Genomic DNA, 144,179 nt, shown 5'->3' with positions numbered 1-144,179 from the left:
AACTCGAGTTTTTAATTTAAATTTAAAATAAATCATGTGCACTTAAAAATATTTGTTAATATTTAAATTTTTTAGTTATGTTAGTTATAATGATATGTTTCCTTTATAATATTTATATTTTAACTTTTTCAATTCCGCATATTATATTTTCACCAATCAAACACAAATCCGCACCGCTAATTCTATCAAAACCGCACCTATTCCATAAACCGCACGAACCGCAGTTGGACCGTACCGCACTTCAATTCCGCACCGCTTTTATTACCAAAACCGCGGTTACCATTCGGACCCTCTAGATTAAATATTTTAGTGTAAAACTATTTTACTCTGAATTCAACTAAAAAGTTCTAAATCCAGTAAACTATCATTACTACTCTTTTACTGTTGATTTAGTGAAAAAGCACTATAAAAGTTACTCTTGAATTTACAAAAAAAAATGCACTTTTCGGTGGTTTTTATTTCCTTTTTTTTCTACTTTTTTAACATTTACTCTATTCTTTACTTTTTTATTTTCTCTTTATTATTCCAAAATTTACCAATCATAACCGAAAAAGTGTAAACAACAAACATGGTCGAAGTTGTTTTGTTCTATAGAAACAATCCGGATCATTATTTCATCGATGAAAGAATAATCCTAATTGAACAACTCTGAGTCTGAAGGAAATGCAAAATACATGCAGGATAAATACAAACCATGTTATGTACATTGTATTGTATTTTTTTTTGCCTTTCAATATTTGCATGCATATCACTTTATCTACAGTCTATTCTGCATGCAGATTATTCTTGTTCAGATTACCGAATTCAATTCTATTTTCTATTTTGGTTCGGTTTAATTTTAATTGGTTTGATTTTACTAGATTGAACACTCTTTGATGATATGTATTTGATCTGTATTTAATCTGTATTTGTATTTCGGGTTGATCTGCATTTTTTCAATCTGCATTTCATTCGAAAGCCTCTATTTTTTGGAGTTAGTTTCTATGAACTGTGATTTGTCTGTTACTTGTTATTGTCACATTAACTTTGTAACTTTGTTTTAGTATTGAGACCATTAAGGTTGGGTTGACAAAAAAAACCATCAAGTTAATGCAAGGAAGGTGGAATAATTGGTGATGGTCCAAAAAGACGACGCGTGTCCCCTGTATTCTGTATCCAATTATTACAAACTTTGGCTGGAGTTCCTAATCTTTTCGTCATTCTTTGACCACTCCAATACCATTTCATTTTATTTCTTTTATCTCTTTTCTAGATTATATTATTTACTTAAAGCGAAAAGAAAGACACAACTCGCGCGTCTTGTGGACTCACTGTTCATGTCAATGCTTTGGCCTTTGGCGCCATTTCCATCCTTTTCATTACAATTTGCTAGTGTTCAAAAAAAAAAAGTTTACAATTTGCTTTGTTCTTTTTGTTTGTAATGATGCTGTATTCTTCCTTTTGATGAAATTGTATTCCCAGCGTAATACGTATATCGAATTGAGGAGATTACATTAGTTTTAAAAGTAATATACTTCGGGAATACTTTGCTAATCACACCAACTTTTGGAGTGATGATCTACAAACACTATGCTCATAGAGTAGTATAAGCATATTAAAACGAGAGGTCTAGTCGGCACACAACGCATATGTTTTGGACATTAATGTGTATGTGATTATTAAAGGAAAACGGTCATAATCTACTGAAATATAATGATATATTCAATATATATCCAGATTGTACGACGGTGAAAAAACATATTACACATGTTCTAAAATTTAAAATTTATATATAATTTATTAGTTTTGTGCAAATACGTACGTTATTTCCGTTAAATTTAAAAACGTTTGTTACTGTTCTGTCAAAATTTTTATATACATTGATAACATGCATGTGTCAGTCGAATTTATCTTCAAATCGATTATATAAAAACAACGTTGTTTTTACGCTTAGCTATTCCAATATAATTTGCATTTGGAGAGAATTTAACATATGATGATGACCTATTCCAAACCATAACATTTCCATCCACTACACTACTTACATTTTTAAATTTTTATTTATAGCACAATAATAATTATAACAAAATTAACATGTATATCTGATTCGCTTAAGCACTACAAGAAAACATACCACATTTTGACAACATTTTTGCACATCCACTCATCATCCTTGCTCTCCGGTAAGAGAGGAAGCAACTGACAAAAACTAAACACTTCACACGTCTCTCTACCAGAGCTTCGCACTTAAACTCTCTTTCCACCATCACCACTTTCGCTTCATTCATCCAATATCCGTCCATCCCTCTCACTCATCTCTGCTCTCCCGTATCTCGTCGGATCTCCACCTTCACCCATCTCTCTCCCTTCTCTCTCCATTCTCTCCAATTTCACTTCGTCCAATCTATCGCCTTTCCTCTCCTCTAACTTTGCGATGTTGATCTTAACTACACATTTAGGCTAGAGAAGATCATTGACCTAAAAAATACAATCATATTAGCTTAAGAGCAATGTCAACATAAGGCTTTGATTGGTAACATGTATTAGAGTTGATTTAGTTTGAGTTATGCACAAAAATCAAAAATATCACCAATCATGAATTAGTTTTGAGTTTTTGATGTTAGGTTTGAGTTATAATGTATTATTGTTGAGTTACTAGTTTGAGTTATGTCCTTTGTAAAAAACATAAATCAAATCTTAAATCAACATCAACAAAATTCTCATGTATTAAGGCTCCGACTGGTGACATATAGTATTAGAGTTGAATTACAGTATGATTTATAGTTTGATGTAACTTGCAGTAAAACGTATGTGGTAGAAACTGTAAGTTTATGTGGTAAGTTTGCAGTAAAAATAAAAGGTACCATTTCATTAAAAATTATGACTGGTAACATTTTTGATGTATAAATTGCAGTATAGATTTTGAATTAAAAATGAATATATAAACCTTTCAAACCATTAAGATATTTTTAAATAAATAAAAATAAAACTTATTTTAGAAAGAATTAAAAGTTTGAAAGATAATTTTCAGTATATATTATATTCTAAATACTATAATAATTAATAATACTACTTATTCTAATATCAATAATAATTTAAATTAAAGGAAATGTTAATAATAGCATGAAATTTATAAGAAAATTTAATAATTGGTTATATAGAATTTTGTGACTGATATTTTGTTTGAACTATCAAATAAAATTTACACTTAAGATTTTTGTAATAATTGGTTAAAAGTTTGAATAGATTAAAAAAATAGGAACAATAAAGATTATAAAATATTTGACTAGAAGAAATTTAGGTTAAGTAATAGTTTCAAATAAAAATAAACTTAGATTCTGTAATGCTATAATTGTGGAATTGAAACATAAATAGTATTTAAAATTTACAAAGCAACAAAAAAAAGTATACGGCCACACACTGAAGTACTTGAAAGTCACGATTTTTATTTTTTTTAAACAGAAAAATCAATCAAATTTGTAACTCAAGTTATAAAACATGGGATTTTGGTTGATGTAAGTTTTTGTTTTGAGTTAACAATTTTATAAAGGGCTTAAGTCAAAGTTGTAACTCAACTATAACACATCTTAAATCAAACCTAAAATCAAAAATTTAAATTTAATGCATGATTGGTAACATTTTTGAATTACAAGCTTAACTCAAACTTAATCAAACGTAATTCATGTCACCAATCAAACCCTAAGACTTGTGTTAAATAAATTTTGGTTTTCTATTAACTACCCCACATTCTTTTTTATTTTTCCACGTCCTTTTTTTTTTAACAAATTAAAAAAAAAAGTACATGATTATATTGTACGTTTACTTGTTGCTAAGTAATACAATATTTTAATACATAACCTACTTGTTAGTGAAAGACTTTCTAATTATTTTCAGTTTTGTTAGTTTTTTTAAACTCTAGTTAGTTAATCCAAATTGTTTTTATATTTAATTGTTAATTTTGTTTGATGATTAAAATGTTATATCCTATGATTTTATTTGTTAATTTTAATTATTAATTTGTTTCTTAATATATATGTTCTTAATTTTTAAATTATATTTAGTTTTTCTAATTATTTTATTAAATATATAATAGGTGTTATTATTTCTGATATTTAGATTTTCTTTAAAAAATTATACATAATGCAACTTATACATCAAAAATGTTACCAGTCAATTATTTTTAAAATGTATTAACTCAAATTTATACTGCAAACTCACTACATAAATCTACAATTTATACCACATAATTTTTACTGCAAGTTACATCGAACTATAACGTTTTTGGTAACTCAAAGCTAATACTACATGTCACCAATCGGAGCCAAAAAAAATATATAATTTTTATTATAATAATTATTGTGCTGTGAACAGTACGTTACAAGTGGATGAGATATGTGATTTGGAATAGATCATAGTTTCAACTCTCTGCAATCACAATTTATATATATTGTTTTTAACTAAGCATCAAAATTGTGTTTAAAAAAGAACTAAGCATCAAAATGACATTGTTTCAATATAATCAATTTATACATAAATTCGTCTGACATGTATTATCTACATATAAATTTTTAAGGGAATAGTAACATATATTTTTAATTTAACGTTAAGGTTATCATTTTTTTTTCCGGTTTTTATCATCAAAAGCGAGCTCAGATTTTAAACCCACGTTAGACTAGCCATGGCACCGACTACATCATTAGATATTTGGCATTATTATTCCTTATATATTGTTCTATTTTACCTCTAAAATATAATAACTCTAAAATATAAATCTGATTCTTTTCAATGTATTAAGTTATCTTTGTCTCTAAAAAATATTTTCACGTTATATTTTTAACAAAAAGTAATTTATATTTAGGAAATTTGAAAATGATTTTTTTACTTTTAAACTTTTACAAATGTTTTATAAAAATATAAATTTTCAAATTTAAAATTTCTTTAAAATATTATTATGTATATAAAAAGTGTGATTTTATATTCTTATTAAAACTATATTTCTCTAAATAATATCTGTTTCAGTTATAATCATGAAAATTTAAAGTTAAAAGGTCATTTTGAAAAAAACTTTAAACATAATAGAGATATATTATTTTGCTTCTATATTTAAAAATAAAATAATAATATCTGTTTTATAAGAATAAATATATTAAAATATATATATTATTTAAAAAGTATAATTTTTTTTTTGACATCGGTATAATTTTTCTTTATTGCAGCATTTAAATCTAAAAATAGTAAAAATAGTAATAGAATGAAAATGCTTAGAACCAAAACGTCTGTGCTAAAGAGCGTTAGATTCCCTGGTGTACTACAAAAGGGAAGTTTGAGATCTGCTAAACCTTTTAAGTTAAATTATATAAATGTTTTGGTGGCTGCACTTGCATGTTAACTGCCCACACGTGTCAGCCACTATCCACACGTGTCTTCTGCATGCTGCATTATCCCATTGTCTATCTCTTCACCCTGCACCACTATCGTGTTTTCAACAATTATATGTTCTTCAATTATTGTTCTACGCATCAACATTATTTTATACCAATTAACCTCTTTTTTTCTAGCCTATGGCTGTTTGGAGGCTATAATCCAATTCCAAAATACTATTTTAGTATAATTTTTACATTAAATTTTCTTCAATAGAATTATAAAAATTACATCATTTTAATAAAATACTAAAATTTAACATCAAATTTGATGTAATATTATTCACCACACTAAAATATTATTCATTCCAGTAAAACATTATTTATTTATTTTATTATTAAAATATATAACTAAATAAATAATAAATAAAAAACTTAATATATATAATATTATAAAATATTTTAATGTAAAATTTAGTGTTATAGTTGGAGAAAACATTGGTTTTAATGTTAAAATTACACTAAAATAGTATAGTTTTGATACTAAAATAGTATTAGTAGTTAGAAATGTTCTGAACCGAAATCTAAACTAATTTCCACGTATATTTTTTTTTCAGAATATTCAAAGAAAATCTAAAACATAGTTCATATCCGCGGATCAACACATATATAATCTGAGTTAGCGAAAATTTGAATCCATATCTTTTAAGAATACTGAGATGATATCTGTCACCCAGCTACATGCACATGGTTTACCGATTAATCTATATATATTGTATAACTTTTGAGAAATATTTAATATTTAATTTTATGTTGAGTACTATATTATTAAACTGCATGTGTAAGATTATGACATCATAATTTGTTCAAGGATACGATTTCATTTTGACATTTTTTTTGAACAGGACACTATGACAGGTGCAAATACATAAGACGCATTTCATATATATCTTCTTCTTTTTTTGAACTTTTTTCATATATATCTGTGATATAATAAAACCCATTATATATGTTTTAGCTTTTATATATGTTTATCTAATTACAACAATTCAACTCGTTGATCAAATAGTTTGAAATGTAAAGATATGCCTGCTTTTGATGAAGCACGTATTGGCAGTGGCGGAGGCAGAGAATAATATTGTTGGGGGCATCTACACTAAACTAAAATATTTACAGTGGGGGCATATGGATTGGGATTAATAACTTATACTAATTTCTTAAATTTTGTTGGGTTCAATGGCCCCCACCTTGTTCTATGTGGCTCCGCCACTGCGTATTGGTCTCCAGGGTCACGTCATGAATTCGGTGCATCACGTGTTCAATTATCATAGCATTTTTCCTTATTAGTAATAATATACAATACGAATCCTTTTTTAAAAAATAAAAAATTAAACACTATTATTTTGTTCTATTATCTCATAGTAGTATATGCCACCTTCTCCACTGAAAGCGGTCGCGGCCTGTAGTTTATCAAAAAGGAAGAAATATCTAATACAACGTGCGGTCAAAGAATGTGAAACCACAAGTTTATTTTATAATTTTAGAGCAACATAAATATAATATAGCATATATTATTTAGAGCAATATTCCCAACAAAGCAGATCACGGTGTCGTTTACTTTCCGACTAAACGACTCACACTATACGATTAACTCGGATGTTAAGCTCCCAAATAAAAAAATATTATGTCACCTTCCTAGTTTAACTTTTAACTCAGATGTTATAAAGAGAAACGTAGTAAAAAGATTTTCTACGTTTATGTAATTTTATCAATGTAATTTTTATCAGTGAGTTTGAGATTCTTTTTTCATTAACGTAATATCAGTTTACTCTTCTTTTGAACAACGTTATACCCTTAACGTAATATCAGTTTTATGGTAAATATTGCGCCGATCTTTCAGATATTGGATTTCATGATATCATGTGTGATATGTTGAAGAATGAAGATATCAAACTAACATAACGTACCTTATGAAGATGTGCATTTCATCTTTTTCTTATAGTTTTAGACTTTTAGTTATCTAATGAAACAAAAAATCTGATCAGTTTTCAGTTCCAACTTGCGATAGATGTAGGAAGGGAAAAGGAATATACGAGGTGTGATAAAAGCAAATTAAAAAGTTATATAAAAGATATAAGAAAAAGAAAAAGAAAAAGAAAAAGGTGGACAAGAAAAAAGAAAATTTTGCCGAAGTTCGGCGCCGAAACATTTAGTTATTTTATATAAATTACGTGTTTTAAAATGTTGTAAAAAATACATGTCTTTCAATTTTATTTCTCTCATGACTATTTTCTGAAGAAGATATCTGCAGCCAATTTATTCAACCGAGCCATTAAAACACACCTTACTGGTTGACAAAAAAAAACACACACACCTTACTGCCGGTTCCAGAATCATAGCGGGTTTCGTATCGAGGAAATTAATTTTCCCAAAAAAAATGTAATCTCAATTATTTTCTTTGAGATATAACGAAATAAAAAGTGGAGGATATAAAATGGATCGGATTTCGAAAAGCTACATCAAATCATTCCCCACGTTCGCTTTGTTATTCTACTATTTCGTTATAATTGCAAATAATCGCATGATACGTTCAGTTTTGTCTTTTTTTGACTTGGAAACATTTCTATAATGCATTCGCTTTTGCCTTTTGCTGCTTATTGGACAATAAGATAGGCGTTTGTTTTATTCTGTTCATTTCGTTTGGAGTACTCTCATCAAATATGAGAGTCTCTTGTTGGCCGTCTATCCGACGGCTCCAGGCTCCTGTATGTATGGACATATGGTCTGCCATACCATAGTAGTCATGAGCTAATAGAAGCAGAGCCCGACGACATTTAGTCGTTATTGCGTTGTTTCATTGCAACATCTGTTCCTAATTCAAACCCGTTTATTATAAGCTTATCTGATTTAGAGGCACTACATGATATTTTATTATTTTATAATCTCTGACCTCTCCATCTCATATGGGCCTAAATAAAAAGTGGCCCATCGTCACAGTGCCAATAGATTTGCTCTCTCCAGTATTGATACAAATTACTCTGATCATCTTCATGTATATTCGTTGTTTCTCGTGATATGAATGAATAAGAGTATTTTCAATCCGAACCTATTTTTTAACTCTATTATAAAGAAAAAAATAGAGAAATTTTATTTTTCTCATTCTAAATATAGAGTGAAAAAGTATTATCACTCTATTTTTTAGAGTAACTATATTATAAAATAAATCATTGAAGCAAAATTTACTTTATAATATAATTACTCTATTTTAGTAAAAATTATAGAAAAAATAGGTTTGAATTGAAGATGTTCTTATTCAGATCACCAGAAACAACGAATTACTCTATTTTAGTGAAAATTATAGAAGAAAAAATAAGTTTAGGTTGAAGATGTTCTAAAGGAGTTCCATGGTTGGAGATATTCTCATGGGTATCTTATCTGTATAGTTTTGATAGAACCAATATAAATGGATTAATTAAATGAGAAAATTTGAAAACACTATGACATATCAAATATAGGCAACTATTGAATTTTTAAAACTTCGTCAAATAAATAACGATTGTCATTTTTACCAAAAAAAATAAAATAACGATTGTCATTCTTTCTTATTTCTTTTGGTTTCATTACTTTCTATCCATTGCACAATTATAATAATTTTTATTTTAATCGATAATAAATATAAGTAACTTTAGACTTTAATTTTATTGGTTTAAAAAATAAAACTTTAAAACTTTTTTTTTGGCCATTTGTAATTTTTTATTTAAAGGTCAAGGCCTAACTGGATCAAACCCGAAAAACTATATATTACAACCCAAAGAAAAACCCACACTTACATTAAAAACACCATTGGCCACAAAAGCCCAAAAAAACCTAAGCCCAATACCCACTGAACCAAACCCTACACATCGAAAACACGTGTTTAATTCTCAACAATGAGAATAACACGTGTCGTCATATCCCTTCATCTTCTCCACGGCGGAGAAACCAAACGGTATTTCTCCGGAATCACCTTGGAACCCCACATGCATCCTCCACGGCCGAGCTCCATCCTACGAACAACTTCCAATCGAAATCTTCGAGATCTCATCCCGAGCCAGCAAGTCACCAAACACCAGATAAAACCCAACCTCCATTCCGATTGTATTCTTCACCATAGCTTCGTCTTCGGAGAGCATCAATCGATCTATTCGAGATCTCATCAAAAACCCGAAGCCGACAAATCGGTAACACATAGAACTAAACTCCACCATGATTAGATGTGTTGATAACCTAAAGTTGACGACACAAGACTTATTAAAGTCTTCACCCCGGAGTCGGCTACGATGGAACTGACTAAGCTCCCACCTCCCAGAGTCAAAAAAGTTGATCAGATGGAAACAAAAGTTGGGAGAAAACAACGGTCCCTCTCCCTCCCTCCAGAACATGCAAATCAAAAGAAACAAAACCAAAAACCGGACCGGCGGTGGCTGTGGAAGCCCACTCCGTCGACCGAAAGACACTATTCACGTCGGAGATCAGAAACTAGAGAGAAGACAGAGCAAATAAAACTATAAAACAATTATTTGTAGTTTAATTTGTATTTCTTAAAAATAACAATTATAGTACATTTAATGGCTATATTTATTTTGATATCTAAATATAGTAAATATGATTTTTTGCTTTATATAAGATAAATTAAAATATACAAAAATCAATCTATTAATTAATATAGTAAATTACCAGTCAATTTTTCAACTTAGATACTTTATCACAATTAAATGTGAATAAATTGATGAAAACTTAAATTAATTTTTACACCATTAATTGATTTTGGTTAAAATTTCAAACATTTAACTATCTAAATATTTTGACTTAATTAATAATGATATATGCCATTATTATCATATTTTAGAAATTTTCCCAAAAATATGAGTTTACATCGATGAAATTGTTTGTTACATTAATCTTGATGACATGTCATATCTTATAGCAGTTATGTTATTTTTGTGAGAATGAATGTGATAATGATATATAAGAAATATTTATCAAATAATATTTATGATTTTATTTATTTAATTTCAAGTTGTGGAAATATTGTTATATTTATAAATATAATATTAGTTTACTTTTATTAATGTTAATATGAATTATTACCAAATTATATAAAATTTACCAAAATATAAATTTATATAAATGAAATTATTCATGTTACAACTAGCTTGATACTATATAGCTTTTTAGAAGTCATGTCATTTAAAAAAAAATGAATATGGTGATTACACATAAATAAATCACTTCTTGAATAATTTATTTGTATAGGGGAGAGGATAATAAAGAGATGGTAACTTAAGAACCAACAAATATATCCTGCTCATAAGATCCCATACTCCTGCAATAATTATCTTTAATTTTACAATACTTTTAAACCGGGATTTTTCAAAAGATAAATGACAAACATAAAATATTATTTTTCATCTCTTCATATAAATACTAAAATCAGAATGCACACCCAATGTTCACCGGTTCATCTAGTCGCAGTCATAGGATCACATTGTCCTTCAATAGATCTGCACACCGCATTATTTTTCGAATTTTTCATCCTTATAAAAGAAACAATGCAATAACGATAAGATAAACTCACAAACGTTAACATTCACAGGTAACGATAAAAACATAAAAGTGGCATTTATATCAGAAAGACAATTAAAAGTATAACACTGAACAAAGTGTATACTAACTGACTTGCGTACAAAATTACACCGTTTTTTAAACCTTTTCTATGTGTATATTATAAAGTATCACAGATGAATAACAGCTTGACTACGTGGAAACTTAAATATTCATCACTTTATCCGTAAAATAAACCTTAATACTCTTAACATTTACACCCAAACAGCTCTATTAATAAATAGTAATTTTGTCGTTTGCTTTATCTATTCTATTAAAATTGAAGTACAAAACAATATTTACCTATTTTTAGATGTTTTTTTTACAGATTCAAGCATTTTTAACTAATTCCGACTCTTTTATTTATTACTTTTAAAAAAAAATTAATTTAACAGCATTTATTACAAAGTATAATACAAAACTTATATTTAAAATTATTTTATTATATTTTTTTCACTCTTCCTAACTAATTTCATTAACTGTATTTAATATAATATAATAATTCCACAGCATTTATATTACTTTTTAACCATAATAATTTCACAGATTTGAATGAAATTATTCATTGGTAACAAAACTTCAACTCAGATAACAAATAATTTTTTATTTGGTTACAAAATCAGTTAGACATGAACATCTAAATACCCATTCGAATATGAATCATTTTTTGGAACTATGATTTTTTGAGTTTTTAAACTATACTCCATTCGGATATTAAAAAATTTCGGACATGATTCGAATCATATCCTTCCAAATCCAAATAAATTCGTAAAAACCTAAAATTATCTAATTAATCTATGTATTTAAAAATGTCATTAAATTATTTATTGAAAAACTAAAAATCATAATCCGCGTGCGGTGATGAAACTCTAGTCTCGCCTTTAATAGGTGAGACTTAGCAATTAAATCGGATCCTCTAACAACAACAGATTTTGACATACTCAACTTCAAAATCTACTACTACTTTCTAACGTTCATCAGAATAATCAAACAAACTCCAAATCATGGAAATTTTTGGTATCATCACTAAAATTAAATAGACCTCTTTGGCATTTGGCTTTTTCATTTAATTTTCTCTCATATATTTCGTTCTTGAAATTCAAGAACTGATTTTCTAGCAAAACGGGTTTTAAAACTTAATATATCTTCTGTAATGGATTCGGGTTTGGGCCAATTATAGGCCCAATCTTCTTTTAATTTTAAAATAATGGTTGCACAAAAAAATGATAACAATTATTTAATATTTGAGAAAAAACTAATATTGAAAAATAAGAATGTTTATACAATAGTCTGATCATTTCCGACGTAATCTATATAATTTTTCATTTTTATCCTTGTAATCTAACTTCTAATTTGGTACAATACGATAATTCTAGAGAAGAATTCTAACGAAAACCGGTACTACTCTTTAGATTTCGAGGTGGACCACCGCTAAACCATTGACGTGGTGATGCCTTCACCAATCTTCGATCTTTTGAGGAAGATGACGATGAAGAAGAAGAAGAGCTCGAACTGTAATCCTCAGACTCCTCAACTCTCTCTGATTCACCACACGAGCTTGAATCACCGTGACGAGGATTCTTATAGTCTGATATATGGATAATACATGCAAACGTTTATCTATAATATAATTTACATATATATAGATGATAAAAACATTATTACATGAATTTTAAAAAGACAAAAGGATCACATTGAGTATCTAGTAACAATATATAAGTTATGATTTACAGAATAGATTCAATAGGAAAATGATTAACTTAAGATTTTTACCAATTATACAATTTTTTTTGTATTACTTGATTCTGCAAGATTAGTTGACAAAGATACATAACATTCCACAATTAATATGTGATTCCACTTTTTAACAGGATTGTTTTGTTTGGCACATTTCTTTCATATATATGGCTATCAATCAAAACTTAATTTCAAAGATATAAATATTTGGCTTGCACTTAATTATAAAAGCAATATACTATTTACTTTGCGAAGTAGTCATGTAATAATATATAAAAGTTGTGATAAACGTAACGATTAATTACCTCGACTAAGCATGCTTTGGCTTGACCATTTAGAGAAATATCTATTACGAAGATTCTTCCATTTCCAAAGCTTAAGATTCGCCGGAAAAATAGAATGTTTATTAGATTCTCCGAAGGAGGGTTTAGTGAGGCTACGGCTGAGAAGCGCCGGAGGAGGAGTAAGCGGAGGAACTATTTCTTCCGGCTGGGGATTGATGGGCGTTCCAGGCTGCATCTCCCACTTGAATGGAACACCACTGTCGAGCCCCCGATGATGATAATAATAAAAGATTCTAGAAGAGACTCCGACCGAGGAGTTTCTTGAAATGACTGATCCTCTCTTGCATAGATTATCTTCCATCAATAATAACGAAGCTTTTGGTGTTGGAGCTGTGTTATTGTGTTCTTGATTCATGATGAATGCTAGTTTGTATAGATAGAGAGAAAAGCTATGAGATATGTGAGAAGTTTATTATTATATGATCGATGAATCACAGAAGATATGAGACGTGAGATATACGGAGATGATATAGAATGAAAATAAATGTATATACAATTAAGGAAAGAATATATTTAAATTGATATTAAGGTTAGCCGAGTTGACTATGTGAATCTTAGACGCATATTACATGTAATTCGTTTGAGGATTATGTCTTTTTTTTTTATCAATTTAATAATTAAGGGATTGACTTTATAAGCTCTATTGCTTATTCCTTTGGTGACTTGGTTGCTTGTGCACATGAAAATGTAAATACACGATGAATTTAATTTCTTATCACTAACATCAAAGTTAATAAAAATAGGTGTGGTTTAGTGGTTTCATCGATTGAGTTGGAGGATAAGAATCATAAGAATATCGATGTTCATACATATTTTGTTATTTCAGCATTTATGTAGCAAAACACAATATTTATTCTAAACAAACAATTTAAGAAACTCAATTAGCCAAAAGAAGAAACAACCATTACTATCGAAAACATTTATTGTGTATATTTTTCAGCCCGGGAAATACTGCGGTAAGTCGTTTAACAAGGAAAGCAGTTAATGTTTTATAATGGTAAACGTATCATCCAAATAAATATTTGAGTTCCTTATATGTTATACTAGTTTTTTGTGTGCGTGTGTATGTGTTTAACTCTTTATATGCACGTATATGGTTGTTTAAAGAAAAAAAGCTATTCCTTTATTCCTCATTTCCAATCTATAGCTAGACTACATTTATAATATGAAGCGCATGAGTGCAGTCTAAGGACGGTGTCATTTCATATGCGCATGTGAGGAAAATAAACATCCCTTAAGAGACGCCAAACTTTGCGTGCTCCTCAATTTCATAGAAAAAAGAGATTATTTTCTCGTAAAGCGTTTGACCCATATGGATTCATTTCACTAATCACGCAATTACTATAACAGAATCCGTTTATTACGGAAAATATAAGAATTAATTATGCCTAATCCAACAGAAGTTATAATCACTTAACCACGCAGCCGAGTAGGTAATTTAACGTAACATAAGTACATAACTTATGTTACAAACATGAAATTGTTATGGTTGGCAGGACAATAAAAGTACTATTCTCTCTAATTCGATTAGTTGTTGTTTACGGTTGTTGGACGGCTATTAAGAAGTTTTCAATTGCCGCCAGAAAAAAGAAGTTTTCAATTTTCATCAGTTTTTTTTTAAACCGGACCGACCCAATGATTGAACCAGATTTGACCGTAAACCGGTCACATAGCCGGATTGGATCTCAAAGTTATTAAACTGATAAAAAAACCACAAAAACTATCAAAAATCTATAAACCATCCCTATGAACATAAAACTAGATTATATTTATATTTTTTTACCAGTTGTTTTGTCCGCAAATGCGTCTTACGATTTGTGGATATTTATTAATACAAAAGTATTAATTCAAATATCAACATAATAAATTACTATATATGTTATCAAAAAATTAAAATGAACATAAAACCTATTTATATATGACAATTTTTTTTTATAAAAATATATATGATTTTATTGCATTTAGAAAAAATAGAAACCCAAACATAATCTACTCTATTAAAATAGAGTCCTAAATTTATCTACTATTAAAGTTGTCATTAAAGTTTTGGACTCATTTAAATTTGTTAGGAAGCTACTTATTTTATGGACTATTTCAAGTTTGTTACAATATAATTATATTACACGCCACTATCTATTATAATTTAACCAACTGTACCGATTGTTATCTCCAATTACATTAACAATACAATAACTCTTATTGGACCTATTTTTCGTTTAGATGAAACTTGGCTTACAGAAACCTGTCATTATGAACAAAATATTATCAGTATATAAACTTCAATCGGTCTTACCACAACATAAAATTCACAGACGTACCTTTTGAATGAATTAGAGGTTATATATTACATGCATTTTCTAATTTAAATAATATTCACATCTACTAATTTTGAAAATACAATCCAACTAAAAGAACATTAGAAAAATATAAAATATATCTAATCTATAAATTAGTGAGATAATATTGATAATATATTTGATCAAATCTATACAAACTTGACATACACACTAAATCACCGATAACAACTTAATAAGATTTTTTTGTTATATATATTATTTTATTTCTATCTTGCTAAACCCTATCGGCTAATCCGATCAGCCCCGGGAAGATCACACGTAATGTTACAGAGTGGACTGGCTACCACATTGCATAACCCGAGTTTGAAATATTTCCCGACTAATGCCAAGAAGTGAATCAATCATATATTATTCTGTTATATTGGAAAAATTGATATCTAATTTTAAACAAAATTTTCCTCCTTATAATATGACCTTCCAATTGCTCGACTTCTCATCTCCATTCATAATTTTTCATATCTTAACTTCATATAAGAACATCAAAAACTATGGAAATCAGAATATGCTATCGATTCTTTTTAAAATGAAAATCAAAATATCTTCGGGACACTCATTATACCTAATCGTTAGCACATCACTATAAATAATCCTCCATCAACTAATCACTAAAACATGGTTTAACAAAATAATTTAAATAAAATATAATATTTTATATTAAAGAAATATAAATCGAAATTATTTTCCATATATTTTAACATATCTTCTATTAAAAAGAGAAGTATCATTTTTATCTACCATAAAAATTCATAATAGATCTATTTCCCTAATTACATATAATTGATTATTTGCATTAATCTATTGAATATATAAGATTTCTAAAAATCTTAATAACTATAAATATATTAAATTACAAATCTGTTGAGATAAATCTAACAAAATCTTACTAAAATTTTTAAATACTTTTAACATTAATAAATTGAATAATTTCGTAAGTAGTAATATAATATTATTATAATTTTTTTTTAAAATTACTATAAAAATAAATAAAATTATATGATTTTTATAAATTTTAGAATTATTTTTATATTATATTACAATAGAAGTAATATATGAATTAAATATGAATACTATATTAATTAATAAATTAACATACTAAAAAAATTATTTCATTTAAATAAATAAATAAAATAGTATTCACCATTTAAAAATATCAAAATATTATTCACCGTTTAAAAGGAGTAAAATTTGTAAATTATGTAATATTTTATATAAAATAAAGTAAAATTGTTAATATATGTTAAACTTTTTATCTACAACTATACATTATCTATTTATTTATTTTAAAATTGCAACATATATTATCTAAAAATGATTACATAAAAATATAATAGAATATAGCTAACATTTACTTTAAGTGCTATTTACAAAATATGCTATTCGAAAACTTTAATTTTTATTTCATTTAAGATACTAAAAGAATTCAATTTTACTTATTAATTTAATATTTACTAGATTTTGACCCGCGCTTTTAAAGCGCGGGATTATTTTTTGGTTGGAAATAATAATGTAATAATTTATAAACTGGATATCCATTCTTGTTAAACTTGTGTACATTATTTATTTTAATTTTTTGTGTGTTAAATTTTTGGATTTTGAAGAAAACTATATTTTGTGATTAGACATTAATTTCTTATTCAATATTTTAAAATATATGAAAAATAATCATGAGAAGTGTAATTTTTAGCTTTGTTAAGTGTTAATTTTTGACCCCAAACTCGCGGTCGAACCGATAAACCCGGTAATCTACGGTGAAATCGATAAACCCGATTACTCGTATATAATCCGGTTCAGATTTAATGAACAAACCCGTTAATTAAAAACTCGATAAAACTTGGTAAAAACCGAAAAACTCGTCATTAACCTGTGATTCAACACGTGTTGACCCGGTAAAACCCCCAAAAAAATCTAAAAATATTTCTAAAAAGCTAAAAAGACTTCTCATATATTTTGAATATTATAGAAAATTAAATAAATTATTTGTAAAACGTTAGAAATGGATTTGGTATTAATCTTCATTATTATCCACCGATCTGTTATTATAGAATTTTCGATAAATAAGAATGAGTAATATTTCCTTTATGTGATCCGATCATCCGAGTGTATATAGAAAATAGAAGTTTTTGAACAAACTAATATTTATTGTATAAAATGAATATAGGAAAATGAAGATATTATATATATATATATATATTTTTTTTGTAAAGTAACAACTTTAAGAATTTGCTTGATCGAGGGTCAAATGGATCATATATTAGTTGGCAACCCTGATTATGATATATATTAGTTGCTATATACAATATAACCTCTATAAGTTAATATTCGATAAATTAATAATCTCTATAAATTAATAAATTTTGCTGGTCCCAACTTGGGTCGGTTCAAAATTTGATACAAATCGATAAAATAATAATATAATAATTTTTAAGTAAATCCTATGTAAATATAAAGTCCCTTTAAAAATATAAATTAATAATTTATGTGTATACATATTTTATATAAGTAAGAACTTATTATTATATTGTTTATTTTATGTTCACAATGGAATTATCTTTATATTTTCTTAACACTTAATATTTTTTGGTGAAATTTAGTAATATTATATCTAAAACCACATTTAAGTTATATACAATATGTGTTCAAAAAAAAGTTATACAATATATATTATATACACAATATAATATAATAAATTAATATAAATGTCAAATTTTTAAAAAATAACAATTAATGTCTTTACACTAAAATCAAATATTATTCTTATCTTATAAATATACCTTAAAATAAAAAAATCTAAATAAAGAACCTTCCGTAAATTAATATTTCTATAAATTAATAAAATTTTAAATTCTCAACATTATTAATGAATAGAGGTTCTACTGTATTCGGTTAGATTTACAAACCGAATTTTTGTTTTCACAGCATATATAGGAAATAGAAGATTTGGAACAAACTAAACATAAACTAAACATAACTGAATAAAAAAAATATATGAAACAAAGGATATTATAGATATTTTTGTTCAAAAAATAAATTCTTGGAATAGTTTTATAGATAGTTTTGTTCAAAAAGAAAAGGTTTTATAGATAGCTAAGTTTTGGAATATTTGTTAACATGGTTAATATTTTTTTAGTCTAAAAAGGGATTGGGTAGCTATCTTTTTATTATAGATCGATATGTTGTTTAAATTAATTATTATATTTAATAAATAAAACCAAATCGTGGAATAATTTTATAGATAAGTTATTTTGTAATATTTGTTAACATGGTTTATATTTGGAGTCTAAGTAGGGACTGGGTAGTTATAGATTCATATTTTGTTTTGATTACAAAAAAAAAGATCCATATATTGTTCAAATTATTTATTGATATTTTATTATGTCTATAAAAAGGAATAAAGTTTTGCAATATCCTATCATAATGTAAAAATAACAATACGATGTAAGATAACTATTTAGTAAAATATATGGTAGGTGATCGGAATATTTTTCTGGGTTTAGTGTCTCATTATGCTTTCCCGTGCTTGGTAGATAATGGTAAAAGTACATATTTGTTCGATCCAGAACATCTTATGGGAAGAAATAATTTTTAGTTCATGAACGTTAGTTTTCAATTTATGTCTACTAAATTATTCGTATATTCTATGATTGGATCAAGTTGTTAAATATTGAATGTCGAAAATCACCATCAGCCCCCACAGTTAAACCAAAGAACTGATTATCAAAGTATCTTGAACCCTGTGAATAGAAACCTCAAGCAAAACTCCGTAAAAGTACCTTTGAGTAATGGAGGAGGAAGTTTATCGCGGAACTATGCGAACCTTCTTGAAACCTCCTTTGATTTACCAGAACACGACCTCAAGCAAAATGTCATCTTCATCTTCGTTAAACACTCAGAAATGCTCGGTCAAAAAAAAATATGCCTCATCACCTTTATAGTATATTAGAAATCATCCTTGAAAATTGAAATCTAAATCTGCCGTGATCTCTTGTAACAGATTGCTAAACTCATGGATAGCTTTTAGTTATGCCAAATTAACGTGTTCCTTTATTAATATTGGTATAAATAAAAAGAATTAGGAAAATACTAAATTTAATTAAAAGCATATGTTTAGATAAAGTGAGTGGCAGTATATTGTAATTATTTTCAAAACAGGAGGGCACCTCAAAAAAGGGTCTTCTGTTTTAATAGTATTGATTTTTAATTATGACAAAGAATGTTGAAAAAGTAATAAATGATTTCATCAAAATTTTGAGTTTTTTATATAAAATAATGCATTAGTTTAGTAACAAAAAAAAGATCAAAAAATCATCTAATTTTTTAAGCTCAAAAGTTTTGAAAATTAAAAATTCTCCGCACGGATGTGCGGGTTAAAATCTAGTACTTTTAAAAAAAAAATCTCTGTATACACTATATTCATTTTATTTTTTTGTTTTTTATTCATCGGTTATCAAAATTTTCAATTTCTTATTTGTTTTGGGGAAAAAATCCTTTTTGTAACATGTGACATTAAATTTCACTAATATTCATCAGAAAACATAAACAATAAATAATATGGAAGTGTAATGCATGGTTCTGGCCAATGAGGAGACCGAACCAAGCGATAGTGCCACAATTTTCATACCAAGGAACCTTCCAGACCTACCCACATTTACTTGCCGAGTAGATGGATCATAGAAGAATGACGGAAACACGAGTGGAGTAGGATGAATCAATAGATATCCTCAGCCTTCAAGGTTGCCATATGTTAATTTGGCCACTACATACCGAACTAAAGAATTTAGTATGAGCATTGAAATGTTTATCTCACCATCAGCGGTTCTGCGATTACTTTGTTAGTGATTCCTAAGAGTTAGTCAAAATGATCACAAATTCAGAAGATTGCAGCGGAACTTACAAATCAATCAATCAACACAGAGAATGACATGATCTTTTGTGTTCTATAAAACCTTAAGTTCTTAACACTAAGCTAACGTTTAAGCTAGAGTATCGGCACTGAAAAGAAATTTTGTGTGTCAAGTTAAGCATGTATTCATTTCTACGAATCCTCCTAGAGCTTTGATCCATTTGTACAAATTACTAGAGTGGATCATACAATATGATGATAATAAGATTTGATATCCAAAAAGGAGAAAGGATCGCTATTACTGATACAACTAAAAGCTGTACATATTTAGATATCCAAGAAGATGGCTTGGTGACGGTGAATAAAATACACATGTTGTGACAATCTCTTCAGCAAAGTTCCTTCACTTGGATCCATCGTTTTTGAGTTACAACATTTTCATACCCCACCTGTAGATTCACTATATAAATAGACCAAAAAGAAGAAAGGGTGTAAAAGTCAGGTTGTAAGGTGTGGGGGCAAGTGCACCCACAATTATCTTAAAGTTCAAAATTTTGTATACAGAAACATCAAAATTATCTTAGTTCATATGGTAAAAAGCACCTTGTGCACCCATACGTCCCATGGTTCGATCCTTTTCATATGCATCTATGGTTTTTTAATAGCAATAGTGCAACCACCCATCAAACAGTCTAGATTCGCCCATGGGTGTTACAAAGATATGAAATAGAGATAAGTCTATAAGTATACCTCAGCTGTCAATGGAACTAAGGATTCTCTGCAACAACTTTGTCAATCGTTATTTGTTTCAAAGACACAAATACCTTCGCTTCTCTGATTTTAGGAGATGTTTACACATTAACACATTTATTGTCACTTAATTATAGGAAAACGAAAATAGATGGCTGAGGAAAATAAAGTATAAATCACTAGTTAAGATTTTTTTTGCTGTAAAAAGGACCTTGTTCTTGGATTATGCTTCTTGCCTCGACAAGCTGAGCTTCAAGTTCAAGCTCTCTCTCTCGGTTCCTTCAGAAGTAACATATGCTCCTTTATGCACATCTTGTAACTGAACCATGTGTTCCCTTTAGTTTATGTTCCAAGGGAAATAAGAAGAAATTGAGCTAACAAGTTAGTGCGCACTGATAAAAGATCGATATTACGTTACTAGAAATGTCGATAACAAAAAAACCTTTATGGAAGCCATCTTAGTGCGCAAACTCTCTTCTATTTGACCCCTAGCCATCCGGAGAGGTAGATCAAAGACATCCTGTGTAATGACTAGTTAGATATTGTTTGCAATCACGTTTCCAACATAACAAACAAAGAAACATTCAATCATCTAAGATTTATGCATACCGTCTTTTCACCTAGTGGAGATTGTGAAGGATCAGCCTCACTTTTCTCATTGCCAGCCAATGAAGGATTAGCTGACCCGTTTGGAGCGTTTAAAAAAATCACGCATATCTATCTGAAACATAACCAAAAAAGAAACTTTGATTTATGAATAAACATGTTAATGCACTGAAGTTAAGCCTAGTGTGAAGAAAGAGCTTACCTGCATGGATCGAAGTAATGCTCTTAATTAGGCTAGTGTTCTCAGCCACTAGATTAGTTTTTCGCTTCATATGCATCCACCTGCAGGAAACGATATTAGTAAAGAAAATGCCTTAAATCTCTGCGTAAACATGATACACAACAGTTACTTCTATGAGTGAAGATACACGACATGCAGGTAATCCTTTACCTTTTTTCTTCATTTCATGTATATGTTGAGCTTTGACTTGCTATTCAGATACTGGAGAAAACGAAAGGTAGACAATCTATCAGCACCAGTTCCTCAACGTGAAGTAGTTTATTGTGACTATCATCCAGTGCGGACACACTCAGCGCCTTATTGTGCTCCTAGATGAGATTTGACGCGCTAGCGGTTAGTCACGGGATTCAAACAAAACTCACCAGCTCTAAGTAAGGAGAAACATGGGCCCACATCGTTTTAGTTGGGCCTTTTTTGGCTTATGTATAAAACCCAAGTGGTTTGGGTTTTGAGACTAATGTAGATCAAGACATTAACAAAATGATCATCATTGTTTGGTTAGAAACAGAACAAAACAGCGGGAAATTGTTTGATTGTTACTCTATATTTTAGATAGAAACACATATATTAAAAGAACTATTTTTTGTCTAGAAAGTACCATTAAAACTATAAATTAATGGTATTCAATCAATTACAAAATAAACTATTAAAATATGATTGGTTACACAGTTTTTAATAAAATAAAAATTGTTTAGAAAAATGAAAACATCTTATATATTGAAACATTAAAATTTTGTAAAACATCATACTTTTAGAAACATAGGAGAGTATTAAAAAAACTTTTACTTATTATCGGGGAGTGAAATAAGCAAACATTAACGTATGTCTGTAGAATCGAACAAAGATCGAAACAAATTAATTACAAGATTAAAATAATCTGAAGTTTGGTACAAATAAGCTTCAACTATTTCTGTGACCAAGGTCAGTTTACAACATTTTCCATACCTCCCATGTCGGATCTTCTAATTTTCTTCGAATCCCAAGTTAAAAATAAATGTATTTCATCTACATCTATCACTATGATTATTACAAAATTAATTATTGGTTGCTTTAAACCTAAGAAAATATACTTCTTGTGCTTCGTTTTTATGTCTTCTTGGGGTTGCTTAATTAGCTCATTCACCTCTGGCTTGTTAGATCCACTTACCAAAACAATAAACACTTCAGCATTAATCACACTGTCAATTGTTATGACTCTTATAAACATACTAGGGGTGTGCCCGCGCTACGCGCGGGATATCGGTAACGAAAGTTTGTATATGATGCTATCTAGTGTGAGTAACAATTGTATGGCATGACATTGTGTTATTTGTAAAAGGATTAGTAGTTGCAAGGGATGTGGTTGAATGAGGAATGAATTTGTGATAATCATCACTTTGGAGGGGTGAGGCATTTATACGTAGAAGTAAATAAGCATCTTGTGTTAGAGAATCAGGTATTTAGGCATTATGGGACACTTTTTGCTTTGTGGTCCTCAATAGCCGTGGGCCGTCCGTAGGTGTACACTCCTATGGCTGTGAGAGTTTGAACAGGAAAGGGGTTAAAAATTTGAGGTGAGCCTCTAACTGTGACTATGAGGTAATAAACGATGCTTATGTTTTTGTTGATATTGGAGATCGGGCAACGGGCCACACAAATTGTTTTAATTTATAGATAGGGAGTGGAGAATAGTATCTGATGGTCCGTGACATAAACCGACAGTAATTTTAATGTAGCCTTGCAAAGTGAGGAGCTGTTGGTGACCAACCACCATCCAGTTCGCTGCTATTCTACGTAAGATCTCCGGGAATGTGCAGTAGTGCTCACCTGAGACAAGATCAATTGCGAGTCATTGGTATATGCAAGTATTCAGTTGGTGGAGCAAGTTATGAGAGCTAGTTCTTGCCTACTGAGTTTGGAGGTTGGTGAAAATATCATTGTAGACAATATTAGTAACACCATTTGTATCCATAGTTCTCCCCGTGAGATAACCCATAACAGAGCAAAAAAAAAAAAAGAACCAACTGACCCTGAACTTCGACAACAATTTTCACATCAGACCAGTGTTTTGAAATCTGACCCGAATATAATTCGGTTTGGATTTTATGAAAAATCTATTATTTAAAAATCCAGTAAAACCCGCAAAAAACAACTAAAATCCAGAACCCGACAACCAGTTGAACCAACCGGTTGAACCACTGGTTAAATCAATAAGTAACTTTTATTTACTTTAAAAATTGCCTATTTATGTTATTAATTTTTTTATTCAAATTAAAAAGTGAGATTTTCAGATTATACTAATATCTTTTGCACTATTTAATTTGTGATTTATTTGTGTTTTTTTAAGATTCCAATGAAAATCTATGCCATTTGAAAAAATAAAATGAACGATGATAAAAAGAACCAAAATTAGTTGTTATGATTTGGTCGGTATTAGTTTATTTTTGTTATCAATAATATATTATTACATTTTAATATTTAACTTTTGTCTTTTATTTAAAATTTAATTTTACTATTCACATTTCACATTTAAATACTTATGGATTTCAAGTGTTGATATTTTTATTAGATGTCATAACGTCTAACTTTTTACAAAAAATGTTAAATAGACTGAATTATATTTTAATATTTTGTATGTTAGATGAAAATAAAAATAAGAAAAGTTAAGTGTTTTCTAAATATATTTTTTGTCAACAATATTCTTAAAACATAAAATTTGTATTATATTTTTAATAGCTAATATGTTATTATTTAATAAATTAAATTAATTTATTGATCCGCGGTTCGCTCGCGGTCGATCCAATACCCGATGACCCGGTAAGTCATCCGGTTAAATGTCCGGGTCGGGTTTCAAAATATTGCATCTGACAGTGTTTATTGTTTGGGTCCCTTTAAGGATTTGTCAAGTTCAATTCTCACCTGATGGAATTTGTTCTTATGATCCTTGAAATGAGTTACACTTCCTTACATGTTGGGTCATGTAACTCTCCTTTGTATATGATAAAAGTATAAAACTACGATTAATTTGAAAACCTGGTTGTCATCGCATTGGAAGCAGAGAAACAATTTGATTCACAATTCAAATTTCGATCCCTCCTGCTTCTGTGTTCAGAGCCATTGATAGAGAATTGAGAAACATCATCTCAGCAAGAAGACACAGAAAGCATTTTGATTCACTAATGGTTACGTGGCTGAGATAAGCTATAATTTGTAAGGCAAAATTTTTTGTGACCCATCTTAATTTTATTCTTTTTGCCAAGATGGTTCAAACCAAAGATCCTTGTATTATCTTTTATTCATCTATGATATTTACATTTTAACAAAAAAAAAATATTCATGCTGGTTGTCATCACATTGATATTCATGAAATCATAACTGAGTGCTGACGTTGTTTCATATATCAATACGGTGTCAAGCTCGTAGGCAAAGTAAGGAGGTGCTAGTTTTGTAATTATTTTGGATGGTTGGATGAATCACAATTTAGTTAACAAATAGAAGCTGCCAAAAGTGAAAGTATGTTATTTTAATAAGGAGTGGACCCAATTAGTTACATAGAAAGCAAGCAAAGAAAATGAAAAAACCAACAACTTCAAAAAAAATGAAATCCTTGAGAATTTTTTGAAGCTTCAGAAACGATAAATTCGAATGGGTTTAGAAGTTGTGAGAATTGGGTCTTTCCCACTCCATAAGCTGAGAAGCTAAGCTTGGCGTGGTTGTTTTCCAGTGTGTCCTTCCTCCTCAAGTTGTGCACCCTCAGCAGTGAATCCACCAGACACATGTTCATAATGCATGACACTGTTAGAGGAAACAGTTTCTGCTCCAGGCATATCATCGCCAATATTATTATCACCCCCTGCGCATGATCAATATCAGTGTAAACAGTTAAAAAAAATAAGGAGAGAACAAATTTAGCTTTTGGTCCATCAAATTCGCAGCTGATTCTGAGCCATCTGAGACTGAGAACTGGACACGGTACCTGCATAAGGAACAACATTGACATTGTTCAGTGGTGGTTGGTAAAACACTGCTAAGCATAGACATTTTAAATATGTGATAACTGTTTTAAAGATCAATCACCTCAGGACCCCTACTGCATTTTCTTTATGGCATGTTGTACATGTAAATGATGAGAATCCACGTTAAAGCTTTCGTTTCAGACTGAACTTGTGGGTCAAAGTTGAGGACATATGCATTAAGCTATGCCACCGTAACCGTTTCTAGTTTATGAAAACCTTCATACTTTGTCGGCCTTGTGGAAGTGGCCACATCCATAACACCTTTCCTGTTGATCAAAATGTTTTAAGAGGGTGATAAGCAAAACATGAATCGTTTGTAACAAAACTGTTGTTTATTTTTTACCTTTCAAAAATGGTAAGGCATATGACAGAGTCTTTGTCAAAACAGAAATGTGTTCTAGTCTTCTAGACGTAGCTTTTAGGAAGAGCACCTTTTAAAGAGTATTCTTAAGTGGAGTTAATTAATGGATCAGAGTCAATCGAAAAAATCAGTACCTCCGACCAACTTAGGATTCATGTTTGTGACTACCATCACCTTAGGCTCAACAACTGCGATAACCAATTTCTCATGAAGGAGGGTGGCACGGATGTTCAGTCCTCTGCAAAACGGCAAAGGTGAATTATTAGAGAGTTAAGAGAACTAACATAAGAGTTACTGATGAGAGACAAAGTTTTAAAGAGAGCAAGGCTTTAACACTGGCGGAAATATATACGCTGAGCAAGTAAGTCTGATAACAAAGGTTTTTTTTTGATAAAAGCACAGTTATATAGTATTGAGAAGTATTAAAAGTGTGAAATTAAATATAACCTGGTAAATCAGAATTGGTGTTGTCTAGTACCATGAAGTGCTGCATTGGGATTGGTTTGAAACGTTTCAGATATCTCTGACAAAGACGTTCCGGTTGCTTCTTCTTACATCAAAAGCACCCAGCTCATAAACAGACCCTTAAGGTCTTAACTCAATAAGTGTTAGAAGGTGTCGGCCGACGGCCGGTGTACATTTATCGATGCCTGAACAACCGTCACCTGAGAAGAAAGTAAGTTACTCAGACAACATCTTGAACACATCGATAACAACATACTTAATTTTAAAAAAAAAATCTCAGTGAAACAAAATACCTTGGCATCAAGCAGTAGCATCTCCAAGCCCATCAATTGACCTCCTTTCTTCACATTCTGAGACGCCCATAACGGAAAAGTCTCGTCTGAACAATAACCTTACACCGGCATGTCTTCAACTCGGAAAAGTGTAGCTGGAAAGTTGCCAGTTTTGAAGAGCTTGTCTGAAAGTTTCAATTGATAAGTAATTGGCGGTGAGCATGGCAACGGGGAGGTCACACTGAAAGTGTAAATATAGTGAGGAGAGTATGGGAATCTCCATAAAGTAACTCTATAAATGTATGGGATTGTTTATAACCGAACTTAAGTTCCAGTTCCAACACAGCTTTCTTTATCTGTCCATCAGAGATTATGAGAAGAACATGGTACTGCCCTCCATTTTCTTCCACAATCTCATGGATCTTTCGATGATGGGTGCAAAAGATGTCGGACCTGTTACAAAACCAGAAAAAAAAATCAAGAAAAAGTAGAGAAAGTGTAAGAACAGTAGAAAACAGTTTCTTAAAATCAGTCAAACTGCAAGGCGCAGCTGGAGGTTAATATCTCTGATGAGAACTTCAAACCCGTTACAAAATATGTATTATTAGAATTGAAACTAAAGACATCATGTGTTGTAGCTGCAAAGTCAAAACCAAAAAAACCAACTTTTCTGTAACCACAGACCAAACAACAAACTTAGCAGTTTAATGATGAAAGACCAGATCTTTGAGGTTATTACCATCTCCGAATCCATAACATGGAATTAAGTATCTTCATCGTTAATCTATAAAGCTTGATGATAAGGGTTTGGAGTTGTTCCCAATGTATTGCAGGTTCTTCCTAGCAAATGATCTCGCCCCTAAATCAAATCACCAGTCAGCTTTCAGATCTGAGCAGCATTTACTTAAAATCTAGACCTGAAGATTGGCTATACATATATAAGATCATCACTTGTCTAACCTGTCCACTCATTGCTCTTGGTGACATCAATACCAACAATCAGATTCGAGGACTCCAAACCAGTATGTGAAAGAGCAGAAGTAACTTGCCAATAAAAAAAAACATAAACCCTCACACACAAAGACAAAGAAGTTTGTGTGACTCAAACCTCATCGATCGATGGATCACCCATCCGTGTGCTCTCAAGATTCTTCTGAGATTGCCATGAGGATTATAGGAGGGTGCAGGACTTGCAGACGGATGACTTGGTGTGTGATAGGAGCTGCTCTGGTCTCCATATTTCCCCCAAGAAGAAGCAGATGAGCTCGCAAACTGGCTAATCAGAAGAGTTTTCACCTTTTGGATAATAATTTTGATAATCAATAGATGAACAAACGGAAACAAAATCGAAATCATCTCCCATGAACGAAATATATAAGATACCTACAGCCGGTGGTTACATATGAAGAGGCTGAGGTCGAGTGGGATGAAGAATGTTAATGGTCGGATTCAAGGAGCAAATAAATGGAAACAAAAGGCGTTACAAGAAGTTAACTGGAGGGTCTTCGTCGGAATGAGAGGGACGGTGTCATTGTCTACACCGACTTTATTTTGTGCTCCCACCTACAAAAACATTGGACCTGGATAAAAAAAAACTTTACAGAAATAGTGACAGATCCATAATGGTTTTCCAAGGATTTTTACAACGAAAAAAAATCGGATTGGTTAAAGGTTTCTTAAGCTGACAGGTGGCACAATTTGCCCATATAAGAATGATGATGTGGAGGCCTAAGGAGAGAGACAAACCAACTTTATTGTATAAGATACTCCTTCAGTTTCAGAATGATCCATGTTTTAGAAAAAAAAATTGTTTCTACAGATCTATATTTTACTTTTTCAATGTATATAATAATGGTAAATTGTAAATTTCAAAAACATTAATTGTGTTTACTAAGTTTTGATTGATTAAAAATCATAAGAAATACCTAAACACGGAAAACAATGCATTTATTGTCAAAATTTTACGTGTTTTTTTAATAAGTGTGAAAATTCTAGAATATACATTATTTTGAAACATAGAGAATATCAATCAAGCAAACGTCAAGACTGCAGCAACTACACTTCATTATCTGAACTAGATTACAGTGACTTTTTTTGTTATAAACTTGAATCCTTGACTCAAACCTGAGAGTGTACGTATGCGATAAATGTAAAAGAAAAGGGTAGTTGGGTATGTATATGTGGCCAGACTATGGATGTATGAATTGGTGTGTATATGCATGTATGAGATATATGACTTTTGATGTGTGTATGCGTACCTTTTCTTCTACATACATTCTTTGTCTGCTGGAGCTCCCGACCAGGCGCGAGTCAAGGAAGCGAGGCGTTCGGCGACGGAAGCGCGGTCGTTTACAATTTACAAGATCTCTCTTTCTTTTCTGATTTTTATCATCATTTTATAGTCTTGAGTTTGGAGTTTTATAGTTCATATTCATTACATTATTATTGTATTGCCTCTTTTAAGAATGCTTTCAAGATCTCAACTTATGTTTTTTCGTCAGCTTGCTTATTGTCCACGTAAGTGAAGCTAAAAACTGGTTTATAAGATTTAATTTAAGATAGTGTAACCTTACCCCATACACAAATATACATAGGATTTCCAGTAAGAGGTGTCTTGTCCCAACAGTGATACATTAACAATGCAATCTAATTGTAATAATAATACTCCCTATTGTTTCTTTTTATTTCACGCTTTGAAATTGTACACACAGATTAAAAAAAAACATTTAATTTTATTTATTTTCTAAACAAAAAATCATTAACTATCTAACTTACCATAATAAGGGGGTGTTAGTGGGATATGGATTTGTAGTGATTGTTGAAATTCTTAAATTCTATTGTTATTGGTTGGTAGATTCTAAGATTCTTACTAAAATCTAGTGTTATTGGTTTGATGATTGTTTAATGACTTACAAAATCTCTTGTTATTCAAAAAGTTTGATTTTTAATGATTCTAAGTTTCCATCAAATCTTGAGTTATTGCGAATTGAATTCTAGATAATTTTACTCACAAGACAAAACTTTAAAAATCTTGCATATTTTTCTAGATTCTTAAAATTCTTGAATTAGAACATTTTCATAAACTTGTAAAATATGAAATACTCTTTATAACTCTTTACAAATTTAACAAATCTCTTGACTTAAATTTACATAAGAACTTGAAAATTTCATGTAACTTAATTAAAACAAGAAAAAATCTTCAAAACGTCTTCTAAAAGTGATAACATTTCTACCTGAATCCAATTGTTCATTCAATTATTAAATATTCATTTTGTTTCAGAATAATTCATGTTTTTAGAGTTTCACACATATTAAAACATATTAAATTTTGATTATATATGCATCATTTTTTCTGATTAAATATTTTTCATAATTTTTAACCAATAGAAATTTAATTACCTCAATTTTTTTTTCAAAGTTTACAATCATCATAATTACCTAATAAAGATACATTTAAAATGTAAAAAAAAATGTTTCTTAACTCTTTCTATTTTCTAAAATATGGATTATTTTTGAAGAGTGAGTATTAAATCGACTGTTAATTACAGATCCATTGTTTAATGGGAAACCTAAATAGCAGATGTACGTTAAAGTTTAAACTCTTGGAAAATGTAAGACATCAATGAAAAAAAAACAAAACAAAACAAAAGAAAAGGCACTTTTGCCGCACAACTTACGCCTTCTCTGTTTATTTGACTATTTATATGTACATACATTTCCTTTCACCAGAATCCCAGCAACACCAAATCAACAGAATCTCTCTCTTTCTCAACACAAAAACACTTCGAGTTCCTTAAATCCCTAAAACCCTAATCTCAATATGGACAATTTCGAGCCACACAGCCAAGAATCCTTGAAAAGAAGGTTTCATCAAGACAACACGACCACGCATCAACCTCGTGAAACCACAAAAAGAACAACGTCCTTCCTGCCAAAATCTATTTCAACAAACCCTAATATTAGCTCAAGCTCCGGAGCCGCCGGGAGATTCTCAGCGTTTGGACTCAATGTCGACGATGATCTAGTTTCATCTGTGGTTCCTCCCGTTACCGTTGTTCTCGAGGGACGTTCTATCTGCCAACGCATTAGGCTAGAAAAGCATGAGAGTTATCAAACCTTGGCTTTGGCTCTGAGGCAAATGTTTGTCGATGGGGCTGATTCGACTTCGGAGACGAAAGATCTTGATCTGTCCAACGCCATCCCTGGCCATATTATTGCTTATGAAGACATGGAGAACGATCTACTTCTCGCTGGTGATCTTACTTGGAAGTAATATTCATCTCTTACCTTATACTACTAATTTACTTATATTTATTAGAGTTTTGTAGACCCTCTTAAACTATTTTAAACAATTAGTTGTTCCGATACATACACATACATATATATCTACACCATTTATGCATGCTAAAAGATGCTCATGCTCGTACATAATATATACATACATGTATTTGTAAATATATATACATGTGTACGTGTGAGCTTTCATGCAAGGCAATCACATCCTCCTTTTTTTATGAATACACATACTCTTTCCTTTTAAAAACTAAGATCTTTCAATGTTTGGTTTAGTTTTACTTTACGGTTCTCTGATTTTTAAACAACTTAATTTGTTCTCGTGTATTTGAAGTTATATAACTGACTATAGATATAAATATTGGAAGTTAATGAGAAACTTGGTTTGTGAGGATACAGGGATTTTGTTCGTGTAGCTAAGAGAATTCGAATCTTGCCGGTGAAAGGGAACACAAGAAAGGTTAGAAGGAACGAGTAAGTAGAGAGATAACGTTTTGCCAACGAAGTCTGTAGCAGCCTAGCTATGTCGGTGATTCCCAAAGGCGATATTATATAAAACTTTCATCAAATGTGTTTGCTTCTTTTTATTCACTGCTTATCTTCCCATGAAACGAAAGAACAAAATGGAACAACAAAATTGTTACGACCACAAATCGTGTGGATATAATCGCAAATACAATAGAGATAACCTATCTTCATTTTTTATTCATACATAACAACTCACATCGCATATGTGAAAAAAATACTCAAGTGAATTTGAAGAAACGAATAGAGGATTAGATGTAGGTTGTAAAGGACACATGTTAGTGATGCGTAGAGAAGGGAGATAAGATTCCAACCATAAACTAAGAAGAAATCAATTGAGCAACCGACAATAAAACAAGAGCAGATAAGCACATGTTTGGAGTTGGGAGTGAGAGTTTGTTCCCTTTTTTTAAAACGTTATGGCAGTTTTTTTGTTTGGTCTCTTGTCATGTCACCAACTAAGTTTCTTTTTTGGCTTCTATAACCAAAAATCATAACCTTTGACGACATAAAACCTCATGGCTTTGTCATGTAAACGCCAAAACAAATATAATAAGACAAACGATAAGCTTTCTCACCGATTCATGATTATGACTTGTTATCATTACATTGAAGAAGCTTTTGTTATATATATCACTTAGTTTGAAGCCTCAAATGGAGGCAGACCCCATTCCTCTGGTTTGAATTGGAGTAGAGCAGTTATGATTTGATCTGCAACGTCATGGTAAGAGATATCTAGTTATACCATCACCACGTTCCTGTAGAGAAGAAGAATCAAGAGGAATAATCTTGGTGTAGATCAAATGGATATCAATAGTTATCCAGCTTTTGGTCTGCAAGTAAACCACTAAACTCGTTTATTAAGAGTAACAAGTTGTATTGTAAATATGCACATAAGCACATATATACTTGAAGATACATATGTAGGTGTCAAGAAGATTGAATACTTGTATTTATATATAGTTAAGTTAGATGAGGTTCAAAACCGATTTGTGATAAATGAATTGACTCATTTATCTTATATACTAGTTAATTATATCCCTTTTTAACTTTTGATGTGGGAGACATTGTCTCTAATACATCCCCTCGTGATGATGGCTCTTTTGAACGTTAATTTCGGAATGTTCGGATTGATAGGCTAACTTTGGGCCGGATCGATAAGGATCGGGTTGAACTATATACTTTTAGGCGTATATACTGTATATTATACACACTTTTGAGACTAATGAAGATATTTTTGAGTTATTCTTATTAAGAGTGGATTTCTATTAGTATATACTAGGTAAGGAACCCGTGCGATATCGCACGGAAACTCATTTTATAAAAATATAAGTATGTCATATTTTTTAATGTAACTTTTTACAAAAACTATTTATAATTATTTATAAAAACATGAGTATATGGTAATTTTAAGATATCTTATCCATTAACATATCTTCTTAGCAATATCACCCACATAACTTTCACCAAATATTTGCAATGATTCATTTAAACGGTTGTAAGATTCACTTAAATCATTAATAATCATCTCCTATTTATGTGTAATAGTGATTCACTAAATAAATAGAGATCACATATATCAAACTGATGCATACATAAATGTTTTTTTAAACCAATGTAATTATTAGGTTGAAAGAAGATAAATCTTGTATCACTACAGATATTTACTTACACTTGAGCGGCTGTCGATTTTCAGATCAACAATGGTGTTTTGACCTTTATACAGTGTGATTATGTCGCCAGAAAATAAATGATCCTCTTTTTCTTTGATTATATGTAAAATTCATTCAAAAAAAAACTAACTTTTTGTACATCAATTGTATCGTGTTGGATCTAACTGATTTCTAGAAAAAATGATTAAGCAAAAACAGCAAAAACAGAGTCTAGACTCTTGAATCAAACCAATGCTGCAGCAGAGCTTCATATTTTCGATGGCCTGTAGCAGATACCGTTAACCACCAGTTCCGAACCTGCCTATCAAGCATCTTAACCAGAGAGCCGGCGACCATAGGCGTTGCTCCATGACGTCTTTGTTCCTCTCCCGCGATATGAAGTGAAGAGTGATCTAAAAAGAGTAACGCAATAAAAACCTGGATTTTTGATCCAGAGTGGTGTCCATTATGAGGTGAATAAGATCTCCCCAAGCCTTAGTGAATCGAGAATCTAGAAGCCCTCATGTTAAGAGTGACCCAATTTCCTCAGAGAACGCACAATCAAAGAAAATGTGTCCTCGAGTTTCAGTCTTCCGCTGGCAGAAAATATATAAAGAACTTATTCCACTATTCCAAGTGGCCACCAATTCCTGTCGGAAAGAATATATCTATATGCAGTAAAGTTACAGAGGTTCAAAGTAAATTAAGAACATTTGATAAAAGCAGGAGTGAGCCAAACAACCCTATCTTTGATGACACCAGAATCACAATAAAGGACATGTTTGGAAACCGAAGTATGTTGCATTGGCTGGATATATTGCCTTCATAGATCATGCTTCTACTTAATACTGAACCCGTTTTGCGAATCAAAAGCATGCAAGCAGGCATGTATTATTTAGTAATCCCATGCAAATTTGAGTTGATTAGTTCTCTCAAATAACACATTTTATGGTATGGATCTCTAGCTTTGGTCTTTTAAAACATGTAGCAGCACAGATTCGACATTGTATTTGTAGGCATGATAATTTTCAACAGGTGATTTTACGCAAATTATGTTTTCTATATATAATCACGTTAAATGATCCAACATACCGTTCCAATGACACTCAACATGTAATTTTCAAACAGTCAATAAATGACCAACACTGAGAAACAATGGAACCGCAAATTCTTTTGGTAATGTTCAACATCTACTAACTTACACCTTTGGCTTTCTTGCCAATATGGAAAAAGGAGGTGAACTGCTTCCCATCTTCAGATGTCGAGAAGAAACGCAGCAACACTGAAAGTTCACAAGCAGAATCATAAGTCCGCTGGACAGAGTAGGTGCATCAAAGACATGTCACCAGTATGCAAAGATTCAGAATCTTCAGTTACCTAAAAATCAAAGCTCTCTTCTATATACTTTGCCCCAAAAAATAATGTACGAATCTATAGCCTCTATCACTAAACTCTGATCGCATATGTTTTACACAACTAAGACTGCAAGCAGTAAACAACTCTACATTGCCACAAAAACCATGCCTATATATATGAAACTACAATCCAAAGAGGAAACAAATCTGTTTCCGTACTAGATAATTCGATAGTTTTAAATGGTCCATAAACAGATTGAGAGAATCGAACAGGATCAAAAGCCAATATCTAGAATCAGTCATTCACTTGACAAATCAATCGTATAAACTAATTCAAAAGTAGTCAACATGAATCACCAAAGATCACAAACATCAACATGAGAGTATGTGGACAGATTCCTTACGAAATTGTAAGAGGAGGCACAACGTTCTCGGTGAGCATTGATAGTGTTACTAGGCGGTGGGGTTCATTAGGTCACGAGCTCTGAAGCTTTTTCTTTTCTGAAGAATGCCTTTTTGATAATTCGTCTGTGATATATTTTCCGTCACAGACAAAGCTTTCTCCAGTTTATTAGGCTCATTCACGCGATAGCCGCCTGGCATCTTCAACTATTAAAATGATGATATTACCCCTAAAATCAGTTATTTAAGGAATTGACTTCTTCGAGATCTTATTGTTGCGCTTTGCCTTTCCTATTTCTCTCTACCAGCATCCATAATAGCACCTCGTTTCTAAGAAAAATAATAATATAAAATTATAAAAATAAAAAAAAAGATAAAAATTATCAGACAGAGTATATAGAGGTTGATTTTTTGTAGTTTTCAAAGTAGTTTTTGGTTTTTGATTTTCTAAAAACTGTTTTTTACCCAATCATGATTTTAGCAAAGTAGATTCTCTATTTTTCAGTGGTTTATGTCTTTTTAAAAGTAAAATTTAATTGCCTTATATTTTTTTTACAGATTTAGATAGAGAAAAAGACTAGGATAGCACCAAATCAAGTTTTTGTTCCCAAAGTAGCACTCAAAGATCAAAGTCACAAAAATAAGTTTCATTAAAGAGGTAAATATACACTTATACCCCTTGGGTTAATTAATCCAAACCTTAGGATTTAGAGTTAAGGGTGGGGTTTTGGAATTAGGGTTTAAAATTTTATAAAAAATAAATATTAAAATAAAAAATAAAAATTTAAAAAATAATTTCAAAAAGTATTTTTAAATTATAAAAAAAAAATTTGAAAGAAAAAAAAAATCAAAAAAAAATTTCAAAAACAAAATTATAAAAATTTCGAATCTGAAAACATATAATCTGAAACTATAAAAAAAATTTCTTTTTTTTTTTCATTTTATTTATTTTTATTTTATTTATTTTTATTAATTTTTGTTTGTTTATTTAATTTTAAACCAATGGTATTAGAGATATTTTACCCTTTAATGAATGTCATTTTTGTGACTTTCTCCTTCTAATGTTATTTTGAGACATAAACTTCAAAATGTGCTATTATGGACAATTGCCCATTAGATATCAAGTGGGATTATCCCGTTAAAAAGATTGCTCCCGTTAAGATTGCTCTTCCAAAAAAATCTCTCATAATATAATACTATTTTAATTTAATTTGTTTTATGATAAATCAAACTCTCTTTCTTTTGCTTTTTCCTTTCATATTTTGTGATATTAATGGTAATGGAAAGAGTTTGGCTGAGAAACCATCTCAGATGTTTGGATCCAATCGCTAGTTCGTTCACCCATTTCATTGTTGATTTAACTCATTTCTACCTTAGTTCATAGCTAGGTTTGAGATGTTTTATATCATGAAGTCTATTCATGCAATCTGTAAGGCAATTTAGCCTTATCCTGTAAACATTTAAGTTTTAATTTGAAAACCCTTTGTCAAAAAAAAAAACATCTCAGATATTTTTATGAATTGCCTCATATTTGCACACGTACTTTAGCTATAGATTTACATGCATAATTTTTTTAAAATATGTATATCCACTATACTGACTTAGTTTTCAAAAGTCAAAAAGAGTTTTTTTTTGTTAAATGGATATTTCCTTAGTTAACGATGAAATTGGAATTTGCGATGGCCTAAAATGAAAGTCAACATAGGTATTTGCCCTTAAAGACCAATATTCAAATTCAGAACAATTAGGTCATATCCATTCGACTAAAGTAGGCCAACGGATCACGACGGAACTGGAAAATTAAGATAAGTATGATGGATGCAAGAAATATGATTGGTGTATCGGATCATGCTCTAACTTGGAATTGTCATGATACAACTTAGATTTAAATACAATTTTGTACCCGCGCTTATAGTCTAGGTCTAAATAATTATTGAAAAAATATATATATATATATAATGAAACCGGTAAAGCTAAGGTTTAAAATGTTAACACGCTAATACTAATCCGAATTTGCAAGTTAGAATGGATTACATTCTTCTTTTCTTGATCAAGTATAATTCAATATATCCAAAACTTTCTACGGAAAATAGCAACAAAATCTTGAGATAATCAGGTACAAAAACAAAACAAAACAAATGCTTGAGATATGCAAATCCATCAAATGACATTAATTACATCAAGACAATTTTCTCTTATGTGATCATTACATTCAACAATCAACATTATAAAATGTAATGATGATACGTGAAGCCTAACCACAAAAATATAGCAGGCCCCATCATCAACCAAGACCCAATGAAATTTTAGGATCTTATTATTACAACAAATGAACGAATGAATAAATAAAAGTATGAAAGCTAAGGTGACCTATAGTTGAAACTCTGATTATTACCCAAGTATTTAAGTTCCAAAGAGATTTGTCTCTCAATCTTAAGCTGCTTGTAGAAATTAGCTATGAAAGTCTCAGCTTTGTTGTCAATATCTTCGTCTGAAGATGGATCATAACTCCCGGCTCTATACAACGCTCCTCTTGAAGAACAGGCTGAGTCCGATTCATTCTCCTCGGCACAAGCCGCTGCTAAACCGGGTCTATCGTTGAAACTGAACCGAAGAGCTGAGGAAGAAGAAGAACAACCAAGCATTGGTACGAGACCCCAGAGGCTATTTATCTTGAAACTTAACACGAATTTCACTTTATTTACGGCTCGTCTCAACCGGCTAAGTAGCGAACCGTCTTTGATCTTTGCCATGCCAACAATACAATACCTTCTTCTTTTTTTCTTGTTAAATAGAATGGCTGAGTTGGTTTTCTCTTTTTTATATATGTTGGAATTGCTAAAGTATGGGTCTTATATAGACTTGGGCAATGTCGGCTGCAGGCTTATCTTCTAAGCAAATTTTCAAAGAAACCTGTTTAAAATATAGTTTTAAATTATTATAATATGGGAATAGGAAACTGAATGGAAGTTTACGTACCAGTATTGAGGCGTATCAATATGGTATAGGGAGAGAAACTTCTAATTTCTAAAAGAAAAGTGGGGGGGGGGGGGGGGGGGGGGGGGGGGGGTGCACGTCATTCACATGATCGTATACTCGAGTATATTATATAGTTTATAACATCTTTTCCTTTTTTGGTTTCTCCTTTGTTAACGCTTTTATTAGTAGTCTAATGGCTACTCGTTAATTACAAACTCCCTACCTGCATAGAACTCCAAACTAATGACTTAGAACTGAACCAACCAATGAACTGTTGGCTTTTTAGACTGATTCAACGGCAAAACGTTATTAATAGATCCAAAAAAGCAAAGTAGAAACGGCAAAACCACCAAAGAATGGGTCACAGTCAACATTTCGGGCGAAGACTTCGATTTCTTAATCGCGTTATCAGATTTCTTCTTGGAAACGAAAGATGCTATGGATTGTTCTATATCATTTTTAACAACTTGTACATTTAGTTTATTAAGGGTCTTAATATTTATTTTTAAATATTCTTTCCGTATTTAACAAATTGATGTTTGATTTTTATTCTTGTATTTAAATAATGTGTTGTAGATTATAATTAATGCATTTTGATTTAAAATAAAATAAAATTTTCAACTTTAAAAAATGTGATTGGTACATAGAACTTTATTGAAAAAAATAAAACTGAAAACAAAATAAAAAAGGTAGACAGAAATATATATTTAATTTTCATTAATATTTGTGTAAATCCTAAAACATTAATCTTTCAAATACAGAAGGAGTATAAATCTTCCAAAAGCTTGTAAAACATTAATGGTTGTAACTTATGTTTTAATATATAAGATTGTTATTATTTTAAGTGATTTTTTTTTATTAAAATAATTTAAGTTTGGTAACCATATTTTATTACAGTTAGACTAAAACATGAACAAACAAAACTTAAACAGAAACTCAGATTTAAGTGAAAGTAAAGGCAATTTATCATGAACCGTTACCCAAAGCCCACTTCTATTAAGAAAGCCCGTCAGTAAATGGCCACAAGAGATCCAAAGGCTTAAGTTCGAATTGTCTAATTTTAATCTCAGGCTCTAGAAAAAGGTGTAGTAAAATAACATCACATACAGTTATTGTTAATGACTGATCTTTTTTTTTTTTTATCGATTGTATTATTAAGTCTTTTGGGCAAAAAATTCTAAACAATAAGAACTACCAAAACAAATATAGAAAAATAATACACCAGTATAGATCCAAAGGAAACTAACACAAATCTATTTTGCATGTGGATGACCAAATTTTTTTTATATAAAAGCTCCATATTTGATTTTGGAATAGTTGAATCTCAAGGGAGATAATCTTTATATTAATCAAAAAAATACCACGTTTCAAACTGAATTGGGAACGATTGCCACTTTCTTTTTAATACTTCAGTAGGAGTCACCGAGACGAGACAACTCTTTATATTGCTCTACTAAAAATAATAGAGTCAAAGAGATTACCATTCCATAGAATTTTATGTTGCCTTTCGAAGTAACCATAGTTTGCAGTAAGAACTTCATCACCATCAAATGAAGAACCATCAGCGATTGAAGCCGGTAGGACCCGTCGCCACTATCTGCAGTAGATATGTCAATTATCTTTTCTAAACGTTTCAATTGAACCGAAGTTTTGGTTTTACCAAATCCATTGGAAGAAACATACAAAAGAACAATAAAAAACGTTGACGGATTTAAACAAACTAAATGATAGAAAGTAAAGCAAATCAAAGAAAAAGAAGCAAAATAAATCAAATAAGCCGATGTCGGAGCTATAGAAGCTTCCGGCCATCGGCTTGAAACTAAAAAAAAATCTTTCTCATTTTTTCTTGACCGCTAGAGTTTTTCCAAGGTGATTTTATGTTGGTTTATAATGCTGAATTCATTAATGACAGATCTAAATTATAAAAAGGTAAAGATTGTTACAATTCAAAAAACAACATATGGAATAAATGACAAGACATCAGTTTCATGTTCACGCTTGCAATTTCCAATCGTCAACTTTGCTTCACTCGTTTTTGTCTGCCACTCTTTCTCAACAATTTTAGTAGAAATGCGTACCCATTTTTATTTTGTAAGGGCATCTCCATCCCTACTCTATTTTTTTCTCTAAAATAGAGTAAAAGTGAATATGGAGTAAGAAATGCTCCAACCCAACTTCATATTTCACTCCATAATAAAATTTACTCTATAAATGGAGTAATCTATTTTTTGTTTGTTAATCACTCTATTATGGAGTTGAAAATGGAGTAGGGTTGGAGCAATTTTACTCTATTTTCACTTTTACTCCATTTTGAAAGAAAAAATGGAGTTTTACATTGGAGATGCTCTAACATCATTTCGTTTTCTTTAACAAAAGCAAAACGAAACATCTTTAGAATTCTTTTTTTCAATATCGTGAAACCAAATTTCATTATCCCTTGGTTTCTTTGATATATTTTTTTAAAATATAAATTAAAGAACCACCCGTAAACAGGTCTCTGGCTAACCGATATAAAAACAGTAATCCTCAATAATAGATTAGGCTTATCGCTAAAATTACATGAAAAAGTAAGTGAAAAAACAATGAAAGGAAAAAAAATCTTGGCTCAAAAACCGAGACTGGTCCCTCCTCATCACCGTAGACCCCAACGCCGACTTCACTAATATCAAGCCGACCACTTCATATTCACTTCCTTCTCAATAGAGACGCCGACACACGGAATTGAAGATCACCCAACAATCTTTTCTTCAACCTGACTCACCAAAACCCGGGAGATTAAAACAGATCGCACCGTTGAAAGGAATCGCCATCTTCAACTGATCCATCCCGGTCGCCTAAGCTCTAGCCACAGAGAATCACGAAGGTCAGCTCTGAACCTATTAGCTAGGAGACCATTCTTTGGAAATGAAACTCGATATCCGATATTTAGTAAATAAAAACAAATCAACAGGAGGGATGCTTAGCGACATTGAGACCACTACCACCACACACCATATGCAGAAAAGCGGGCTTGAGTAAGCTGCTGCAACGACACCAGAAGGAGTTCCATAGACCTACAAGAAATATTAGTGATACAACACTGCCAAAGGTGATCAAATAATCAGCCAATGACACAGAGATATGCGCATCGCCAAAAGGTGTCCCCAAGAAAAGATGAAGGCCGAAGACCACACGAACCACCATCCTCCTTGCCAATTGTCGTTCCCAGAACATGAAGACGGGTAACTTCAAACGCCGCAAAGATGGTTTCTTTGATATTAGTATAGTTTTAGCCAGATGTTTACTGTTCTTCTTAGGTTCTTAATCTTTTGTATCCTTAACGCATTTTCTAAATGCTTCTTTTGCAGTCTTACAAAACAATACATAAAGCTATATTTTTGGAGCTTTTATATTACAAAAATTGAAAGATCTACAACCAATGTAGATCTAGTAAATTTCTAAATATGTACTACTTCTTCCGTTTTTTTAATATAAGCCGTTTTAGAGAAATTTTTATGTTCTAAATGATATGACGTTTTTGGTTTCTATGTGAAATTTATTACTCCCTCCGTTTTTTATATATGACGTTTTCGAGGAATTTTTTTGTTCTAAATTATTTGACGTTTTCAATTTTCTATGTAAAATTTATTACTAATTAATGCTAGATGACCAATGATATTATAGTCTCTATTTTATTATTGGTTAAATTGTGGTTAAGTAAACAATTAATAATATTTTTGTTTAGAAATTAAATGTTTCTTAATCTATGTGCACAATCCTAAAGCGTCATATATAAAAAAACGGAAGAAGTAACACTTAATGTTATATGACCAATGATAATATACCTTCTATTTTATTATTGGTTGATTTGTAGTTAGATAAATAATTAATGATGTTTTTGTATAGAAAATATATATATATATTTTTTTTTTTACAGCAAAAAATTTACACTCATGTTGACTCTGTAAACCAAGTCGGTAACTCCGCATCCATGTGAATGACAAAGGACGATTGTTTCCTAGCATTGCGTGCTAAGCTATCCGATCGAAGGTTTACCGTCCGAGGTACATGGACGATGTCTGAGTTGAGGAAACTTCTTTTGAGAAGTTTGATATCTTCCAAATAGCTTTCGAATGCTGGCCATTCTTCTGGTTCTGAAACCATCTTCACCAATTGAGAATAATCCATCGCAAACATTACATGTAACTGTCTTAAATTCTTCATACATTCCATTGCACAAATCAATGTCTCTACCTCCGAATGGAGGGGTGAAAGACATGCCCTTACATTCCTTGCCCCTAACAGACCATCAAACCCCGGAAAAGTACTATGCCAACCTTGCCCTGAAAAAAAATCCTTATCTTTCCATGAACCATCTATGAAACACCATCGACCTTGTGTTGCTAGGGAGGAACTGGTCTGTACCGAAGGCCCCCTCGTAGGGTCATTTCCCACATGTGCTTCTGCCCAAAGTGATGATTCTAGTTCAGCTAATTGAAGAGTATCACTCGGATCAATATCCAGATTACTAAAAATTTTGTTATTTCGGGCTTTCCAAATATACCATAAAATCCATGCAAACTGATGGTCATCCATCTTTGGCTGAACTCTCCAAAAAAGATGATCTATATTAGCAAATAATGAAGTGATAGGAAAGATATTAGGAGACGACGAAATCTTAGATAATGCCCACACTTGGTGTGCCGGGGGACATTCAAAAAATACATGGTTAATTGATTCTTCCGGATCTCCGCATCGAGCACAACATATATCTCCTTGTATCCCTCTTGCCTTGAGATTTTTCATTACCGATATACATCCCGAGAGAAGTTGCCATAAAAAATGTCTTATTTTTGGGGGGCACCGAACTTTCCAATAAAATGCTTTAAGTATATCTACTGTAGGGCTATAAAAATCTGGTGGTTTTTCCTTATGAGGATAGACTTGTTCCACTTGATAACCTGATCGGACTGAATATTTTCCATTAGTAGTAAAATGCCATCCATTTCTATTCTCAAACTGGTTCCTACTTAAAGGAATACTTTCAATAATTTTTGTATAAAAATTATAATGATTTTTTTAATCTGTGTGTACAATTTTAAAACGACTTATACTAAAAAAACGGAGAGAGTATTACTGGATATGCACTATATGTGGTAGCTTATCGTTAATCTACAAAGATTACAAAAGATTTTAATTTTCACTCAAATTCTTGCTGAGGACCCGTTGGAAAATGCACCGAATAGGTTTATCATTATAATTGAGCACTTTCTCATAGCCAAAAACTTCATATCACTAATCTGTTGCTATTTTCGATTGTTTAAGGATATGTTAACTCTTGGTGGATAGAAAATAATCGAAATAGGACAGGATGACCAAAGAAAGGGACGTGGAGATCCGGATAAGAACGCATTAACATGATGAACTGAGATTGCATTATGCATAGTATCCTCTTCTCTTTTTCAGAATATATAAAATAACATGATTTTTTTTTTGTTTATATAATATTCCACTGACAAGTTAAAGTGTACAACGACTGAAGCTTGTACAGTGACTTGCACCACAAGAACAGTTTTCTTTTCTTAAGTGAGTGTTGCTTTAGATTGTGCACCGCCAAGTTCTCCTACTCTCTCGATTAAATTTTAAGTTGAAATTCTAGGTCGTGGACCTACCAATATCAATACATGAAATTCGCATATATATAGTCAATACAGAAAATTGGCATATAATCACATTTTGGAAATAGTAATTCTGCATGTTTAGATTGTTAATTAACATTCATCATATTTTATGTATTTTCTCACGTTTTGAAAAGTGATTTCATTGAGTAATTGATGAGTGCATCTTAAGTGCAATATACCCTTTAGTTGGTCAGACACTTTAAATGGATATTAGAGCACTCCCAAGTACAAGTTCTCCTTAAGTATTTGAAAAAAAATAATTAAACAAATACAAAAGTGGAGAGAGATAGAGAACCAGGTTCTCAAATATGAACCTATATGATACTCTTTAGAACACTATTAGCTAGCTGTCATTTTAAGTGGTTTGGATTTTTAAAAACAAAAAGAAAATTAATTACTCAATAAATGCATATCAAAAAAATATTCTATCCTTTAAAAAAATGTTTAAGAGAATTTTTGTAAAAACAATTTAATCACTTAATTAAATAAAAATACTAATACTTGATTTGTTATATATTTTTAATTTGGACCCAAAAACCCGAACCGGAACCGATCAAAAAATACCCGCCCCGAAACTGAACCAAAAATTTACAAGTACCTTTTGGATCCAAAATTCGTTTACCCAAAAGAACCGGAACCGAGAGAAACCGACCTGGACAGACATGGACCAAAAAGACCGACCCGAATAAACCCGACCCGATAAGAACCTATTCGTACCCGACTTAAAAATATGTATATCCAAAACTATAATTTTTTTGTTTGTATTTTATATATATTATTTTATGATTAGTTGAAATATCTTTTGAATACAATGTTTGTTATTATTTTGTAACATTTTTAAGAAATATAAAGCTTTAAAATGTAAAATTTAGAGTTTATAAATGTTTTATTTTATAAAATTTTAGATATCTATGAAAAATATCAACTAAATTTGATGGATTTCGGATATTTCATGTCCTTTTCAGATCCTAAATATCCGAACTCGATCCGGACCCGATACTGACCCGAAAACTACGGGTATTTTACATGTATTTTAATTATAGACCCGAACCAATCCAGACCCGAGAAGAACCGACCCGAACCCGAACCAAAAATTTACAAGTACTTATAGAGTCCAAATGTCTAGGACCGAAGGATCCGGATTTGAAAAGAACCGGTCCAAACCCGACTCGAAGACCTGAACGCCGAGACCTAGCAATGGACATGGTCCTAGAGCATTTGCAATAGGAATATCCATTAAAAGGTAAAATTGTTTTAATAGGAGAAACTTTCAAAACTTAAGAATTCCATGTTAAAATTTGAATTTCTTAAACTTTTGAAAAAATAATTTAATAATAATACTTTTTGGTGACCGTTCATGGTGAAGAATTTCGATGCGGATGGCCTTATACATGATTAAATTGTTTGTTCTTGACTCAATTTTCATCTAAAGAGCATATTCAACCCAATTTTTAATTTTTACTCTATAATGAATTTTGGAATAATGCTTCATTTTTATTCAATTTTCTATTTTATAATAGAGTAAAAATAGATTTACTCCGTAAATGAAATAATGTACTTATTTATTTTTTCATTACTAATTTTCCACTCTAGTGTAGGGTTCGAACAAAATCTATTCAATTATGAAAAATACTTCACTTAAAAAAAATAAAATTTTACATTGGAAATGTTCTAACCAACTTTCTAACTTTCTAAGCAATGACTTATCATGTGTGGAGATAATAGAATGGGAGACGGTACCATTGAGGAAGCCTCCTTTTCTTCGAGGACTCGCGCATGATAATAGACAATTGATATGTGATCGCTATGAAGAGATTTTCAAAGTCTAATACATCGATGGATGATTCTGAAAGGAAGTTAATTGACAATTGAGTTGAGTTGTTTTCGATAAAGGACAATGTAAAGGTGAGTTGATTTTTCATTCATCCTAGCTTAAGTCTCTCCTTGAAAAGGAACAATATTATGTTGTTTTCTTTTCATTCACCCTAACTTAATCGTCTCCTTGAAATAAACAACGAAAAATCAATATCAAGTATTAGAATTCTATTCACAGTTAAAGTGATTTTGCATCACTGACTTTACTTGCTATCAAGTTTAATGTTGCCTACTTACTTATATCATAAACAATAAAACAATTTGATAACAAAAATCAAAACAAAACAAAAAATCATATTTTGTCTTTGATTATAAATTGATACATACGGTATATATGTCACATCTCTCTCTCTCTCTATCAACGTGTTAATAATATCATCTATTAATACTATTTTTTTAATCAAATAATACTATTTAGTTTATATGCTGTGTATATAAAAATTAATATGTTATTCAATCAATACTATTATCAAATATTTATGTTTACTATTCATCGTACTGTTACTATGGCATACCAATATTTGCGAACACAAGCCATGTGTATGAATTGAATTTTAGGTAACAAATTTTGATTTCACATTAAACGAAGATATTGCTATTAGAAGTGGACAAAGGAAAAACATGTTCACAGGCATTCCTGTCTAAGTTTCTTCAACGGATGTACATACTACTAACACTCGTAGATATATACAAATCACAGACCAGATATTTGTTACAAAGTACAAAGACTATATCTTTGACTGATCATATAGTATATAATTATAATGTTTAATCTATTTTTTCTCATATATCTTAAATTAGGATCTGTATAGAACTAATCAAGAAAATTAACATGAACATAACAAATCATGTGAACCAAATCTTGTTGTGTTGTGTCTGCAATAAAGAGACAAAATGCTCAGCGCAAACTTAGCCGACTGTTTAGATTATAAGCCCACAATCATGGTCTAATCTTGTTCTAATCATTCCTTTTTCTTCTATCTAAATAAAAAGGGATTGTGATTTTATTAATTATATAGTGATCAGATCTGATCTTGCTTTCTTATTTATTGATTTTTTTATTTGTTGTTGCTTCTATCTATATGGGAGCGTTATGTGACTCATTTTTGCTATTGGTTGAAGTCGTACACCGAATATACAGAAACCAATCAACTTGATGAATATGTCTTCTAATAATCACCAAAAACTGAAATATTTGTGAATTTTTTCAGTAGCTTCATAATTCAGTCCCATTCAGGCATTCACTTCTCCCATGTGCCATCCTTAGTAGGGTGTTTGCTAGAACTACTTAATCAAGATACAAATTAATTTAACAAGTAATACACACATTGTTCAACATATTGTGCTCCGGTAATTGTAGTGCTTTTATGAGTTTTTAGATAACGTGGCATTTGTCTATTTTGATATTTTGTTTACGTAGAAACTTAAGTTACCATTTTTAGCACTAAAATAATCCTTTTTGCAATCAAGTTCATTCCTAAATTTTTTTTTTGGGTCAAAAACCAAAATTAATAATAAGCAACTATTACATATATTTTGGCCACCGTTTTAGCAAACGAACACTGATTCGAACAAGCAAACGAACACTGCCTAAAAAACAAAAATTATTTAATCATTGATCAGTTATACTATCGTAGAAATTACTCCGTCAGTTTCATAAATATACATGTTTTATAAAACTTTTTTTTTTAAAAAGGATATAATTTTTTTATATTTTCAATGCACTTTATCAATTAATAATTAATTATAAATTTAGAAAATACTAATTGCATTTATTAAAATTTTATTGGTGTATAATTATAAGAAATAAAGAATTACAATTGTGCATTTAATACTACAGTTTAATATATTTTATTAATTTGTGTGAAAAATCTAAAACCTGCATAATTTTGAAACGGATGAAGTAATTTAGCATGAGTCAGTTATAGTTTCATAGAAATTAGACAATCCATCAACAATCAGTTATGATTTGGGGAAGTTCATTAAATGTCATTTTTGATGGACAATTATTCAGAAAAATACATCTTAATATAAATCAAGCAATCTTATATTTTAGCTGACTAGGTACATTATTAATGTGTGCATAGACATAATTTACGTTGATAAATTTCTGAAACAGTGTGAGAATAGATAAGATTAAGGTAATAAGGTACATGCAGAGTACCATATAGATATTCTTGTCCAATAAACGCGTAATAATGGACGCAATCTATTTTTCTGCGTTTTGTCCAGTTACTTCCGAACTTCATAGTAGCATTATAACAATGATGTATAAAAGTACAAACTAGATTACTACATATGTATGATGTATGTAGACTAATAGTCACATGAAGTATTAATGTCGTCCCATCGTAGGACAAATAGATTTGAGGTGGACAGCAACATAGTCCAACCTTCTTTTTATATTATTTTATTTTGGTCTATATAATACTTTTTGTTTCCAAACTATAAAATATCAATGTATTTTAAATATATACTAAAAACATATTAAATTTTAATAATAATAATAATACATTATTTTTTGTATTTATCAGTTTACAATAATTTTAGACCAATAGTATTCTAATAAGTACAATTTATCTTTTTAAAGTTTGTAATTTATCAATATTAATTAATGAAAATGCATAGAAAACATAAAATATGTATTTCTGTAACAATTTTTTAAAAAATATTTTTTTTCTAAAACTGGAAAAGGACCACATTATCTATCACTAAGTGCGACATAAAATAACTATTTACATGGACTACATGTTTTTACCAAAAATGAAATGTTAGAAGTACAATATACCAGCAAATTGTATTTGTATTGATAGACGAGTTTTTTACCAAATAAAACTAGTTTTTAGGAAAGTACCAACGATAAAAATTTGAAAACTACCACTTTTATATAACTCTTTAAATTTAATCATGGTTATTATGTCGGATTTGACAAATATTAAAAACATATACTAATGTTTTCAACAAAGTGTTCAACTATAATTTTAATTAGTTTATTTCAGATTCTTAGGTCTTTTAGTTTAGAAATAAATGTGACACATATTGTACTGAATTTCTTATGAATCAATATATAAATAAGATGTTCTTTACATTTATTTTATGTTCAAATTTTGTCAAAAAAAAAAATAATTAACTGTTACTAGAGAAAGATCAAAATATAAAAAAATAATGAATATAATCTACTATTATTAAAACAAAATTTTACTTCGAGAAACATCATCCAATTCATATTTTATATTAGTATTGTTTTCAATATATAATGCATATATATATATATATATATATATATATATATATCTAATTATGTATGATTTATTTTATAAAATATAGTCGATGTACATTACTTTATAATTGTGATTGTTTATTAATAAAAATACTAGGATAAGACCCGCGCCTTGCGCGGGATTAAGTTATTATTTTTATTATATTTTGGAGAATGAAACAATAGTTTGGCTTCATTTGGATTATGGATGTTCAACTCGGATATCGGGTTGGTTTCGGCTCGGTTCGGTTTTTTTCGGTATTTAGTTAGTAAAATATAACTACTATTCTAAATCCATATTTACTTTGACTTTAATCTTTCACATACTTTTAAAAGATTTCAACTCGACAACTAAATTGATCAGCCAATCTTGTTGCTTTAAATCATTAGTGTTTATATATATATATATATATATATATATTTAGTTTGAATATTTATTAAATAAAAATTCATATGCGTTATATTTTATGATCATTTGTAACTTATTATAACAAAAAAATAATCTATTGATCACAAAATTTTCAGAGTGGGAATATTCAAATTTCTAATAATATATAGACGTTTTGAAAAATTCAAATATAACATATAAGAAAAAATATAAATGTTTTTATTATATATTTAATGTGATTTTTTAATATCTTTCAATAATATAAAATTAAAAAAAAAAGAACTAAGATACCAAAATTGTTATCAAATATTTATTATTCATAATAATTAATTTTCATATATACGTTAATCATATTAGGTAATTTCGTAGCTTCTAATTAAGGAAAGTGCAAAAACAATTTTGGTAGATTATTTATCAATTCGATAGTTAGTTTAATAAAAAATATAATGTAAGTCAAGATGGACCAACCTATTTTTCTAAGAATAGTATATTTTATATAGTCATTTATTAAATGAGAATTTATAATCATACAGTTCTATGATCATTCATATCATTTTATAACTGAATGTTTAAATCATCGATAACAAAATTTTCAATGTGAAATCTTTAATAAGTTTATAATTTATAATTCATTGAAAGTTTTAATATTAAAATATTTATGTAATCTTATGGTATATAGTATAATCTATATATATATATATATATATATAAATATATATGTTTTATTATTAAATGATATTTTTTACTCATATGATTTTAAAATAATGTGTATCTTCTTATAATATTAAATAAAAGTTCATATTAATACAATTTTATGATCATTTGTAACTTATTATGACAAAAAAATAATCTATTGATCACAAAATTTTCAGAGTGGGGATCTTTAAATTTCTAATAATTTATAGACGTTTTGAAAAATTCAAAATATAACATATAAGAAAAATTATAAATATTTTTATTATATATTTAATGTGTTTTTTAAATATATTTTAATAATATAAAATTAAAAAAAGAACTAAGATACAAAAATTGTTATCAAATATTTATTATTCATTATAATTAATTTTCACATATACGTTAATCATATTAGGTAATTTCGTAGCTTTTATTTAAGGAAAGTGCAAAACATTTTTTGGTACGTTATTTATCAATTCGATAGTTAGTTTAATAAAAAGTGTAATATAAGTTAAGATGGACCAACCTATTTTTCTAAGAATAGTATATTTTGTATAGTTATTTATTAAATAAGAATTTATAATCATACGGTTCTATGATCGTTCATATCGTTTTATAAAAAAATATTTAAATCATCGATAACAAAATTTTCAATCTGAAATCTTTAATAAGTTTATAATTTATAAATGTTCTTGAAAATTCATTGAAAGTTTTAATATTAAAATATTTATGTAATCTTATGGTATATAGTGTTTAATATATATATATATTTATTTATTTTATTATTAAATGATATTTTTTACTCATATGGTTTTAAAATCATGTGTATCTTCTTATAATAAAAATGTTAAACCATTGATCATTAATTTTTAACATAATAATTTTAATAGTTTTAGTCATTTATTGTCGTTTTTAAAAATTCAAAATATAACATATACGAAAAAATCTAAATTTTATTTTTATAGCTAATTTGATTGTTTAATTTATTTTAATAATATAAAATTAAACAAATAAATGATGGAGGAGATATACATTGTTATCAAATCTTTATCATTAAACTCATTAATTGTCATATATATATTAGTCATTTATGGTAATTCCGTAGGTTTTATTTAAGGAAAGAAAATATCATATCATATCATTATATCATATAGTTTGACCAACTTATGTATCTAACAACATATAAAAATCGAATGTGGACCTACTTATTTTTCAATTGAATGTAATTGACTACCTAATTGAGTGCCACCTATGCATTGGGGTCTCTTTTAATTAATACAAAATTGAGGTTACATCTTTTCAAATGTTCCTCAATTAATATATAAGGGATTTGTCTATTAAATAGGTAGGATATTTTATCTAGATCCGAAAACAGACCAAAACTAACGTAAAAATACAGATTCGGATCTAGGTCTAGAGCAAAAAAATCTATTGGGTACTTTTTAGGAGCCACATGTTTCGGTTCAAGGCTGGATTCTATCCGAGACCCGATCGGGTATCCCAGATATGTTTTATGTATATTAGATATGTTTTGGTATTTTAGATATAATTTTGGTATTACAAATATTTTTTTATAAATTTTGGGTTTAGGTTTTCGGTTATAGTTTCAGGTTTCAGGTAGAATTTTGAATTTTAAAATAATATATTTAATTATTTAGATAAAATTTGGGGTATTGTTTTCAGGTAAAATTTTGTGTTTTTTGGATAGTTGAATATTTAGAGTTTTTTTTTGAGTTTTCGGATATATTATTGAGGTTTCAAATATTTTTCGAGTACATTAGGTTATAAATACTTAAACCAACCCGGACCCCCTATGAACATTAAAAATATTTTACATGTATTTTAATTATGAACCTGAGCTGATTTGGACCCTAAAAAGAACTTATCCCATTTCGAACCAAAAAAATTTAAGTACCTAGTTAGGTCCAAATGCTTATGACCTAAAAAATTCAGATCTAATGGAAACCGATCCAAACCCGGCCCAAAAGTCTGAATGATCATGCCTATGCCTAGTTAAACACATCACTAGTTTGTAATTGGCCTAAAACTATAAAACTTAATTTGGTTGCTAATTAGTATCTTGGTTTTATATCTTATTCTACCACTTTTAATTAGTAACATGCAAAATGAAAATTTGAATGATGATACAATTTCAGCACGTACATATCACTAGCTTATTTTCATGTATCATATTAATTCCTCTTTTCCCCTTTTGTACGAACAATCCATTTGTTTGAACTGTACATGATGATTCTAAATTGTACGGACATCAGAACATAAGGATTTAGAGTTATTAACCGTTTAGAAATAAATAATAGATCAATCAATTCCACTCGGCTGGTTAGCACTAGCAAAAGTATCATATTTTTAAAAATAGACTGGACCCAAAAGAAATTAATTAAAAGAAAGCGAACAAGCATGAGAGATTAGTACCAAAACGTAATCTCTTTCAACCTTTAAACGACAAAAGTCTTAATGAAACATATGTACACATGACATTGATGTGTCTTCATTGATCGTAAGTAATTAATTTTAATTGAATTTACTTGAATTAATTCAAACTGAAATGACTTCTTCGATTCTAAACTCATGGAAGGCAAAATGTGATGTATCCAAAGTGGGTTCACTGTGGCGCAGTCCACATCTTATCTGGTACGAACTCCTTGTGAACCGTAGATGGAGAGAATGATCATACGGTGGGAGATGATTTCATTGAAATGGGGGTTAACATTATCTAACATGTTTAAGCCGAGTCAAAAAGCCTTATCACGGCAAGTGTTCATTGCCATTCCTGGAAATTTGATAAGAGAGATTGATCTTAAGTCTTTCATAACATCTGTTTTGATTGAAACTCTGTTCACTTTTGTATATACAGTTAAAAAATGTAACCCCTAATTTCTTTGCCATTATGGTAATTTTCATTTTTTGAACTTTATTAAAAAATGTAACCCCTAATTTCTTTTTGTGAATTAGGTTACGTTATCAATATAATGTAACCCCTAAATTTATGAATTAGGTTATATATATATATATACTTTTGTGATACTTGATGCATTTATAAACTTGAAAAGACCAACATATATATAGAGATTTTTTTTTTGAAGGAACATATATATATAATTAGTTTGAGTGGATTTATTTTCTCATAAACAGACTGTTTTGAATTTTCTTAAACTAATTTTACAACCACCTGTAAACCTGTAAATTTGATAGTTGATTTTGAATACTACATCATTTTAAACAATTGCTTAGGAAAGTCATGCAAATTGACTTTTCCATTTATATGATCATCTTTATCTCATATTATTTTTGGTGTGAAATAAATTTGAATACAAATATATTTCTTGGTTGTAGTTAGAACACTTTGGTATACTTTGTGAATTATATGATGGAAAATTCTAAGGAATTTGCACATACCGAAATTATATACGTTTAAAATTAATTTACTAAAAATACTGCATGAACTAATGTCAAATAGAAAAGGCATTAACTACAACATTCAAATTAAAACTGGTATCCTATATGTCTGGTGTTAACAACTACCACATGGGACATCATTTTTGAGGTGTTCAACATTCTAAAACGATACCATTTGATATAATAATATAGTAAATATATAAAACTCGGAGGAAAATAATGGTAGATGGACCGACAGAGGGTTCAAATGGTTCAAAGGATGCCATTAATGGAGGCGACAACACTCGGATCCCCACTGATTCTTTCAGCTTCATGTCTCATCCCTCTAATCTCTCTCTCTCTCTCTCTCCATACTTTGCAGTCGAAGCTGCACCCAACCTGAGTTTTGAGCAGACCTACACACCGTTTACACCTTAAATATAAGAGTGATTTACACTATAAGACAGTTTATGAGTTTTTATTACAGTATAAGACAGTTATTGCTCCTAAGGTAGTTTTTTCTAACTACAAGCCAACTAAACTTATTCTTCTAACAAAACGGGTCCCACAGTTTTCAATCTTATTTTTCTCTCTTTAATGGTAACAAAACCTGAAGAATCACTATTCCAATCACCGTCTACGTCTTTTTCACTAGCCGTTAAATTAGACTCAGATCTGTACTGCAAGCACTAAACGGCCACACCCTCTGTCATTGGTCGAGCTATCATGGGTGAAGCGGCTGTAAATCAAAAACGACCACATCCTCTGTTATTGCTCGAGTAACGGCGAGCTCCTACGGAGAATCACCACTCTGCTGCCTCATTTAGTCATCGAACAATCACCTCCGCCGCGTTCTTTAACTCATCTCCCTTGTGCTCTTTAACTCATCTCCCTTGACAAAAAAATCACTATTTTTAAAATCTGAATTTAAAAAACATTTTATAAATGATAAAACTAAGATCTTGAAATGTAACCTATAATTAAAACGTAAAAGAATGAAATATTATGTGAAAGAAACCAATGGCGGCCGTAAATTTTTTACAGAAAACCCTAAAATTCTGGGGAAGACGAAGACATATTTACTAAAATGACACTGATTAAAAAATTGAAACTAAACAAAATATGTACACATTCATGGGTCGTACACATGGATAATAATATGTATGTACACTATTATATTAATTATTTGTAAATACATCTAAAAGTGTTTGCGTGTTTAACATATACTTATATAAAAAAAATTTACAAATATGTACACTATTTTATCAGATACTGCATTCAGTTGTGTTATGATATTAGTAAGTTTGGACATGACCAAATAGTGTACATATGCACAAAGCGAAACATTTGTACATGTGTACAAAGTGAGTAATCTTTGTACATGTATACATATGGTACATAATATTGCAGATGTTTTTAACGTGCATATGGTGACTGAATCCAAACAAAGCATCGACGCTCACAAATCCATCTAAAATACAATTGTGTCCTAGATTATTTGGTTTGTCGTTTAGGATCAAACTCAGATACATCATTTGAGCAATTTCCCCCTGACTTCTTGATTTGTTTTCTTCATTATCTTTGTACATAGCGAGATAATACTTGTGTAAGTATTCTATGAGAACAACGAAAAATCAGATTGCATCAAGATATCTTAGAGACCAGAAATAGAGGTTACATTGTAACTTAACAATACTCACAACTAAACCTGTAATTGGATCAAGATGGGAGCAAAACATTTAGCACCGCAAAAAAACTTCAACGTGTACGCATGTATTCGCTGTCCACATGTACAATGTATTTTTTTAAAAATCAGATGTACATGGTTCTTTTGTACATTGCACAAGTTATGATGATTCTAATGATTTTGAGTATCTTATTATTGGTTCTCATCGCACTTTTGCAACAAAGGGGGCGAGATGGAGGAGATGAAAGAGGCGAGACAGAGGCAACAACGAGAAGGAGGCGACGACGGCAACAACGAGAAATGAATCTGATGTACATGTGTATTGTTGTACATGTGGATGGTAAAAAAATGGTGTACATAGTTTATTGTTGTACATGCGTACTGTAGTACAATATGATACTTCATATTTATTTGTGTTCATTTAAGTCATTTAGGTGTGTCTTTAGCTATTTTTATTGGATTTTCATAGATGTATTCATATTACAAGGGGTTAAAATGTTGTTTCTGAAGTTTAGGACGAAATTAAGGACCAATTTTAACATTTAAAAAGTATTTGGTTACAAAATAAATAACAAATAAGTTTAAGGATCAAATCTGCAAAAATGCCCAAATTAGCCATTGTTGCTCTCAAGCTTATCGTGCCAGTTTCAGAGCGCGTCGGAGAGGCAGAAAGGTCACAGTGACGATGAATCACGACGAGGAAAGATGAGTTGAGACACAACATGGCATAGCGAGCTCTAACCACCACTGTTTCGCCTTGCGGTGAAGGAGAAGATATGACGTTTCGACGGCGGAGAGCTTAGGTCACGGCGACGAGATAGACGAGTTGCAAAACACATACCAAAGATGAGAAGAAATAATTGTGGCGGAGAAGAAAGAGTTGTGGCGAAAAAAAAAGATGCAGCGGAAAAAGAAAAAAGTGTGACGATGTGAAAAAAAGAAAAAAAGTTTGATAATTTATAATTTTTTTAATATGATTTTAGGTTTCAAATGTGTGGTCCCAAACAAAAGAGGAAAGTTACTAATTTCCAAAAATTGTGGGGTCATTTTAGTTACACCAATGACTTTAGTTAACAAAAACTACCTCAGTAGTTATAACTGCCTTATGTTGTTATTAAAAACTTAAAACTGACTTAGAGTGTAATATTCTCTAAATATAATGCCCCTTAACCCCAAACTCTTCAAACACACTTCTTTCTTCTCATTTTCTCTAACCTCTCCCTTTCTCTCTCACTCACTCTCTAAACTTTTAGGTATGGACTTCCAGCCAAACACATCTCTACGTCTGAGCCTACCAAGTTACAAGAATCACCAACTAAACCTAGAACTTGTCCTCGAGCCTTCTTCTACGTCTTCTTCTTCTTCCACAAACTCATCATCATGTTTGGAGCAGCCTAGGGTATTCTCTTGTAACTATTGTCAAAGAAAGTTTTACAGCTCTCAAGCTTTAGGTGGCCATCAAAACGCTCATAAGCTAGAGAGAACCTTAGCCAAGAAGAGTCGAGAACTCTTTAGATCCTCAACTACTGTTGATTCTGATCAACGTTACCCGTTCTCCGGCCGGTTTGAGATCTACGGCCGTGGCTATGAAGGATTTGTCGAAAGCGGTGGCCGGATGGACTTCTCAGGCCGTGGTGTGTCGGAGAGTGGTCTTGATCAGGATCAGGATCAGGAGATGAGTCACCTTGACTTGTCGTTAAGGCTCTAAAATAGTTTTTATTTTGTTAGAAATATAATCATCTCAATTGTTAATCCTGAATTAAATGTTTTTCAATAAGTCTATTTCTTACCAGTCATGTTTTTAATGTAAAATCGAATCAAAATTTAGTTTTGAAAGATGGTATCTATGTTTTTGTTTTATTGTTTTTCCTCTTTTTACAAAAAAAATTAAGAAAGTATATTTGGATCTAGTTAAAAGAAGTTAAAAATGAAGGAATGGTTATTTTAGTTATGCATAGTATGAGCACATATACTACTGCATTATAAAATGGATGAATGTCGCGTATATATCATACATTATTGATCAGTATAATATCATTGCGCCCCGACAAGGAGACATCTGCTGCGGAACTATACTAGTATAACATTTATCCACATATGGTATCAATAAATACATACATATACCCGTATTTTCACTAATAATTATATATTACTTCTCCTTGAGATAATTACGTCATCCAGTAATCAGCTTTATCTTATTTTCTTTTCTCACTAATTAATATAATAATGAGTGTCCGAGGTTTTCATGATATATTCCCTCTAGGTACATTTACTACATGAGCATTTTACCATGTTTGGATTTGATATCATGTTAGATACATTCAACTTTTAGAAATAAAATGTTAGTTTAGATAATTTAGAGGTCACGAATACTAAGATTCAAAAAAGATGTGGAATAAGTCTATTTTGAATGATCAAATAAAGATTATTTATTTATTTTCTTAATTACTGAAAAAAACGAAATTGAATGGTATACTTTTCATTATCATTATCATCATCATCATCATCAATCCAAGGTTTCGTCAACGATACAGCAGGAAAAAGAAAGAAAAAAGAAGAAAAAAAAAAGTCGATAAACCAAAGTTTTGTATCCAGAAACAGAAGGCTTCGTTAAATTTCAATAAAGATTCTATATAACAGTATTTTGAGACCAACTGTTTTAGAATCGACTTAGAACATCTCGCGATAAAGTGTACCGTTCCCAAAGTAAATTTAACTAAGAGATGCATATCAACAAAAAGGTTTGTTGACCTATCGTTATATGTTGAATTGTAAAAGTTTTCAGCTCTAAGAGCATTTCCAGTTCCATTCCAACTACAAAATAAAATGAAAAGTAGAATAATAAACTAAAAAAATAATAACTATAATTATTATTTTTGTTTATTACTGTATTTTTCATTCTATTTTGAAATAAAATAAAGAGTAGGGTTGAAGATGCTCTAATGACACACAATCTAGTTTCCAAAAAAAATTATACGGTACTTTAAATACATCATGATCATGTATTAGGTTTCTTATTTTTTAAGCATGACCAGGGCCGTCCCTGAGATTTTGGAACCTGTGATAATATTTTACGTAAAAAAAAGTTTTTATCAGTTTAGGTGCCTAAAAATTATTTTTTGGAAACTTATGTCTATGTAATTTTTGTTAAAAATTTACGAAAATCTATTGCAAATGTTTTACATAGCATTGCTCAGGGCCTTGAGCATGACAGACGGTAACACCATAGTTCATGGTGCCAGGTTGAAACTAATAAAAATAATACAAATTACTTTTTTTTAATTAATCTGTAAAATAATTTTAAAAACACTACTTCGGAAGAACATTATATAAGGTGAAAAGAATGATGTGTATTCGTATACTTGTACATATATTTTATTAGTTGTTCTATTTTTTATTTTTTCACATATACTTGAAAAGAAAATTATATGTGAAAAGAAAATTATTTTTGATTTATTTTTTTATTTTTTATTTTTTTTTGAACTGATTCTATTAATTTTGATTTGTTTAACCGATAAGTTATGCGACTGAATAAATTTATTCGAAAAGAAGAAAGAAAAAAACTGACTCGAGTGAATGTATATCGAGTGGCGTACGTGTATGAGATGAGATAATGCACGAAATTAACAATGTGACTTTTAGATTCAATAATTCAATATGTCTGAATTGAGCAAGTCACTATGATCTTTTCATCGAGATAATGTTTCCCCTCTTCACGACCCTAAAACTGATTTTTCCTTCTTCATGACCATAAAAGTTATGTTTATTTATTGAACAAAATAGTCACAGACGGTGAGAAGATATTTTCTGATTTTTCTCTCTCATGAGGGCTAAAGGCGATTTTTAGGATAAGGGTTTTCCCACCGCGAATCCGCCGTCGGAGAGCACCACGCTCCTCCGGCGAGAACTCTCTGCCTCCTTTCTTCTTCTCAAATCTCTGGCTCCCATGAAATTTCGAAACAAACAACGTCATCCCCTACAAGGTTCTTCGAAAATGGCCCGGTTCGCCGCTGCCGCTAAGGGCAAGAAGAAATCTATTCCTCTCGCCAGCAATCCCATTGCTGATGCTGTAATTGCCACAGGTGTGGTAGAGGAGAAGCTTTCTTCTAGCTACGAGGCAGTGACCGCGGCTACAGATCTGACTCAAGACGAGTCCGCTTTGGCTCTTAATGTTAAAGGTTCGGCATCTCTGTCTGTTGAGGGAACATCTACCCATGAAAGAAATGGGGATTTGCAATCAGTAGCTGCTCCAGTCATTGTGGCTGAGACATCAGCTCATACTGATACTGTTCTGAATGCTGCAAAGGAGGTGGCTTTCGGATCATCGCCAGTCCATTTGACTGCGGATACACCCTCTGAGGAGACAGAGACTGTTAGGCCGGTCTCGCCCTCTGGTAACCAAAACTATGCAAGTCTTCTTAAGGCCTCAGCGAAACTGGAAGAACTTGGTACGCCTACAGAGCACGTCTCAGGAGCGCCGTTTGTTCTCATACCCGATGACAACATTCAATCAGCAAGAGAAGAATTCAAAGACTTCCTCTTTGCGAGATTTCACAGTGATTTCCCATCAATGGGTCGAATCATTGGTGTGGTAAATGCTATTTGGGCAAAGGCGGGACCGAGGATTTTTGTTCATAACATTGGCCAAGGATGCTACTTGCTGCGAGTTATAAACATTAAAGCAAGAGAATCTCTTCTCAGTCGTACATGCTGGAATGTGGCTGGATATCCAATGTTCGTGGCTCCATGGTCGCCTGACTTTGCTCCAGAGGAAGCCCCATTAACGTCTGCGGTAGTTCCGGTGGAGTTGCGGAATGTTCCCTACCTACTGTTTAACCAACAGAGCTTGAGCAGGATCGCTACAGCTATTGGTAAGCCTGATTCACTTGCACCGGAGACAGAGCGCAAGGAAAATTTTAAGGTGGCGAAGATGTACGTCAGAGTTGACCTTACCAAACCACTACCCTCAAAGATTATCTCAGGGTTTTCTAATGGTCGTGAGGTTGAAATATCTGTTACCTACCCCTGGTTACCAGTAAAATGTAGTCAGTGTGGGAGATTTGGGCACGAGAATGATAAATGTCGGGTACCCGCGGTTGGAGGAAGAACAGTGGTTAATCGGGACAGAAGCACATCTCGTAGTAGGGAGAAGAAACCAATTCAGGAACGCGCTGGACGCTCCCGCCCCAACAATAGAAGGCATTCCCGTAAACCTGTCCATAATGTGAAGATCTCTCCGGAAAAAGACAGAGATCCTGCTGCCATTGATCGAGAGGAGGGAGAGATCAGTCTAGGAACAGCGGAGACATCAATTGATCCCACTGGGACTGCTGAGGTTGCAGTGGCTGCTGAGGATGCTGCGGAGGGAGTGGCTGTTGAGGATGCAGTGCATCCTCCGGAAAATGGTTGTACCAGACAATCTACAAATGATAAAGTCTCACTGAATTATAATACTACTAAAGAGTCTAGTAGTGATGTAATTCACGAGAGGCGAGTGGAGGAGCACAGGTCAGGTTACTCACAAACTGATCATGATGCTACAAGTGATGATGGCTTTCTGCTGGTTCTCGGGAGAAAGAGTCGCCGCAAGGCCAAACGCAACCACTAATCATTATGTCGATATTTTTTGCGTGGAATGTTAGAGGACTGAATAGTGATATACGCCACACAATGACCAGAGAGTGGATTAATATCCACAGACCTCTACTGGGAGCTTTTTTGGAAACACATGTACAAGAAAATAACCAATCTCGGATTTTGAATGCAATTCCGGCAGGGTGGAGGTATTTTGGGAATTTTGAACATCATCCAGCCGGTAGGATAGTGGTCGTTTGGGACCCGACGGTATCAGTTTTTGTGTATAGTGCCTCTGCTGAGGCAATTACCTGTGGAATTTTCATAATGGCGGAAAATATCAACCTCACCGTCACTTTTGCGTATGGGTTTAATGAGGTGGAAGCTAGGCAATCTCTTTGGGATGAACTTACCCTCATCAACAGAACAACATCGGTTTCTCACTCTCCCTGGTCGGTTGTAGGCGACTTCAACCAAATCATCAGGGTTAGTAATCACTCCCAATACCCTGATTCTGTTATTGATACTACGGGTATGGAAGATATGACAACGGCACTTCAGGATGCTGAGTTATTCGAAGCTCAATCAAAGGGTTCTCCATTCACCTGGTGGAATAACCAAGTTGATAACCCTATTTCTAAGAAGATTGATCACGCTTTCATTAACCAGGCCTGGGCATCAGTATTTCCTGATTCTTATGCTGAATACTTAGAACCAGGCCAGTCTGATCATGCTCCTTGTGCCTTCAGAATTCCGTCGCTAAGACGACAGTCCTGTAAGCCGTTCAAGTTCTTTCATCATGTCATTGACCATCCGGACTATGCTGCAACAGTCTCCGAAGCTTGGAAGCCTAATCAGATTGTAGGATCGGATCAATTCAAACTAGTCCGCTCTCTGAAAGGTTTGAAAAAGGATCTCCGTTACCTGAACAAGACTCATTTTAGTGGTATCTCTCAGCGGGTAAAGGAGCAAACGAGTGTCGTAGAGGGACTGCAACGTTCGCTACTATCTGCTCCAGACAGGAATACAGCAGAGCAAGAGCACAGGGACCGAGCGAAGCTCAACATGTTGCTAACTGCAGAGCAAAAGTTCTATAGACAACGATCAAGAGTGCGATGGGCAGATGTGGGAGATCGTAACACACCGTTCTTTCATAAGACAGTCTCTCAACGTCTGACTCGCAATCACATTCACTTCCTTAAAGGCGAAAATGATCAGTTTATTGGAACAGCTGCTGGTATTAAAGCCCATTCTGCGGCTTATTTTGAAGGAATCTTAGGGCAGACAGATATGGCTACTTCGCCGGTAACTGTCACTGAACTACAAGGTCTGTTAGGGTTCAGATGCTCAGAATTACAACAACGGTATTTGAGTAGAGTAGTCACAGCAGCGGAGATCCGGGCCACAGTCTTCTCAATGCCGCTGAACAAGAGTTCTGGCCCCGATGGCTATTGTGTTGAGTTTCTCCGGGCTTCTTGGGACACCGTAGGGCAGGACGTCGTTAATGCGGTAGCAGAATTCTTCAGGAATGGTCGTCTCCTAAAGGATCTGAATACCACAGCCATTGCTCTAATACCTAAGACCCCTGAAGCATGCAGACTGGGAGACTACAGACCGATTAGTTGCTGCAACATAGTCTACAAGGTCATTTCGAAAATAATCACCAACAGGTTAAAACCTCTTGTGCAGTCTTGTGTGAGCCCAAATCAAGCGGCTTTTCTGAAGGGCAGATCTCTGGGGGACAATGTCCTCTTAGCGACCGAACTGATTCAGTCATACAACTCAGCAAACTGCCAGCCAAGCTGCACGCTAAAGGTAGACCTACGGAAGGCGTTTGATACTGTCTGCTGGGACTTCGTTATCAAATTGTTGCAAGCTCAATCCTTTCCCCCGATCTTCGTTACCTGGATTAAAGAGTGTATGACCTCTCCAAGATTCTCCGTTTCCGTAAATGGCGAGCTGGCTGGATTCTTCGCCGGTAAAAAAGGCTTGCGTCAAGGTGACTCTATCTCCCCATATATCTTTATCATGATTATGGAAGTGCTGTCAAAATTATTTGAGAAATTGGTTGATGAAGAGGGTATGAGTTTACATCCTTTATGTGCCAATCCTAGAGTGACTCACTTGCTGTTTGCGGACGACTTGCTTGTCTTCTCTGACGGGTCTAATCACTCAATCAATGGGATTAAAGCAGTAATGAGGTCTTTCAAATGCTGGACTGGTCTTGATACTAACCCCACAAAATCAGAAATCTTTCTTGGGGGTTATAGTAGTATCGAAGCTTCTGTAATTAGTGACCTCTCAGGATTCAAGAAGGGCTCTTTTCCTACCCGTTATCTAGGCTTACCCCTGAATCCGACTCGTTTGAACTTCGAATCCCTGCAGCCATTTCTGGAGCGAATCACCAATAAGCTTCATTCATGGACGGCTAAATGTTTGTCCTTTGCTGGAAAGATAAAAATGGTGACCTCCGTTATCTACGGGATGGTCAATTTTTGGAGTTCGGTATTCACTTTACCTAAGCGGTTCTACGCAAAAGTGGATTCTCTATGCTCAGCCTTTCTATGGAACAACAAAACCACTTCGGCTTCGGGAGCCCGGGTTTCATGGGAGAGTATCTGTAAACCTAAGCAAGAGGGAGGCTTGGGGATCCGAAAGCTTGAAGATTATCAGTCGGTATTCCAGTTGAAGAGAGTCTGGAATTATTTCACCTCCTCTGAGTCGTTGTGGAGCCGTTGGTTGTACAACAACGTTTTCATCCGCAAAAGCTACTGGATTATGGAAAATGCAGCACGGTTTTCTTCAACGGTGAGAAATATGATCTCCATCAAGTCGACAGTTGAATATTTCCTTCGATGCTCTATAGGCGATGGCAGGTCAGCGTCTTTTTGGTTTGACTGGTGGACAGATATGGGGCCTTTGATCTCGGCAATGGGTCCTACGGGTCCAAGAGATCTCCGCATTCCCCTAAACTCTACAGTTTCCGAGGCAACTAGGGATGGAACCTGGCAAATCCCATCAGCTAGATCTGATGAGTCCGAGACACTACAGATTGTTCTTTCCACAATCCCACCACCATCTCCCTCGAGAGGTAAAGATTGCTATCTGTGGCGCAGTGGGGACAGTAGTTATGACAAACAATTCTCCACCAAGAGAACATGGGAGCTCATAAGGCAGACTGCAGAGCCAGTTTCATGGGCAGGCTTGGTCTGGTTTAAGGAGGAAATCCCGCGTTGCTCGTTTATCACCTGGCTGTCTGTGCTTCAACGACTACCAACAAGGGATCGGCTAGCGTCTTGGGGCATGAATGTTCCGGCGCACTGTGTGCTCTGCTCAACTGGGCTAGAATCACATGATCACCTATTCTTTCAATGCACCTATGCTTCTTCTGTTTGGTCGCGTTTCTGTGTAGGAAGATATCTCTCGGCTCCTCCGGTCTCAACACTAGCGTGTGCCAACGCGATGCGATGTCACCAGTTCACTTCTACACCTAGGACTATACCAGTCCTCAAGCTAATTTTGCAGGTTGTCATTTATTGCTTGTGGAGGGAAAGGAACGCACGCATCTTCACAACCACTTCTATTCCTGCAACGGTGCTGGCTTCAAGGGTAGATCGCATGATTAGGGACCGGCTGCTCTCTATCCCGACTCGATCTCCATCTCATGTCTCGCTCCTGCAGCTTTACTCCGCCTTTCTTTGTAATGAACCTTAGTTTCTTGCTTCTTTTCCTTCTTTCTCTTCTTGTTGCTTAATAAGTGGCTTGCCACATCTTGTAATTCAAAAAACAGAAAAGTTGGTATAAATCTTAACATTTACACCAAAAAAAAAAAAACAAAATAGTCACAGAAAATGAAAAAATGTGAAGAAATTTCAATTAAATTGATAAATGTTTAAAATTTTCTTTTAAAAAAAATTAAATTTTAGTGGTTAGTTATTGCTCTTTTTTTTAATTTATCCTTAGTATAAAGTTAAAGGTAGAGGTTAAATAACATTTTCTTAAATTAAAATGATAATTGTTACAAATTTCATAATGTGTGAAAAGTTTAAAATTTCTACATAAAGTATTAACTAATTAAATTGTGTTTAAATGTCATTTAATGCTGTGTTTATAACTATTAGGAGTCATCTTAATTTGAATGAAAAATGTTAAAATAATACTTTATTTGTTTCATAATAAGTGTCATTATAACATTTTTTGTTACATAAAAATTTTCACTTTAGAATTCTATAAAAATTATATTTATTTTTAACTGAAAATTAATTGTCAACTACAGTAATTTATAAATAATTTTATTTATCTCAAATATCATTGGTCAAATTGGTGTAATCAATAACAATTTAAATACATTTCAATCAATTTTTTGATCCGTGTGAAAACTGTCAAAGTGACACTTATTAAGAAACGCAGAAAGTATTGTTTTCTCGAAAGAATAATATTTACTGTTAAACAATGGCACTTACTGTTGCAACCATAACTCAAGTGGGTTTTATAAATACGGTGCGGGACAAGCGGTACAATTGCGGTGCGGTTTTAACAGTTATATAAATATATAGATATATGATATATGTAAATATTTTTGTTACTGCTAAGTGTGGTGCGGAGCGGGGCGGTTAAAAATATTAGGAGCCATAAATTAGTAGTAGCACCATGTACACAACTTTTTGAAACCTTTAACTTCCCAATTCATTGGGTTTACCAATCTCTAGACTATAAAAATTCCGCCGTGCAACCTTTATACGAAGTCTAAACCGAATAATAAATAGTTAGATTTCCTTGATTAGGGTTATAAATTAAGTTACGATCCTTAACTTTAAAAAAGTTCATTTCAATGTTAGAATTTACAGGTGAAATAGTTTCGAAGCATTTTATCATTAAAAAGACTTATCATCACTTTTATGTCGAGATCGATACATTGAATCTTGATAGCTTTTGTTGACATGTGATTGATGAGGAGATGTTTAAGAGATGAGTGTTATCGTCCAAACACAAATGCAACCTTCTAAGATTTATTAGTTACCAATCTTGTCCATCATTTCTTATGGAACTCCCTTTCTCATATTTATCGATCTTCATTTTATTTGCTTGTTCTATAAATACCGAGTACGAGTTCTACACGTAATGAACTAAAAGGCTGGTTCAAAACGGTGTTGTATCAAAAAAATAAGGAAATGATTGTTGACTGCATTGAACGATTGATCATCACATGGTTAACCATATAAATTAAATTAATGCATATCTAACTATATGAAATATATATTATGCATGACAACTTTTCTTAACTTAATGTTATTATGTAGTTAACATCATGAGTTTAATTTTATTTCATCCTAAAATTGATATGTATGTCAGAAACTGTTTAAATCTCCCATTTTTATCAGTTAAAATATGATGTATCTTTTGACATTTGGCAAAAAAAAAATGTATCTTTTGACCAAAAAATAATGTATCTTATGGTAATTTAACTAAATATGAAAGTTATATAAGATATTATTTAACTTTGGTATTTAATTATTTTAATATGTTTGGTTATTAACTCTTAATAAAATTTCTGTAATTTGTTTGATTAATTGTGTGGTATATACTTATTTGATCAATTTTTTATTATAAAACTTATTTCATGACAATTTACTGACTTTAACATTTTTTTAAATATAAAATAAAATAAATTAATGAATTTACTTTATTTCTATTTTCATAAAAAATGTATCCATTTAAAAATGTGTCATATAAGTATATATCACACAATTAATCAAACCAATTACATAAATTTTATTAAAATTTCATAATAAAATTGATTAAAATAATTAAAAAATAAATTACATGATAGCTTATATAACTTTCATATTTAACATAAATAAAAATAATATAATTATATATTTTTCAAATACACTAAAATAAAAAATTTAAAACACTACTTATCAAAATATTGTTAAAACAAATGGATTTTGTAAATTAGATTTTGTTAAAAATATTCTTACTCTTTTAAAACGTGGGTTAAAATTTAATTTAGTTAAATTACGGTCTTGTCAGTCATATTTTATTGATGAAACAAGATATTTTAACGGTCACTGACATCTATATCAATTTTTGGATGAACGAAATTAAACATGTATCGTGAACCACATAACATCATTAAGTTAAGAGATGTTGTCATGTATAACATATATTTCGTGTAGTTAGGTATACATTAGTTTAGTTTGCATGGTTAATCATTTTTCCAAAAAAAAAAGATGTTTGTATCCATCTAAACCTTTTTATTGGATATACATGATTGTATTCAACGTATATATTATAAAAGCGAGAGAGATGCATGAGATATGATTTGCACTATTTCTCTAAAAAAAAAAGAGATATTGTTTGCACTATTTCAACTACTTGAAATGATTATGTTCTGATTGATTCGATCAGACGTTCAGAAATTCTGAATGGTATGCATGTGAGTTTGAAAAGTATTGTAGTTGAATCTTTACTGACGTTAAGACAATAATTTTGAGTTGAATTATCGGTAACAGAGAGTTACGACGTTTACATGAATGGGAAGCTGAGAAAAGATGGTCCTTACATTTGAAGTGGTACGCCCTTTTACTTTTTAAATTTCTTACCAAAAAAAAAAATAGTGGTACGTCCACATTTGCCTTTCCATTCATTCACCAAGTAAAAATGCTTCACTAGTGTTTCTTAATAAAATAAAGTAAAAGTTAACCAGTGGTGGTAGTCCAGTGGCGCTTGAGGGATTAAACCCAATACGGTGAACCCTGGTTCGAACCCCGCTGGCCACACGGATATGGGCTATTGCTTTCGGCTCATTTGAATGCCCAGGAGAGGGTCTATCCGTGGGCTGTACCTCCACCCGGGGGTTAGGTCTGTGTCTTTAATAGACCCGGGTTTAACCCTTTAATCTTCAAAAAAAAAAATAAAATAAAGTAAATAATAAAGTGGTTCAAATAGTGGTACAGATGGTTCAGGTTTGTGAAAAAAAACCATGCTCTGCTAGTTACAGTAAATACACTTCACGTTTGGAGTGTAGAAGGTGGATCTGCATTTTAAATTCATAACTTGCAAAATATATGTAGAGTCAATCAAGTATTTACATTTTTGCCAATTAATATTCTAAAAAGAATTGAACCATGCAAGGCGGTTAAAAGTAAAATAATACTCCTTTTATTTCATATTAAGTGTAATTTTAATCTTTTCTCTTGTTACAAAAAAAAGGGTTATTTTCTAATTCCAATATAAATTATACTTACTTTCAGCTGAAAATTAATTGAAAACTGCATTGATTTTATAAATAATTTTATTTATCTCAAATATTATTGGTTAGAGAATTATAATTCATAACAAGTTACATATATTTCCACCACTTTTTTAATTTGTGTGGAAAATGTCAAAATAACACTTATTTAGAAGCAGAAAAAATACATTTTTAATTGAAATCGCGGCTACCGCAACCGTTTAATTGCCGGTAAAGTGTTTGACAGTTGAAGTCTTGAAGACCATCGATATTTTAGCTTACTCGGCTAATTAAAAAAGAACAAAATTTTAATATATTTGTAGATTTTAAGTTGCAATCAAATTAGAGGACGCTTCTTTCCCTCAAATTAAGGCATGATTAGCCTCGGTCTCTTACGTGGGGTTCTTAACTTATGAACATTTTTTTTTTGTTTTTTTGTTTTTTTACACTTTTCACCTAAGAGACGGCTCTTATATCACTTATTTAAAAGACGGTTCTTAACTTTTCTTAGTTAAAATCTAAGAAAATATAATAACCATCTCTTAACCGAAGCTCAGAACCCCAGTTAAGAGACTGGAGTTAATGATGGTCTTAGAGACTTGTAAAATCGAACTGATGACACATACAGTTAAACAAGCCATATCATATGCATGTTACATAATACATACATTAACTATATATATATATATATATATAGCTGTGTATAGATAAAAACATATGTAAAAGTTGACAAAATAGATAAAATATAAAAGACCGAGGTTAATCCTTCACCTTTTAAAAATAAATTTTAATGTTCAAACCCATCAACTAAGTTTGTTGTTTTTTATTGCAAAAAAAAACTAAGTTTATTTTGGATAAAAACTCTCAAACAAACGAAAAAAACCATCAAACTAACTAAATTTAATGAATTAAACCATAACAAATCATAATTACCATTGCTACCGATAAATCTTTGGTTTAGGGGTTTCTACATTAAGTAAACATAGTTGAGAGATTTTATCATTTAAATCTAAAAAATAAAAAAAAATCTAAATTTTATAATATTATCTAAAGTTAGTAACTTAAATTTTCAAAATTAGCATTTTTAATTTTTTTTTGTAAATATATGAGTTTCATGTGTGTTTTAACATCAACATTATGTATGTATAAATTAAAAATGTAAAAACCCAGAAAATATAATAAAAATTATCTAAAGATTTATTATTAGATTTTTATTATATTTTCTCGTTTTTACATTTTTTAACTTTTAGTAATTTTATTACAAGTAAATCTTTAGATAATTTTTATTATATTTTTTGGGTTTTTACATTTTTAATTTATACATATGTAATGTTGATGTTAAAAACACATCAAACTCATATTTACAAAAAAAAATTAAAAATGCTAATTTTAAAAATTTAAGTTACTAATTTTTAGATAATATTATAAAATTTTGAGTTTTTTTAAATATTTTTAATGGTAAAATTCTGGTTTAGTTTTGAATTATGGGCTTGATTATGTGTTAAAACTCCAAGGCCCATGTGAATAAAATATGAGAGAAATTTGGGTATTTTTTTTTGTTCTCAGTGTAACAGTGCACAGAGTTCTGTTTTGCTCTGTTTTCCTGACAGAATTCTCTATTTTCACTCTGTTATGACAAAAGAAAATCTCTGTTTAGTTGCTCTATTTCAGATCGGTCTGGCTAGGAATGAATCAAATTTTATTGATATTTTAATATATGAAAATACGATAGCGTAGTCAATTATGACAGATGACCAAGAATATAATCAATAACCCAACAAGGGGAACAAATCTTAGAAATTCAAAAGAATAACAAAACCATGAGGTCAACTTAGAAAGAAAGAAACTGCATCAAGTGCTTCAATTTTCATGGTAACACCACATCAGGCGAGGTTACATTCCGTGGGTAGACCTAGAGGGAACCTCTTGTAATCAGTACAATAGTTATAGATCAAATACTCATCTTGCACCCACTTCATCTGTCCCATCTGATTGGAGTTAAGTGTAGTCCACATCCACGAGTTGCTATTCGCATTGCACGTAACCCAGTTCCATATTGAAGTTCGGCTACAGCAGTCTACGTCACTAAAACTCCTGTAGTAAGCGCTGAATGGAGCATTAGACCAATCGGTCTTGACTCGACCACCTTGCGTCGCCCAGTCATCAGCTTCCCATAGACTCGAGTATATTTTCATCGGCTGGCTCTTCGGGTAAGCCACACCGTGAGCCTCATTGTTCTTGAACACCCGGATCGGGATACCGTCCACAAGAAAGCTTTTGAGATCCCCAAACAAAATACAGAACACAAAGTCAAGAACCGTCATGGATCAAATCAAGATTCTAGAGGCAACACTAGCTCTGGGCACAACCAGATGAAACATTCACTTAATCCCACAAATTTTAAAAAGCTATTATACATAGATCACATAGCCACCAAATTATCAATACCAACATTGTGTTGAACTACATTACTTACATGATGTTGAGAGGGTTCCAAAGGACGGTGTAAGTGTGGAAATCCGCGGTGGGATCGAACCAGAGATAGAACTGCATCTCACGGTTACCTTTACCTCCTGTGAACACATTTGTATGGAGAATAGAGGTGTCAACTGGGCGGGCTGACATTGGGCTAGCCCAGTCCAATTCATTTTGGGCGGGCTATGGACATGCCCAATTAATAAATGGTCCAACTGGACAAAAGACCAATTGGTACACGGTCCAATTGGGCGAAGACCAAATGGACAATGGGTGTCCATGGGCTTCTTAAAATATAATTTCATGAGTTTAATAAAAAAAAACATAACTTTACAATTTAACCAAAAAAAACAGTTTTATCGTTAAAATAAAAAATTAATGATTTTGACGGAAAACGTAATTCACAGTTTTGACGGAAAAATGTATTTCATAAATTTGGCAGGAAATTTTAATTTTTCGATTTTGGCGGAAACACACACAATTTCTCTGTTTTGGCGGGAAAACGCAATTTCTCAGATTTTGGCGGAAAAACATAATTTCTCGGTTTTAGCGGGAAAATGCAAATTTACGGTTTTAGCGAGAAAACACAATTTTTCGATTTTGGCGGAAAACGCAATTTCTTGGATTTTGACGGAAAAATACAATTTTTCGGTTTTGGCGGAAAAATGTAATTTCTCAGATTTTGGCGGGAAAATACAATTTCTCGGTTTTGGCGGGAAAACACAATTTCTCGGTTTTGGCGGGAAAATGCAATTTCTCGGTTTTGGCGGGAAAACACAATTTCCCGGTTTTGGTGGGAAAACGCAATTTCTTGGTTTTGGCGAAAAAACACAATTTCTCGGTTTTGGCGGAAAAAACACAATTTCTCGGTTTTGGCGAGAAAATGTAATTTCTCGGGTTTGGCAGGAAAACGTAATTTTTTTTTGATTTTGGCAGAAAAACGTAATTTCTCGGTTTTGACGGAAAAATAAAAAAATATCGGTTTTGGCAGAAAAACGCGATTTTTCGGTTTTTGCGGAAAAATGAAACTTTTTCGATTTTGAGAGGAAAACATAGTTTTACAGTTTTGATAAGAAAAAAATTACTTTTATAATTTTGGAAATTAAACATAATTTTAAAATTTTAAAAATAAAATCTAAACTAATAATTAAAAAATAATTATAAATATTATTGGGTGTCCATGGGCATGCCCATTTGGACATGGTCTCTATTGGTCTTGGACATTTGTTGGACCATTGTCCAATATGGACCACCCATTACTGCCCAAAACTGAAATGGTCCAAATGGTCATGCACAATTGGGCCATGGACGGACCATTTGACAGCTCTAATGGAGAACATAAGGTTGTCCAGTAACATTCCCCAAGAACTCGAAATCGATCTCATCCCATGTCTCGCCTTTAGAGGAAAGCTGTGAAAACATTCTTAGTGTAAGATTCAAAACCGTACCACTAATGTTACAAAAAAATAAGATATATGTTTATATGTTGGTGTTACGTACGTAGTAAGCAGTGACTGTTCCTGCTGAGTTTCCAGCGACAAGTTTCATCTTCATATCGATTTTTCCAAATAGATACTCTTTCTTCGATTGAAAACCTGAACCGGAGATCTTGTCGAGAGTGCAAGTCAAGAGCTGTCCAGACTCAAATATGTTGGCACGACCATCACCCCATGTGATATCGAAGTTGTCGTAGAAACTTCCCGTGCATACGCCGATCAAGAGCAGAAGAGACAACGTCAACATCAATTTGGTCTCAAACCCCGCCATTTTTTCGCTCTGTTGTTGTTGTTTTAAGTAATTGTTTTCTGATGGTTTTGGTATGATCGCAGATTTGTGTTTAAATAGGGAGAGAGATTTTAGAAAACGAGTACATTAGAGGTTCGTGGAGTCCCATTATCGACGTGATAGTCTTGCACTAACAATTTTTAGTTAGTATTATATATATGATTTATGTTAGCTCATGATATATTAATCGTTCAACTTACAAATAAAAATATACATGTAGTTGTTTTTTCTCTCCTTCAAAGGTTATCATGCAGCTGGCTCAAATTTGTAAGTTCAGTTCATATAACAAATTTTAAATAAATTAAAATCGATTTGTACGATTAATTAAGCAATAACTCGAAATATTTGTTTTGATTTTGGGTTTTAATTGGACCGACAGGTTTTTGAAATTGAGAAAGAACATGTCAGACACGTATGTAAGAATTGTCACGCATCATTATTTAAGGCACCTACCTGCGTGAAGTATTCATGGAGTCTCTCCCATGCTTCATAATAATTACACAAATTCAGAATATTCATTTTCAGGTTGATAAATCTGGGTCAATCATAGTCAAAAACTTCAAAATACTCGATAGTTTATTATGGAATGAATAAACCAGATACGGGTCAGAGTTACCATTCATACATGTATTCAGTTTCAAATCAAGGTCAAAACATATCTTAAAAGCTATCTCTCTTGTTCTTGTTGCCTCCCTCCAGACACATCTTACAGGAATCTCACAGTTCTTCTCGGCTTCCTCTGCCCGATTCTTCATTAAAAATAAAGGATGTGCAATAGGAAAACAAACCAAATTGATAAATGAACACAACTTGATGAAGTTACATGAAAAAACAAAGATGTAAAAATAAAGCATGTGCAATACAAAAAGATAGTGACTGAGAAGAGATAGGGTCTCATTGACGTATTTGCTTGTAAAACAAGATATCGACTGGTGGGTTTAGATTAGCTAGCCTCTTCCCCAAGGAAAGGGTATACAGTCGCTGGATCTCTCTTACTTGGCATAGTAGTAATTATTTCTAGAAATTATCATATATAGTATTAATTAGTTTTGTCTTTTTTAAAGAAAATTAGTTTGATTTGTTTTCAAGAATTTATTTCTAAATAATAAATCGTGTTTAGTTACCAAAAAAAAGAATTTATTTCTAAATGGTCATATATCTTTATTAGTTTTACTAGAGTTTTTGCCCGGGCTACGCCCGGGTTTATACAAATATTTTTTATATTTATAATAAATATATTACAACAACTTTATAAAATTAATAAATTAAATTAAAATGAGTAAAACTTACAATTTTTTTTACTATCTAAATATGTATGGTTTTCCGTTCTACCACGTAAAAATGTCTAAAACCAAATTCTCTACATCCATATTTTGAGCATTATGTGCGGATCATATCAAATAAACATTTTAATTTCCTTAAATTTTCTTACATATAAATAGTATTAATGATATCTTTGTTGAATATTGGCCCAAAACAGTTTGAAAACTATATATAACTTTGGAATATCTACACACATGAAGGACATCTCTAATGACGTGGAAGTAACGAAACATTAAATTAGAAAGGATATTTGGTAAACAGAAAAGTTAACTGAATGTGGAGAAAAAAAGTTTTATACAAATTTGAAACAATTTTTCATGTTAATTCAAATGGTAAAAAATAATTTTAATTATTCTTTATAAATATCTCATGTTTTTAAACCTGACTCGGATCTGTGATCTAACTGGTAAATCCGGTGATGATATGTAATTCATTTTGGGATTTCTTAAAATCATTTACTTAAAACCCGTCAAAACATGCAAAAATTCATTAAAACCTAAGACTCAAGAACGTGTTAACAAATGAGTGAATTTTTTTATAGAAAAATTAAACTAATTGATTTTTATATTTTTCTTTTAATCATGTATAATATTCACTAATTTATTTTATTTGTAATTTTGTAGGTTGATGAAAATTTCACTATGCATCTAAAATGAAGTGAATAAAGAGTGAATATAACCAAAATTAATTAATATGATTTGTTATTAGATACTGTTATATAAAATATTAAAGTTTTGATATTTGCTTCTAGAATATTTCTATTTTGATGAAAAAATAAGTAAACCATCGAAAATGGTCTTAATAAATATCTCATAAAATATCTAAATGATAATAAAAATAAACAAAATTAAAATGAGAAGAAACATGAAAAAAGAATGAAAGAGTTCTACTATATAGATGAAAAAACTCATTTAATAGTTCAAATGCTTATTAGTCAATTTTCAAAATATTAACATGATGTAACTGGATACGTATTTGGCATGTAAAATTTGGAAATGCTATTTTAGCTAGCGCTTGAGCATATTCTACTTTAATTAAATAATTTGATATTCCAGAGCACAAATATGATTCAATACTGCAATCTAATAGCAGTACGCACATAAACGTTGGTTATCAATCTCATGTTATTCAGATACGACGAAGATACAATATCAGAAAAATCTTTATTAATTTATAATTCGAGAAACAGTTACATAGTTCATCAAATATAGTTTTGAGTTCTCGGTCAAGAAATGGAAACATATTTTAAATTCTTTGATTTGAAACAATGACTGTACATATGTCAAATATAATTGTTGAAACTAACTTATACCATTATCTTGTAAGACCACCAGCAACATTCTTCAACTTGAAATTGCACATTCAGACGTCCTTTTAGACCCTATGGGGAGTGCATACGTAACTGGTTGTATGAATCTTCCAGCACATAAGCTCAGCAAACACTTATATGCAATGGCCTTCACCTTTCTTGTTTCCAAAATCCTTCAACCTTGGTGCCTTAGATTCGTTGAAAGGGACATCTCTAGTAATCTTGGATTTTGCCTATCAAATGAATTCATAATTCGCCTATGCTTCTCGGCAAACTTTGCAATTGTACGGGAGCCTTCGATTTTTCCAGAGAAGCTACGATGTATTTAGAAGATGTGAACTATGGCGGACTCTCCATCTGTCACATTCATGATCCTGCTGTACCATTGACAGAGTTTGAACTTTCTCACATAGAACAAAGAAAACCACAATAAGAGATAGGAACCTCTGAGCTCCCGGAGAAAGAAGGGACAAAGGCGAGACCCCAAGGGCATGATCACCGGGGTTATTATTGGATACGGGTTGTTTCTGCAGTATGATCCAGCTGCAACTAAGTCATGCACTACACTGGCTATGTCCTTGCCAAGGGGTCAAATACTGCATTTAGTATTTTCACAATGTTTTGTTCCAAGGGGTCAAATACTCTTACGCCTTGTCACCGACACAGATCCTTTGTACAGCTTCAGTGTTACGGAACCCGCTGTTTTCTTGGTTAACTTCTCCATAAAAGCATCCATAGCGGATCAAACCATCTTCCTGCATAGACCATCATAAACAAAGGAGAACGAAAGGAATAAGTAAGAGAACATCAACACCGCATATCTATGAGAGATTCGTAACACCATAAAAAGGCACAAAAGGTTTTACAAATAAATTATTTTGTATAATATTAGCCTTAAGAAAAGCAAAACACAAGAGAACATCAACACAGCATACACGTAAGACATGACACATTCTTAACAGGATACCAAGGCACAAAAGGCTTTATCCAAAAACTATTTTGTATGATACCACCCTTAGAAAAAGCACAACATTAGATCATGATTATCTCCAATACAAAAGAAAAAAAGAAGACATCATCAGCTACATAGTAACATCTAATTAAAGACCAAACTCCACCCGAGCCTCGTTTTCTAAAACTGCAAACTAACTCTGTCATCCAATTCAAGACCTTGTTGTTCATAAAGCTACAGCTACACCCTCTATCAGTATAAACCAACAGACACTAATACGCAAATACGGAACAACATTCTCCAGCCATACCTACAAAGAACACCAACCCAACATCATGAACAGAAAACCCAATAAAAATGTAGAGAAATTGTTAAACCCTATGGGAATCGATTAGAAAAAAGGAAGATACTTTACCATCGGATTTGATGGAATCCAAGACGTCAGACTTGGGCTGGACTTTTTCCATGTCTTGGGATGAGTGAGTAGGAATATCTTGTGAGCTAGGATAAGGTGAGGCTGCTGAGATCATTCGGCTCCACCGTCCATGGCTGCTTCTACACACTCTTCAGGGAAAATCTTGAGACGGATCTGAGGAAAAAAGACACAAAAGAATGAAGCCTGCTTTTGACAAAGAATGTGAATGGATTGCTTTCACTCTGCATCCCTCTTTATATGAATGATAGAGGGAAGTCGAGAAGGTATGCATTTGTTTTAACAGAAACTCTGAACGGCTAAGCTGGATGAAGTAATTGAAAAGGCCACGAAAGAGGAAGACTTTAGGTTCCTGTGTGTCAAAACTGATATAGTATCCTAAAACAATTTGATTGGCTGGAATTAATTTGCATACGTGGATAGGCTAAGAGGGCTTAGTATTCTACTTTTAGTATAGTTTAGATTTTGCTCTAATACAGCTGTCACCTATTGTTCATACAATGTATATTCGTTTAGGTGTTTAATTATCTTGTTGAGAAAAGACAAAAATAAATTATCTTTAACCAAAAATATAACATATACTATTATATATAAAAGCATATATTTTTCTTATGCAAATGAAACAACAAAACACAAAACTGATCATTCACGCTCAACAAAAGCATGTAGCATAGTGGTTTTGATAATGCTGTCGCTGTGCTATAAAACCGATATGATGCATATATTATTTTATCATAATTCATACCCATTTTATTATGAGTATGTACATAGAAACAGAGGAGTTTGTTTGACATATGCCCCAAATACACACCAACATTACATACATAATTTTAACGAACCTATATACTTACTGGCTTTGGAGTTTCGGACCAAAGCTTAATTAACTACACAAGTTCCCTCGCTAGTGAATATTACACTCCTTCGGAACTCCTTGAGGAAACCTCTTGGTATCCGTACAATAGTTATAAACCATGAACTTACTCTGCACCACTCTCATCTTATCTTCCGCCGTTAGATCAAGCTTCTGAGTGAACCATCTTGGCGAACTGGCTGGACAAGATGATTTTCCAGCGAAAGAGACACATGCGTCCGCTCTAAAGTTCCTATAAGAAGCGGTGAATGGCGCGTTGGACCAGTCTGTCTTAACGAGACCTCCCCTTGTAGCCCACTGGTCTGCGTTCCACAGACTCGAGTAGAGCCTCATTGGCTGCAGCTTCGGATACTGAATCCCCCTATGTTCTAGGTTCTTGAATTGTCTTATCGCAATTCCATCAACCAAGAAACTGCATCAAAATATATGAACTCAAACGTCAATTTTTATACATATAAAGATTAGGTGTTAAGGCTTAGAATTTTCTAGTTTGAACAAAAGAGCTTTAATTTATTTGCTATACTTACACGATGTGATGAGGGTTCCATAGAACAGAGTAAGTGTGGAAATCAGCCGTTGGATCGAACCAGAGATTGAACTGTTGTTCCCTATCACCTTTTCCTTGAGTATACACATTCGTATGCATCACATATGGATCACCAGTTAGATTACCAAGAAACTCAAAATCAATCTCGTCCCACGTATCACCTTTCGACTTCAGCTGCATGAAAAAACAACCACCATGTGACATGGTAACATCGTATAAATATATGATATTATGTAACACTAACGTAGTAGGCAGTGACGGTTCCTGCAGAGTTTCCAGGAACGAGTTTGAGTTGCATATCAATTTTTCCGAACAAATACTCTTTCTTGGATTGAAATCCAGAGCCAGAGGCTCTATCGAGAGAAAGAGTGAGAAGCTCTCCGTTGTTGAGGACTTTCCCACGACCATCACCCCAAGTGATATCAAACTCCATGTCGAAAGTTCCGGCGTAAACCGGAGAGAAGAAGGTCGTTGTCGTAGCGGTGCGTGTGAGTAATATAGATAAGATGAAAGTGGAACGGTCCATGCTTTTGTCGGTAAGATTGAGAATTGAATTCATTCATTGGGAGCGTATGTGTTGGGAGGGTTTTATACAAGGGAGGGTAGTCTTAGTACACTTGTAGTTTAGTTCGCCGCTTGCGACTCTTGTGTTGTTTAATATGTGAACAGCTGGTTGTTGTGAAGCAAGCATGTGCTTACTTGTGCCTCATGTTACGTGTGCTCATTTCTTTATTTCGGTTTAAAGTCGGTCTGGCCTGGTTTAGTTTAACCCCGGTTCGATTTTTTCTTTTTTGACTACATTCATTGTACTTCCTTTGGATTTAAATGATTGATGTGTTTAAGTTTTGTTTTTTCATTTAAATGATTGATGTGTTTAAGTTTTGTTTTTTCATTTAAAAGATTGATATTATAAAGTTTAGTTAATGCATTGAACTTTAGAAATAAAATATAAATCAAATTATAAATATATATATATATTAGTGGCTAAAATTTATTGAAAACTAATCAAAATTAATCTAAAATGTAATAGATAAAAAAATGTTTTTGACTTTTCTTAATTGTGAAATATGTAACTCATCAATCTTTTTTTTTTTTTGACAGCCAATAACTCATCAATCTTTTAAACACAATGCGGAGGGAGTATTAATTCTTATTAATTACGCTGCAAACAAATCAATAAATTCATATGATCTACAATATAAATATAAATGAAAAAAAATATACAATATAAATGAATATAATTTTATAACAATAAAGAAAACATATCATTTGGTTCCACTCTCAACTCTCTACGCAGCTAAGCACTCCTTTGGAAGACCTTGAGGAAATCTCTTCGCATCCGTACAATAATTATAGATCATGTAGTTCCTCTGCACCCATCTCATCCTTTCTTGAGCAGTTGAGTCAAGCTCCTGGGACAACCACGAGCCAGTGGTCCCTTGTTTCGAGACATCAGGACAAGACGACTTGCCATTCGACCAAATGATATCTTGCATATTTGCATTGTTTTATCCATTCATCCATGAGCATTTTCATCATATAGATTAGGATTCAGACATGTTTAGGTTGCATTTTGCATACATGAGTCTCTATTAGGTACTGGAATACCACATGAGGCTATTTGGAGCTCAAAAGAGGTGAAAAGGTGACAATTGGACGAACCGAGCATGGGAGCGACCTCCCGGAGCGACATCACGAAGTCGCTGTGTCCCACTTCTCAGAGCGACCTTCCTAAAGCGACGCCATGAAGTCGCTCGCGTTCTCATTACTCCGAACAGTCTTAGATGACCCTGGAGCGACCTCTCAGAGCGACCTACCAAGGTCGCTCCCGATCCAGAGCGACCCGTTGGAGCGACTGCACAAAGTCGCTCGCGTTTTCACGTCCGGAGACACACAACTCGCTCTCGGAGCGACCTCTCGCAGCGACCCAGCGAGGTCGCTCCCGAAGCTTGGAGCGACCTGTCCAGAGCGACAGAGAGAAGTCGCTCGCCATCTTGGTTCCCGGAGACAAGAAAGCGCTCTCGGAGCGACCTCTCGCAGCGACCCAGCGAGGTCGCTCCCGAAGCCTGGAGCGACTTGTCGGAGCGACGAGCCGAGGTCGCTCCGCGCCTATTATCTGCTCGATTTCTATTTTACTTAAGGGCCTTTTGGTCATTTCATTATGCACGTTTTGCACTTGGAAAAACCTATGTTTTAAACATCTTTTGTAGCCACCAGAGGCAGATTATCTTTTATCTTTGGATCTATTGAGAAATACACAAGAACTCTCTTGAGAAGTTCATCTCTTGGGTTTTGATTTGTTATGTTCTTGTGTTGATTTCTTATCTATTTCTTTACATGATTAATCTGAAATCCAATATGGGTTTAAGAGGAATCATGGAGATTAGTGAGTAATCACCTTTGGAATTCATGGGTTAGGGAGATTAAGGGTGATTAGGTTAGAGCTAGGATGTTTTAGTGTAGATCATTCATATTTCCTTGCTAGTAGAGTAATCATAATGCATCTTCTGAGTTGGCCACTCAGTTGTTGATCCTTAGGCATTTCTCACCCGAAAGGTGTTCGATGAAATGCCCGAGACAACTCTCCTAGGCTTTTAGTATACTTTGCCAAAGACATTTGTTGTTAAAGGTGCTAAGATAGCTAATAGACTTGTTAGTAATGATTGCTTTCATATTATTCAACCAAAGACATTTGATGTTTGAGATGTGTTAGCAAATGAGCATTCATCTAGACATAGAGCTTGCTTAGAATTGTGTCTAGGCTTAAGGTTGATAGTTTGATTGATCATTTGCCATCCTTAGTTCGATACTTGATCACCCAAGGTCTAATCCCTATGCCCATGAGTTCTCTTTTCCCTTAGTCAAGAAAGTATCATTCTGTTATTGCTTTTTAGTTTTAGTCATAGCTTAAAACCCATCTAAATCATTGGTTGCACTTAGATTAAGTGAGTACTTGCATTCTCAGTGCTTTGATATCCCTCAGAACTGGTTCGACAATCTTTTATACTACAACATTTGTCTTAGGAGCCTTGAAAACTCCTAACATCAAATTGGCGCCGTTGCCAAATTCTGAGTAGATTTGAACATTGAGATTTAGTCACTTGTTTGAGACTAAGTCATTTTTTGTTTGTTACTGATTCTCTTTCTTCACCTCCCTTTAATCTACAGGTGTATGAACTTGAGGAGCAAGGGTCCATCAAACCTAGTTCCAATAGCTGCAGACATCAGAGCTTTAGAGAGAGAGTGTGCTAGAAATAGAAGAGAAGAAGAGCAACAGGCTCACTTGCAGAGATTGAGTACTGATATGGGAGACATACCTCAAAACCAACAGCGAGCAGCTCGACCCATTGGCACTTACGACCGCCCCAACATTCATGGTCATAGATTGGGAATCCGAGCACCCGCTGTGGCAGCCAACAACTTTGAGATCAAATCAGGACTCCTCAACGTGATCGAGAACAACAAGTATCATGGCTTGGCTCTAGAGGATCCATTTGATCACTTGGACAGGTTCGACAGCTACTGTGGGTTGTCAAAAACCAATGGTGTGTCCGAAGATGCCTTAAAGCTCAAGCTATTCCCTTTCTCTTTGGGGGATAAGGCACGTCAGTGGGAGAAGTCTCTACCCAGTGACTCCATCACTACTTGGGATGACTGCAAGAAAGCATTCTTGGAGAAGTTCTTCTCTACTTCAAGAACTGCTAAGCTGAGAAACGAGATTTCCAGCTTTCAACAGAAGAACTTGGAAGGCTTCAGTGAAGCCTGGGAGAGATTCAAGGGCTACCAAGCTCAATGCCCACACCATGGCTTTTCTAAGGAGAGCTTACTGAGCACATTCTACCGTGGTGCTCTTCCTAAGTACAGAGCCAGACTGGATACAGCTAGCAATGGGTTCTTCTTGGGGAGAACTGAGGAGGATGCAGAAGAGCTGGTTGACAACATGGTAAAGAGTGATGCAGTCTACAGTGGAGACCACGACAGAGGCAGTAGAACAGATGATAAGCAAACGAGGAAAGAGATCAAAGCTTTGGAAGACAAGATCGACCTACTCATTGCTGAAAAAGCAACCCAAGAGCAGCTGAAGTTTGTTGGTAACTCCAAGCAGGAAGATCCACTTGCTGTCAATGAGGTTGAGGGTTTGGAAGGTCAAGAGGAGTTGTGTTTCATCAACAACAATGGTAGCTGGTACAAAAAGGAGCCCAACTTTCAGTACAACAACTACCAACAGAAATCCTATCCAAACAACCAACAGAGTGGCTATCCGCCAAGAAACAACCAGCAAGGCAGCTATCAGCCTCAGCAAAACCCCTCGTCTGGTTCCTCTGCTCCTCAAGAGAGCAGCACTGATACCTTACTGAAGCAAATCTTGGAGTCTCAGACTAGAAGTGAGAAGCAAGTTGGTTATGAGTTGAAGAACCTTCATTCCAAGATTGATGGGAGCTACAATGAGCTCAACAACAAATTCTCACACCTTGCTTCTACAGTCAGGAATTTAGAGAATCAGTTTGCTTCCATGAACACTCACCATAATCGCCAGCAAGGATCTCTACCTGGAAAGTCTGACCAAAACCCCAAGGAGGCCAAAGCTATCACCCTTAGGAGTGGTAAGCAGTTACCTCCTAAAACCCTCACCAAGGATGCTGAGAAACTAGGTGAGGGGGTTGCCATCAACATAGATGATGAAGTGGTGATTGTTGATGAGAAGATCAATGACGAGATCTTGGAAAAGATAGTGGAAGCCAAAGGTAAAGGAAATGTTGGAGAGAAGAAGAAGACAATAAATGATGGTGAAGTTGTTACTCCAGCAAGTGAAAGTTCTTTTGTTCCTCCTCCCTATGAACCCAAACTTCCATTCCCTGGTAGATTCAAGAAGCAGCTGCTAGAGAAGTACAAGGCTCTGTTTGAGAAGCAAATGAGTGAAGCTCAGGTTGCAATGCCCATCATCGATGCTTTCATGTTGATTCCTCAATACAACAATTTCCTGAAAGATGTTGTAGCTGCAAAGAAGAAGGAGATGGAAGGCATGATGATTCTTACCCATGAGTGCAATGCCATCATCCAGAGGCTTGATGTTCCAGAGAAATTAGAGGATCCAGGAAGCTTCACACTACCTTGTGCTCTTGGACCTATGGTATTTGAGAAAAGTCTCTGCGATTTGGGAGCTAGTGTCAGCTTGATGCCTTTGTCTGTTGCAAAGAAGCTTGGATTCACTCAGTACAAGAAGTGTAGACTCTCTCTGGTGTTAGCTGATCGTTCAGTGAAGTACCCTGTGGGCATCTTAGAGGACCTCCCTGTGAAGATTGGAAGGTATGAGATACCTACAGATTTTGTGGTGCTTGAGATGGGTGAGGAGGCTCAAGATCCATTGATTCTAGGAAGGCCATTCTTAGCTACAGCAGGAGCTATTGTTAATGTGAAGGAGGGCACGATTGATCTCCATTTGGGTAAAGAGAACATCCTCCACTTTGACATCAAGGGGAAAATGAGGAAACCAACTGTGTTCGGGCAAGCCTTCTACATTGAAGAGATGGGCACTCCTGCTGATGAGCACCTTGAAGAGTTACCACCTGAGGACGACGAGGAGGGAGCATCTCCCTCTACTCATTCCCTATAGAAGGTAACCCACCACACTCCCTTGTATATACCATTTCATTTTTGCATATTAGTCTTCTTTTCGGTATCTCTCTCTACTTGACGACACAGAGACTGTGTAACTCAAGTTTGGGGGAGGTACCAAGTATTTGATCATGTTTGCTTTGATGTTGTTTCATTGAGTCATGCATGGCATACCTATTTCAATAGATAAAAAAAAAAAAAAAAATCAATCATTTAGTTTGCATCATTTGCATTTTTAGGAGAGTCTAGAGCATATAGGTTGCATTCACTTGCATTGGGAGCAATGATTTTGAATGCCTTGTAAAGAACACTACGTTGCACTTGACTAGCTTTTGCACCTCTCAAAAAGACTTGTATGTTTCGAGCCTTGAAAACTCTTCCTGAAACTTGTTGATTGCTGAAACTCAGTCTTTGAAGCCAACTACAACCTTATTTGAACTGAACGAACTTAATGCTTCTTGCTCATGGTCCCTTGTGTACTGAGTCATGGCTATACACACTTGAGTTGTCACATCTTTTATACCAATCTTTTTTGACAAACTCTAGTGGTAGACCACTCCCAAAACCTTTTCCTCCTTTTAAGCTTTCATTGTTTGATGAGTGAGGCCTTTTTCGGAAAGTCTTACATGTGCATAATGTTGAGAGTATCGGGAACGACAATGCTTGATCTTCATTCTTGCTAGATTGGACACTCTATTGTCTAGCTATAGGTGGGGGTGAGTGTTGTGATTATGATTTGGGAGAAATGAAAAAGGAAAAGAATAGACTCTTTGTGCTTAAGTGAATTGTTTTATTGGGACCAGTATAGAAGCCTCTAGCTCAAGTTTTGAAAAGTCTTAGTCCCCAGCCTAAAAAAAAAAAAAGGAAAATGAAAAACGAAAAAAAAGAAAAAAAAAAAAAAAAAAAGAAAAAAAAGAAAAAGGGGGGCTAGCAAAGTTGTTAGGAGCTAAGAAATGTTTTGAGGTTGTGAAAAATCCCTTGTAGATTTCAAAGAGAAGGAGTTAAAGTTCTTAGGATCTTTTGGTGAGAGATGTGAGTTGGGTTTGACATTTGGGAATGATTGTGTAATTGTATGTTTGGGAAAAGGGTAGAACAATGGAGATTGAGCATTGTATGCATGAGTTGGTCCCTTTCTTAGATATATTATGTGCAATGTCAAGGCTACTTGTTTTGAGAGTAAACCACCTTAAAGATCATATGTTTTGAACCTCTTGAATCACTTGAATAAAAGCCTTCCCTTACCCAACCAAATGACTTGGACCAACTGACCATTTGCAAGAATTCACCTGATGTTTTGTGCTTAATGAATGTGAGAGTTGGTTGATTTGAATGTGTGGATGCTTGATGATGAGTGTAAGAACAAAAAGAGTTAAGATAGGCCTAGAGAAGCTAGAGTGTAATAAGAGAGTGTGCTAGTTGTGTTTCTTTTGGCTATGTGCTCCCTCCTTCAACCTCTCTCCCTATGAGTTCTAGAAAGTTCACTTGTGGACAAGTAAAAGAACAAGTTTGGGGGAGTTGATATCTTGCATATTTGCATTGTTTTATCCATTCATCCATGAGCATTTTCATCATATAGATTAGGATTCAGACATGTTTAGGTTGCATTTTGCATACATGAGTCTCTATTAGGTACTGGAATACCACATGAGGCTATTTGGAGCTCAAAAGAGGTGAAAAGGTGACAATTGGACGAACCGAGCATGGGAGCGACATCACGAAGTCGCTGTGTCCCACTTCTCAGAGCGACCTTCCTAAAGCGACGCCATGAAGTCGCTCGCGTTCTCATTACTCCGAACAGTCTTAGATGACCCTGGAGCGACCTCTCAGAGCGACCTACCAAGGTCGCTCCCGATCCAGAGCGACCCGTTGGAGCGACTGCACAAAGTCGCTCGCGTTTTCACGTCCGGAGACACACAACTCGCTCTCGGAGCGACCTCTCGCAGCGACCCAGCGAGGTCGCTCCCGAAGCTTGGAGCGACCTGTCCAGAGCGACAGAGAGAAGTCGCTCGCCATCTTGGTTCCCGGAGACAAGAAAGCGCTCTCGGAGCGACCTCTCGCAGCGACCCAGCGAGGTCGCTCCCGAAGCCTGGAGCGACTTGTCGGAGCGACGAGCCGAGGTCGCTCCGCGCCTATTATCTGCTCGATTTCTATTTTACTTAAGGGCCTTTTGGTCATTTCATTATGCACGTTTTGCACTTGGAAAAACCTATGTTTTAAACATCTTTTGTAGCCACCAGAGGCAGATTATCTTTTATCTTTGGATCTATTGAGAAATACACAAGAACTCTCTTGAGAAGTTCATCTCTTGGGTTTTGATTTGTTATGTTCTTGTGTTGATTTCTTATCTATTTCTTTACATGATTAATCTGAAATCCAATATGGGTTTAAGAGGAATCATGGAGATTAGTGAGTAATCACCTTTGGAATTCATGGGTTAGGGAGATTAAGGGTGATTAGGTTAGAGCTAGGATGTTTTAGTGTAGATCATTCATATTTCCTTGCTAGTAGAGTAATCATAATGCATCTTCTGAGTTGGCCACTCAGTTGTTGATCCTTAGGCATTTCTCACCCGAAAGGTGTTCGATGAAATGCCCGAGACAACTCTCCTAGGCTTTTAGTATACTTTGCCAAAGACATTTGTTGTTAAAGGTGCTAAGATAGCTAATAGACTTGTTAGTAATGATTGCTTTCATATTATTCAACCAAAGACATTTGATGTTTGAGATGTGTTAGCAAATGAGCATTCATCTAGACATAGAGCTTGCTTAGAATTGTGTCTAGGCTTAAGGTTGATAGTTTGATTGATCATTTGCCATCCTTAGTTCGATACTTGATCACCCAAGGTCTAATCCCTATGCCCATGAGTTCTCTTTTCCCTTAGTCAAGAAAGTATCATTCTGTTATTGCTTTTTAATTTTAGTCATAACTTAAAACCCATCTAAATCATTGGTTGCACTTAGATTAAGTGAGTACTTGCATTCTCAGTGCTTTGATATCCCTCAGAACTGGTTCGACAATCTTTTATACTACAACATTTGTCTTAGGAGCCTTGAAAACTCCTAACATCACCAAACACAAGCTTCTTGGTTGAAGCCACGGTACGAGGCAGTGAAAGGAGCTTTAGACCAATCGGTTTTGACCAAACCACCTCTCGTGGCCCAATCATCAGCGTTCCAAAGACTAGAGTACATTCTCATTGGTCGGTTCTTGGGGAAGAGAGTGCCAATAGATTCCATGTTCTTGAATTCTCTAATGGGAGTTCCATCGACGGTGAAAATGATTCGTTGTGGGTTCCATAGAATGGTGTAAGTGTGGAAATCAGCTGTTGGGTCGAACCAGAGTTTGAACTGCTGTTCTTTGTCGCCTTTGCCTTGTGTGTAGACATTCGTGTGAAGTGTGTAAGGATCTCCACTTAGATTCCCAAGAAACTCGAAATCAATCTCGTCCCATGTTGTTCCAGGTGATTTCAACTGCAATAAAAACTAATATTAGAAACAAGAACTTTAAAATGGAACAAAATAACGTGAAGATTGTTTGTTATGTAACTTACGTAGAGTGTTGTGACAGTTCCTGCTGAGTTTCCAGGGACGAGTTTCATTTGCATGTCGATTTTACCAAACAAGTACTCGTTTTTGGATTGGAAGCCAGAGCCAGAGGATTTGTCTAGAGATAAAGTGAGAAGCTCTCCATTGTTTGTGATCTGTCCACGTCCATCTCCCCATGTTATCTCTACGTCTCTTTGGAAGTTAGCTGAAACAGAGGAGATGACGATAAGAGAGAGAAACAGAGGAAATAAATAACTGTTTGCCATTTTGAGAGATTTATTGGTTTCTATTTTCTTCTTGTGGGCTTTTGCTTTGTGATTTGTTAGGGTTTATGAGTGAATGTATATATAGCAGTAGCAAAGGTTTAAAAGGCGGTTCCAAAGAAGGTTCGTATGGCGAAAGACGAAGCCGTGTTTGATGCAACAGCTGGTGATTGGGGTGGGGGCACCTTGTAGTAAAAGCTGTCTTCAATTGGCTTTGGAGTTCACGCGTTTTGTTTTAGATATGTTTTTTAATGTACTTTTTATAAAACTGAATATAATTACTTTTTCAAATTAAATTGGATTTTGGGAGTTTTGCTTTCAAAAAGTTGGAGTTGGTACTTTTACCACCGGCTTGAACCGACCTTGGAAGAGAAGGAGTTTTGATTCCTCCAATAGAACCAAGGGATTCTGTTAGATTCTGCTTGAACAAAAGAATTGTTGAATTGTTTCTATAAATGTTAATTAGTATCTTTAATAAATTTACATTACTATACTTCATTTGTTTCTTAATATAATTCATTTTAGAATTGTGCATATAGATTAAAAAATTATTAATTTTTTATATTTTCTAAACATAAACATAATTAATTATTTATCTAACCACAAATCAACTAATAATAAAATATAAAATATATTTTCATTGGTCATATAACATTAAATATTAATAAATTTTACATCGAAACCGAAAACGTTATATAATTTAGAACATAGAAATTTTTCTAAAACAATTTATATATATAAAAAAAGGAGGAAATGTATAATAAGACAAGTTCATGGGTTTTATTTTTTTTATTAGTGATTCTAGATATCTATTGATTTAACGGGTTTACAGATTATATTTTATTAGTTAGACAACTATAGTTCATGATATCGTCTCTTTATGGTAGAAATTAATTAGACTTCGTTATTATACAATTTCAGTTCATATTTTAGCATCTAAATTTTCAGTTGATTTTTTAGTGATTTTTCAATATTATACTTCAAGTTAATTTCCTTGCTTTTGAGTTTTATTATGTATGTGATATTTTGTAAGTAAATTGTAGATAAAATTGAATTATTTAATGTAGGTACGTGTTTTTGGCATAACACACTTTAGAGTGGTTAAGAAAATAGGATAAGCGACGCGTTGTATATTTGTTTTAAATATTTTCATTACTAAATTCAAAATTTAACGTGGACGAAGAAGAGAAATGCCACGTTAAAAGGGATAAGGTAGTAGTTGGGTAAAATCAAGTAATGATTTTGACTGACTTTGAGATAGGAGTGGTGGAGACAGCTAAGACATTCAACTTGATGACGGTCGTGGTCAGGAAGTTTCTTAGCCCAAGTGGCTAGATAGCATGTCTAACTCTTGCGTTAAGTCCAAAAATTCTACAAATCCCTGTGTAGATATGTACTAAAAAAAGTTACTTTAGATTTGACATGTAAGGGAATTTCTATATACGATCTAAATTATAGTTGTTTACTTGGGTTTAGAATATTTTTATATTCTGTACAAAAAACTGGAATTTCTATCAGTGGCGGAGCCACATGGAAAAGGAAAGGAGCATCTGCCCCTAAGTAAAACATCGACTATTTTTCAATATGTCCCCATGTTTTGAACAAATTTATCTTTAATTCTATGAACAATTTTAGTTATGCTCCCTATAATTTATTTTTCTAGCTCCACCTCTGATTTCTATGTATAAATTCTATGATAAGATTTAAATTACTTGTAATATCATATTTATATAAAGAGTGTGCTTGAAAGCGAACTTGGCAAAGTTGATTTATAACTTACAGCTGTCAGAATTTATTTTACAAAAAAAATTTCATATTTATATAGATTGCTAAAGCTTTTTTTTTTGCCTAAAGATAATTTCAAAGTTTCTAGGTGAGAAGATAAACATAAGATACAACGGACTGAAAAAAAATATTAATACTCTTATATATTCACGTATGAATTGGTCACAGTCTTTGATTGGTTTTCAAGTAAAGACAACTTAAACCCCAAACGTTATAAACGATGGATAAAGGAGAATCGTTGGACTTCTTGATGAAACTTAAACACTCATACTTAACTTTCTACATGTGTCAAACACAAGCTTTCTTCACTTCCCATCTGCTCCTCTATTTTCTCACAAACCAAAACTTGGCGATCTCTAAACACAAATTCTTCTCCTTCTATTCCTCTTTCTCATCCACATGTCAGTCACTGTCTATCATTTCTACACCTTCACTCAGTTATATCATTTTCTTACATAAAAACTAAACCCCTACTCACCATTTGAGTTCCCAAAACAAGTCATGGGTTGCTCACCAATCTTGATCAGTTTGTTTATTCTGTCATGTTCTGCCTTAATCTTGGCGGGTGATTTCAGAAAAGATATTGACATTGTACGGGGAAGCGACAAAGCAAAGATACTCGAAAACGGCCAAGCCATTACATTGTCTCTTGACAAAGCTTCAGGCTCTGGTTTTGAATCCAAGGCTCAGTTCTTGTTTGGTAAGGTCTCTATGGAGCTCAAGCTTGTCCCGGGAAACTCAGCTGGTACTGTCACATCTTACTATGTAAGAAAACATAAAACTCATCTTTTTTAATTTAATATATTTTTGTATTATAACCTATTGTTTACTCATGTGCTTGTGTGTATGTTATGTAGCTTGCGTCTAAAGGAACGATGTGGGATGAGATAGACTTCGAATTTTTGGGGAATCTAAGTGGTGATCCTTATACAGTCCACACAAATGTCATCACACAAGGAAAAGGTGATAGAGAACAACAGTTTCGTCTCTGGTTCGATCCCACCGTTGATTTTCACACTTACTCCATCCTCTGGAACCCTAAGACCATAGTGTAAATATCTAATCGCTATTCATCTCTTAAACATACAAAACAAACGAAATCTGTAGCAATATTTAAGAGTTGAAACTTTGACAGATTCTATGTGGATGGTACACCGATAAGAGAATTCAAGAAAATGAACACGAAGAACGTAGCTTATCCTGAGAAACAAGCAATGAGAGTCCATTCCAGCTTATGGAACGGAGATGACTGGGCCACGAGAGGAGGGCTCGTGAAGACTGACTGGTCCAAAGCGCCTTTCACGGCTTATTACAGGAACTTTGAGGTTCAAGACTGTGATTGGTCGGCCCCTGGCTCTAATGTATCGTGCGGTGGTGGTGGTCCAAACTCATGGCTCAATGAAGGGATCGATGAAAATAGCAGGAAGAGGCTCAAGTGGGTCCAAAGCAACTTCATCATCTATAACTATTGCAATGACGCTAAAAGATTTCGTCTAGGGTTGCCTACCGAATGTGTTGTTATGAATTAAAAGTACAAAAAATATAACAAATATGAAAAAGTATCATTATAAAGAAGGTTCGCATATAAATGTTAAGCAATGGGATTAGTGGGATGAAGCCAGTAAGGGTAACGGACCAGCAAGGGTTTACCACTTAGGGGATCAAAGGAACGGACCGTACCAGAAGCTAGATTGTAATATCCAAGTCCAGAGCCAATGTAATAGATGGAGTTAGGTTTGGGTCCTGAATACATGCTAGCCGAGAGACAGAAGGCTTCACTCTGGCCAAGGAAGATTCATAGATCTCCAATATCATCAGTGTAACAAAACTCTTTTCTCTTCTCATCTTGCATAAACACCGTGAACCGCTTAGTAATGCTGTGCATCATTATCCATTCACCATCCTCTGCGAATGCAAAGTGTGTACCTACGTAGAAACAAACAGCTCAATCTATACTCTACCTGGATCGATTAAAACTGTAGAGCCAATCCTATGAATAAACAAGTGAAACATTGGCGGAAGTCAACTTTTTAGAGATAATTTTCATAAATATAGCTCTCCAAAATTGTTTTAAAAATATTAAAACTTTACTAAATAGCTTATAACATCAAAATCTAAGGACCTGCTCTGAATTTAAAAGTAGCTAAATTGTTCAAGAGATTTGAAACACTTACCACTTGATGAAGAAGAGTTCACCAGAGGGAGATTCCACTAAGTGGTTGCTCATGAAACATTTGTCCAACATCTCCCACCACGCCTCTTAAATCTTAGGCTGGTTACGTAGGCGTAGGTCTTGAAACTTGAGCTTCTTATTGCTGATATCCAAAGAACCCATGAATAGACCCTTGAAACTGGTGAAATAGAAGGTTTTGTTTCTCCTGGAATACAGGAGAAATTCAGAGGCTGGTAAAAGAGAGTAAGGGGTGTCAATGTGAGTCCACTTAGAGTCCTCACAAGGCCTGCATACACTGAGCTAATATTCACTGAACTTTGCAGCTACATAAAAGTCTTCCTCTTGGAGAGGATCAGAAGAAGAGAGAGACACTTCCGTAACATGTGTTGAGGGTTTAAAAACCTATTGAAGGCAATGATATGACTTTTGGAGATGAAACCCATGGCTTGTACATATCCGTGAGGTGCACGGTAAAGCCACCCAACTCTGTGATGCTCCTAGAAGAGGTTGTCCATTAAGCTCCTGAGGAACCGTCTTCTCACTGATGTACACTTTCTCTTCCTTTGTCGGGTCAAAGAACATGTGCTTCCCGACTTGTCCTTCCGGAGAGTCTCGCAACTTCTTACCGCCGAGAAGCAAGTACGGGGACTCAGGCAATGATGAGAAGAAACGAGCGTTGTCCCTGCGCGCCTATGGACATAAGCCAAAGTAGGAGATTTCGAAACGCGTAAGAGTAGGACGAATCAAAGAACTGTAATTTGGGTTTCTTACATGGAGCTTCAAGATTCGGTTCAAAACCAGAGCCATTGTCTTTCAGATACCAAAAATAACCCTAGTTGCTCTTCTTTCTCATATAAAGACAGTTTGGTTTTTGGGAAGTTTCCATAAACGGCTTGTGGATATGTGAAATCCAAGTGGCCGAGTACATTTTTGACTTTCACTGTTTTGACCCCTTTCAATACTAATATTTATTGATTTTGGTAACGGTGTTTAATTAGATAATAAATATAAAACTGGGCATGGAAGATGGAAACTAGAATAGCAAGTCTTTTTTAAGTTCATAACCATGCTACTTGAATCCTTATTAATTTGAAAGATATAGGAGATAATGTACATCTCTAATATGAGAGAGGGGTTCCATATTCAGCAAATTTTCAAAGCTCTTCTATAAAGAAGAAATATTAAATACTCTTTAGACCAAAAAAAATAATTAAATACTCATAGTCTCATACAATAGTTTCGTATGAGACTTGCATTATTTCACTTTTATTTGTTTGAAAGAGCTGATACACAGGTTGATGATAAAAAGAATTGAAAACACATTTTTTTGTCAAAGTCAAATTGAAAACACATATTCAAATTACCGAAATTTATATTTTTTTGGCAACATTCTTTTTTTTAGTATTTTGATGATACTGAAAAAACATTTCATGACCAAGTTTCTTGAATCCTGATTAATTTGAAAGATATAAGAGTGTGAGACAGAGTGATGTAGCAGAAGCTACAAATATTCTTAATTAGTTCAAAGAAATACCTACGAATCTATGTTTTCTGAATTCGTTGAGATTCACAAATCTATAGTAAAAAAAATTGAACATATTTTTTTCAGTGGTTTATAAAAATTTCATGTAAGAAAATTCTTTTACTAATAAATATCATAAATCGTTTACAACTTTAGACATTAAAATATCTAAAAAATTTAAAATCTTTAAAATAATTTCAACTAATTAAGATAGATACTTAAATAAATAATAAACTTGATAATATCTCTCCGTATCATAGGGGTTTCCAAAGAACACTAAATAAAAATATTAGATATCCTTACAATAGTTTCTTATTTGACTTGCATTATTTCACTTTTATTTGTTTGAAATAACTAATATAGTTTAGTGATAGATAAAAAAATGAATTGAAAACACATTCTGTTTTTTTTTGTCATAGTCAAAGGCAAATTGAAAATATATATTCAAATTACAGAATTCTACTGTTTTCTTTTGGTAATTTCTTTTCTTTTTAGTATTTTGACGACACATTTTCATATTCTGTAAAACATTTTTTACAGTATTTTGATAATACATTTTCAAAATTTATAAACATTTGCATGTACAGTTGTCTCGACAGACCGAAGCTGTAATCAATCAAACACTCCATCCGTGTCTATTTTTCTTTCTACAGTACTTGGTTTAATTCTTTTAGGAGTGCGGCATGTGAATAACTTTTTGGGTTCAACTTTGCCTTGGGTAAGCTAACCTGTAGTAAACACAAATTTCCGTTTGGGCTTTCGTATGGGCAATTTCCCATATATAAGGAAATATAATTAAAAAATTATTTTGATAATACAAGTTAACTTACATCTCGTTAAATATATATTTTGATAGTATTATTCTTTTTCTTCTCAACATTGTCAAAGACCCAATCAAATACTGATACCCTCATCTTGAATTCTTGATCTTACAAAACAGAAGTAATAAATTAGAAGAAAACTCATTATCACTACTTGTACGCAGGGATGTGAAAGCGGGTTGGCCCACCCGTTTTGACTTGGACATTAATACATATAGTGAAATAAAGGAAACTTAGTTTCAGAAGTTTCCATATTCGGCAATTTCGTATCTCTAAGCAAATGAAAAGTTTCCAAAGCCCCTATATAAAAAGAGAAGAGGAAGGGGAGGAGGTAAGGCATAAGCAATTAGGGTTCTTTGGAAAAGTGAAAGAAGAAAAATGTCTCTGTTTCTCAGCCGAATCTCGAAGCTCTCTGTAAGGACACAGTCATATCTTCTTCACATGTTATCATAGTTTCTTGATTGGTTCTGAGTTTCTTTTCGGAACTTGTTTGTTTGACAGGCTTACAAGGTGAAGAATGCTCGCTTCTTCTCATCGCTTCCTGAGTCGTCTCCGTATCTGCTGCTGAGCAGTGAGAAGTTGGGAGAGACTTGTGAGGGTAACGAAACCGTACGTCAAAAGTTGTTCGATCCGAGGAAGGAGGAAACAGTGAGTGGTAGTGAGAAAACCCTTCCCAAGGAGCTCGAAGGGGACATTCTCGTGGGAGCATCTAAAGGATGGGTTCTTTCTATGGACAAGAAGGATTCTTCCCTACATCTCACGGATCTGTGCAAGCCATGGGTCTCTTCTTCGCCAAGAGTCATGTCCTTGCCAAGTCTAGGGTTCGATCCTTGTGTCACCGTGAAACAAGTGTCTCTCTCCTCTTCTTCCCCTGACGAGTGCACTGTAGCTGCAAACTTCAGTGAGTCTCAGCTAAGTGTGTGCAGGACTAATTGCGACTCTAGTTGGACTCATTTCAAAACCCCTTTCCCACTCTTGCAAGCCTCTGATCTCATGTACTCCAAAAGAGACAATGCCTTCTACTTTGCGAGTAACAAGGGTCTCTACATGGGTTCGCTGCATCTCAGCAGCAACAAGCTCAAGTATCAAGAACTGCGCTTCAGTAGCCTGCCTAAGTTCCCAGAGGCTGAGTGGGAGATGTTGGATACATGTTTCATGAGCAAACACTTTGTGGAGTCACCCTCTGGTGAACTTTTCTTTGTCAAGTGGTACCGCCAGTTTTTGCACAAGGAGAATAATAATAATGGGAGGAGGGAAGTGGAAGATATTCATAGCAAAACCAGGCGGTTCATGGTTTTTAGACAAGATGACAATACCAAAGCCCTTTCTTACACTCAAGACATTGGGGATCTCTGCATCTTCCTTGGCAAGAGTGAAGCTTTCTGTCTCTCCGCCAGCTTGTACCCGGGGCTCAAACCTAACTCCATCTACTACATTGGCTCTGGACTTGGTTCATACCATCTCCCTTCTGGTACTGTCCGTCCCTACAATCCCCTTGGTTCACCTAAAACACTCCACGCGCCTTTCTGGCTTGATCCTATCTCTAGCTAGAGCCACTTGGGGTTTGGGCCTATTTCAGTAAATAATAATAATAAGTGGTGATCAGTCTTGCCACTGCTTTGTTAGGATTTGTGTGTTCTACTACTTAGATTTGCCTCTGGTTTTCGTTTTCCATCATTAGTGGGTCACCACCACTCCACTCGCTTTGATGTGTTAATCTATGAATTTTAATATATACTAGATTTTGATCCGCACGAATAACTTTTTTTAAAAGATAATTAAGATCGATCATGATATTTTAACTATGTTTACATGTTAGTATATTGCTTTTAGATATTTAGACAAACAAAATGATATGCATTGTTTCATTAGTTGGATCGGTTTGTTAGAATGGTTCAGCCGTGACTCTTTTGTTTCGTCAGGTACATGTTGTTCCTAAAACACCTTTGTGTTGACCAAATAAAATTGGCAAAAAAAAATAAAATTGTTAGAACTGAAGAACCGATTTTTATGAAAAACTCGGTTAAAAATTCAATTATATTTCAATGATTTTTCTTTTAAAAGGTAGTACATCAGATATAGTTTTTTCTCTTTCAATTTGAATTGATTTAGTTAGATATGCTATTAGAATAGATATAATGATAGATAAGTTTCTCTTTCAGTGTACATTGATTTAGTTAGATAAGTTATTAGAGTGGATATAATGATAGGTAATACGAAGAAAAAAAGTTTTGTATACATAATTCTAAAAATGTTAAAATATTTTTTTTGCATGAAGATGTAAAATGAAAATAAAATAGTAACGTTGATAGGTGGATTGTGGTTACAGAAAGGAAAAAAAATTATCCACTGTTATTTAATTTTCAAATATTCTAATACTATAAATCTACTAATAATAACAATTCTAATTAATTCCAAAGGTTGTGAATCCACTTATGTTGAAAGGTTATGTCTTTTGAAAAAATGTTTAAAGGTTGTGTCTTTTACATAAATGTTGGAAGGTTGTGTCTTTTACAAAAATTGATTAAAAGGTTGTGTATTTTGTAAAAAAAATATTTTAAAAGTTGTATCTTTTAGAAAAATGTTGGAAAGTTGTGTCTTTTCTAAAAATTATCCAAAGATTGTGACTATTCATATATATGTATCTTTTAAAAAGTAAAACATTGTGACTATTCTTATAAGTATTTTGTTTTTAATTTTGTTTATCACTGTTTATTCATAACCGTTTAAGACTTTTTTTCGTTTATAACTGTTTTCATTTTTTAATTGTATTTTTAATTTATATATTTTCAATTCTGTTTATTATACTTTGTGTTTGTGTGTTTCATAACTCTATAATATACTTTTTCATATATCTTATGTCTTTCAAATATATATATATATATATATATTTTATCATTTCGTTTATAATTGATGTTTTTAAATATTGTATTTTTTTTTTTCATATGTATATATATATACATATATAATGTTTTATTGGAGATTTAAGTAAATCGTTGTAAATATTTAAATGAGTCATTGCAATCCTTTGGATGAATATTTACAGTTGCTTAAATAAACTATTACGACCTTTCATAATTAACCACTGCAAGTTTTGGTGTTCTGCCTAGCAACATTTACTTTTTTAACCAATGTCATTACTTTTTTATAGGAAAATAAAAATCTACCGGCTAGATTTGTGTCTATGATATAATCTAATGGTTAAAATTTTGTTTAGGAGCAAAAGTGTGACATCCTAGATTCATTAACAAGCGACGTCTTCGTCCCACCAAATCATATCACTTCAAAGACGTCCCTTAATTATCTGTCGAGTTTTCCTTACATAGCAAGCGATATCAGCAAGCGATGTCACCAAATCATAGCATAGCTCTTCAAAGGCGTCTCTTAAATAAATTGTCGACGTTTTCTCATATCCATGCACTAATCATCATCCCTTAAGAGTCGTGTCTTTTCAAGAATGTTATCTATAGAAGAGATTGTATGTGGTGTCAGATTTTAATATCTTTTTTTTTCGTTGCATCTGTTGCTGAGGATGTTCTTCCTCTAACAACTTTTCAGATAATTTAACTTTCGTATTCTGTCTCTGTTGAGTTTCTGATGAGTTTATCGTCCCTGTTAAATTTCTACAATTTTCGATCTATTTCCCTGTAAATATTGTGTTTTTTCAAAAATGTTGTAAAGTTGTATCTTTTCTAAACACTGATTGAAAGGTTGTGTCTTTTGTAAAAAATGTTTAAAATGTTGTGTCTTTAATAATAGCAATCTCAATTAATTTCAAAGGTTGTGAATCCACTTATGTTGAAAGGTTATGTCTTTTATAAAAAGTGTTTAAAAGGTTGTGTTTTTTCAAAAATGTTGAAAGTTTGTATCTTTTCTAAACATTAATTGAAAGGTTGTGTCTTTTACAAAAATATTGGAAAGTTATGTCTTTTCTAAAAGTTGTCTAAAGGTTGTGACTATTCATATATATATATATATGTATTTTTTAAAAACTGAAAAATTGTGACTATTCATATAAGTATCTTTTCAAAATAACTACATTTAAATTGGAAGAATGCGACTATTCAAATTGAAGAGTTGTGACTATTCAAACAGATTTTAAAAATCTATAAATAGTCTCTGTCATGCATTTCTCAAAATATAATTTTCATTAACCAACTAAAAAAAATGGTAAAAAAAAAAAGGTTCTAAGCAGTTGCATTAATACAAACTTTTAGAAGACATTCAAATGAAACGTTATAAACAAAAAATATTAGGAAGAATTTTACGTGTTTGGATAGCTAAAAATCCAAAACGAAATAATGAAATCAATATTCTCAATTTTCTTATATTAGATGAAAAGGTTTGTCTTTCACACATACAAATTTGTTTATATTTGTTCATGTTATTGCCGTGTTCTTCTAATTAATGTCAAAGATTATGTTATTTCATCTTAAAAGTTGCATTTGTTAAGAAAAAGTGAACTTATATTTGTGTCTCAAAGGTTGTATTGTTTCATCCTAAAAGTTGTATTCGTTGAGGTTGCATCTTTTTAGTTACACCTAATTGCTTAATTTTTTAAAAGTTACATATTATACTATTCAATACTCATATATTTTCAATTTGATTGGTTGTAAATGTTCTACGATTGCAACTTTCTATTAATTGTTATACTAGGAGTATTCCGGCGCTACGCGCCGGGTTCGTATATTTTATTATTTATTAAATTGAAAAGGGTTTGTTTGATCTATTTTAATATGTGAGTATGACGCTGTGAAAAAGGATAGATTTTAGAACTATGGAAAACAATTAGTTTCTAAAATTATTAGAAAAGCCAAAAAGTACATCAATGAAACCGGGAATTAAAACATAAGAAACCTCATATTAAATCGAAGTGATCCGAATATCATAGATTGCTTTCCTTACATATGGAACAACTTCTATTTCTACGAAGCCAGTAATCAATGCATGGAAAATGGAAATTATGGCCGCAAGGAAGATAGCATATATTGTTTCCATAGTTGTAATTTCTGAAGCGCACATCCACTTTCTTCTTCCACAATTGGAGGCCTATTAATCGACATCTAGTCTTGCAGTTGCGTATGGGTTGTTGTTCGTTGGTAACCGTTATTTGAAGATCAGAATTCATGTTGGTTGAGAATACATTCTTCACGTATTGGGCAGTGTGATGAATAAGCAATGCGGAGCCAAGGTGGTTAATGTTACGGTATGATAACATGAATTCTATGCCCTCAGTTGTTGAAGAGTCAGATATATTACCTTGATGGTTGGTGATACATGGGAGCTGGAAATCAGTGATAGATTATTGTGTAATGGGTCTATGGATGAAGATCTGGATTGTTTGCTGCGGAATTCTGTTTTAATGTCTTGTTTGGTTTGAGAAATGATAAGAGAATAGTGGTTCATTATTCATTTTTGCCCTTGTGTGAGTATTGTTTGTTGTATTTAGGGTTAGGGGTGGTAGCTATATCATATATAAGTTAATAGATTTTTTTCTTTTCTTTTTGTATCAGTTTGTTTTAAAGACCACTTAAGTCGAGTAAATGGTTTTTGTTGAATTGACTCTCTTTTTTATTATATAAGATTTTTCAAGCAGCTCTTAAATACGATGTTGAACCTTACTAATAATTGAAGCATTATTTAATTATGGTTAAAGATTCTTATGGTGTAAAGTAGTATCGTTATGTGAATTTATAATTTTAAAGTTTCATGGAGTTGCTAAAAATTTAGAGTAAAGTGTAGCGTAAAATTTGGATTTTGTAATTTTCATTTAATAGACTACGATTTCGGAAATTATTAGAATTTACATGTATTGTATCTCCAGTTTATCTATATGTATTGTATTCTTTTTTTTTTGTAGTAAAACTACGTAGTGTTCGTTTGTAGCGTGGAATGAGAAGCATTGCCTTTAATATATGAAGTTTAATGGTGTTATGAGCCACTACTATAGATATTTCTGTGGCGTTACGTGTTTAGCTTTGCCTAGCAAATAAGTTTAGTGGATATTTTAGTTAAGAAAATATTGGTTACATAGTTTATATCTATTTAAAATGAGATTGTTAATTGATAAAATTTCAAATATAAATAGATTAAATTTATTTATTTTAGGATTTCAGAAGTACAAACAGGTTTCAATTAATGAACAAAATTAGATTCATCATTCATGTTATCAGCAAGTGTTAGACGACCTTCAGCATCTGTGTTGTTGACCTGAAAATACCATTGCCAACAGTTAGCATCGCCATAGGATAAACAGCAAAAGTCTCAAACCTGAATACATAAATCATATGATACCTCAATGGTCTTTCTGTTTGAGGCTGTGATGACATCACCAGGTCTCTCATTCCAGTTCCACTAATCATATTCTCAAAGGCTGCAACGATGAAATGAACCTGGTTGTGGAACACCAGTTGGTTAGTTATGTTAAGAAAGCTCTAGCTTCAAAAGAATGTGAATGGGAGAAGCTTACCTCAACACCAGGACGCTTAATCTCACCAATAGCTTTCGCAGCACCAAGAACAGCAGCTGAATCACCCATGTCGAATTTCATGAGCTCAATAGAGGAGCCAGGTCAGCCACCACTGTGAACACAAGACTCTCAATCAACAACCACTAAAACATCACCAATACAAAAACAGATGTGGAATGCTTAAAGTGATCACCTGTCAAAGGTCAATCCTTTTCCAATAAGTGCAAGTTTGGTTTTAACAGAGCCACTCTGAGGTCTATCACAAGGTGGATGAAGAAGGGAGGATCAGCCGAAGCAGCAGGAACAGCGAGATAAGAACCCATCTTCAACTCTCTGCACTGCTCCTCGTTCAAGATGTTTGCAGTGAACACATCACTGTTATGTAGAAGCCACTTTTGCTGCTTCGTCAGCAAGCACAGCTGAAACAACACAAAACCCATAGCAGATCAGGACAATCTCACAATATAAACAAAGCAATTGATATCCACAGATCCATACCGGGAGTGAGCACATTGGCAGGAGAGTTAATGAGCTATCTCCCGAAAATGAGGCCATAAGATACATCTTCAGCATACTTGAGCTTCTTCTCTAGCTCAGGTCCAGTTCCAAATCCAATGATATCAACAAAGCTTAAAGAAGGTTTCTTTGACTCAGATTTGTACCTACCATCTTCAAACAATCCAAGCACTACGCCTATCCACACCATAAGAAAACAATAAACCCCACAAATCTGACTCAAACTTGCGTCATATGAGTTTCCAAAGACTCGAACTTGTGTTACCTGAAGCTAAAGCTGATGCAGAGCTAAGCTTGGATTCATTATCATGAGAGGAGAGAGCAACAACAACGCTGCTAGATTGTGAAGCCTTTACAACCGTAGCAACAGCTTCACCAAGCCCCTGAAAAGCCGCCGCGGATGAAGCGGACTGTCCTAGACCGATCAAACCGATCAGTTTCACGCCTAAACCGGGAACTCTAAGAACCGTTGACTGACCCGGTTTACCGGCGAAATACTCTTCCGGCGAGACCAAAGCCAAGAGTCCACTCAAGTGAGTATCAAGCTTATTCAAGATCGGGTTCTCGAAACTTTGAGGTTGCGTCTCTCGTCAAGAGGATGACATAGTAATGAACCCTAATCCCATTTGTCTATATAAGATTTGGGCTTCAATCAATAAAAGCCCAGTTCAAAGCAAATAATACAGAAACAGGCGACAAGAAAAAATCGAGAGTGTATTATGTGCCGCCACGTGTCACAAAAAGCCCCTGTCTCTCTGATGATGTGGAGGCCTAAGGAGAGAGACAAGCCAACTTTATTATATAAGATATACCTATTCGTATCTAACCGTTTACATTTTTTAATTTTATGTAATCTAGTGGATAAAATTTTAGTTTCATTTTGCAACTGACATCATCAATGCTAATGTAAAAGGCATCTCTTTTTGTTTCTTTTTTTTTTTTAATCGTCACTTCTCAAAAGAAACGAACTTTCAAACTAGAATCTTTTAACAAATTTATATATCATTTCTCCCATCAGACACGATTGTTCTTATTTCTATTCACTTTTTAATCATTTTTTCTTCAAATTTCTCTGTTATGCGGATTCTTTTCACTATAGAATATCCCTTATCCGATTTCACCACCGTGAAACCTAATTAAGTATATGTTTACATGTTAGTATATTGCTTTTAGATATTTAGGCAAACAAAATGATATGCATTGTTTCATAGTTGGATCGGTTTGTTAGAATGGTTCAGCCGTGACTCTTTTGCTTCGTCAGGTACATGTTGTTCCTAAAACACCTTTGTGTTGACCAAATAAAATTGGCAAAAAAAATAAAATTGTTAGAACTGAAGAACCGATTTTTATGAAAAACTCGGTTAAAAATTTAATTATATTTCAATGATTTTTCTTTTAAAAGGTAGTACATCAGATATAGTTTTTTCTCTTTCAATTTGAATTGATTTAGTTAGATATGCTATTAGAATAGATATAATGATATATAAGTTTCTCTTTCAGTGTACATTGATTTAGTTAGATAAGTTATTAGAGTGGATATAATGAGACAAATAGAATTTTGTCATGATATTTCATCAAAAGCTTGTTCGGAATAAAAATCAAAACTAAAATATTTAATCTGAATGAAATCATATATATATATATATAATGCTTCCAATATTAAAAATCACTTCGATTTGAAGAAGTGTATTTCTAGAATTGTGAGGATCAAATTACATATTAGAAACCACATATTTAAAAATAATTTATATACATTAGCAAAACAAACGAATTTTTTTGATAAACAAATCATTGATGAAATTACAAATGAAGTAGGTATTACAAGTTTCTTTGTAGGAGAAGTAACAAAATATATAGGTGGAAGTCACATCTCTTCTTATCTGTTCTTGTATTTGTAATATGTATTGATTTTTTCAATAATCCTCTTTTTTTTTTGAAAAATTCTAAATTCGAATTTCCTTTATTTCCATCTCGATTTTCAGAAACTGTTTTATAGTTATAGTATGTTTGAATGTGGAATTCATCATCCTTATTAATTTTGTCTTTTCCATTCACTCCGATTTTTTCCATTTTATCGATTTTGTCCAAATTCTCCATTTCTTCAGAAAAAGAGAAAGAAAATGAGCTTCTTTAGTGGATACCTGATCTTGGTCCTGTTTAGTCTTGCCTATTTCTGAGATTTCTTTTAGTTTTTTTAGCAAAAATAGGTGATGGTATTCTGTCTAAATAGTAGGCACAAGTAATAAATAAGATAATAGTTTTAAAGATTCGAGTCACTAATTTCTCAATTCTGACAGAAGGAACAATTTTTTTAGTCTCATTAGTGATGTAGAGTTTACGATAATGATGAAGAAAGACCACACTATTCTTCGTCATCATCATCCAGCTCTACGATCTGTGCTCGCCTCTCAGCTGCTTTCCTCCTGATGGAGAAACCCCATCTCATTGCTGCCTTTATCTTAAGCCAACCAACGACAGATCTGCCTGATCGACCACTGTCTTCATCATCATATCCTTGCATGGGCGTGTTTAGAAACGAAGGGAAAGAAGAATATCCATCTTCTGGAAAATGTGCTACAGAGTCATTGCCTGTTCCTCCTCCTCCTCCCATGCTGAATAAGCGGAGGAACTGTTTCATGTCTTCGTTCTCGAGCATTTCATGGCTTCGGAGTCTGATCTCTTCCTCCGAGAAGAAATCTTCTTCTGCTCCTCCGCGGTGGTTTGACCAACAGTCTTCAAAAGGATTGAGATTTTCCTGGTGAGCTGAAGAAGAGTTGATGTTTTGGTATGCCTGTGGAGGACCAAGAGCAAGCAGACCGTTCATGTTTTGATTGTTTGTGGAGCTTTGAGCCTGATGTACACTTCCCATGAGCTGATCCGAAGCAACCTCAAAGTGTGCTCTTGGGTTGGAGTCTAGAAGCTGGGGATGCAGAGGATAACTTGCCACCATAGTTTGATCATACCCTGCAGTGTTTGACAGAGTTTACCAAACTTATAAGATTCAGTTACTTAATACAATTTTTCAACGGAGTGATTGCAACTCACAAACCTCCAGTAGTAAAATCTGAAAATTGATTAGCCGGCAGTGAGGATGAATGCCCTGCCATCTGCATTGGATTGTCAACGGCAGCAGTTGAGTAATTTTCTGGAGGATTCTGAGGCTGCTTCATATCTATGAGAGACTTTCCATCATACTCTATGACTAAGTTCCAGTTTTCATATGCTTTCTTCACCAGCCCATCAACATATACCTTCACAAAACGAAAAGACTTTTAAAACAATGCAGTTCAAACACACCTAAGTAACATTAAATCTAATATAGAAGATAATGTGAATCATAGCTTAACTAGAACACAAGTCACAGATACCTTTTGGCTTTCTGAGAGTGAATCAGCAGAGAAGTATTGATCTCCGGAAATGAGACCACTTAGCTCATAGATATTATTGAACACAACTCCAACGTTCCTTGAATCCTCCGGATAGTAGATATAAAGCTTACTGCTCAAGACACACGTCTTGGCATGCTCCGCTAGTGCATCCCACATCTTGTTTGACATTCCACTTCCAAGAATCTAAACAAACAAGAGAAAGAGATCAAATCTCATAACAAGCAAAAGCTTGACATCAAACAAGCACTTACACCACGTAATCCTCCAAAATCTCTGACCATTATTCTCAAAAAGTCCTCCACAGTGGCTATCCCTGCAGCACTAAGCTTCTTATGGAACGCACCATCCTTACCAATCTTCTCCAGTCTCCACACTTCATCGTTCAAAGCAGGTGGATAATGCTTCTTGTACACTGCACATAAAAACAGAACATGCGTCAAACTAAAAAATAGAAGTAACTAACAACCACATTGTACACTGTGCACACATACATTCTCCTCTGTGATCTTTAACGGTAAAAGCCTCAGTCTTAGCCTCACGTATCCGCACGCCATCAGAAGCAATGCGTAAACCGAGTCTGAACTTCCTACTCCGGATCCAACTCGAGTTATCAGTGAAAGAAAGCTCCCCCAAGGTTCCAACCCCTTCCTTGAGAGTCACACCCAAGTCTCCGGTAAGCAACGGTCTCTTTCCTTGACGCTCTTTCACCACATGGCTTTCAAACTCTTCCTTTGTCCAGTCTTCGTCGTCTTCAGCGTTGAAGTCACCATCAAGCGCAACAACTTCAAGCTTTGCTGAAGCTTCTGGACCGTGTAACACGGCGCGGCGAGTGTTTGCATCGATGAGGACGATATGGATCGCGGCGCCTTGCTCTCCTTCTACTCTTCCTCCTGTGAATAAGGGGAGAGATAGCCTGGACCTGAACTGGAGACGTAGGTTACTACCATTTGGACCTTCTATTCGCTTTGGAGAAGAACCAGAACTGCAAAGTAATAGTAAATTGTTATCTAACATTGAAAGAGCGAGCATCAGGGCCGGTTCTGGACAAAGCCAAATGAAACATTTGCGCCAGAAAAGATATTTATTAAATATTTTACTAAATCGCCTAAGCCCCAGAGGGCAGGCATTGAGCATGTCACAGTATATAGAGCCATTATGATACAAAGAGAAATTTTGATTTTACCTTCCAGTAAGCCTAGCGGGGCCTAGTTTTGCCAAAGCACGTTCAACTTCCTCGCTGACCTGCTCAACATTTAACAATCTCTATTTAAAAAAAAAAGCCTTTAACAAATGATAGCTAATTTCTAAGTTAAAAAAGCTTATAACATGAAAATTGAAGTTCTAATAGAGAGTCAAGTATAGTGCAGGCAAGTAAAAGCAGAGAAGAGGAGAGAGGGAGAATCTTACAACTCGGCGGAGGATAGGTTCTAAAGAGGAGCAAAGCTTCTGCAAACTGTTTACTTTCAGAGCCTCTACAATCACACTGACACAAGCGTATATAAATAAAATACACAAAGTTAGAAAAACTTTTCAGTATATAATCAAACTAGTTCAAATTACGGTAAAGGGAGGTGAAAATAACCTAGCAAGAGCAGGACGTTTTCGGTCAGGTTGATCACCATCACCATTACCATCAAAACTCCTCTTGGCTCTGTTCATGTTATTACCTCTATCCATTCTATTTAGACATTACTCTCAACTCCTAGATCTGCAAAATCACTATAGAAAAAAATCAAAACCAGACAAAAATAAACTCGAGGATAACTCATTTCCACTTAACAAACGGAACCAAGTAACTATTTTCACGTCTGAGAACAGAGAAGACTTTCCCTGTAGACTCTAACTCACTCTTTTGGTGATCAAACTGAAGAACCAAAACTAAGGATAAAAGAGACAAGTCACAAGAAAGTACCTGTGAGACTATATCACGCCGAGTTAGAAAACCGCCGGCGTCGAATGATTAGTAGCGAACGGAAATGTATTGTTGTTTGAGACTTTTGAGACAGTCTCCTCTTCTTAGTCTTCTCTCGATGATTTTCGGATTATTTTTTGGAGGTTATAATCGGTCTCTACTGGGATTTAATCCGGTGCGTTAAGGTCTACTAGAACGCAATGATTGTCGTTTCTCCCCACTGGCATTAATAATGGTCGTTACTCCACTATTTCACCACTTTGTCCTATTTAAGGTTACACTTTTCGTTGTCCCAAAAAAAAAAGTTACGGCTCCTATTGGCGTGAAGGCTGTCGACACTTTTGCTGTAATTGGAATGCCTTTTTAATGGAATCACGTGGAATCAGTCACTAATTCACGTGTTTCAAAAAAAAAAGTCATTAATTCACGTTTCAAAAAAAATTTACATGTTAAGTGGAAAAAACATTTTTTTTTATTTCACACATTCCTGTAGCCTGTGGGATGAATGAAAAAAAAAATCACTTAAAAATCATTGATGATAAGAAATAGAGAAGTGAATAGAATGAAATAATTTGAATATAAGTAAAAAATACATACATCATTCTTCTAATTCCTGAAATTATCGCTATTTCATTCCATTTTCTTATTTTGATTCCAATTTCATTTATTCCACACATTCCTAGATTAAGTTTATGTAACCACACAATCCTCAAAGTTAATTTAAAAGCCAATCAGGCTTTTAGTTCCTTTTTTCTCTAAAACTTCTACCACCTTCGTCAACTGCTTGATTGTCACATTTTTATCTTTCAAATAACGATTTGTTCTAAAGCCACACTCACTAGTCACTAGACTTTGAGAAGGATGTGGGTCCTTTTCGTATTTTTAATTTTTTTTTTGCATATTTTCCATATTTTTTCTTCCTTTAACAAAAAACAAATTAAACAACTAAAATAAAATAAAAAAAATTTAACAAAATTAAAGGAAATTCAATAAAAAGTATAATAAAATCTAAATTATTTTAAATTGGATTTTGTTGTAAGAAAAAATTATCAGTATATTATTATTAATTACTTCTTTTATTTAATAAAAAATTTCATCATGACATTTCTACATAAATTAAGAAATAAATTTGTTTATTTATATATTTATTTATTATATTTTTATCAATAGTTTTTAATAAAAATAAAATTATTTATAAGATAAACATATATTTAATAACTAATATTAAAATATTAAAATGATATTTTGTATGTAATAAAATGTTAAAATAATAGTCAGTTATTACTTAGTATATTTTAATAATAAATCAAAACTTACATTTGTAGCATTTATAATATCAGTTCAAAGTATATTTTCAATATATTATCATATATATATATATATATATATTAGAATTTAGTATAAACATGTTTTATATAAAGTAATCGTCACACCTTTTGTAGTTTTTAATACCAATCAGACTTTCAAAGTTACTTTAGATGATAGCTAGAGTTTTCACAGTTAAAATTTTTACGGCCAAAATTCTAAAACGATAGCCTAAACCAACAGTCGTTGCCAATGGGTCCGGGTCTAATTGTTTTAGACTTTGAAGGTTTTTACTTAAAATCTTTTACTGTTATGGCTTTTAAATTAATTTTGACTAAACTGATGTGGCTTTAGATTTTTTTAAAAAATAAGAAAATAGTGGCCTTCAGTTTAACAAACCATCAGAAGAGTAACTTCAGTTATTTTGGTTTTGAGAATTTGAAGGAATAGTTTGGCTTTAAAGGCTTGATTTAAATCAAAGTCTCAAAAGTCACTAAAATAAGAAGCTAAAAGATTATTAAGGCAAAAAAAAATTATTTATCCTAACAATATGTCAATATCTAAGAATAGTGATTTCTTGATTCATCTAGTCGTCCAAACAAATAAAAGTTTCAAACCTAATGCAACTTAACTCCTACGTTAAACACAATCATAAGAAAGTATTTATCTAACTTAGAAATAATAACAAGAAATAGAAATAATAGAGTTATTCCAAATTTTGCAGGAACCATAATGAAATAAAAATCCATTGACAACTGATATATCCCCATAATCAAAGTCTTACAATTATTTTCAGAAATAAGCTTTACACGACTAACCAAGTCCGATTTCATAGCCAACACCCTAAAAATAAGGTTGAAGGTATTAAACCGTAAATATACTTTCTTCACTCAGGTTTCTTGGTGGCTTCAGGATTGTTGTCTGCATTTGATTCATTGGTTGTCTTCAAGGAATGTTCTGTCACTTTCTTCTCAGCTTCACGAGGACTGGTTAAATTCTTCTCAATGGCCTCACTGCATCTACCTCGGGCAGGTTGTTCAGTGTCTACATCAAGAATTGATATCTCATCCCTTGAGGCGTACCAGGAATTTCCACAGGCAATACACTCCAGCTAAATGCATAAAAAAAATCAGAATGTGATTATTATGATCCATGAGTATGCATAAGATCATGCCGATAATAGATGACTTTTTTTTTTTTTTTTGAAACATGCCGATAATAGATGACTTGATATGTAAAAAAGCCAAAGAACCTGATAGCGATCTCCATGCCCAGTTTGAAAGATATCCCTCAGACAAACTTTAATTTGACTGCATCTCAAGCATCTTACATCAGTCATCTGCAGCCAAAGCCAACACATGACATGGTCAACGACATTCTCCAACTCAAATACAAGAGACTGGATAAGATTTGACTGTCATAAATGAAAACAAAACCTGCATTCGTTCCGCATCATCAGGCTCATTCTTTTCTGTTTCCTCATTAGTTAGACCCTCCTGAATCCCACCAAAAAAAACAAATCTTATTTGTTTACCTTGTAAGAAGTAATCATTACTATTTGCCAACTATAGCACAAAGCAAGATTCATATTAATCTGATACAACTATGATAATATAACAATTCCCTAACCTTTAACTCAGAGGGTGACATGTTCAAAATCTTTTCAGGTTCTAACTGGCCATTGAGCAGTCGTCTAGCCAGGAGTGCAGTGTTCTACAGACAAAAAAAAATGGAAATACTGTTCAGTGATCATAAGGCATACAAATTTTAGCATGTCACATTAATTTCATAGATCAACTGTTAGGAATATGGAGCATACGTGCAGAAACAATCATGAAATGGCATGAATGCAGATTCTAACCTTGAGATTGAATACCAGTGACCTTATCCTCTGATTGTATTTAGAATGATCTGATGCAAGAGAAACATTTAAAGCCATCTCAAGGGCACACACGGGATGAACAGCAGCATCTGGCCAGATAAAACTCTCATCCTGTCAAGAAGTTTAAACAAAAAGGGTTATGAAAGGATAGAGACTATTTGGAATATGATCAGAAAGGATAGAAAAGTTTAATTAGTTTAGGACCTTTAATACATCTGAACTCACATTTGCTTCATCACCAGCGTTAGAGCATATGTTCCGGACTGCTTCCAGAAGCTTCGCCAAACACTTGTTACGATGAGCGTCATGTGTTAGTGAATCAAACTTTTGTAAGATAGAATGATACTCTGATGAGCTAGGAAAGGTAACTTCCTCCTTTCTAACGTCAACAGGAGTTATGTTTACTTTCTGAAAAGATCCTTTAGCCTTCTCTACATCTTCCTCAGTTTCAAGGTCAGGAAGATCACCCAATCGCAACACAGACTTTTCCACAAAGAGGTCGATTTCATGTTGTCTTGCATCTTCATAGACCTTATCAGTCAACTCCCGCAGCTCCATATCATCAGTATCATACACCTTTCGCACGATAAAACCTTTTTTTTTTGGAAGTTTCTTATGAGGTGGAACAAAATTCACCGGGCATCTATGCATCACAGATTCTGCGGGGACCTCATCACGATGGAAACTGTAGAACAGCTCTCGTGTACCATTTGCTTCCCAGTGTCCACCACCTTTTTTCTTTGCTTCTTCTTGACGATAAAACCACTGCCCCAGAATCATCATTCTTCCATCTTGTTTTTGGGTAATATCCTAGACACAATAAAAACAAGTCTGTCTTAATTAAGCATAGATACACAAAAAAAAAAAAAAAAATCAGCAGCATGCACGTACACTAACACCAGTACCTTGATAATGGCAATATAAGGATTTAGAATATTGCCTTCTGGATTCATCATCACCGATTCCTCCTGTGCAAGAAAGAAATGTCAGAGAAACTAAAAACAAAGCATTCAGGTGCAAAAAAAAAAAAAATGGGCCACTCGAGACCCATAATAATGCATCAATTAATGTAGTCAACACAACTCACCAGCTCGTATCTTTTACCGTTGCACTCTAACTGCCTGTAATGGGTTCTTCTCCCATTTCCTCTACCCGTAATTTTAACCGGCTCACCAACCGGTTTCACGACATCGGGCTTCACTTCCTTCGGTGGCGTTTCCTCGTCATCTTTTTTTCTCTTTCTCTCTGTCTCCTTCTCTTCCTCATCAGACTCTTCGTACAGGATTACATTCCTACGCTTCCTCTTCCTTCCCTCCATTGTTTCCTCAGGTCTCCTTGAGTTCTGTCCCTGAGACCTCATCTCCGCTACAAAGTCCTCTTCGTCGTTACTCGGGGACACCTGAGCAAACCTCCGACGCGACACCATCTTTCTTTCTTCTCCCTGCGAGAATAGGAGAACAGAGACAATTAATAAGATATATTGTTGTTTTGTAAATATGATAGAACGTAGTATTTATATTCACACACCTTCTTAACTTTTGGGTTTTCCAAAGAGGTTAGATATGTACATATATATACTAACTTAGAGCTAGATTTATTTCATTGCTTAACTATCTGTGAGGACTTTAATGGGGGTATCTATTTTATTACTTTACCATCTTAGTCTCGTTTTTAAAATTGGGCATTTATGTGAAATTATTTCAGTATTAACTTAGATATGTTTTTACCAAAAATTTACGCGGAAGTTTATTTTATTGCTTAGTTATTAATTTTTGAAAAGTGTTATTTGTTTTATTGGTTCAAAAAATAAATTTATTTCCAAAAAGTGGTCAGCTTTATCATTTTGGGATATCTTACTAATAAAATAACAATGGTCAAATTTGTTATTTAGGAAATTTCATTAACAAAACTTAAGATTAATTGGTCAAAGTAGTTAATAAAAATGGTCAATTTTCTCATTTAAGACATCTTATTAATATAAATAAAATTTGTCAAAGTAATAAATAAAATAGAAGGTAATCAGTAAAAAAATAATTTTCTTAATAAGTGTGTTTTACCTAAAAAATCTTATACTTAGGAACAGAGAGAGTATGTTTGTGAATAGAGATTAGTATTTTAGTTACAAAAAAATAAGTAGTTTGCATAAAATAGAGTCACGACTTTTGTATTTTTCACAATAGGAAGTTAATTAATAAATCATGATAGTCCTAAATGTCACACGCCGCGATCGTCAGAAGCAATGAACATAATCAGCAAAAAAAAACATGAGCAACACTTGCAGCAGCGGCTAGGAAATTGGCGAGAGAAGACGATAGAGCAAAGCATATGATGAGATGAAGGAGAGGAGATCCAAAGTGCATAGCTCAATGGTTTGATCGAGTTTGGATGGACTTTATGCCTTATATGAAGCCCAAATTAAATCAAAATTTCCTTAATTGGACCCTTAATGTGTACGAATTCATCCATTCATCACCATTACGAACCATCTTTATTCCTTCAACCCACAACAAGCACTACCAATCATTCAATGCTTCTTACTTCTATTCCTGTCGGTGTTCATCCACCTATAAAATGGTCAGTCCGCCTCTCTCATGAAAATCATCCTCACAATTCCTAAAACCAGTCGATGCTAATTTTCAGTTTAATGGCTAACTCATCCATTCTTCTCGTGGATTTGAAAGGTGAACGCTGTTCTTCCACCGTCAGGTGCGACTGCTAAGATTTTGGTAAACTCCGAACGTCAAACGCGGTTGGGAGCTGATGGGTGTTGACATGCTTCTCATCGATGCTAAGGTATTATGTTCATAAAACTCATAATCATCTTCGTTTCCTTTATGGTATATAATTTATAATTTATATAGAGAGAAAGTTTGTGTTGATCATCCGGGCTTAACCATATAATTTGTTGTTAGGTACTAAGCACCAAATAGTTTATAAAACTTAAGTTACACTTTTGTCTGGATTTGAGGTCTTTTTGCTAATGTGGTAGCAAACGTGATATGTTTGATTCTAATATGGTTTGTATGTAAATGAGTTTTCATATTATTACTCTGACAAAATGCTTCATGAACTAATGGTCTTTAGCTTTTCTAATTAGTTTTAGATCACCGAAGTAATTACGGATCAATAGATTCAGGTTTAGCATCTTGAACAGATCTTTAGTTTTTGCTTTTAAGTTTGTTGTTCAATGCAATTGGTTTTTGGGAGTTGTGACTAAGTAGTGTGTATATTCTCAGCACCAAAGTTGATTATTTTGTTTGTCCTTACTGCACCTTGAAGATAAATTCAGTGGTTGTACTTAAAATCTAAAAGCTTTAACCGTAGCTTAATCAATCTTATAAGTCTCTCATTATGTATATCTCTAATTAGCTTATGAGTTACATCCGATGCAAACATCTGCCCAAGGTTCAAGAAGTATTTGATGTTCATTGGGATGGAAAGAAGGCTTCTCTCTTTGTACAATCGTATCTCACAGAAGTCCTTTCTCAGTTAAATAGATTATGGGCTGCTGTTACTAGATACCATCACCAGGTTTTTGTTTAAAAATCTTTACATCTCCTCATGTCTATGATTTAGATCGAATGATAATGCGTAACCAAACTTTGGTTTGATTCTTCATAGCTGCAAGGGTTCATCAAACATGAGAAATGAGAAGTACTACAAGTTGGGGGCAGAGAGCTACGCTGGCCAAAATATAATAAACATCTGAGGGGAATCTAAACGTGAAAATCAGTATGAGAAACTTGGATAAGCTACATGTTACCAGACTGAAAGGAGATTGGCACTTTCTTTATTGAACCTTTGTGCCAAAAAGATGTCCCGGATGAGCCTGTCAATGTGACTAAAGTTTGTATCGCGAGGTTGAGAAACACATGGTGTAACGTGTTATTCCTCTCCCTCCAGAGAAGATAGACGGTTTCTTGAGTGACCAGTTTCCTTTTTAACATAGAAGAGCCCCCTCATGCGGGGGAAAGAGCCAAGCGACCAATTTGCTTTTAAATTTGTTTAGTTAACATTATTAATTCATATTTTGAAGAGACGAATGATATATTTTATAATTCCATCATAGCATACTTGGAAAAAAAACTGCTAAAACATAACATTGTTTTATTCCATTTTCAAAATTGATCAAATCATCCAAACAGTACTCAAAGCAAAAATGAGTTGTGCAGTTGTTGATTTAAAGTTGTCAAACCTTTGATTAACGAAGCATTCACACCATTATAATACTTTATATAGTTGCGTAAAAGTATCTCGATCTAACTGCATTAAAAGTTCAATGCAGAGGTTCACACCTTTCTCCAAAAAAAATATATTAAAATATTCTTATTTTTGTGAACTCAGCCCCTGTAGGTTCATTGGGATGAACCTGGTTCATCACTGTATCGCGGGCCTCACGCCATGTGGCGGCTCGCGATTGATTCCCTTATTTTTTTTTTTTTTAAATCAAACCAAAAAAATAAAAAAAAAAAATAAAAATTAAAGTTATGAACCTCTTTCAAGGTTCATTGATGCAGATGCTCTTAGATCATGAATGAAGTAAATATACAAAATATTTACCATTGTTAAAAATTTAGATATTAGTATAAATGTTTCAAAAAAATAAGATATTAGTTAAAAAAAATTCATTGCTAAATGAAATGTAATAACTCTAAAAAATTCATTGCTAAATTTTATATCATAACCAGTTACATATTGTCATAGCTAAAATACTAAAATGCAAAATTTCATTTTCAAAATTTTTTTAATGATGAGATAATTTTTTCCTAATAAGAAGAACAAAACAAATAACAAAATAAATAACAAAAGTTAATACTATTTTAATTGATAATAAAATTATATTCCTAATTTTTCAATACAATTAAAATATTTTTGTTTCATTTATTTGGACGGGCGATTTACTCCCTACTATATATATATACTAGGTTAAGATCCGCGCCTTGCGCGGGATGAACATTATATATATAAATTAATTTATGTATTATATTTTTATAACATATTATGAAATAATAAATATATATTGAATAATGAAAAATTAATTATCTACTAATTATATAATTAAATTGGTGCAAACATATAAATACATTTTATAAATTGAAAAACTATATTTTCTATTTGATATGATATATAATTAAATTTAAATGATAGTAACATATATATGGTATATTTTAATATTAATATTTATTAGATGATGCTTTTTGCTCATATTTTTTTTATCATTTGTATTTGTTATAGCAAAAAGTCTAAATTAGTGATAACAAAATTTTTATTGTGGAATTAATGGTTTAAGTAATTTATAATATTTTAAAAATTAAGTTGTCAATATTTTTTCAAATTTTTTATCAAAAAAATGTTCAAAGTAAATTTCAAAATTAAGATATTTATGTATTTTTATATGGCATATAGTTTAATTTAAAACGATACATATATTTATATATCTTTTATTTTTTATACTTATTAAATGAGAGTTTCAACTTATATTATTTTTTAATTATTTGTATCATGTCATAACAAAAGTTTTAAATCACAAAATTTGAATGTGAAACTTTTAACAGTTTTAGTAATTTAAACTCGTTATTAAAAATTCAAAATATAATATATAAATAATTTTTTTAAATTTTTATTATATGGTTACTATGACTGTTTAATTTATTTTAATAGCTTAAAATTAAAAAAATATAATTATAATACACACTTATTTTTATAAAATCTTTATTATTCAAAATCATTAATTGTCATATATACTTTAGCCACATTAGGCAATTCCGTAATCTTATTTAAGGAAATAATGAAGCATGCCCTCTTAATAATGTATTTATTGTGGTTTAATAAAAAATTTATTATATATTTAGATGGACCAACCTATTTCTCTAAAGATTATAAGAATCATTCTAGTGATGACACATGGCTACAAAAAAATATTGCAATGCTTTTCAAATAATATATAGAAGATCTAGGTAATGCATTAAATGGTCCAAAGACACACTTGAGGGCTGGACACAATATTTGATAGGATCGCAATCCTCTCAATATATACCTCTCAATATATACCTCTTAGTAGTTAGTACCTATTAGGTTTGACTTAATGTTTTGTTTGATTCTTAAGTAATACTAATAAATATAGTAAATTAATTAGAATAAATAAATATATCCTTCGTTTTTATCTTAGTTTAGTTATTATTGTTGTTAAAAACAAAAACAAATATATTCTTCTTTTCTGTAGTAATACTAATAAATATAGTAAATTAATTAGAATAAACAGGAAAGTCAGCCCCTTGCAAGTACCAAAGATCTTGATTTCTTGTCATTAAAAAAACTCATCTAGTGAAGTAGGAGAAGAAATAAAGCATATGACATTATCAACTCTGATGTCGTATCTTCCTTGTTCACGGAACATATCCTTCTAACAAATTACCATTTTTAATACAGGAATATTATACAAATGTTGTGTTAATCATTGGACTCGTGGACTTAATAAATGGTATGTTATCCATCCACATTCAAAATGAATATTAGATTGATTAGATGTTAGTATATATGTTACAGTTGGTTTCGAGTAAAGTTTTGTAACCTAAATTATGGTTAATAGGTGATGCATGTATGATGTATATATACCAGCTAATACGGAAGCGAATTAAGTAAAGTGTGTATAAGACTCAAGATAAAAGTGTGTATAAGACTAATTATACATAATATACATAATATGTCTGATGAGTTCATTATAATTAAGGGTTGAGTTCTAGAAATTAGTCGTTTTAGTAGCTAGTAATATGTTTTTGATTCAAAAAAATATTACTAGCTACTAAGACGACTAATTTCCAGAACTCAACCCTTAATTAGCTAGTAATATAAGTTAATACGTGACATCATTTAAGAAACCATTATCTTCTGTCTTCGACAAACATATATACATATACGGTTTGTTCTTTTAATTATGCCAGCTTAAGTCTTAATGCAACACCTAACACGCGTTAATGACTTGCTTCATGTATATGGTCAAACTCACACGTACACTCCCATAAAACCTCGATCCCCCCCAACAAATTCAATATTTCCTTAAATGAAATTAGATGAACCAATATGATTGTATACTATAAATGAATTATAATTTCAAAAAGCTGTATCCATATAAAATATAAAATAGAGTATAATTGTATAAGAATTAGTTACCGACGTGTTGGTGGTCCAGTGGTCTCGTGTAAAATTGGGTTTTTTCTGTGCCCTAAATTCAAAAGAGAATTATAAAATTTTAATTAAAAGAATTTAAAGATTAAATTCAGACTTATGAAAAAATTTAGTCTGGGGCAGTATAATAAAAATTATAATAACAATTTACCGTCGCAGTGCAAAGGGAATGGCGTACGGTATTGTGTTAGTCAACCCAAGTGACGTGATGATGATTACACTTTTCCTTGGATTAGTTTTTGTTGGTAAAAAGACAAGATTCTTTATAATACTATAAAATTGACAAACTCAAATCTTATCTTGAATTTGTTGGGGGGAAATATCGAGGTTTTCTTTTTAGAAAATAACATAGATTTTAACGAATGGAAATTAAGGCCAAATCACAAAAATAGAATTATACTAGTGAAAATGGTATCATGTTTTTTCTAATCACATCTAGACTCCCTAAACTGGTTATTTGTTTAGGATATAAAATTCATCATATAATTTAAAGAGGGTATTTACGGTCATAATATTAATTACTCTCCTTATTAAATTAGTTTTTAAATTTTCCACTCTTCACTTTTTTTGTCAAAAACTTTTTTTTACTCTTCTAACATGTTCATCATATATACTAGCTAGCCATAAGGTAGTATGTATACATACAATACAATACAATACAATACAATACATTTGAATTCGGTATTTAGTTGGATCGGTAATTAAATGTTTTCTTCCTCAACATAAATATTTGCTCCACATGATTATTATTATTATTATTATTATTATTTTTATTATTGTCTTTTTAATACAAGTAACATACAGAAACCATTATATGTAAAGTCAATGAATTAGATAGCTAGTTATAAGAATATAAGTAACATATTGTCTAATATAAACATGATAAACTCGTATAAATGTTACTCCCTCTGTTTTTAAATGTATGTAGTTTTAGCAAAAAGAGTTTGTTTCACAATATAAGTAGTTTACATATTTCAATGCACCTTTTTCATTTATTGGATATTGTGTGACCAATAAAATAATATTAAGCTTTTTATAATTGGTTGAATTAATTGATTAAATGATATATTTTTTTAGATAACAACTTTCTAAATATTTGTGCTTTTAAGTAAAACTACTTATAATTAAAAACAGAGGGAGTATAAGCTACTGCTTATTAGCATTTAGCAATGACTTTGAGTCTTGATCAATGATTTGTAAGCAAACCTTAGGGATCTGATATCTAATGATTAGCTGGGAAACTAATATATATCAAGCAGTATTGATTAATTAATTTGATTTAAAGTGTCTGTTACGCATATATATATATATATGTGTGTGTGTGTATATATTTAAACTTACTTTTAACTTTTTAAGCTGTATCCTCTCATGACATAAAAACATATCAGACACATAACAAAAGTTTAATTTTTTATGTATATATGCGTATATTTAGCCACTAACTAGCTCGATTATAGTGCCTTAAAGCTAGAGATTTATCAAATGCATCGATTCTAGGGTTCTGAAAAAGGACAACAAGAAACATTTGCGTTGCTTTTATTAAACTCTGAATTTCCTGGTGTCTTCAATCTTTTACTATATTTTATACACAGAATATTAGTTGCTCCTTTTTGGAGTTTTGATTGTTTCCTCTTGTTATTTTGTTGCCTAGTTGTGGTTCCTTTTCTCATTTAATTATTTAACTGATTAATTAATCACAATCTTTTGATAAAAAAATTATATTAGCTTATTTAAAAATGAATTTCAATAAATGATTTTTAACTCCAAACAACATCTTTGTGATAAATCAAGGTCAATTAGCATTGTCTGGTTTGTTCCGATCAATTATTGTATTTAAGCTTCCCTATCCTACTATATAAAAGGAACTAAATCATTGCTTCCTAAGCCTATCCACATGTGCACAAATATTCAGGACCAATCAATATGTCAGGTCATCACGAAATGGGCTTCAATTAAAAAAAATTCAATAATTTGCAGCCCATTAGACCCATCTCCTATCCCACTCCCGAGCCACTCTCTCATAAGCATAATCCCGTATTCTAAACATTCCGTGTTAAATTTTTTAAAACACTCATATCATAGAAATAGTTTATAAAATATATTTATATATAAATTTTTTTTCTTGAATAATATTTAATTATAATTTATTGTATCTTTTTAACTTTTATAATAAAAATATTGTTTTCAGATAGCAACAAAATACATATAAGAATTATCTTATTTTTAAATTTTTTTATAATTTTATTATATTATTTTAGAATCAAATATTTAATATTAATATAACATATAAATTTTATATGATTAAAATAAAATTCGTTTTTAATTATATATAAAATTCATTAAGGATATTGTTTTAATTAACACATTAGCGAATCAGTTAGAAATTAATAATAAATCAATAACATATCTAAAAGTCTAAAACCTAATAAAATATGACAAATAAGAAAAACTAACTAAATTTTAACATAAAATAGAAATTTAATATTATTAAAATAAAATTCATTTTTAATATATATATATAATATTAATTAAGGGTATTTTTTAAATTAATAAATTTGTGACTTAGCTAAAAATAAATAATAAATCAATAATTTAGCTAAAATCTAATAAAAACATGACAAATAAGCAAATTTACTAAAATTATGGATAATATAAAATATGATTGATTCTTTAATACAAATTAAAATAAGAGTTTTGTTAAATAAAACATAAGTTTGCCGTATCAGTGTTACAAAAAAAACAATCATTAATAGTATCGTAGGAATTATGTCTTTCCCATTAGCGAATAAAATTGAAGCAGAGTGTTGGAGGATAACTCAACGTATAGACGAGATTATGGAGATTGATATGGGAGTTGAGGTAACGGACACAAATGTTCCTCCGTAAAGAAACGCTTCTGCTAGACATCCTGGATAAATGAAAGAAACATATCTGGACTTGGCTTTGTGTTAATGGATAGTGACTTTCTAATGCTGTTTGGAGCAAGGGCCGATATACAGACACCAAATCACCACTGCAAGCGGAAGCTGAAGGTTTACTATGGGCAATGCAAGTGATACTAAAGTTTGGACACAGAGAGATGGTCTTTCAATCGACTGTGAACAACTGGTTATACTCATTCAGAAAAAGGAAGATTAGCCTGTGTTGGACTCGGAGCTCGACGAAATACAGGCTGTATCCAAAGAATTTTCTGAACTTTTTATTGCTTATATTCCTAGATCTTTAAAATTCCGTACGAATAGCCTAGCAAAAGGTGTCTGATCACGCGCATCTCGATCAGCTTTTGTAAACCCTTTTGCACCAAGTTAGTTAGCCCCACAAGCTAGCATGAGGGTGCCAAAAAAAAGAATAAAGTTGAAAGTGAAACTAAATATCTCAATGAACAAATTTATCAGAAGTCCATATTTATGTGGATGTCTATATGGGACAAACAATTTTTTTAGACAATTATAGAACATAGTCACGAAAATCAATCCTAAAATATATAATTTAAAAAAACTATTTAAACAAACTATCAAAATTTTTAATATTACACCAAATAAAAATATAAGACCAACTATATTCTCTTCGTGTATAATGTATTGTGGTAAGATTCAAATAAATTAATTTATTTTACAGTAAGGAAAAACTAGATTTTTAATTTCAAATTTACAGTAAAAACATAACATTTTATAAAACTAAACAATTGATATAATAGTGAAAAAAAATCAAAATACTATCCGCGCGTAACGCGGACAAGGACCTAGTTTCATTAACAAGAGTATTTGAAACCAGTCAATTTAATTCCCACAGTTTATAACTCATCGTTAACATTAGTAAATCCTGATATTTAAAAGAAAAATATAAGCAGAAATAAAAGAATCGTATGCATATTGAACCAATATTAGTTTGTTAATTATATGGCCATTCCTATATATATCTATATCACTTTAGTTATTATTATATTTTTTAATCGAAATCAGTTTAGTTATTAATAATAGAAACTTATTCACTTTAAGACGTAACTCTTGCAAGGTTAGAAAAGCCATTAGTCCTTTCTAACTATCATTGCTGATCTGATTCATGCAAAGTACTTTGGTACATATGTATCAATGTTATTAAAATTTGCAAAAATGACAGTTTATTAAAATTACTATTAGCAAATAACAAAATGGTAGCTAACAAAGTCTAGATAAGAAACTTAATGCGTGATTTACTTGATAATACTTTCAAAAATGTTTGATTGAGTATTTTTGTAAATGGATTTAATAATAATTAATACTCCCTCCATTTTTTTATATAAGTCGTTTTACAGCTATGCACGTAGATTAAAAAAACTATTAATTTCTTATATTTTCTAAACAAAAACATCATTAATTATTTACCTAACCACAGTTGAACCAATAGAAAAATAAAAGATATATTATCATTGGTCATACAACATTAATTACTAATAAATTTTACATAGAAAACCGAAAACGACATATAATTTGGAACAAAAAAATTTCTCTACAACGACTTATATTAAAAAACGGAAGGAATATATGACAAATGAGAATATAAAATTTTAAGTGATTAAATGTCAAAAATATATGATGGTAATGGAAATTTTGAATGCCTGAAGAAAAATCCTTTGATACAAAAAGAATGTTTAAAGAAAAAAACAATAATGTCTTCCATTCTTCCGAAAACATGCCTCTAAATGTTTAAATGGCTGATTAAATCGCTAAAAATGAATTTTCGTACGGCTATTTCCAGGGCCGGCTTAGATAGGGGGCGAGTAGTGCGACCGTTCCGGATCCAATCCGTTGTCCCTCTATTTTTTAATAGATAAAAATCCGACTTTTTTAAAAAAAAATACATGTATTTTTATACTAAAAATAAGAAAAGAAGTCCAAATTTTTTATATGAAAATATTTTTTTGTTTCCATAGATTTATTTTTAAAAATACTTCTGGTATTTTGAAAAAACATATATATATCAGATTTTCTAAAGAAAAATAATAGTTTGGAAATTAAAAAAAAATTTGCCCCAGGGCCTATGACACCGTTGAACCGGCCATGCCTATTTCACGGTCTTTTTGAATGCTTGCAGTCTTAAGTATTTTAAGATTTATAATTTATAACTTCACATATTCAGTTGAATTCGAAGATGAAAATACACCCATTACACATACGTTATATGCTTATATTTATCCGTATAATATATACTGTGTGTGTATGTGTAAAAGAAACTCTAAGTCAAAGAACAAGAGCTTCTAGAATAAATTTGAGAGATAAATAATCGGCGTAGACATGGAAATAAATGTACTTTGAAATGAAGTCAAAACTTATATGGCAACGAGTCATAACCGTATCTATTATATATGACTATATGGTCTTCTCGATACCGACGTTTTTCCTCACGGCACACGCATTTCATACTCATCATATTACATCCTCGATTAATTTCTTAGAAACTTCTTCAACCTGCAGAATTTCTACAATTCATTACACAAAAAACGTTTTATTGAAACGGAAAACTACGTACGGAGTGACAAAGTTTCTTTAATTGTTATCACTAAACTGGTGCAATGATGGAATTGCATGGTTGGCAAAAAACTATGGAAACACATTGTACTATATATCCTGCCGTTCTATGATTTAATACAGTAATACTCAATGTTCATCATTTTCTCACAGAAAGTTATATCATCATTTCTTGTTTGAAGTTTCTTACTGAGGCCATGCAAGTTCCAAAAATTCTCTTGTTTTTTTTTACTCAGTTCTGTCATAAGAAAGTCAAGAATTTGGATTACCTTTTCTCATATAAGTTGACTTATTCAAACCACTATCTATGAATAAGCAAATTATCCAAATTTAAGAAGTACATCAGAAATTAAGTGATAACGCTTGATTGGCTACAAAAGGGAACATTTCAACCCAAGTCACGACAAATCAAGAAACTATATAATTGCTATATATTAATTAAAATATATAAAGTGCTATGCAATTGGACAAATTTTACGCAAGTTTTTCTTTTGTATAATGATTTAAAAACTGAGACAGCTTTTCACCTTTCAAATAAACAAGTAATTGTTAGAAAACTAATCCAAAAGCAAAAAACACAAAAACCCTAGTAAGAAAAATATAGTTGCTAAGGGTTGAATTTGAAATATGAAAATTAAAACACGGAGACGACTTTATATAATAAGATAATATTTACTTTTTAGTTATAATAATCACTAATTAATACCTTCCTTTTTCTTGTCTTTATAAACCATCTCTTCTAAGCATTAGATCATTTCATCTTCATCAAGCATAATAACACTTTGGAAGAATAAGTACAACAACAAGAAGAAGAAAAGACAAAAGGATTTGTAAGAAAATGGGAAGAGCTCCATGCTGCGACAAGGCAAACGTGAAGAAAGGGCCGTGGTCGCCTGAAGAAGATGTGAAGCTCAAGGATTATATCGACAAATATGGCACTGGTGGCAACTGGATCGCACTGCCTCAGAAAATTGGTAATAATTACATTAGTTTATATAATTACATTAGTTTATACTTATAATCCTATAAGTAGCTGCATCTTGTTTAATTTTATCTACCATAACTTATAATCCTGAGCTTCGTTTTGAATATTTATCATATACACTTTTTGAATCAATAAAATATGTATTTAATGAACACCCCCTTGTCCCGATTTTAATTGATTCATATTTATGAGCTAGATTCATTGTCCTGATTTTGAAGTTTTGTGTAAATTATAGGGTTGAAGAGATGTGGTAAGAGTTGCAGACTGAGATGGCTTAATTACTTAAGACCAAACATCAAACATGGTGGCTTTTCTGAGGAAGAAGATAGTATCATCTTAAATCTTTACATCAGCATTGGAAGCAGGTCAGTGATTTATCTATATCGCTTGATATCTATTGATTAGTTATTTAAATAAATCAACACCTCTTAATTAATATATAATATATTCGTGATTCAGAATTGGAGGTAATTTCTGTAAGACTTTAACTTGGGCTTCTTGTCTTTTTACCTTTTGTCTATGAATCTTACGCTGAAACACATGCAAGCCCATGTTTCAAGCTATGATATATCTCATAAAATTTAGGGTTTATATTGTCTCTTTCTCTTTGGTTTGGTGTTTTTGTACTTTGGAGGCACCTGTTGTTTATTTACATCAATCAAACATGAAGTGTTTTTTGGGTAAAATATGAAACATGAAGTTAATTAGTGATCTATATACAATGAAATAATTCTTATCAATCTTCTAATAATTGTAACCTTAATCTGATATATGCAGGTGGTCTATAATTGCAGCTCAGCTTCCTGGAAGGACAGACAATGATATCAAGAATTACTGGAACACCAAACTGAAGAAAAAGCTGCTCGGAAGACAGAAACAAATGAATTGTCAAGACTCCATCATCCATTCGAATGAAAACAATATCAGCAACAACAACAACAAGAGTCCTCAAAATCTGAGTAACTCGGCTCTAGAGAGGCTTCAACTTCACATGCAGCTTCAGAACTTACAAAGCCCCTTCTCTAGTTTCTACAACAACCCTATCTTGTGGCCCAAGCTTCATCCATTGCTGCAGACTACTCCGGCTCAAAACTCTAAGCTAGCATCCCAAGAAACCCTCCACCCTCTAGGAGTTAACTTTGTTCATCAGAAGAGTCATATCAATCTAGCTGAGCTCAGCAATGGAGCATCTCCTATCTATTCAGACAACGTAGAACAAGCCCTCAACCCTGCTAACGAATTTCAACCTAATTTCGGTTTTTCGCAGGACCTTCAATTAGATAATCATAACATGGACCTTATGAACAGATCATGTGGTTCTAAAGAATGGTTTCAAGTGGGCAACGAGTTTGGGCCAACGAACGATTCGAGCTGGTGGTCAGAAGAAGTGGAGCTAGAGAGGAAAACAATGTCGTCGAGTTCTTGGGGATCAGCTTCTGTTCTTGATCAGACGACTGAAGGAGTGGGTATACTTCAAGACTACACTCAGATGAGCTACCACAGTGTTTAATCATTTTTATTTATCATGCATATGTACATGCATGTATAAGTATAGGGCCGGATTATTGATGAATTATGTATTATTACAGTCATAAGCTTATTGTAGCATGTCGAGGGTGAAAGGTTTTTTCTCATTTTCTTTTTAAATGTAACGAGTTGTGGATAATGATAATAATAATAATGTAAATCATTAATTTTACTTGCTTTTCTTATTGAATGACCTGAAAACTTACATGGATTTAAAAGTAATTTCTGACCAATTTACGATGAGATGTTAACATCTTACATAGGTTTTACTGATTACTGATTGATAATTTTTTGTAATCTAATAGATTTTCCTTGTACGTTGTAACTAACGGTATCTTTTTCGACTTAAGATTTATGTGTTTTTTTCTCAAGGGTTATGTATACTTTTGGGCTTTTCGGCCAGAAATAATAGATATGTGGTTAATAATGATTAAACCAGGAAATAATGGGCCTGTCCAGTTTTCAGTTATAAAGGGCCGGGCCATATAAAGATCCCCTAGTTGCTAAGAGTGACATGGCCTAACCGTATGACAAGGAGGCAAAGTAAACTTAAAATTAATTTACTCAACTAGAAGTAAAATACTATTATACATTTGACCATAACTAAGTTTTGTATATAAAAAAAAGCCACAGGAGCATTAGTAAATTGTCTTTTCAGGGAACATTCTTAGGCCGGCTACATTGCTGTATTATCTCGCATCTATTATCCGGGACTTGCTAACTAATATATTAAGATCAGTTTAAAACTAGTATACTTGATCAATTCTATCCAAAATTAAAAACTCATGGACAATCACCTTTTCCTTATGCCACTTGGTTTTAAGAAATCAGTAAAAAATCAGTCCATGCGATTGATCGACATATTTTCATTGCATATTTAAGATTACAATTTAATTCCATATTTAAGATTACAATTTAATTCCAATATCCCAACATTTTATCACATATGAGATGGCGAAGAAAATTAGTTTAGTTTTATTTTGCAAAGAACAAAACATAACTCTATGTTTAAAATGAAAGATTCTTTCAAAAAAGTTTAAAATGAACTTTAAAAAAATCTTCAGAGTCCACATTAGTTAATCAAGAAGTTCATGTACATGTAACAAAAAGAAGTAGTATTAAAGATCCCAATTGACAATTAATAATTAGCCATAGAATTCATCTTAACAAAACGAAACATAAAAGAGTGGTAACCATAATCGAACATGGAAGCCACAAATGGAGTTGACATCCCCCTCTAAAGGTCCAATTTTTTATTTAATTCATGAAATCATAACTTATAAATAATTACTCACCAAAGTAATTTCTCTTCACCACCAAAAACACATATTTCATAGTCACACCACAAAGATGGCGACCGGTTCATCGACGACCCAAGTCATTTTCTTCACAATATCCCTTCTCATGGTCGCTTTCCAAGCAGTCCATGCAGACTATTACCGTCCAAGACCACCCGTTATCCCTACCCCTTACGTCCCTAAGCCATGGGTCCCACTTCCAACGCCGAGCCCCAAGCCTGTCTATCGGCCTCCTTACACTCCGCGCCTACCAGCTGGCTCCATCGCTAGACAGTTCCTTGACCCACATAACGCTATTCGGTCTAGACTAGGTATTTATTAGCAATAGCAATGTTCTAAAACTCGGTTTAGCCTAGACGGCATATCGATCAAAACCGAAATGATTCACCATATTAGTTGAGACTTGAGAGATTGGGTTCTAGTCCTTAAATGCGATTATGGTTGAGTGTTGTAGAAGCCGTACGTGGCAAGAAACCATATCTTTCACATATGTGATGGTTACTCCTTGCTTTGTTGTAGCCTTTGCCATAGACTCCTCCGATTAACAAAAAAAACAAAAAGTTGTTACATACGTCAGAATTACGGAGTAATTTGGCTCTGTTAGTATGTTACGTAGGTTGCCATTGTTTTTGTTTGCCCCTAATTTTACTTTTACATGTAGTATATATAACTTAACCATTACATTTTTTTTTTTATATTGGTATTCTTATTGCCTTTTTTGTAAATTGAATCTCATTTCCTATTAGGTTTGCCTCCATTGGTTTGGGACGGCAAGCTAGCGAGCTACGCGACATGGTGGGCGAACCAGAGGCGTTACGACTGCTCAATGACCCATTCGACGGGCCCATACGGTGAGAACCTGTTCTGGGGAAGTGGATCGAGCTGGGCACCAGGATTCGTGGTGCACTCATGGGTCGTTGAAGGCAGCTCATACAACTACAACACCAACTCGTGTGACGGAAGTGGGATGTGTGGTCACTACACTCAGATTGTGTGGCGTGACACCAAAAGGCTAGGATGCGCAAGTGTGGTCTGTGAGAATGGTGCAGGAGTTTTCATCACTTGTAACTACGATCCTCCGGGTAACTACGTTGGCGAGAAGCCTTACTAAGAGAAAAAAAAACACTTTAAACGGTTTTTTTTTGTTTGGTTTCATTTAATTTCTTCACATTTTCTATTTCAGTATCCTCGTAAAATTAAAATTTTCGAGACATCTAATTTGCATGGAACATCGTTTTGTTGTTGTTGTTGTTGTTGACGTGTGTAATGTCCTAACCGTCTTGTCCTCAAAATTCTGTTGTTTGGCTTTATTATGGTAACATCGTAAAAGATTGACTAACCGAGTTTTTTTAGCATATGGAAATCATTTAACTTCAAAAATATCCAATTATCCATGCTTACATTGATAAAATGCATAATTAAACTGAAGAAACGGAATTACAAGGCTTCAGTATTCAGCTAGGACAAATGTTAGACATAGCGAAATGAAAAATTCTTCTCTAAATTCGAGGCTTCATGCCATTTGTATAATAGAAGTCAAGACTTCACCCTCCACCCCCTGCAGTTATCCTTATTCAGCTAGGACCAGTGTTAGCCATAGTGAAATGAACATTCTTCTCATCCCTCAGATTTTATATGGTTATCATTTGATATCTACATCAACTAAAAAATTATATGTATTAATCATTTAACCTCAATCCATAACACGTTTGAAACCTCATAAATTTCAGGGTCGGTCCTCTCTATCCAGCCGCATAACTTTCTTATATATCTCCCAATTTGATATTCACTTCTTGTCGACCAGTTTCTCTTTGTTGATCCCGTATCTTATCTTTTGGATTATAGAAGATTCGGAGCTGCAATCTTATTATTTGAAGTCAGAAACCACATAACTTGATACTATTAGTTTTGTCCCACCTATTGTAATAAACATGTAGGCTACACGGCACATGTAATAAGCTACAGCTAGAATGAAAGAAAACACGGTGCATGGCTCCTACCGGTGAAGGATTGTTCCTCGTTTTGATAAATTTGGATTATATGGGTAAGAAATCTCGTAGGCACTTACTTCAATATTGTTGGATTGCGTCTAAAAATAGAAAGGAATTGCTGAGTCAGGAGGAGATATTCGCTACGTAGTTTCCGGATAAAGGAGTGTTCGATTACTTTAAGTGACCCCATAATATCACAAAACAAAACAAAATCTGGCTTACGTTACATCATTATCAGACCAATTCTTCTTAATCACTACTTAATCCCAACCCATATATTTATCCAACTTCACAAAGCTCTGGCCTGGTGGTTACATTGAACTTCACAAAGCTCAGGGTTTTGTTCGTTTGGTTGAACACTATGAAGAAAGTTAAGATCTTTATGATCTTTCTCTGTTTTAACGCAGCGTTCTTTCTAGTGGTAAGAATTATATCCAAAGCTCTAGTTTTTTTCGATCACTAAAACATATCTGAGATTCTTCATTTCTTCTAAAGTTTTTTTTTCTTTTTATTTGATTTGATACGTATGAAGTCCGCTGAGCCACAAACATGTCCTGCGGATTCAGGAGGGAAGTGTAGTGGCTCTGATGATTGGGAAGGAGAGTTCTTCCCTGAGATCCCTCATATTAAGTATGAGTTAAGCGATCAAAACCATTTCTTTGTGGGTAGTAGGTACTAGTTTAGATTCTAGTACTTGTTTATTTGCATGTGTAGATTGCTTTGGTTGTTAACGACTTGTTACAGGGACCTAATAGCAGTAACCCACTTGCTTACAAGTGGTATAACGCAGAAGAGGAGATTCCCGGCAAGAAAATGAATGTAAAGTCAGCATTTTCAACCATGTGTTATGGATTTTGAAGAGTGATAGGGTCACGTTGTTGAATTTATTCTCGTGTAACAGGATTGGTTTAGATTCAGTGTTGCGTTTTGGCTTACTTTCCGAGGGACTGGAGGTGACCCCTTTGGTGCTGCTACCAAGTATTGGCCCTGGGAAGATGGTACCAACTCCGTTGCTATGGTTAAGAGAAGAAGTAAGTTAAACAGACATGTTTTATGTTTTGCTCCTTTGTGAGCGAGCGAGTGAGTTACTGATTGTTGTTTAATGCAGTGAGAGCCAACTTTGAGTTTTTGAAGAAACTTGGAGTTGATTGGTGGTGTTTCCATGACAGAGACATTGCCCCTGATGGCAATACACTTGAGGTATCTCAAGCTTCCCAAAACATGATGACTGGTTCACTACTTCATTACTTTCACTGAAACTGTAACCTATTCTCTGCAGGAATCTAACAAAAACTTGGATGAAGTTATTGAACTTGCCAAAGAACTCCAAAAGGCGATTCATGTTGTTTTAATCATCTAAATTTAGATGATAGCTTCTGTAGCCACTTCATTTTTAAGTTCTTAACTGATGAAAACACTCTCTTTAGTTTGATTGATGAAGTTCTTCTTTCTCTTTATTGCAGGAAACCAAGATTAGACCATTGTGGGGAACGGCTCAGCTTTTCTTGCATCCTCGATACATGCACGGAGGAGCAACTAGCTCTGAGGTTGGAGTCTATGCCTAAGCTGCTGCGCAATTGAAGAAGGCCATGGAGGTGACACATTACTTGGGCGGTGAAAACTATGTATTCTGGGGTGGTCGTGAAGGTTACCAGACGCTCTTGAACACTGATATGGGAAGAGAGCTTGATCATATGGCCAGGTTCTTTCAAGCTGCTGTTGCTTACAAGAAAAAGATTGGATTCAACGGTATGTCTTTAGTCTTCTTCTTTTTCTGTCCATCACTGATAGCCTACGGCTATTGACCGAACCTCCCGAACTAAATTAAAAAGTTTGGTTTTCGGTTCAATTCGGTTAGGAGGTTCGGTTCGATTCGGGAAGTAAAAAGAAATTAGTTTTTGGTTCGGTTTGGTTTAGTTAATTCGTTTTTTAAAGTAGAAACTATACCCACCTTAACCAAAATTTTGAACCAAAATAAACAAATTTAACTTCTTCCTTTTTTTTTTATTTTTAACAAATTTAAACCTAAAATTAACCGAATTCAAAAACTTTGGTAGAAATTTTTGAAATTGAACTAACGAAAACCAGAAATTTTCGAATTCAATACAGCGAGACTTCTACCAAACTAAACTAACTGAATTTCGAACTAACCGACCCGACTCGAAAAAAAACAAATATCCGAATCCGCAGGCCTAACTACTGGTATGTGATATAATCTTGTTATCGTCGGGCACACTTCTAATCGAGCCCAAGCTTCAAGAACCAACCAAGCACCAGTATGACTGGGATGCTGCAACATCTGCCAATTTCCTGAGGAAATACGAACTTATTAACGAGTTTAAACTCAACATTGAGTGTAACCACGCCACGCTGTCCGGACACACCTGTCATCACGTTAGAGAAATTAACCTAAGTTTGTATATGTATTATATTATGATACCGTTGGAGTCTTACTACGAAGTCGAGTAAGTTTTTGTGCCTCATAGCAAAAATAAATGCTGAAAAAGTACTTGCCGCTCAATTTAGCAACTTCAGGTATTTGTTGACAAAAACTTAGAAACAAAGATAACAATAGTTGAGAAAGTATATATGGACTAGGTATCCGTATAATTGCTATGAAATAGTTGTGATAGACTTTGTTTTTTTTTTCATTTCTAATTTGCGACGACCCCATTTACATATTACAATAATCGTGTCTATTTGTCGTCACACGAATGATGAATCTAATTGCTACATACTTTGTTGTTGACGAATTAAGTTTATATATGTATTATGTATATACTGATAAAATGGTCGGCAAAAAGTATTAAGTCTTTTCTTTTGTCGATTTGTGGCCGAAAGTCGAGTCTCGTGAAAGGTCTCATTATAACAAATGATAATGTTAATTATATGCATTATTAATACTTTACCCATAGTAGTTCCTCTTTTACAAAACCCATGCATTAGAGTAACTTTCATGTGTTGGAAAAAAAAAGCAACTTTCATGTGATTGTATGAAACATAACCACAGTAGTGGAGCTTACATATCAGAATATAGATTGTTAAAGAAATGAAGTGAATATTATTTATTCGTTATCTCTCACCTAAAAGCATACAACTTGGTGATGTTTTCATTTATGTCACGCCACTATATGTTTTAACGGCAAAGCTATCTCGACAATTATAAACATAACCATACTGGAAATACAATAAATGAATCGTTTTGGAAAATTTCTATTATCATTTAAGTGGATCCTGAGTTTATATGACTATTTGAAAACAAAGTAAAAAGAACCGATCTTTAGTGAGAAGAAATTGAAGTTGTAACATTTCACACGTCCATTTCTTTTGGACATTGGTCCATGATCTATATAAATATCGCCAATGCTTTATTGAATAGACGACAAAAGAGAAGAATAAAGAAATTAAGTTGAATAATGAATACATTGTTGAATTTATTGAGTTTTCTAACCAATTATCATTTTGGTGACTAATACTGTTATATATTATAATACACGACCTTCCAACTCTCACACGTGTTACTTGAGATCAGAAGATGCTGACATGTATTGGATTATTTGCTAGACTGGCAAAGATCAGATCACCCACTTTCCTTTGAGGGAAAGTGTTATCACCTTTATAAATGATTGAAATTACAAATGTTTGATTGGTTGCATCTCACAATAGCAAGTTTATTAAATAATCGTGATGCGAATGATTATGTCAACGTTCAATGTACAGTAAAATTCAATAAGGGCTCATTTAAATATGCATTGTTCATCGATCCATTTTGGCTTTCAATTTCTCACATGGCATGCACATCCATACTAGTATTTAATATTTATCAAGGGATACAAGTCGTTATTTATTGTCAACGATTGCTTAGACTAAAAACTTATGTGACTTGTTAAGACTTAATTTTAGAGAAACTGCACAAACTGTATATCTATTCTATACAATTTTGAAGAGGAATTATTATGGTTTTTTCTATTGCATCTGTGGAGAGCTAGATTGTGTTTAGTATAATTTTCGGTTGTTAAGCGCTAACACACCATTAGATCCTGAGTTGAACTAGTTGGCGATATTACCAAGCATGATACTAATCAGAAAAAGGTTTGGGTGGGGTTGTGGGGATATGACATTGCGACATATACTAGTTTAAACATCAGAAGATATAAGGATTTGTAGTTTGATAAAACTCAAAGGGTTATTGAAACAACTTCTTTTTGTTTCTTAATACAGTTGTAATCTGCAGACATTAACGTGAAAAGATTTGATGATAATATAAACAAAATCACGTGTAGCCTACGCAAGGCATGACGCTTTCTGCATGAACTGACACGCAAGGTGACGTTGAATCAAAGGGTTTAGGGACTATAAATTAACCTGTTCGATGTTAATGGTTCTGATGCCAAGACAAGGTTAGGTTTTCTAAACCGGATCGGAAGTGATAAGTGTTTTTCTTAATGAAAACCAGACCCATTCCACTAAATACATATCTAACACATTTTACTTAGTGCTTACGTTGAGTCTCACAATTTCCGCACCATAATTCCATTACTATATAATTCAGTACATTAACAATGTACAGTTCATTATTTATGGCTCTTTACAGGTTTGCTGACCGCAGAATTGTATATTCACTACAAGAAAACATATTTTTTACGAGGGCAATATACGTTGTAACTTCGTCGTAAACGGGGTGTTACGACGAATGAACCGCGAAACACGTTTCGTCGTAAAACGCCCGTCGTAACCGACGTTTCGTCGTAAATGACTTGTTAAGTTTACGACGAAATATATTCCTCGTAAAGCGCAGGGCAGAGATTCGTCGTAAACGACACGTAAAATTTCGTGGTAAACTCCACGTAATGGATTCGATGTAAAGCACACGTAAACATTTTCGTTGTAACACCCTCGTAAATATTTCGATGTAAACTCCACGTAACATTTCGATGTAAAGACCACGTAAAATCTTCGATGTAAAAGACTCGTAATTATTTTCGACGGTAATCAGTTGTAAATGTTTACGTCGAGCCTACATCGACGTTTCGTTTTATAATATATTTTGAATATTATTTTTAACCTCAAATATATATATATATAAATTTGAATTTATTTAAAATTCTGAATTTTAAATAATTTTAATTTTAAAACGAAATATGAAAATAAAAAACATTTATAAAAAAGCATTTAAAAGTCATAATATTTAAATTCATAATACAAACCGAAAATATTAAAAAAACTACATATCATCGAAGTAGTCGGTGGGGTTGCTCGGCTGTTGACGGGTTGGATCGGACTCTTGGGGATCTCGTACTGGCAACCCAAGAGCGGCTCGTCTCTGACTCAACATTCTCTGCATAACCGGGTTTCCCACGGCCATCACGTCTAGCAAATCCTCAAGAGAGTCTAAACGAACCTGCTGGCTATCCATTCGAGCTTTCATCTGAGAAGTCTCTTCATCCCGTCTCGAAGTGTATGACGAAGTTGCCCTTGCAACTTGGTTAACGGAGCCTATACCGACTATTCGGCCCTTCTTTCTAGGAGCCAGCTATAAAATTAAAACATATATTAATATAGTTATTAAAAATAATGAAAAAAAAAATTTTAGTTGTACTACCTCTTCGAAGATTCGGTCGGCTTCTTCGGTGGACAATGTGACGGGTAATCCATCGGGAGACTCCTGAGTTAGTTGCGTCTCCCGTTCTTCAATCCGAGTAGCCACTGCTTGAGCGAGTTTCTCTGATGCAGGATCCACAAAAACTCCGTCGGATGTGGCGTGAGTCATCTTGAATAGGTCAGACAGAGATGGTAAGACTCCCGTCTTCTCCAACTACAAAAAAAAAATATTAAAAGTTATATTAATTGAATATTTTAAAATAAATATTTAAAAACAAAACTTACAACGTCTAGACGGATGCCTGCATGTGGTTTTTGGCCGGTTCTGTGAAGCATGGGCAAATTACCATCTTTATCCTTCGTTCTTCGAGAAGCCGAGCACGAATTGGCCTTTTTGATCGAAGACGGGTGCTTCCAATAGGCGATGAGGCCATCCCACACATCCGTCGTGAGCTCAGTGGGCTTTCCCTCATACCCGTCGAGCTCCCACTTGTCCTTCCAATCGGAGACTGTGTTGCAGAGGCGGATCTTTGCTTTTGCAACGAATTCCGCCTTCACCATCTCGGTGATTCCCAAAGACCAATGCCACTTTTGCTGAAACACAAAAAATTTGAAAAAATTACAATTAATAATAATATTTAAAAAATATATACATATTTAAAAGTTAAAATTTAATTAAATTTAAAAATCTTACCGCAAACATTTTAAACCACGTGATCTTAACGTGATTTGGAGTCTTGCTCCAGTTCGGATATGCCCCGTCGTAGTAACCCTTAATCGTTTTCGAAACGCTCCGGCCAACACGGTTATTAGCCCCAAACCTGAAAGGAAAACAATTTAACCGTTAGAAAATAAAAATATTTTAAATTTTTATGTAATAAAAATTAATAACTTACCAATAAGTTCCTCGGGGTCTATCGGGGTCTAGAACATCCAAACCCTCTCGTCCGGGCTGGGCAAGCAAATCCTCTACCGTATATCTCGCGAATGGGGCATATGAAGGCACACGCAAATCCGGATGAACTGCACCTTCTGGGACAGGCTCAGGTGCAGCCGCTGGAGGAGGAGGTGGAGGCATATGCGGTGGAGGCATTTGCGGTGGAGGCATCTGCGGTGGAGGAGGACTCCAAGCAACTCTCTGAGAAGGCTGAGAGTCTGGAACTGCGGTGGAGGATGATGGACCAGAAGACGATGGACCGGAAGAAGATGTACCGGAACCATCGTCGCCAAACAAATCTCTATAACTAGGTGCTCTGGATTTTCTTCTAGGAGCCATCTAAAAAAAATTAAAATAAATTTTATCAGTTACGACATAATAAAAATATTATTCCGTTACCTAACTAATCACCTAAACTAATTACCTAACTAATCACCTAAACTAATTCCGTTACCTAACTAATCACCTAAACTAATTTAAAAAAAAAAAAAAGAGAGAGAGAAGAGAGAGTTTACCTTAGAGAGAGCAAAGGAATTTGGGAGGAATGAGCGAGGCAGCCTCGCTCTCGGCGTCCCCTTATATAGATTAGGATTCGTCGTAAAATCGACGTAAATTTACGACGAAATTACCAGGCCCGCGTTTTTCCATTTACGACGAATTTACCAGGCCCGTGTTTTTTAATTTACGACGAAATTACCAGGCCCGTGTTTTTCGAGTTACGACGAAATTACCAGGCCCGCGTTTTTCCATTTACGACGAAATTACGACGCTTAACCCTAAACACCGAGAATGAAATCCCTAAACCCCAAAGTGACATATCATCTAACATCATATCTTATATCATACTACTTCTTACTCTTTCTTTTAGAAAATATTACAATAGAGAAATCCAACATTTGATACATATATTACATCACTCTAAATCGTTTTCGTTCTCATCACTATCATTACAATCATCATCGTCGCTTCTCTCGAACTCGTCTTCACGTGCTTCATCTGTCGCATCTTCGGGAATATCTTCATATTGAAAGTTTTGCGGGTCGATCAAAAGGATTTCATCAGTTGGTTGTTCTGGTACCTCAACTTCAGTGATAGCGTCTTCTTCTTGCAAGGGCGGTTCTTCTCCAACGACAATGCGTCCACGAGGTGTAACTTTGATAGCAGTTACCCAGTTTATCCCGGAAGTTCGAAGCCGAGGATAAGGAAGGAAGCTAACTTGCTCGGCTTGTGAAGCTAAAATGAAAGGCTCAAATTTGTTGTATCTTCTCCCAAAATTGACATCCACAACACCAAATTTGTTATACCGAATCCCTCGGTTCACAACAGGATCGAACCATTCACATTTGAAGAGGACGCATTTTAGCTTCAATAACCCCGGAAATTCCACTTCAATAATCTCCTGCAATATCCCGTAAAAGTCTGTTTCACCTTTCACACATATTCCGTAGTTACTCGTTGCCCGATGTCTCCCATACTCGTATGTGTGAAAGGTAAATCCTCGTGTGAAATACATAGGTGATGTGGTGACCTTTGCAACTGGACCTTGAACCAATTCATGAAACCATACGGGATAATAAGGATCGTCATAATCAACCTGCAAAAAACATATATATATTCTTAAACACTTACTTAATTAATATAATAGTATGAGATATATTACCTGTGATTTTAACCACTTGACAAAGTGCTTATCTTTACGTGTATCCACATCAGTTGCAGATATTCCTGGTATTGCTTCTTCAACTTGAGATACAAACATCCTGCAAATTGAACAAATAATCAAATCATACATAATTAACTTCAATTCATATAATTAACATTCACAAAAAAATTTACCTTTCAAAGTAACGGGTCATTGCATCCTCGCAGTTGAGCAGAATATAAGTGTGGGCACTATGTTTATCTTCTTCACATGACCACCATACTTCTTTCGTTTTACCACCAAACCGTCCAATTTCGCAGAAAATGTCAGGAACACCATCAATTGGATATGATGTCGGTACTCCACCATCATCATATCTTCTAGGAACTCTTTTTCTCGTACGAACAGTTGGAGCAAAGTAGTATGATGTGAAGTTAGATGTTTCGGCTGTCAAACTCCCTGCAACTATTGAACCTTCTACCTTTGCAAGATTTCTTGCTTTCCCCTTCAAATGTTTCATCTGTCGCTCATACGGATACATCCATCCGTTGTGAACAGGTCCACGAAGCAATGCTTCATACGGTAGGTGGACAACTAGATGCTCCATGACGTCAAAAAATGAAGGAGGAAATATCTTCTCCAGGTTGCACAATATGATCGGAATGTTCTGATGAAGTTGTTCGATGACTTCTTCTTTGAACGTACGTGTGCTAAGATCTCTGAAAAATGCTCCGATGGCTGTATATTTTAAAAGGAATCAAATTAATAACATTTCGTAACATAGGTATATATATAAATTTATAATTACCTGCAAGTGCTTCGTGGACATTTGCTGGAAGGAGCTCGGCAAAAGCAAATGGAAGCAGTCGTTGCATAAACACATGACAATCATGACTTTTCATTCCGGAGAACTTTTGACCTCGTTCAATACATCTTGACATATTTGAAACATAACCATCAGGAAACTTAACTTCCGATGCAACCCAGTCAAACAAGGTTGTTTTCGCTGCTGATGACAACCGGAAGATGGGAACAGGAACGTTTCCATTGCTCTTGATATGTAACTCACTTCTTGAGCAAATATCAGGTAAGTCCATCCTTGACTTTTTGTTATCTTTTGTCTTCCCAGGGACGTTAAGTAATGTATTCATGATGTTCTCAAAAAAGTTCTTCTCGATATGCATGACATCCAGATTGTGGCGTAAGAGAAGATCCTTCCAATACGGTAGCTCCCAAAATATACTCTTCTTATGCCAATTGTGAGATACACCATACCCATCAGGCATATTTCCAGGAACATGCCAATTTCCTCCAACCTTAACTGTTTCCTGAGCTCCGTAATAATCAATGTCCGCTTCGATCTGCTGGCCGGTGAGATATGGAGGAGGACTGTCTCTGACAATTTTTTTGTGTCGAAACAATGTCTTGTTTCTTCTGTACGGATGGGCAAGTGGAAGAAACCGACGATGACAATCAAACCAACAACTCTTCCTACCATTCTTCAGTTGAAAAGCATCCGTGGATCCAAGACAATACGGACAAGATAATCTTCCATGTGTTGTCCAGCCAGACAACATCCCATAAGCAGGGAAATCACTTATCGTCCACATCAGAACTGCTCGCATCGTAAAATTGGTTTTCAAGGAACAATCGTACGTCCTCACCCCTTCTGACCACAATTGCTTTAGCTCTTCTATCAACGGTTGAAGAAAAACATCAAGAGACCGTTTTGGATGCTTCGGCCCTGGGATTAATATGGTCAAAAATAGAAATTCTTGTTCCATGCACATATCCGGCGGTAAATTATACGGCGTAAGAATGACTGGCCACAAAGAATATTGTCTACCAGACATTCCAAATGGACTAAATCCATCGGTGCATAACCCAAGATAGACATTCCGAATATTTGTAGCAAAATCTCCGTGTACCTTGTTGAAATGTTTCCACGCTCTTGCGTCTGATGGATGTGCAACCTCACCATCTCTCTGGACATGTTCGGCATGCCACCTCATCGACGCAGCAGTCCTCTCAGATTGATATAATCTTTTCAATCTGTCTGTAATTGGTAGGTACCACATCCTTTGGTACGGTACCCTATTCCTCCCACGGCCTTGCGGTTTGAATCGTGGTTTTTTGCAGAATCGACACTCTTCTAACTTGTCATCTTCCTTCCAGTAGATCATGCAGTTGTCGATGCAAACATCAATCATCTCCGAGGGTAACCCAAGACTATAAACCAATTTCTGAATCTCATAATAAGATTCAGCAGACACGTTGTCTTCTGGCAAATACTCTTTAAACAACTCCGCCCATGCATCCATGCAATTCTCAGGTAAATTATGATCCGTTTTAATATTCATCATCCTAGCTGCTAGAGACAATTTAGAGAGACCTTCTCTACAACCAGTGTAGATTGGTTGATTTGCAGCATCTAGCATTTCATAAAATCTTTTTGCATCCAAATTAGGTTCTTCTACATTTCCAGTTCCATCTGCTATTGTTGTAGTTGTTTCTAAAAATGCATCACTAATCATATCTTGAACCCTATCATGATCTACCATCTGCTCCTCTTGATGATAATTATATTCATTATGCACATGATTCGGTTCTTCATTATGATGAGCATCCTCAAAATTAGCATTACTACTACTAGCTTCATTTCCCCCATAACCCTCTCCATGTTGATACCAAATGTAATACTGTGGTGTAAATCCTCTGTTTACTAAATGATTCCATACAGTTTCACTACGTGCAAATTTCGAATTTTTGCATTTTGAACAGGGGCAGAACATCTTACCGCTTTCCTGCGTGATCGGTGTACAGCCCGCCTGGTGCATGAATGTCTCTAGCCCGTTCAGAAATGCATTCGTCACTCTCCCGTCGGAATCTTTGTGCAAATACATCCAACTTCGTAACTCGTAAATACTACCGCCACCGACCATTTTTTCTACTATTTTTTTTTAAATTTTTTTTTTTTCCGTTTGTGTCTTGTGAGGAAGAGAGTTGTGTGTTGTGAGGAAGAGAGTTGTGGGAAATGACATATATATAGAGAAATTTTCGAGTTGGGTAGTTGAAATATAACAACGATTTTACAAGGGAAAGTTTACATGGATTTTACATAGTTTTTTTACAACGACTTTACAACGAAACTCGATAAGTTTTTCACCTAAATATAACGGTAACATGATTCGTTGTAATATCGATGTAAAATTTCATTTTCGACGTACTTACGTCGTAATATTACATGGCGTTTACGACGAAATTTGGTTTCGTCGTAATTGCGTTGTTACCCCACCAATTACTATTTCTAAAACAACGATAAGGAACCTGTGTCGTTCGTCTGTCTGCCAATTCAGTGGAACGACAAGGAGAAAGTGGACGGAAGTGCAGCTGGTTTGTACTTGAGAGGAACCTTTGACGATGGTCGGAGGTTTCACTCAAGTATAAACCAACTTCACTTCCCTCCATTTTCTCCTTATCGCTCTACTGAATTGGCAGACAGACGAATGACTCATGTTCGTTATCGTTATCTTCGAAATAGTAATTGGTGGTTCGAGAAGAAGAGAGTTGTGTGTTGTGAGGAAGAGAGTTGTGTGTTGTGAGGAAGAGAGTTGTGGGAAATGACATATATATAGAGAAATATGGTAAGTTTTACATGGATTTTACATGGAAAATTTACAACGCGTTTACAACGAACTTAGGTAAGTTAAAGCACTTTCAATACACGTTTTCACCTTTATGTAACGGTAACATGATTCGTTGTAATGTCGATGTAACGTTTACAACTATTTTGCATTCCACGTACTTTCGTCGTAAACTTACATTAACTTTACGACGAATACATTTCGTCGTAAATTACCATCGAGTTTACGACGAAGTCATGTCGCGTCGTAATTGCGTTGTAAAGCTTATGTAAATTTACGAGGAAATAATTTCCTCGTAAAATACCGCTGTTACTGCTACGTTTTCTTGTAGTGATTTTTTATTCAAAAAAATAAATAATTGTATATTTTATTCTCCTTAATCATAACCTAGGCACAAGACCAATAATATTTTGGAACGAATTTAACCACAACTCGAATATATATAGATATCACAATATTATCATCCAGTACGGAGAGAGTTTCTTCCAATAGTAAAAAACACATTGACGATAAAAACTGGAGATGGGTCCAAATCGAGTAAAATGTACAGTGCATTCAGTGCCGAAAACAGCAACACTTTTTTGGGTGCGTGTACCTCGGGAAGATATCTCATAAAGATAGATATCAAGATATGAACCAACATGTCAGATAAAAATCTAAATATTATCACCATAAATCCAGTTCAAAAGGTGAGACTTTTATAGAACTTATATAATTTGGAACAGAATAGAAATAATTCTTTTAAAATGTAGCATATAAAAATAGTTGTGCTGTCCCAAAAAACAATAGTTGTGCTGCGAAAGTGTGAAATCAGGTATCTCTCAAAAGAACTGAATCTATAACACGTTGCTTTACAACGCATTACAAAATGCGTATTGCTTTATTCAGTGTAATATATTACCGAATCTTCATTAATAAAACCGTAAAAATGAAATCTTAAGCAAGCTCATATTTTATGATTTCTCGAAGTCAAAGTTTCTGAATTTAGAAAGAAAATCAAATGTTGCTTTCATGCTTAACTAGATAAATAGCTAAATCATGTCGACGCCTAGTGCCGACCATCCAATCTCATAATTCCAAGAACTTTCCTCACTTACGTGAAGGGACCCCATCCGAATACGCTGCAAGAATAAGTCATCCACTACAGAGCTACTTATTATTTATAATTGATTAATTTGATTAGTTATGTTTTAACAAAATGATTTCAATAATAGTTATCAAATTCGAAGTCCTGTTTGAAAAGAAGACTATAGGCTAGAATACATTCACAGATGAAATAATGTACGAAAATGGCATAAAAGTTATTGATACATGTAAATTGGCTACATATTAGCACAATAGTTAAAATCTTTAAGTTATCTAATAAACCTTTTGGAGGCCATAGATATTCCTTCAAGTATATGGTATGAAAAATTCATATATTCAAAACTTCATAATTCTTATAATAAAGCATCCAAATACACCCAATTACCATAATATATAAACCCCACTCAAAATACCATCCAAATAATTTAAGGCTCATGAAAATGTTTAATATATTAAAAGCTTAAAACATATACTCCGACAATTAGAAGACCAAAAAAATATGATATCCAACTTAATATATTTTATAATTAGCTGGTTTCTTGTCAGCCTAATTTTAGTTTCTAAGAAACATATTTCTCCATGCGTAAGCAAAAGAAGAAAAAAAACATTATTAAAACCCCATACTATATTGAAAAATAGTATTTTATGTGGACAATATTTCTACATGTGTCACATTATAATTCGTTGGCGTGTACTGTGTGTTCTCTATCCGACTGGGCATGACAGATCATCCAAGCAAATCAAATACCCAACTCTCACACATTCTCAAACTTTAGGTTCCAAAAACTTCAAAGAGAGTTTTGTGAAAATTAAATTTAAGAGAGAACAAAAAAGAGTAGAGAGAGAAGAAGTAAATGGGATTCGGCTTAGAGAGCATCAAACCACTCTCCGGCGGCTGGGGCGCGGCGGCGCGTTCCTGTGACGCTTGTAAATCAGCTTCCGCCGCCGTGTACTGCCGATTCGACTCAGCCTTCTTATGCATCACTTGCGACACAAGCATCCACTCCTTCACGCGTCACGAGCGCGTGTACCTCTGTGAAGTCTGCGAACAAGCTCCCGCCGCCGTCACCTGCAAAGCCGACGCCGCCTCACTCTGCGTCACCTGCGACTCCGACATCCACTCGGCTAATCCTCTCGCTAGCCGCCATGAACGAGTCCCCGTCGAGTCTTTCTTCGACTCAGCCGTCGCGAAAATCTCACCTTCCACGTTTGGAGTCCTCGGCGATTCCACCACCGTCGACTTAACCGCCGTTCCGGTGATCGGAAACGCCGACGAGCTCGGTTTGTGCCCGTGGCTGCTCCCTAACGACTTCAACGAACCGGCAAAAATCGAAACTGTAACTGAACTGAAGTCTTCTGAGTTTATGTTCTCTGACTTCGATCGACTCATTGACTTCGAGTACCCAAACACGTTCGGAGCAGACAGCCTCGTACCGGTTCAGACAAAAACAGAGCCTCTTCCTGTAACTAACAACGACCACTGCTTCGACATAGACTTCTGCAGATCAAAGCTCTCGACTTTCACCTACCCAACTCAATCAATCAGCCATAGTGTAAGTCTCCTCTCCTCCGTGGAGTTTTTTTTTTTTTGGTCTAAATGTTAAAAAAAAAAAAAAAAAAAATCCTCCGTGGAGTTTCTCGAAATAGTCAGAAACTTTTTTAACTGATTTTCGATTTTCACTTTCAGGTCTCGACTTCGTCTCTCGAATACGGCGTCGTTCCCGACGGGACCACCTCCGTCCCGTTTAACCGGAGCACGATCACTACCTCGACGGGGACTACCGGCGAGCAACCGAGCTCCATGGACAGGGAGGCTCGGGTTCTGAGGTACAGAGAGAAGCGGAAGAACAGGAAGTTCGAGAAGACGATACGTTACGCTTCGAGGAAAGCTTACGCTGAGTCACGGCCAAGGATCAAAGGCCGTTTCGCGAAACGAACGGAGACTGAGAACGACGACGTTTTCTTTAGTCAGGTTTACGCTTCAGCTGGGCAATACGGTGTCGTACCGACGTTCTGATTTACCTGAAAGCTCATCCTCTCTTCCACCCGTCGACTTATTGTAGACAACCAATTTATCCTTTCTTACAGCTTCGCCCGATTACTTTTTTTTTTTACTGTCTCTCTCGCAGCTCGCTGCCACTGTAAGCTGTAACTTTTTTTTTCTATTTATGTGTGCTTATTTTAGAAAAGTGAAAATCATATAATTTGGTAATTACGGTTTTATATATTGGCTGATGTTGTCTTGTCTCTATTATATGTTGACGGAGGAGATTAGATGGAATATTTTATAACACAATTTATCAATTAAATATAGTTGCTATAGCGGAAATCAAATTCTTACTGTTGTTTTTGTTTTTGTAAAAGTACAGTCTTGGTTCAATATTTTTACTTCGCCGTAAAACGAAAATCCAATTCAGTCCGCCGTTGAGAGATATTTGTTTTTTCCTCCGTTAAGTAATTAATTACCTTAATTATTGAAAAATCTCGTTGTATATTCCAATATATCTGGAAATTTCGCAGAGTAATAGACGAAAAGGTTGACTTTTCAGAAAAAAATTGAGGAAAAGTAAGAAGAATGCAGTTAATGGTTTTCTCCGAAACTTCATAAAATTTGCCTTTTGGGTTTCTGTAGAGCCAATCTTTATGTCTCTGCAGGATCGTGATTATTGTCAGATAAAGTCAAAGTCATTTTAGGACTATGATGCTTTGTCGTAAATGATCGGTGATTTACTGATTAATAGCTCATCTTTTTAGTTTTTTATTATTAAAATTTGTTTTTTCTTCTTTTTGGTTTTTTTAAAAAAAAAAAAAAAAGTTAGACCAATAGCAGGCCGCCACGATACGTGGAGCCCGCGTTACAGTGATGAACTTTAGGAGAGAGGGGTTCAACCAAGAGAACTTTAGGAGAGAGAGGGTTCATGAGATTGAATTATTTTATTATTTTTTTTCTTGGTTTTTGTGTAAACTCCCTCCATGAACCCTCAATGGGGGTGCTCTTAGGTCTTTGGTTGTGCAATCCTTTTTATGCCATTCATCCAACCATGCATACTCATGATTTATAAAACTTAGAATTAATTTAATAAGTACTAATTATTTACAAAATCACTGATTACTTACATCATGAATTCTAGGTTATGGATTTTTAGTTTATAAAACTTTTATGGTCAGTTACATTATATAGCTTAAAGGTTACATCGTAGTTTTCTTGGACCATTTCTAATGGCTTACTTTATTTTTTACTCATAAAATATAATAATTTTATAATAGAGTTTGAATTTGCTCCAATTGTACTCTATTTTAGAGTAGAAAATAGAGTGATGAACAAAAAAAAACAAATTACTCTATATTTGAAGTAAACCTATTTTTCACTATATTATAGAGTGAGAAATAAAATACCATTGGAACATTTTTATTCTAAATTCTATTTTAGAGTAAAAAATAGAGTGGAGTTGGAGATGACTTTACAACTTATTTAAGGTTTTTGTATATATTTGATATAATGAAACTACACAAGGAAAAGAGCAAAACAATCTGCTAAGCGCTAACTATTTACATAATCTTCTGAACTCATGCACTCTCTTCAGAATGAACTATGTAAGTCATTTATATCTTAATAGGCAGATAGTTACGTTTTATGAATCTGTACCAAGTTTAGCGAAAATATAAAGTTACACATAATCAATAGTTTTGATCGCAATAGTTGATACTTGATAGAGACCTCTGCCATCCAAGTGGGTTTAGAGACCTTGATGCAATATGTGCAGTTTAGGCATGATCATTTTTTGCAAGGTAGCTTAAGATTTGCAAATAGTGGCTACGAAATGCTGTGGCTTTGGGGCCACATATATACAATCATAATAACGTTAATAATAGCGCATTAAAGCAAAGATCTGACAATACATGGACCTAAAGTTTTGATTTATTAATCAAAAAAAGAAATAATTAAAAGTTTGATGTTGAGTGTCACGAATAAATTGGG

The 144,179-nt window shown here is 33.2% G+C and overlaps 14 protein-coding genes, 1 non-coding gene and 3 pseudogenes across 19 annotated transcripts; 8 read left to right on the top strand and 10 right to left on the bottom strand.

The window, feature by feature from the left end:
* The first annotated feature begins 30,025 nt into the window (after window positions 1-30,025).
* LOC125583607 (auxin-responsive protein IAA33-like) lies at window positions 30,026-31,754 on the top strand. The gene is made up of 2 exons (XM_048750823.1): window positions 30,026-31,219; window positions 31,643-31,754. The coding sequence occupies exons 1-2, from the start codon at window positions 30,771-30,773 to the stop codon at window positions 31,719-31,721; spliced, it is 528 nt and encodes a 175-aa protein (XP_048606780.1). The 5' UTR covers window positions 30,026-30,770; the 3' UTR covers window positions 31,722-31,754.
* A 5,546-nt stretch (window positions 31,755-37,300) lies between these two features.
* Window positions 37,301-38,173, bottom strand: LOC106431400. The gene has a single exon (XM_013872199.3). The coding sequence runs from the start codon at window positions 37,928-37,930 to the stop codon at window positions 37,538-37,540; it is 393 nt and encodes a 130-aa protein (XP_013727653.2). The 5' UTR covers window positions 37,931-38,173; the 3' UTR covers window positions 37,301-37,537.
* Window positions 38,174-56,240: 18,067 nt separating this feature from the next.
* LOC106431407 (zinc finger protein 2-like) lies at window positions 56,241-56,956 on the top strand. Its single transcript, XM_013872205.3, has one exon. The coding sequence runs from the start codon at window positions 56,256-56,258 to the stop codon at window positions 56,802-56,804; it is 549 nt and encodes a 182-aa protein (XP_013727659.1). The 5' UTR covers window positions 56,241-56,255; the 3' UTR covers window positions 56,805-56,956.
* A 12,632-nt stretch (window positions 56,957-69,588) lies between these two features.
* On the bottom strand, window positions 69,589-73,320 carry LOC106431405 (annotated as a pseudogene).
* A 3,558-nt stretch (window positions 73,321-76,878) lies between these two features.
* Window positions 76,879-78,175, bottom strand: LOC106431403 (probable xyloglucan endotransglucosylase/hydrolase protein 25). The gene is made up of 3 exons (XM_013872202.3): window positions 77,844-78,175; window positions 77,580-77,773; window positions 76,879-77,464 (listed from the first exon to the last, which is right to left on the bottom strand). Exons 1-3 carry the CDS (start codon window positions 78,156-78,158, stop codon window positions 77,083-77,085), a joined length of 891 nt encoding a protein of 296 aa, XP_013727656.2. The 5' UTR covers window positions 78,159-78,175; the 3' UTR covers window positions 76,879-77,082.
* Window positions 78,176-78,725: 550 nt separating this feature from the next.
* On the bottom strand, window positions 78,726-87,095 carry LOC106431416 (xyloglucan endotransglucosylase/hydrolase protein 22). Its single transcript, XM_048750808.1, has 3 exons — window positions 86,766-87,095; window positions 86,285-86,685; window positions 78,726-79,078 (listed from the first exon to the last, which is right to left on the bottom strand). The coding sequence occupies exons 1-3, from the start codon at window positions 87,024-87,026 to the stop codon at window positions 78,889-78,891; spliced, it is 852 nt and encodes a 283-aa protein (XP_048606765.1). The 5' UTR covers window positions 87,027-87,095; the 3' UTR covers window positions 78,726-78,888.
* On the bottom strand, window positions 81,303-81,409 carry LOC125589684. The gene has a single exon (XR_007325858.1). It is a non-coding gene; the product is annotated as a small nucleolar RNA R71 (small nucleolar RNA).
* A 2,171-nt stretch (window positions 87,096-89,266) lies between the features above and the next one.
* On the top strand, window positions 89,267-90,380 carry LOC106431415 (xyloglucan endotransglucosylase/hydrolase protein 22). The gene is made up of 3 exons (XM_013872211.3): window positions 89,267-89,573; window positions 89,666-89,859; window positions 89,944-90,380. The coding sequence occupies exons 1-3, from the start codon at window positions 89,310-89,312 to the stop codon at window positions 90,335-90,337; spliced, it is 852 nt and encodes a 283-aa protein (XP_013727665.2). The 5' UTR covers window positions 89,267-89,309; the 3' UTR covers window positions 90,338-90,380.
* A 221-nt stretch (window positions 90,381-90,601) lies between these two features.
* LOC106431414 lies at window positions 90,602-91,788 on the bottom strand (annotated as a pseudogene).
* A 1,914-nt stretch (window positions 91,789-93,702) lies between these two features.
* Window positions 93,703-95,072, top strand: LOC106431396. The gene is made up of 2 exons (XM_048761335.1): window positions 93,703-93,738; window positions 93,826-95,072. The coding sequence occupies exons 1-2, from the start codon at window positions 93,703-93,705 to the stop codon at window positions 94,873-94,875; spliced, it is 1,086 nt and encodes a 361-aa protein (XP_048617292.1). The 3' UTR covers window positions 94,876-95,072.
* Window positions 95,073-99,403: 4,331 nt separating this feature from the next.
* Window positions 99,404-100,899, bottom strand: LOC106404182 (annotated as a pseudogene).
* Window positions 100,900-102,520: 1,621 nt separating this feature from the next.
* Window positions 102,521-105,850, bottom strand: LOC106431412 (calmodulin-binding protein 60 B). 2 transcript variants are annotated; one of them, XM_013872208.3, is made up of 9 exons: window positions 105,611-105,850; window positions 105,281-105,406; window positions 105,106-105,181; window positions 104,882-104,940; window positions 104,190-104,680; window positions 103,950-104,110; window positions 103,678-103,881; window positions 103,359-103,560; window positions 102,521-103,273 (listed from the first exon to the last, which is right to left on the bottom strand). In XM_013872208.3, the coding sequence occupies exons 2-9, from the start codon at window positions 105,373-105,375 to the stop codon at window positions 102,672-102,674; spliced, it is 1,890 nt and encodes a 629-aa protein (XP_013727662.2). In that variant the 5' UTR covers window positions 105,376-105,406; window positions 105,611-105,850; the 3' UTR covers window positions 102,521-102,671. The 2 variants fall into 2 exon arrangements, with proteins under 2 accessions (XP_013727662.2, XP_013727663.2); XM_013872209.3 differs by having other exon boundaries at window positions 105,281-105,417; window positions 105,611-105,841.
* Window positions 105,851-107,648: 1,798 nt separating this feature from the next.
* Window positions 107,649-113,031, bottom strand: LOC106431395. Its single transcript, XM_013872194.3, has 8 exons — window positions 109,885-113,031; window positions 109,703-109,765; window positions 109,002-109,607; window positions 108,777-108,908; window positions 108,545-108,628; window positions 108,352-108,411; window positions 108,168-108,254; window positions 107,649-108,026 (listed from the first exon to the last, which is right to left on the bottom strand). Exons 1-8 carry the CDS (start codon window positions 110,221-110,223, stop codon window positions 107,802-107,804), a joined length of 1,596 nt encoding a protein of 531 aa, XP_013727648.2. The 5' UTR covers window positions 110,224-113,031; the 3' UTR covers window positions 107,649-107,801.
* An 8,943-nt stretch (window positions 113,032-121,974) lies between these two features.
* On the top strand, window positions 121,975-124,070 carry LOC106417608 (transcription factor MYB36-like). Its single transcript, XM_013858391.3, has 3 exons — window positions 121,975-122,463; window positions 122,710-122,839; window positions 123,252-124,070. The coding sequence occupies exons 1-3, from the start codon at window positions 122,328-122,330 to the stop codon at window positions 123,982-123,984; spliced, it is 999 nt and encodes a 332-aa protein (XP_013713845.1). The 5' UTR covers window positions 121,975-122,327; the 3' UTR covers window positions 123,985-124,070.
* Window positions 124,071-125,292: 1,222 nt separating this feature from the next.
* On the top strand, window positions 125,293-131,893 carry LOC106431419 (pathogenesis-related protein PR-1-like). Of its 4 annotated transcripts, none has more exons than XM_048750784.1 (7): window positions 125,293-125,610; window positions 126,046-127,711; window positions 127,823-128,109; window positions 128,192-128,321; window positions 128,399-128,490; window positions 128,570-129,039; window positions 131,512-131,893. In XM_048750784.1, exons 1-2 carry the CDS (start codon window positions 125,352-125,354, stop codon window positions 126,408-126,410), a joined length of 624 nt encoding a protein of 207 aa, XP_048606741.1. In that variant the 5' UTR covers window positions 125,293-125,351; the 3' UTR covers window positions 126,411-127,711; window positions 127,823-128,109; window positions 128,192-128,321; window positions 128,399-128,490; window positions 128,570-129,039; window positions 131,512-131,893. The 4 variants fall into 4 exon arrangements, with proteins under 4 accessions (XP_048606741.1, XP_048606738.1, XP_048606743.1 ...); XM_048750781.1 differs by lacking the exon at window positions 131,512-131,893 and having other exon boundaries at window positions 127,823-127,962; window positions 128,035-128,109; window positions 128,570-130,181; XM_048750786.1 differs by lacking the exon at window positions 131,512-131,893 and having other exon boundaries at window positions 128,192-128,288; window positions 128,570-130,181.
* Window positions 127,817-128,855, top strand: LOC106387967 (xylose isomerase-like). The gene is made up of 6 exons (XM_048761330.1): window positions 127,817-127,951; window positions 128,005-128,109; window positions 128,192-128,321; window positions 128,399-128,490; window positions 128,570-128,635; window positions 128,754-128,855. Exons 1-6 carry the CDS (start codon window positions 127,817-127,819, stop codon window positions 128,853-128,855), a joined length of 630 nt encoding a protein of 209 aa, XP_048617287.1.
* Window positions 131,894-133,433: 1,540 nt separating the features above from the next.
* LOC125583588 (classical arabinogalactan protein 9-like) lies at window positions 133,434-134,904 on the bottom strand. Its single transcript, XM_048750774.1, has 2 exons — window positions 134,344-134,904; window positions 133,434-134,167 (listed from the first exon to the last, which is right to left on the bottom strand). The coding sequence occupies exon 2, from the start codon at window positions 134,165-134,167 to the stop codon at window positions 133,784-133,786; it is 384 nt and encodes a 127-aa protein (XP_048606731.1). The 5' UTR covers window positions 134,344-134,904; the 3' UTR covers window positions 133,434-133,783.
* Window positions 134,905-140,881: 5,977 nt separating this feature from the next.
* LOC106387960 (zinc finger protein CONSTANS-LIKE 5) lies at window positions 140,882-142,427 on the top strand. Its single transcript, XM_048750769.1, has 2 exons — window positions 140,882-141,753; window positions 141,888-142,427. The coding sequence occupies exons 1-2, from the start codon at window positions 141,055-141,057 to the stop codon at window positions 142,215-142,217; spliced, it is 1,029 nt and encodes a 342-aa protein (XP_048606726.1). The 5' UTR covers window positions 140,882-141,054; the 3' UTR covers window positions 142,218-142,427.
* Window positions 142,428-144,179: the final 1,752 nt, after the last annotated feature.

This window comes from Brassica napus, chromosome A2, assembly GCF_020379485.1.
Source record: "Brassica napus cultivar Da-Ae chromosome A2, Da-Ae, whole genome shotgun sequence".
In the NCBI taxonomy this organism is placed as follows: Eukaryota; Viridiplantae; Streptophyta; class Magnoliopsida; order Brassicales; family Brassicaceae; genus Brassica; species Brassica napus.
Note: the sequence above shows the minus strand (reverse complement) of the source record. Positions and strands in the feature narration are given on the sequence as shown.

Bases quoted from the DNA above. Each gene is read 5' to 3' on its own strand.
- LOC125583607 (XM_048750823.1), top strand. From the start codon at position 30,771: ATGGACAATTTCGAGCCACACAGCCAAGAATCCTTGAAAAGAAGGTTT. The intron at 31,220-31,642 runs GTAATATTCATC...GTGAGGATACAG, and splicing joins GCTGGTGATCTTACTTGGAA to GGATTTTGTTCGTGTAGCTA.
- LOC106387960 (XM_048750769.1), top strand. From the start codon at position 141,055: ATGGGATTCGGCTTAGAGAGCATCAAACCACTCTCCGGCGGCTGGGGC. The intron at 141,754-141,887 runs GTAAGTCTCCTC...TTTCACTTTCAG, and splicing joins CTCAATCAATCAGCCATAGT to GTCTCGACTTCGTCTCTCGA.
- LOC106431412 (XM_013872208.3), bottom strand. From the start codon at position 105,375: ATGGATAGAGGTAATAACATGAACAGAGCCAAGAGGAGTTTTGATGGT. The intron at 105,182-105,280 runs GTTATTTTCACC...CGCTTGTGTCAG, and splicing joins AAACGTCCTGCTCTTGCTAG to TGTGATTGTAGAGGCTCTGA. The intron at 104,941-105,105 runs GTAAGATTCTCC...AATGTTGAGCAG, and splicing joins AACCTATCCTCCGCCGAGTT to GTCAGCGAGGAAGTTGAACG.
- LOC106431419 (XM_048750784.1), top strand. From the start codon at position 125,352: ATGGCGACCGGTTCATCGACGACCCAAGTCATTTTCTTCACAATATCC. The intron at 125,611-126,045 runs GTATTTATTAGC...ATTTCCTATTAG, and splicing joins CGCTATTCGGTCTAGACTAG to GTTTGCCTCCATTGGTTTGG.
- LOC106431416 (XM_048750808.1), bottom strand. From the start codon at position 87,026: ATGGCAAACAGTTATTTATTTCCTCTGTTTCTCTCTCTTATCGTCATC. The intron at 86,686-86,765 runs GTAAGTTACATA...TTTTTATTGCAG, and splicing joins GAACTGTCACAACACTCTAC to TTGAAATCACCTGGAACAAC. The intron at 79,079-86,284 runs GTGATGTTAGGA...AGATATCATTTG, and splicing joins AACCAAGAAGCTTGTGTTTG to GTCGAATGGCAAGTCGTCTT.
- LOC106431396 (XM_048761335.1), top strand. From the start codon at position 93,703: ATGTCTCTGTTTCTCAGCCGAATCTCGAAGCTCTCT. The intron at 93,739-93,825 runs GTAAGGACACAG...TTTGTTTGACAG, and splicing joins GCCGAATCTCGAAGCTCTCT to GCTTACAAGGTGAAGAATGC.
- LOC106431395 (XM_013872194.3), bottom strand. From the start codon at position 110,223: ATGGTGTCGCGTCGGAGGTTTGCTCAGGTGTCCCCGAGTAACGACGAA. The intron at 109,766-109,884 runs GTGAGTTGTGTT...TTTCTTGCACAG, and splicing joins ACGGTAAAAGATACGAGCTG to GAGGAATCGGTGATGATGAA. The intron at 108,027-108,167 runs GTTCTTTGGCTT...TTATGCATTTAG, and splicing joins GGCATGGAGATCGCTATCAG to CTGGAGTGTATTGCCTGTGG.
- LOC106431407 (XM_013872205.3), top strand. From the start codon at position 56,256: ATGCCCCTTAACCCCAAACTCTTCAAACACACTTCTTTCTTCTCATTT.
- LOC106387967 (XM_048761330.1), top strand. From the start codon at position 127,817: ATGAAGTCCGCTGAGCCACAAACATGTCCTGCGGATTCAGGAGGGAAG. The intron at 127,952-128,004 runs GTGGGTAGTAGG...TTGCATGTGTAG, and splicing joins GCGATCAAAACCATTTCTTT to ATTGCTTTGGTTGTTAACGA. The intron at 128,636-128,753 runs GTTTTAATCATC...TCTTTATTGCAG, and splicing joins TCCAAAAGGCGATTCATGTT to GAAACCAAGATTAGACCATT.
- LOC106431403 (XM_013872202.3), bottom strand. From the start codon at position 78,158: ATGAATTCAATTCTCAATCTTACCGACAAAAGCATGGACCGTTCCACT. The intron at 77,774-77,843 runs GTTAGTGTTACA...TTTTTCATGCAG, and splicing joins GAACCGTCACTGCCTACTAC to CTGAAGTCGAAAGGTGATAC. The intron at 77,465-77,579 runs GTAAGTATAGCA...ATTTTGATGCAG, and splicing joins TGGAACCCTCATCACATCGT to TTTCTTGGTTGATGGAATTG.
- LOC106431415 (XM_013872211.3), top strand. From the start codon at position 89,310: ATGGGTTGCTCACCAATCTTGATCAGTTTGTTTATTCTGTCATGTTCT. The intron at 89,574-89,665 runs GTAAGAAAACAT...TATGTTATGTAG, and splicing joins GTACTGTCACATCTTACTAT to CTTGCGTCTAAAGGAACGAT. The intron at 89,860-89,943 runs GTAAATATCTAA...AAACTTTGACAG, and splicing joins TGGAACCCTAAGACCATAGT to ATTCTATGTGGATGGTACAC.
- LOC106431400 (XM_013872199.3), bottom strand. From the start codon at position 37,930: ATGGCAAAGATCAAAGACGGTTCGCTACTTAGCCGGTTGAGACGAGCC.
- LOC106417608 (XM_013858391.3), top strand. From the start codon at position 122,328: ATGGGAAGAGCTCCATGCTGCGACAAGGCAAACGTGAAGAAAGGGCCG. The intron at 122,464-122,709 runs GTAATAATTACA...TGTAAATTATAG, and splicing joins CGCACTGCCTCAGAAAATTG to GGTTGAAGAGATGTGGTAAG. The intron at 122,840-123,251 runs GTCAGTGATTTA...TGATATATGCAG, and splicing joins TACATCAGCATTGGAAGCAG to GTGGTCTATAATTGCAGCTC.
- LOC125583588 (XM_048750774.1), bottom strand. From the start codon at position 134,167: ATGGCTCCTAGAAGAAAATCCAGAGCACCTAGTTATAGAGATTTGTTT.